Here is a 144179-nt window from a genome sequence, read left to right on the forward strand (position 1 = left end):
TTAATTCCAGCAACGTGGCTTTCATTAGCGGGTTGGCCAGCAGGGCGGAAAGTATCGCGATTCGATCATAAATCTGGCAAAGTTTCCACGGCGAAGTGGCCTGGGTATAGGTGGCCATTCCCGCGGCAAGGAACGAGATATCACAGCGTCTGAGGAGCAGGGGCCGCGAGGGCCAACGGGAGTAACAGGCGAAGAGAAACGGTTCGCGCAACGAGGACCGATCCTACGGCGAGCAAGAATTTCCCTAATTATTATAACCCATTAATGCGATGAGCGTTATTATTTTAATGCCCGTGTCTGCCGGCTGCCCCGGGGCTAATTTGCCTCCCGTGAAATCGATTGTGCCGCGTGCGTTTGCACGTTCATAAATAATCAGGCCGTGTTTATGGGATGAAAAATCGGTGCCGGTTCGGTAGCGGCGCGCCGTCCGACGTTATAATAAATCCGTCGTTTCGCGGCTCTCTAACGAGTGCTCGCCGCACGGCTGTCGATTATATCAATCGCCTCGCGCCGAAAGCGCGCGGTTTTTCTTCCGCGAAACCCGACGTCGCGCGCCATTGCGTCCGCGAAGCCACAGGCGAAACGTCCGAGTCTCGGAATTTTTCATTCGATCAGTGTACAGAGTTTGAGATTTAGGACGATTTTGAAACGACTCGCTGGACGGTTCGGTCACACGAGTCGACGAAACAATTTCCAAGCGCGAGAGGTTAAGAACCACTGCCCTATCGGATCGATTAACCTCGATACAGTGGATGCCTTTCGCCTATAATTTCTTACAATGCAAATATTTTCTCCTTACTTCTATCGATGTACGCGTCTTCGAGCGTAGAACGCGCCAGTACGGTGGGAATTAATCAATTTTTTATCGAAAGGGTTGACGATCCATCATGGCGGACGCTTGTTCGGAGAAAAAAACGTCACCTCGAGAAAAGATCAACCGCCGAGCGGTCGTTTAAATCGCGAACCGGTCGTCGAAGAGGCGCATCGTTTGCCGCGGGTGTGCACAATTCGCTGATAGTTATCATAATAATCCGTGCATTCCTTGTACGGTTATCGTTAACCACCCACCGATACATGGAACCGCGACCGTCCACGTGTCCTTTACCGGCCACGGGACACGGTGAACTCCGTTGACAGGAGTTTCACCTCCCGGCCGACAGATGGCCGTCGTTTAAGCGTCGTTTTCAACCCCCTAAGCCCGGACCGTAAGCCGTAAGTCTGTTGTTGGTCTATTCTGCGGGTGCGACCGGTTATATACGGTGGATGAATTACCGACCCGACGTCAAAACGAGAGGATCAGCTTTATGGCCGCTCGTCTAAATAAGTGGCTACGACTCCGTGCTCCCTCGTGGCTGCTCGGCGACGTGTTTATATTTGTCCTGTCCGCTTCGATCTCCTTCTTTAAATAACACGTTTCACGCCACGCGGATCGATCGCGCGTGACGAAAAGATTGCTGGGATCGCTACGAACCGCGACTCCTCGAAAATGATAGCGATTCGACATCCAGCAACGCCTATATCCTCCGGAAATCAAACAACCATCCGTTCGTCGGCTAAAGTAGTACGGGGAGACTTCGATCGTGGCAAGGGGCTGTTCGAGAAGTGTGTACGTTCAGATTTTAAAAGAAATTGCAAAACCCCGGGAACAAATTCGGAGATTCTGAAGTACGGTCGTGGGCGTTGAATAAATTACATATGCGAGTTAAGCTATCTAGATGATCTAGTTTGGATCCATAAAAACTCTGCCTGAATAATGGCGTACTTCTCAAGGTTCTTCCAGGTGCATAAAAATTGATTTTCTCCGACAACCGTGGGCAGTTAATGATTTAGTAATTCCCACGTGTTTTAAGAACGGGGTGAATACGTTCCCTGGATAAATAAAATTATCCAACTCCCCTTCTTTCTCTTATCTCGGTTGGCCGTAGGAATCGTTTCGAAGAAGATGCAACGAAACGATATCCTTGGCAGATCCTCGACCGGTGTCGAGAAGAAAAAAGAAAATGACAAACTCGTGGAGCGGCGTTTCGCGGAACGGGGAAACTGTGGATCACGTCGATACGCGTACCGTTATCTATCAAAAATGGCTGGTTTGCATACCGCGGATACCGACGACTAGGCGAACGATGGTGGACGGGAGGGGTTGGGGTAAGAGAAAATAGCGGCAAGTTTCTTTGAAGATTCCCCGAAAGCGGGCGACCGCTTCGCCCCACCAGCGTAGACGGCAGACCGCGTGATTGCCGCAATTTCGCCTCATTACAATTACGCTAATATCCAGCCATCAATTAGTCGAGGCTAAAGAGGCTCGCATTAAATAGCTAATGCATCGGCGTCGTCGCGGGCCGCTCGTTCGCTCGCCACGGATGGGATCAGACGCGCGGATGATAGAAACGATGATGACTGCCGTGAACTTGGTTTCCACGGGCCGCCTTAATGACTGAATTACACGTTACGATTGTATCGCAACGCCGCGACTCGACGCGCCGCGCCATTTCGTCTACTTATTAACCGCGGGGAGCGTTTCGTGCTTTGATAATTGCCATCCATGAATCACCGCGATTACGAAGACGGTAGCTGGCGATAGGAAATCGTTTGCCGGTAATAGAGCCGGGTAATGAAAGCCAACCTTTACGCCGTCTCGAACTGTTCCTACCTGAAACGGAGAGTCCTATTACGAGGAAAACGCGCGAAAAGATTCCCAATCTTTTTGACGCTGAGCTACCTTGCATCTTCGCGACTTTAGACTCCTTTAAACTAGTGCTTTTCAAACTGCACGAATCGAATCGAACAACCTGGACGATTTTAAAAGGTGGCGGTCTTTTGAAATATCCCCCGACATAGCCGAAATAACTAACATACTCGAGCAGAAGTTGTTGCTCGAATAGTTTCTTAGATCGATACGGCTGATAGAGCCAGCGAGATATTATAGGAATGTTCTGCGTTTACCGTCCCTGGTGGTCGAGTGGAACATTCTTAAACGCGTAGATTGCGTTGGAAAATGGCTAATCTTTCGCGGGGTCGGTGGATCGGTGGTGCTGACGCAAACTCTCATTGAATGTCCGTTCTATTCTACATCTCGTCGGTGCTAATAGACAGCGGCGAGATGTAAATAACGGGAATTCCAGGCTGCACGAGCCATTAATTCTCGGTACGTATGAATGACGGGTGCTGGTATCACGTGAACGATATTCCTCCTTACCGCGGCGGGAAGATAAACCGAAAGAGGGTTCAACGTTTCACGGCACGTGCTATGATTCTGGTCGCGACGAGGTCTCTCCGCGAGTAGCGCCGATAAACTTGATCTTCCACTGATTTATGTTTTCTCTTTCTGGATCGTAGATCGCGACGCTCCTTCAATTTTATCGTGTCGAGTCCATGAAGACGTATAAACGGCGAATAAATTCTCACCGATACGCGACGCTTTCCGTCCTCTTCGTTTGTTTCGCTTCGCAGGATGCGATTAAATTAACAATTTAAAGTAAACTGGCGTTCAAAGTCAAATTCTGCAAGTTTAATCTTTTTGCATTCAATTTCCGAGAATTTATAGGAGACGTGGAGTATTTTATATCGAGTGTTCCTGATAGGAGACCTTTTTTGAAAATTTTTCTCGCGACTCGAAGCGTTATTCTCCGCCACCGTTTTGCTCATTTTTGTAAACTACCCGCGTATAATATCTGTCCGTAGCTTTCCTCGATCTATTTCTTTCTTCTGTTTTTATTCGACGGCGATCTTTTCCGAATAATTTGCTATCGAACGAAAGCTCTCGGCGACGCGAAACTCCGCGCAGCAGGTACTAAATGTTATTTCTTTGCGTCCCGTCATCGGCTCGTATTTTGATGATTTATCGTCGCTTGTGTGCGATGCAATACCCCTCTACCGAGGCCGTAAGTGCGCGTTTAAACGATAAATCTCGGCAGTCACGGTAGGAGAACCTTTTCAGGTCGCGACACATACACAGAGGGTAGACCAGCTTCTTCTGCTTATCGATATCTCCACGGTTAGGCAACGCTGAAAGTATTTAAATATCCACGATAGAGGAACCTCCGGGGATATTTTATTCCTTCCGGCGGCTCTACCCTTCCGCGGACATTCGTCAAACTGGCGACGGAGACTACGAACGAACACGATCGCCGCCATTACGCGACCAACTTTGTAATTGGGATAGGGACCGTCCAATTATTTCCCAACAAATAGGTTCGAATCAAATTTTAATAGGGTCTACGAATTCGATCGAACAACAGTTACTGTTTACATTAGTGCACGATCGATTGCAATTATTTTCTGGCGGATGTCGGCCTCCATACCTCCCAGCCATGTCTTTCAATTACAGTATCCTGCCACTTCCGTGGACGAGAACGGATCGATAATAACGCGATAAATCTGGCCGGGTTTTCACGGTCGGTTATAGCAGTCAACTTATTCTTTCGGGTGTTCGTAAACAACGTGACAAATGCATCGCGCGTCCATTAATCAACTCGTCGTAAAGCCCGGCACTTGGAGCGCTTTAATTGGAATTAAAACACGACTACTCCGTGCACGACTACATCGTTTTCAAATCCGTTCGAAAGTACTCGCGTTCGATAAAAATCTCTTTCCAAGATCCTTTATCGCGTTTTAATGTAAGAGTTATTGTGTTTTTGTTGCAGATCGCCGGAAGTACCACCGGAGAGCTCGTTTCCTCGCAGCGGAGACCGCATTTTTTTACCTCCCGTCCCCCTCCTGTCCAGCGTCGACGGCGAACGCAGCCGCAATAATGTTGCAACCGTAGATTCGAACTTATAAGGGAGTAGCTGAAGAAAGTCAAAGCCTTACACGGGACTTCGCGCGAAATCAAGATCTCGGTTTTAAGGCGGGGGACACGGGGGTAATGGCGTGTGCATTATTCTGATAAATCGCCCCCGGCTGGCGTCAAACCTGACTGCGGGCTGACAGGAACCTTGGTCAATCGTATCTACCTCTACGCAAGACGTTCGCATTCGCGACCGCGGAGTTATTCAACGGAAAACTCCCCAAAGGAATTTTCATTTTCTTCGAGGGCGAACCGCGCTCCTAGACTGGAAAACCGAATCTCGAAAATTCATCAGATTGTCGATTCGTCAGGAAGAAATGTCAAATAGTTCTGAAATTCTCTCGAGAACCGTTCGACGAATCGTTTTCAAAGCCAAGTCCGAGATCGGCTGGGAGGCGTAAGACGTCGAGGACGGTTCGTCGGCGATTTATTTTCGCGACCGAGCGTGCATCCAGCAATTAAGAAAGCAAAGGTTCGTTAATCCGGTCTAACTACGTCTACCGGGGACCGCAAGCTTAGATCGCAAGGTCCGGCGATCAGCGGACGGTCCGACAGAAAATCTCCGCGAACCCGCCATTAATCCACGGTCCAGCGATCCGGCCAATCGCGCCGCCTCGAATTTCCGTGGACACTGATTAAGCAACCCGAGTGTCAGCTTAATATCCAGATGCCCGATAAAGACCTTACGGGCAAGTTCCGGCGATCGCGGGGCGAGATAGATCGCGGATCGTCCTGGCGGACGCGCATCGAGATCCGAGGGCAGCGAAATATTCTGAAACGAATGGATCGCGTCGCCGTGGACACGGCTACCGTGCATTTGTCCGGTCGTTCCTTCGACCGGATCATATTAATCCGTCGCTAATGAGCACTCCCGATCGCCGGTGGGAAAGGAGCGGGGTATCATCTTCGAGATACGAAGGACAGCCTCATTACTGGCCGAGCCGCGTGTGCTTCGTGACCGGCTCAATATTTAACGCGTCTCGAACCGTTCCATCACCTTTCGATATCTCGACACCTGGCCGCAGGATTAGGGGACGCCTCTCGAGCCACGATCCTCCGCGTCCACGATCCCGATCGATTATCGCTGCACCCCGATTCCTTCCTACCTTCCTCCCACTCCAGTCTTTCGGGAAAATCTAATTCGAAAAATATTTCCTGTCTATATACCTTCTATAGCATCTACCATTATTCAGATACTCGTAAGATCACCAAGGGTGCAAGAAAATTTAAATTACCCCAAGGTAATTACATTTTGATACTTCATGTATTTATGGCATAACGTGACAACTTTGTAACATTTTAACGGAAATTTTTTTGGCTTGATAAAGAGGTTACGCGTACACGTAGCAAAAACCCCATGACGACCGAGTGGCTTAAATTGAACGGCACTCGGTTGCTCAAATTGGACCGGTTTAATGGGCATTATTTTTCTTTTCGACTTGTTTCCAACATTTTTCAATCAATTGCGACGCGTTCGCGTGTTGTGCGTTAAAAGCGGGGGCAAAAAGTTCGCCAGAAGGAAAAAGCGGGGCAAAAAGCGCAAGAAGCATATTACTTGTTTTGCGCCTTATGCGCAGAAAATATAAAAACGAAAAAAACGACTCGCGTGCAGGTGTAAATCGTGGAGTGAAAGTTTCTTTTTTGCGAGAATGCGTGAATGTCAAAAATCGGCAATGATTGGCGCTCTGAAGACTGTTGTTACCTGAGAGACAAAGCATACACGAAACGCTATCGTTAATTGAAAATGGCGAATTCCTAGAACCAACGATTGTTAATATTCCCTCGACTGAGTGACGTTTTATGATTGTATTGTTCCTCGTGTCAAAAGGTACAACTGTAGGGTAAAACCTGAATCGTATCCCCAAATAACTTCTGCTTTTGTGGGTCGAGGACAGGTGCTATAAAAAGTATAAATCAAAGCTTTGTTTATTACTCTAACATGTTGCCGAACGAAAAGAAACAAAACAAAGAACCCGTTGGATTGGTCATAAATTTTACCGAGCAGTGGAAAGGTTCGGGTTTGAAACAATGGTTATAAATCGAACTGTTTAAAATTACCAACGAAATCTTCTCTGCTCTAGACTCCCCGGTGTCGTCTCGTTCGAAATCTCTGCGCGTTCTCGAGCGTTAATTAACCGAAAAGTCACAATTACGTTTCGTGCGTGCGCCCGATAAAAATCCGAATAACCCGCGTCGACATAATCTCGAGGATCAGAAAAAGGAGGCGACCTATGCACGCGGTTAGCAGCCGTATTGATCTGGACGTTCGGGTCCGGCGAGCAGCCGATAATTAGTCGATCAGTCAACGGGCGAGCGTCGTTTTACTAAAACGCAGGGCCCGATTCGAGGACCAAAACTCTTAACAACCGGCCGCATCGCGTCATTTCATTCATGCAAGCTAATTCCCAGCCCCGTTCCCAGATACTTTTACGCTCGCCGTGCCATTAATTGTTCGATTAAGTCGCCCGATAACGCCCTCTGCGGGCCGAACGTTCGCAGGCGCGCCACCATTCGGCCGCTGTAATTCCCTAGCCACGGACCGACCGGACGCGCAACGATCGCGACGAAACCGCGACCGCCTACCTGGAACATCGGGCCCCGATTTTTCACCGGGTAACCTTTTATTTCGCCACGCATGCGCGGTGAAACATAGGGACATTTGGATGGACACGAGAATACACTCTTATCGATTCCGCGAACCCGAACGATTCTTGGTTGCTCGGAGTCGCGCGGATAATTAATTACGCGTCCTGATTGAGACTGCGCGTGCAACTTGCAGATTTTTTAACGAGCTCTGCGCCCGAGAGGGAATCGTTGTTCCTAGCCCCGTTGAATCTGTATCGAGAAAGATCGTTCATCGATACATTCGATACTAGGAACTTTCGGTTAATGGTAGATTCGCGGGAAGTTTGAAAGTACATACGATCTAAAGCATTTTTTGATAACCACTACCAGTTATCCGAGTCATTTGGTCTCTCTGGCCCCGCGGAACGCCTCGATCTCTGTTAATCGCTCAATTCAGAATTTGAATTCATCACACGCAGGCCGACGGTTGAAAATAGTTCCCCAGGAACGGAAGCAACAAATAATCGCCTGAGGTGCGGACGCAAACCGCGCGTAACGCGGTTCCCGGTCGCACGAAAGCGGGAAAGAAGGAACAGAACGACAGAAGTAGATCGAAGGAAGCGCGTAAGGCAGACGATCCGAGGGAGACAGACAGAGGGGAAAATAGAGAAACGCGTTAAAATGGACGCGCCCCATATAATCTCCGCGATGCTTCTCGGGCTTTCTTCTCTCCGCCTTGGTGATCATCCCTGAACCGCGTCCAACAGTCATCGGCTGCGAACCGCGTGCCTCCGCGTGTCATTGTGCTCGAAACTACCAGATTTCCTCCATTGTCGCGAACCTCGAGTCCCTCGATTAAAAATAATATCTCAATCGTCTAGTATTTAACTTTGAATTACCAAAACTCGTCATAAAGGACTTCTAGTGCCCTTTTCGAGCGAGCAAATATGAAATTGGAAACGTTTACCGGATCCTTGTCTGTTACGAATTAAAAATAAAGGTGAATAGGTTCTCGAAGCGACGCCAATGCACGGTGCATACTATACACGCGAACGCGTTATATATACGTAGTACTGAATTTGCCGTCCAAAGCAAACCGTATGTCGGACATCGGCACGATTTATCGCGTTGACACGTGTCTCTTACCGAGACGCGTTTCGCCCCCGTGGTCGGCCTCTCTTTTAACCGCGATTAAAATACATTTTCGAGGATAGACCGGCCGAATTTCCGCGGCCCCGTGTTCCCTTCTTACGGCCCGGTTAACTCTTTCGTCGTAATTTATAACTTCGCGCGTTGCTCTCGCACGGAGGGCTTCATTAACGACGAAACACAAGCTGCCAAGCTACCCGCAAGGATTACGCTAACAACACCGTTGTTTTTTCCATCTAAACAAAATCTAAGTTTGTCTTTAAAGCTTTCTTATTTCTACGAATCGAAGTACATGACTTTGTATACACGAAATAAAAAAAAATAATTTTTCAAAGCTCCGAGAAGCTACCCCCTTGGTTCAAATCGACTCTGTTATTTTACAGTCATACTTATAGCGTTGCAAGGAACAAGAATATGGCACTTTCATAAATTGATCGTCGATGGTTACCCCCTGTTAATTTTAGCCACCGTCGCCCCTAATGGAACACGTTGGTTCCTTCCGTGGGTTACAATACTCAATTTCATAGAGGGTCACGCACCCCTTCGTTTACTCCGAGACCATTAAAACGCGAACGGAGCAGATCGATCGCGTCTTACCTGGCCCAATTTTTTCCACCGCGTCGGAATAGCAATGGTGATGGGAGGGAGAGAGACACGGGGAACGGTGTCTGGGAAGAGGATCGCGCGAAGGCTCGTCGGAGAGAAGAGATACGAAAATGGTTGCACGCACGTCGGCCGCGCGGCAGATATGATTTATATTTCTTTCCGATCGTTCGCATTAAAAATGGTAAATGCTCTTAATGACGGCATTAATAATTGTATTCAACGAACCGCCGGTATTGACCCGAAGACACCCGTGCGCGAGGCACGCCCGCAGAATACCCTTGTAACGATCTGGTCTGGCATTCATCTGGGCGGAGAGAGATCGTTTTGTGAATGAGCGAACATTCAATGGGCACACTTTTGATCCCGGCGTTATTAATTATCCGCAAGTAGCTGCTAACACCCCTGGACTTCTTTTTCTAGTTCGGGTTTGACTTTCGACCGCGGAGAACCCCGCCGGTGTCTTTGACCCGTGACTCAACCACGGGTAATCGTTTCGAGTTTCTCGCGCTCTGATCGACGACCGGATCGCCCGATTCGAATTTAATCCGACGTTACCTCGACCCGTTAACCGTGTAACTCACCAAGGAATAGCTATTCTTTCTGTCACGATCAATTCCATATACTCCGCGAAGGTAACAGTTCACCATTTGTACGTTAAAACTGCTGACAAAATACAAAATAAAAACTTGAAAAATAAATTTGTCGATCCTGCGAAGAGAGAAAGCGTCGCTCCAAAGGATAAACAGCGACTCGAAGAAAACGTGGACGCAAATTAACCGGATGTGGGCGTCCCTGATGGTTGGGTGCGCGGCCATCGGGATCCAGGAGGGAAAGATCGAGCCCGGGGCCATCGGAAATCGCTCGAATCGCGACCCTTATCGCCTTATTAGACGAAGGCACCCTCGTCGGTTTCTAGCGGCCCGTTCCCCGTCGTGACGGACGCGGCTCCGTCTTTATCGGCGTCCTGTATCGGCGTACTCACGCTCCCTTTCATGGTCTTTAAACCGGCGCACTTAGCATGGCCCGTCATTATTTAACGGTGAGTAATAAAGTTGTACCACCAATTAGTCGACGCCGTGGAAGCACGCGCATCAACGACGCGTAGCCGGTAGCCGGCCTTCCGTATCGCGGTTACGCTATCGCGGCGATATCTCGCCTCGTCCGGGATAAAATGGATAAAATCGGTAATCCGAGAATAATCGTTATTATCGTGACCGGCGCGGGAAACCGTGCTCGAGGATCGAGAGCCGTTCGCGCGCGTTCGATCGATACGTAATGGCTAGTTTACAACGTACAGTTCCCCTCAAAACTATTCCCACCAATGGATCGCAAACTCCTAACAAATTATAATTACTGTAAATTTTAAATATCCGTGACGTTTCCTGCGATGTTAAGCAGCTGCACGCTACGAAAATGGTCATAACTCGGAAACAAGGTCGAATAAGACGTTTGTATCAAAGTTTTTTTCCTCCTCCGTGTCCTTAATCGACCGTCGAAGCGGGCCCCACAAGACGGTGTACACCCTGTATTTAGGGATGGAACGAAACGTTTCCAACAGAGGTGGAAAGTCCACCTGATAGATCCACGATCAATTTTCTCGCGAGCACCACGTTCGAATCTCGAATTCCGAAAGCGTGTAGATCTGGCCGAGGGGACTCGGTGAGATTTTTATTCAGAACAGTCGAACGATCGTCCGAATGACAAACGGAGCGGAGAGACAAACAACCGGTCGCGTGTGAGCGGTATCCAGGAACGTAATTAATGAGCAGTTTGGCGGTCGGCTGGACAGCTGTCCCGTCTTTTTTTCCCAAACGGCGACGGACGGAATCGTGACCGTCGCGGCACCGCCGAATGCCCGGGGAACGAGAAACGCGGAAACCTCCTCTGGATCCGAGTTAGAGACGCGCCTTCAGACGCGGCGGAAGGAACAAGATGGATTGCCTGACACTACCGGACAAGATCAATTGAATTTCTATTTGGACGTAACCGAGACCCGTTCTCCGCTCCCACCCACGTCCACGACGTCCCCTTTCCGCGCCAGCCAAACTCTAATTCTTCTTCCAGCAGTCGTCGACGTCACGATAATTGTACCCCGGTGATCTACCGCCGATCCATGACCACTCTGATTCATCGGTTATTCGATAATGGACGCTGTCCTGATTGCCGCTGGTTTTGTTAATTAACCGAGACCGATGGACCCCTTTCACGTCCCCCAAAACGGCGCCCAACGCTTTTTACCATGCACAGTCTATGCCTGGAACTTCCACATCCTTCAGGACTCGACTTTAGACTATTCTTTCCCCCTGGACACTCTGTAGTGTTCGTGATTTATTTAATTGGTTACCACAGTGTGTATTTACATGTATGATGAACGATGGATACGCAAATGTCAACGATGAATATTAGCTAATAATGCAAGGGGGTTGTGCAATTTTATGTAACGGTAACTACTCTCACTTTCAGCGATGCAACCCGTTTTATAACGGTGCAAACGTAGACACATCGATTCAGGACATATCGCTCGACGACAGCAGTTTGATTTACACATCGCTACTGGTCTCTCCTATTTTTAACAAGATCGGGTTAAACGTTCTTTGAGGCGAGCTCTGATCGATGCCACGGGAATCTTTGAGCGTCAAAATATTGACATCCATCACGGATCGTTATCGATGAACGTCGAGAAGAGTTCAAACGCATAAACGGTACGGAGCGTTAGGATTGGCCGTGGCTAGGCGTAGAACGTTAATTGAGATTCGCAAAGGTGGTCGCTGGAGCATTAATAACGCGCTCGACATTTTCGACGTTGACCATCTTAGATCTTTTTGCAAGTACGATGCAAATGAAAGGGTACGCTCATTTCATGACCGCGCGAGATAGCCAAGTGATAATAAATGGCTTTGGAAGTAGCTGCCTAATTACCTTCACGGACATTGCACGAAGCCCGGCGATGGTGGTGCTGATATCGCGGTAAATTCTTTTTTTTCTTCTGCGAGTGGCCAGCTACCGGTTTTACAGCGTCGGTTGAATTTAACTGCCTATTAATTAATACGCGTCAATTAATTTAGTCGCCGCATAAAAACGCCATTGCGCGTAATTATAGACGCGGCGAGCCTTGTCCCGATCGAGCCACGTCGTCTACGTGTCCCGTGATTCCCCTGCGATATTCAATCGGACATTTTTCTCTGGATCCGCATCGAGCGTTAAATCATTCTTTCGTTAATTTATGATGATTGTTCCTGGCCTCTGCTTCTCGTCTTGCGCCATGCAATCCAAACCGAAACGAAGAAAATGTCAGCTTTCTTGGTGGCTAATTGAATCTTCGAGACCATAGAATATTTCTATTATTAGCCTCGGAAGCTATCCACGCTGTGATCAAATTTTACAAAGGTCAAGCTTGATAACACTGCCCCACATTCGGGCAAGGCTATGTTAGAATTGAATTATGTCGCTTCGAATGTGGACTACGGTTTGAGTTATGTTTGGATCAGGTTTGAGCTAGGTTGCGTTACGAGCAGCGTGGACTTGGATTATATCTGAATTAGAAACGGAGTAGGTTAGAATTATGTTTGGGTTACGTCGAGTTTTGTCTGGATCAGGTTTAAGCTGGCCAGTTTAAAGTTGGACCAGATCTTGTCTGGGTCTCGGACACGTTTTACTTGGTATTTAAGTTGGCCGTGGCTGCGACTGGGTTATGCTAAGTTTCCCTCGACTGATCTAAACCCATTCTAGACCCGAAGGCCCACTTTCTCGATGATGCATAGTCGTAACTTACGAGTTAGCGTACCTTAGTTTTCAGTGTCGAGGGAAAACAATCTTTGAAGTACTATTGACGTACGAATATCACTGATCGTACGAAAGTAAATAGGTTTGGCGCAAAAATAACTCGTCTGCTCGCGGCGATCGAATCTAACAACTGCAAAACAGCGTGCCCGATAACGCGTAGCATGGTTACCCACTTTTACGTCACTTGGCCGTTTTCCACGGTGCGTTGTTTCTTTCCACGGACTCATGTCACTGTCAAGAAGGTATCGCGCGGAACAAGCGTCAATAACCGATTGGGATTATCAGCCTACAAAGAGATACGTCCGACAGGCGTATTCCTTGAAACGAATACTGCGAAAGTTGCAGCGCGCGATAACACGAGGGTCGTTTCAGAGGAATATTATAATAGTTCCCACTTCTGTCGGCGCGTATAAAAAGTAAATAACAGTAAGTATGTTCGTTACATTATACGGTTCTATAATAGTAGACTCCGCCATGATAAGCTTCGCTGAACCGACGCCAGTCAAACGACCACTGTCTGACGCAAATCATACAGAACAGAAATAACCATGCATCCCCAAGTTCAATGTAGTCGTCGATGTTGGCAAAACTAGCGAAAGATATTCGAATTTTTCAACTATTTATATTATAGTTTTTATTTCTGTCAATGGATAAATAATTGCTTCAAAGGCCTAACGTGTATTTTTTCGAACTACGGTTTCGTAATATCTTACATTGTTTCTGTTTGTTGCGGTCTAAAAAGAGCTAATTCGAACGAAAGCCAGGGGAAGTTCCTGGTGTGCAGGACCAGCTCGTCGTTCAATGTATCATTAGGTAGTCATTGCGATCACCGTGGGTCCCGTAGGTACACGCACGAGCCGACGGACACGTGGGTAAGCCATCCTGGCTTCATTCACGTCAGATGCGAGGCGACCACGTCATTTATCTGCCAACCATTCCGGCTAACGATGCATTGCCGGTTTGTTGCCCGAACGTCGTGGCATCCTCGTGTTCTCTGGACGTCCCCGGCTGGAATTTGGAGCGCTTTTACGGTGGTACTTCTTTTGTTCGGGCGCGTTTCGAACTTTTAATTATTCGCTTCGACAATAAATAAAAAACTATTCGAATATAATAAAAATATTCTTTCGAAGTAATAGTACCGTCAAAAACAATGGAAGCTCAAATTTTAATTCGGGTCACACGAGCTCGAGTAACGCAGTCATGCGATAAAGACATTAAACAAAGTAAAAGGTAAATAAATAATCGAAGCCCTGCACGGACGATTTTCCAGCCGTCAGACAGATTCTCTCGCAAATAGAGCAGTCACGAAAAGAATGTTGAAATTGTCGTAATGTAATATCACGGTACTAAAGGGCTTAATGATCGTAATGCTGTAATATCACGATACCGGGCGTCGGTGAAAATTGTGTTGTCATCTGTCGCCGGCGAAAGGAGGCAGACTTTTTTACTGGAACCCGTGGCACAGTTTGCTAATTACGCGAGGCATTTATGGTGCGTGCAAAATTTGGGAGTGGCCCGGACATTTGCGCGCGACGCGCGTTTACGGAGAAGGGTGGAAGCGTGGCTGTCTCTCTCCCGCGACGGCGGAGGAGTCCACTCGTTTCCGGAACACGCGAAACTCTCATTAACTTCGACCGCGCGATATTGTATTGCAGTTTAAAGTCGTTCCTTCGCTCCTTCGAGCAGGGCGACGCCGGCTGCGACCGGGGGTTTTAAAAATCGTTGGAAGACCGAACTTCCACGGGGCTCACCGCGAACGATAACGTTGACGCATTTAAACAGGCAAATAATAAGCCGATTTTAAACGTGGACGGAGCGAGACCTCCATCGCGAAACGCAAAAGTTTCCAACAATTTTTCTCTTTTATTTTTTATTAACCCACGTACGCGTTTCCATTAAGGCGTAAGAATTCGTAGAATCGCGATCTATTCCCACGATCGAGCGACTCGGTTCCCTCTCGTGGGCAGACGTCGGAATAACGCCGATATAAAGTATCGAAATTATTACACGGTCTTCTTTATTACGAACAGCAATTTTACCTGCATCAATTACATTCATACATATTATACGCATTAATTATATTCGCGCCCGGGCGATTCCACCGGTGGTAATTCCGCGCAAAAGAGATTAATGTACATTAATTAAAGATGTGGGTACCCGTTAAAAGAGCTCGCGGGACAAGAACCGAATTGAAAAACGAACCTTTGTGATTCGACGCGAGTGCTAACAATATTCGTGCACCCACACGAATCTGGTCCAAGCGTTTTACGCAGAATTAACCGTGATATATACATTATTTGTTATTAAACTCGACTACTAATATCATTGAAGTTTAATATTCTTAGTTGCACCATCTTGGTATTTAACCCGCTATAAATTCATGTATAGGGCAAATTTATCTTCTCCTCGTTTTGATACATGGAACTTCGAACAGGGGTTGAGAATTCCCTGTGATAATCATAATAATACGAAGTGGATGATATTTTGAAAAAATCGTAACTCGTTTGGAGTTCGTTGCTACCGGATCAGAATGTTAATTTCCCTGGTTGGATCGTCGGGTGAACGATCGGTACGGTGGATGAGCAGACCGACGGAGCGTCGTGGCGTCGCTGGACCATCATCGTATCAATGCGCCGCGGATTGACAGTCCCGGCCATGATAAATGGTGGTTCGAGCGCCCGTGGCCCCGACACACCCCTCAGCCGTCGTAGTTCCGCGTTCGCCGAGGATCCACCCCTGCTGAGCACAGAATCGGGAAGAGGGTGCCTCGCTCTCGGACCGCTCGCAGTCTGAACAGACACCGGAGAGACTATGAGCGGAGAACCGAAGATATCTGCGGCGAGAAGTAAACACGTTATACAAACGAATGCGGGATCGATAGCGTTGCTCGGGATCCCGTGAACACTCCTCTCTCTATCTTCCTCTTTCCACGCGCTTTTTCCGGGGGGGGGATCGTGTTTTCTTTCGATCGCTTCACAGGGGCTAGAAGTCTGGAGGGTCGTTGATACTTCGTGATCAATAACCCCGAGAAGGTAATTCTCAGATTTACGCTCAGATGGACCCTGTATGCAGGGCCAATCAGAGGCTCGGCCCTATTTATAGAATTTCTACGAAACAAGTCTCGATGTCATCGAGACGCGACTTTCGACACGAACAACTATGAAAACGAGTTTATTCGTGGAGAAACTGCTCCCCGTCGCGGTTCTTTCCAGGAAATCGGCTCGCGGGCCCGTTGATTAATATTTAACGCGCGGATTATTGCCCCATCTCTGAGTAGAAAATTTCTTCTCCAAGTTGGAGGGGAACCGGCTCGTTTTCTATTCCGCTTTCGGATCTCGTTTGATGGACGCGGCTCGCGTAATTCGGTAACGCATACCCGGGGTTCGCGTCGTGGAATTTGATCAAAGATTAGCACGTTCGTGGCGAAATATCGCGACGCAAACGACATAATTTCGCGTTTACTTAAAAATTCTCGTGCGAAAAATTCAACGTCCGATCGGTCCCGACAAACTCGTTAAGACATCCTTCGAGCGTGTCTCAGTTTCGACCAAACAGAGTCCCTCCTCGATGTTACGCGTGTTCGTCCGTGAACCATTGAGCCACCATGGCCGGACTAGCCGTATTTGAATTTCGAAATCCCCCGGGGAAGAGTTGTTGGCTCGTCACATTCTGATTACTCGCCACTCGACGCTTCAAGAAACCCGTCGAGGCCAGACTTTCGCACAATGCAAATCCCTCGGGAGTCTAAACAACGGGTATGACCGACACTCCGAGAAATTAGTCGTCGGCTAATAGGTGTCAATATTTACCCTTTAGAGCTTCATCCCTCGAGTAGTCGCCTGGGATTTCGACTCCCGAAGAAAGGAAGTCGCTGTTGCACGTACCTGTGCCCCTTGTTTGGGATTAGTATCCGGAAGAGCTTGGGATTTAGAAAGTCTAGGAGTTATTAAAGCGGTATCCACGTGGCAGAGTTTCAAGATATTTCGAACAGTGTTAGCATACGTTGCCCGAGCGTTTATCGAAAACCGTCGAAAGGGAGAATATATCGTCAATGTGAGAAAAGGTATCGTGGTTTTTGCTCCAGTTTCCCCGATGCCTTTGGCCGAAAGTGCGGCCGCCCTTTGAGCGATTGCTCAGCGGTTTTTCCGCTCCGCCCCGAAACGCCTGGCTGTCCCGTTCTCTCTATCGCTGCCATTACAGCCTCTGGTTTCTACTCATGAGCATCCATTTTGAATTTTCTATCGCTCACTCTGCTCCGTTCTACGCGCACGCTAAAGGAAACTTGCATCGGGAGTTGCAACTTTCAGAGCTCGTTAAATGAAATAAAAGTTTCGAGTATACGAATATTTCACGATGGACGAATAAAGATACAACTGTTAGAGGCGTCGAATAAATTTTACCCATCTCTGTGCGAGCAAACACGGATAGTTCGAAGCGGACGGATGTATAAAGTCAGCCACGTCGGAGCGCAAACAAAATATAAATCAATCGAACAATAATAGAGACCGTCTGGCTTGATCCCGATATTCCCAATTTTCCCAAATGGTCGCAAACGACGCCCTCCCGGCCGACGAAAATTTCTGTCCCTTCCGTGGAAGGTACACGGGGCGGACGGGGGCACATATGTTACGTGGCCCCCCCCAAACCCCGAGATGCCGCACCATTTCACGCAACGCGTAGCCCCAATTTAATTTGTCCCGCGAGCAAGAATCCGCATTCGAAGTAACTGGTTCGCCCCTCCTCCGTTGCTCGCAGATGGACGAACGCGAAGGAGAACTCCTTTGCTCGACGAAGAGAAGCAGATTTTAATTGAAACTTGATTTCTTTATTTTTCGGTCATATTTTGAGAAAAATATCTCGTTTCCTTTCGTCGATCGAAGGTTTTACGATAATTGGCTGTCGACTGGTCGAGTCCTCGAATCGAAGGTTGTCCGTATAATTACTATTACACTCGAGTTGCCCGGTAATTCGTCGCAATTATCGTCGCGAGACCTTCAGGAACGCATGATCGGAAGTCTTAATTACACGGTGAAATCCACGGAGTCGTCGTCGCGACTTCCATAGACCGCGGGTATTCTTCTCGAGCAACGAGGAGAGGACACGGGGGTAAAGCAAAAAAGGAAGAAAAAGGGCAGGTCCTTATTTACAAGCGGGTCCAGACATAGTATTAAGCAAACTACCTGAACGACACCTGGGATGACGTATTGCAGCCAAAGTGCGCCGTCTTTATATTTTATGAGTCTGCCTCATAAATAGCAGCGTCCCTTAACAACCGAGCAGTCTCGAAGACACGCGCCTCCCCACGCGTTATCCCCACCCCGGTGTGGCGAACGGACGTACTCGGCGACGTCGTCTTCATTTTTACGTTTCCCCGTGTCGCCTGGCCGCTCGCCCCGAACCCGGCCAACCACCATAAACAGAATTATTGCCAGCTGTTCACCGTTTTTGTTCGCCGTCCAGGTAAACGTGGCTCACGAGCTGCTCGAGGTGTTGCGAGAAGTTCCCGGACGACCGACAATGAGCTGTAAAACTTTCACTCGCGGCCCACCCTTGCTCGATTCTTTCCGGAAATCTGTTACGCGATGTTGTTTCCGCCACTCGGGTGGCTATTGTTCGCCCGTCACGCGGAACGCGTTCGCGTCGACTCTTGGACAGTTTGATCTCTGTTTGGCCATTTTAAGGTTTTAAGGTCGCCGAGTACCGGGCTCCTGAGGCCGCAAAAGTCGCAACCGTTGGCTCATAAATAAATTTTGTTTTCGTTTCGACCTACGATGATGCATTTGCTAAGACCAACGTTCCTAAAATTCCACCTCCCCTATTATCGCACCAACGACGCGTTCTCCATTTTCTAACGTCGTCCCCCGTATTTCCTCGAGGCGTGCGTAAGCTGGCCAGAGTTTCCCGCGGCCGAGGAAAATTAAGTCAGTAGGTAAAATCATTTACGGTTCGCGAAACGCTCCCCGAGCCCGGGACCCTCGTTCCTTCCCACAAGTATCGCCCTTTGCGGATTATTATTTATTATCGCCGCACACACGCGAGCCCGGCCACGGCGGTTGTTCTCCCAGCATCGTTCGCGTCTCGGTGTGCGTTGGAAGGAATCCATCTGTGCGTGTGGACGCGTGTCCATCCTGATCAGCCGGCCCGGAGTCCCCGTTGGTTTGGTCACCGCGTCGAACGCATCATCAATCACGTTTTTTCGGGGTTGCTTTACTATTTATAGTTTGTCCGCAAGGCCGTCTATTATCTTCTGCTAACGATAATTGTTTCGAAACCGGGCCCTTTAACCGTAAGCCGATCATTAGCGTCTACCAACCGCGGAACGCCGATTGTGTCTTACTTAATCCCGATGATCAGCCTGACGAGGTGCTCGACCTATTTTTTATGCTACTCTCGCGCGACAGCAACGATAATCTTCTCACCTCTGTAAATGAAAATTAATAAACGCGTTAAGGGAAGAAGGATTCGATGAAGAACGATGAAATTTATTTCTTGTACATCTTTCGGAGTATGTAAAAGTCACCATAAAGGGAGAATACCACCCCTAACAGTATGAATAAGAGGCAGGGGTTGCTAATATGCCGAACAGCCACTCACAGGTTAAGAACAGGGAATAGTTGGTACAGATAGTAATATAGATAATTATAATCGATGTAAGTTAATGCGAATGAGAGAGTACTAAATGGAACCTGCGAGAAGAAACAGACAAATAGGTTTTGGCGAGCAAACAGTTTACAAGATAAATGCACCCACTCTTGGTTACTCGAAGATTTATCAAATTTAATCTTGGATAAAATGATACCGGCGCTAGGTGTAATTTAATCTATCGATTCGGCTACTATTTTCGAGGGTGAAGAAGAAAAAGATTTGCAATTGTCTCGGTTGTATTGAATGGTCGCGACCCTTTCGAAGGAGCCGAGCCTACTTTCATAATTCTTCAGCTTTCTTCGGTCTTTCCTCCCGACGTTCCCCCTCCTCGCAAATGCGCCGAGACGAAAGTGGGATTAATGAAAATACAGAAGGTGAACGGGGGCAGAAGAGACGTGCTAAATGCACGTGTATATAACAGGAAAGAGGAGAGAGAGAGGGTTCAGCAGGGTTGATTAATCGTCACCGGTCAGGCTTCTAGAAAGAGACGTCACTCGCAAGACTGCCCGCGTCTAGCTTTGGCCCCGCGTTCTTTGTTTACTTCCTCGAAATATCTCTTTCAATCTTTTCCTCCTTTGAACAAGAACACTGCGAAACATTCGAACCACCAAAAATTTTTGAGGGGACCTTTCTTTTATCGAAGTGTTTCATACAAGCAAAATACTAGGAGGCCATTAATAGTTCGAGTTTTTCGCATTTTTGTAATTAAAGTACCGAGGGTATCCTATTTTTTAACGTACTTTTAGGAATCGAGGTGACTAACGGGGATTGTAAAATGTAATTTCTTTCAAAATTAAGGTTTTAAACTACATTTTACAGCGCGAAGCATAAAACCGTGATGAGCCCATAAACAGTGCGTACCCTCAGAAGCGATGAAAGGGACACAGGAAAGAGACAGCAATAACTGAAAACCCTAACCTAGAGTCTTTGTGTCTCTCTTGCTATTTAGAAGCACGAAATAAAAATTTTGTTCCGTTCTTCATTATTTTAGTTAAGGGTCGGGCATCATGGAAGACCCTCCCCTGTGTAGAATCTTAGATTTCGGTTGTAACACTGAAACTCGCCCTTTCACCCTAGCCGATACAGCTTTCATTTTGTATTTCGTGAAATTTTGTGAAACACGACACCTAAAGTCGACTATAAATAACCTGGCGAGCTAGTGTTCGGGATTCCGGCTAGAAAAATCCATTTCTTCGATGTGTCATTAAATGGTGCTTATCAATCGACTCGATTTTATCAGTTCATCTCGCGAAGCAGCTTCCAGTCAGGGGGTTGGTCGTCGACGATAGGCCGCTTAGATCCGGCCAAGAGTCGAGGGGGTCGCACACATGGTGGGCATTGTGCGAGGTCGGGTGCGAGGGGAGCCAATATGGGTTCTGTGTCAATAGCGTTAATAGTGGGAGGGGATTGCGGCACGGATCGGAAAGCGGGTGCGTGTAACGGGGGTGGCCTTAACTCTGAATCAAAGGGCAGCTGATAGAACCGAGAGCTCCCCTGCGGTAGCCACGGGAGGCGCTACAGAGAACCCGAGGGTAGTTCGGCCCCCTCCACCTCCGCTCGGCAGCCTCTGTCCGCGTGGTACGGCAATAAACCGGTGAAAGTTTGCCGGGGTGCCCCTTTTTGGCACGCGTGGAACCCCCTGTGCACCGTGGACGGTCGAAATCGTCACGGGGACAGAAATCGTTTCATTTCATTGTAAGTCGGCATCGGTGCCTGGCAAGAGGGCCTCGCTCCGCTGTCGTCCTCTGGAAGCGTGCTCGGACCTCGGTGGAAGTGCTCGATGATAGTTCGCTACCGATAGTGTGTTGAATATTTTAGTGAAAAACCTCGTGATCATCCATACAGTGTGCAACTACCCACGTGTTACCCTAACGCGTTGCATCGCCCATGCGTGACTCCCCAAAGTGTTGACCCTCGAAACTCGTCGTAAGAACAATCCTCGCGCGTCCTTCGATTCGGCGGTCCCATCGCGATGACCAGCTCCGCGTATTTCGCCAACAGCGAGGCGGACTACTGGCCTTATCAGTCGTCCATCGGTGACCGATCCACCGGACAGGTTATGTACCCCGAAACCGTGTATCAGACCGTGCATCAGCAGCTGCACTCGAGCTCGGATTACAGCCAGAGGCCCGTCGAGGGCCTCTCGCCCCCCTCGAGTCTCCTGGAGACTCTTCTTCGTCACGGGAAGGACGCCATAGGCGAGGATTACGCGAATCCCGCCGTAAAACCGGATACGCCGTCGATCGGACAGAATATCCCGCACGTCCCGTGTCAAACTCCGCCGTACACGCCGACGTCCTCGACGGACAGGACGTCGCCCGTCGCTGGATTCCTGGCGGACCCACAGGAACGCGTCCAGCAATCCGAGCCGCGGAACGGATACATGCAAAGCTATCAGAGGTTCCCCGCGCAGCCGCGTTCCAACAGTTGCGTGACCCCCTCGATGATGACGCCGAGCTCGCCGCCTGATTACGCGGTGCAACAAGGATACGCCGGTTACGCGAACAACAATAACAACGGGAAACAGGGCTCTAACGAGGCTAACGAGTACGTGGACGATCAAGCGCAACGGCAGCTCGACTATCCCTGGATGAAGTCTTCTTTCTCTAACGGTTCGTGGAAGCGTAAATTTTCTCTTTGATTTCCTACGAAGTTGTTGTAGAGTGAAATAACCGAGCACAATGGCGAATTGTTGAATTCTTAACGCGCGTCTACCCTTATCCGAAAATTCCTTCCTCTGACCAGAAAGAAATTATCGTGTTTCAGGCGACTCGAACGGCACCGGGCACAAGCGAACGCGGCAGACGTACACCAGATTCCAGACGCTGGAACTCGAGAAAGAGTTCCATTTTAATCGATACCTCACCAGAAGACGGCGCGTCGAGATAGCACAAGCTCTGTGCCTGACCGAACGTCAGATCAAAATCTGGTTCCAGAATCGGCGCATGAAGGCGAAGAAGGACGGCAGACTCGGCTACAGCGGTCAGGAGACGAGCGCCGAGGACGTCGTCTCGACGAGCCAGAGCGGATCGCCGATCGACGGCCTCCTCGCTACGACGACGACCGCCCCGACGACGACCCCGATGCACACCGTGGCGGCCCCGACTCCTGTCCAACCGATCTCTGACGTGCAAGAGTACCACCGTCTCCACGAGGCCTATCTCCATTATCGTCATCAGCAGGGCATGTACGATAGCCATAATTACTACCAGAAGCAGAGTTATGGCGGCCAGATGACGAAGCTCGATCACCACGGCGAGTCGTGAACGGTTTCAGGAAAGTAACTGTATTCGCGTTTGTCCACGGATCTTACATTGTTGTACATAACGTTCCCTCGCGTTGACTGATAGACTGTGGAAGACTGGTTAGTGTAATTAACGTGGTGGCAATTCATAATATTACTAAGTACCGACGACCGGGGGAAAGGGACGATTCTTGATCGAGACGACCTATATTCAACCGATTACTCGATAGAAAGGGCGCATCAACCTAGTCAACGCTACCTCAAACGGGAAACAGCTTGCAGCCAAACGGCGAACTCGATCGATACGTAATCCCGAAGAAAGGAAATTACGAAGAGCTCACGACAAAGTTCGACCTTTACTGTGAATCGTGAGGAGGGAATGGCGTTCGGGGCCAGCTGACCCTGCAACCACCATGATTTATGGCCGAACTAGCTAAACAGCCGAGCATCCTGTAGCTCAGGTATCCCGAAAGCGCGGCCGTTCACGCCGTATTTCGCTCGGGCACGGTACAGGCCGATCAGTTTCGCGTTACAGTACACCAACACACCTTCAGAGTATTGCAAACGTCATTCCGAAAATATTTTGACTCGCCCGCTAATATTCATACTCGGCTGATTAATGTCGCTGACTCAGCGTAGCGCGCTTCCGCTTTCGCCACGCTTTTCGGGAAAACGAAGGTTCGAACCGCGGCGGAAACGTTTGTGGAAGTCGAGAATCGAAGAAATTAGTTTTGTAAGTTGGAAAGAGGAAGAAATGCAGAAATATTTGTCGTTGGAAATGTACCGAAAGTTTGACGGGGTGTGATCTTTAAGAATAATTTTGTCGACGACGTGGTGGAGAGTAAGATCGAACGATTAGTGAAAAAAGAATGTTTGCAATCGAGAACGGACGAGAACAGAAAGAACCGACCAGAAAGACAACGTGGGGAGTCGAAAAGTTAAGGGATGAAGAGTGGGGGGATCGGTTGGCAGCTGCGCCGTTCGCGTCAAACAAGATGGCCGAAAACGTTCCTCGTGCGTGTGCGAGCGTCCTTCTTACGGTTACTTTTTTAAGAAATAATCCTTCCAGTATGATTTGGTATCGAGAATTTTTGTTCACTGTTCGTTCGGACGATCAAAGTCGTGTTGCCGCGAATTTGAGACCTGTGCTCGTTTATTTTATTCGCAAAATCATGAAGTGTGCGTCCCGACGAAGTTATCGAATATTATCGATCGTTCGAAAGTTTATTTTTGTGTAAATTTTGGTTCCAAGGTTCGCGGATTGATTTCGTATTTATTTTCATCGGAATCGCGATGGTAATTATGTAATTTATAAGGAATTCTTCTTTCTCTTATCGTAGAGTACGTATTCGCTATTTTCGGCTGACACGATTTTGTGAATTATGTAGGCAAGCAACGCAAAATGTTCCTATTAGTTAGTAAAATACTGTAAATAGAACGATCTATCTAGCGACATTAAGGTGATGAAACAATTGTTGGATATTGTTCGAGCTCCTGCAAGCGCAAGGACCCCTATTCTTAAATATAATAATCGTAGAATTATAAAATTCTCCATTATTAACATAGATTTATTTATCAACGGGATAGACTACCGTGACAAATACAAAACTTTGTGAATATTTTTTTAACTGTATTGTAAGCGAGATACTAGTCGAACGATAAGTTCCATAAACTAATTTTATAGCAATATATTTTACGGTAAAAATAAATTATTCGAAAAGCGTTACTATTCGTCCTTTAACAATGTTACATCTTGTAAATGTAAAATCTATTCTTCTAGCTATATCTTCTATACGGGGTGTTCGGTCGTTAAAATTCATTTAGAACGTAACGTAGAAAACTCTTTAATAAACCACTCGATGTAGCAACGGGAAAGAGTGTGCATTCGTTGGAAAGAAATCGCAGTTGTCCGATAAAAATAAATTAATTTAGACCACCCGCGAAGGGTTGATCGCATCGAAGCGTCGCGGCGAAGCCCATGAAAACGATTCGGCGAACGAGGCCGCTAAATCGCGAATCGTGTCTTCGTTATCAGTCGATCGCGAGTCATCAATGGCGATCGATAAAGCATTTTAATGGCGACCACGGGTCTCCGTTATCGCGTGGATTCCTCGTGCTTAAAAGCTCGCCGCTTTTAAATATAGATTCCTGGTTCTTTCTTATGCAAACAGTGGGATCTATGGCGGAGGAGATGTGCCATTTGCGAAATGGTCACGGACTCTCCGGCCAGAAGTGGGGCGGAGAGGGAAACGGGGGGAGGGCCGGGAAAAGGTTTGTATGGCAGTGTATAGGTAAACCTACATTGCAGAGCGCAACCCTGGGACGAACGCCAGCAGCGAGAGTGAACCTTCGGTTTCTAGGGGTTGGACGAAGAGGGCGAGGGTCGATATTGTGCTTGACAGATAGTTTCCCATAGCTCCGGCAATCCATCATGGCCGGCACGCGGATACGTATTGGTTTTTCTGCAACGCGTCTTAGCTGTGAACCTCGAATTGAATATATTTCTTTTTTTCTCTGCAGCCTGTCCGGGTAACCCGCGCGGAATTTATCAGTTCTCCCGCACACTGCCTCCCCCTACCGACAGTTTATATTTTTTTCTTAACAGAAACTTCCCCGAGTTTGGGTACCTTGAGCGTTCGATAGTAAAAACTGTCTATACCGGGAAAGAATAATATGTATTTCTTAATTTTATATTACTATGATATCGGGAAGCCCGGAAACATATTAGTTCCATTTGACAAACGAAGTCGAGTCGATTAGCCTACGAGAAGCGGCAACCTACGAGCCGATAAACAGCGAAAAGAATACAAAACGAACCCAGTCACCTTTATTTATGCAGACGAATGAAACCGTCCACGCGCAGGTTAACATATGAGCATCGTGACAGCCACAGCCGCGACAAGATCTACATTAAAGCTCTGCCTCTAAACATACTCGCGCGACTCATTGCGTCATCGGTCTCCAACGTGTCCCACGACCAGAGGTGGAATCGAGTTCAATAGGTGCTTATAAATCTGAATCAATCGCTTGGGACCGAATAGCACCCAAACAAATTTACACTACGTTTCGCGTGTACTAAGTATTAAATAAAATCAATTTATTTATGTTCGTATAAGCGTCTAAATACATGGTAAATAAACTACAATCGCTTTTAGAAGATCTCGCTTCTTACAAATCAACGTCATAACCTGTGAATTAATTTTTTTTAGCTCTTCGGTGAAGAGTCCTCTCACCCTACTCGTATATTCGAACCTTTGCTCCGCTTCCCTCCGCGATTAGGCACTACTTAGTCGACTCTCGATGGCATCCCTAACCGCAAATGCACGTCTCGCAATTCGTAGCCGGTTAAAGCCCGGGTATCAACGACAATAATCACTTCCTCGGACTCGTCCCTGACCAACGAGCTAGATTATGGGGGTGCAGCAAATTGGAGGGACGAAGCAGGACGGTTTGCGCGTCGTTCTCCGGGTCGCGGAGAGGAGGGCGGAACAGATACACGTGCCCCAGCGGCTCTGCTTTGCGACACGTGATTCATGGGGGTCCCGATACGTTTTTTACACCTGCGACGGCTTTATTAGAAATTCTAATGGGACGAACGAGAGAAAAGAGACGGAGAGAAGGAGGCAGCGAAGAGTGACACGCGGCCGCGAGGCAATGCACCATGGATCGGACCGAAATACACCGGCCGTGCCCGACTTCTTCCACCGGGATCCCTTCGATGCCTTTGGCTTTCATTACGTCAGTCTGAAATACATCGACGTCCTGACGTGATGACTTCGTTATCTCGGCCAGGGGGCCCGCTGGAACCCGTCGTCCGCGTACGTGAGTCTGCGGACCACGGGCCCCTCGACGGCCCCCGTCGATCGTAGGACGATATTTATACTCTTGATAAAAACTAACGATACGATAATGGGCAATTTTTTACAAAATCGTTGCTAGGAATCAATGGAAATTAATTGCCTTAAGAGAGGTAGAGATTGTTCACAATATCGAATAATAAAATTTGAAAGAAAGATAGTCTACTGCTCAACACCGCCAGAACGAGCAACTCCCCAATTTGACTGACGATCCTCGACAATCAATACTCATCCAAAGCGTAAAATGAAACCCCCGAACCGCTTCCGTCCGGTCCACCTTTAGACGACCCTATCGCACGAAGTTGCTCTCCAAACGTCGGAAGCGAACCCCTGGAAAGGTCTGGTGCAACGAAAGGAGGGTTCGTCGCCGCGATGACGAATTCGCAAACGTCTGGGCGATCGTCATCGCGTTTCGAGCAACTCGTCGGTGTTTTGCGGCAAGGATGAACCGTGTCTGAACCGCGATCACTTGTCAACCTCTTTCTCTCTCTCTCACTCTCCCTCCCCGCAAAGAGATCGGTCGCGCGCGCGCGTTCTCAGGGCACGCCGCCGCCGACGCCGCCGCCGACGCCACGACGAGACCGAGAGGCCTAGGAAGGATGGTAGGTGTAGGACAAATACCGGGCTCCGAAGTGGCGAATACCGAGAAGGTGGTGGGGATCACCGCGTACACGAGCAGAACCGCGAGAGAACTTAAAGTGGAAGAGATAGCCGGTTTCGTCGGCGCGATGGTGGGGGCGCGGCGGCTCGATGGTGGGGGTTCGCGGTAGAAAGGGGAGGGGCGGTCGAGGGCGGGCGCGCGCGACAATTCAACAGGAACGGCCGCGCTTGCCACATCTGGCGAGCGACCGACACACTACCGCACAATTTTCTCGTGATTTTCCTTTTCCATGGCGCACGAAACAATCGAGCCTCGATGTTTTCTACGCGGCCGTTATTTTCCTTGAGTTTTTTACGGGACGAACGAGAGGAACAATGGTGCCGTCCAGGACGACGATCGCTAGAGCGAGGATGTAGCCGCGAGTAGGTAGAAAGAAGTAGAGACAATAGGGCAGAGGGGCGCGATCGCGCGGAACGCGGAAAATACGCATGGAAAACGCGGGCGAAACGGGCCGAAGCGTTATCCGCGAGAAACGAGGAGAGCTCCGCCTCCTCGGCCGTCCCCTTCGCTCCGGAACCCCACCGGCGCGTCGCCTCCCCGCGGTGCCCCCCGTTTGACCAACTGGCTACTACGTCACACATGCTTCTGCTCGCCTTGGAGCCGCCAACTCCGAAGGCTCTCCTCTCGACCGGCTCAGTCGGTTCAGTGAGTTACGAGTTGCGTCCGGGTTCGCCGTACGTGCGATAACGGGGGCGTCAATCGGACCGCGCGATTGGGAGAGGATTCCTAGTCTCGTGCACGCTTTCCATTCTCTCTCCGTCTCTCCCTTTCACCCGTCTCCGTCGTTCCGTCCCTCGGCCCGTCCCTCTCATTCGGCTACGGGCAACAGGTTTGAATTTATGGGACAATAAAGAGTGCGGTGCGTAGTGCGCGCGTGTTTCCCTCTCGCTCGCTCCGATACCGGATCGTCTTTCCCGCCAGACGGCCGGCTCCGTCTCTCCCACGGACACGTTCCGTGTTCTCTCGCGGCGTCGACGAAGAACAGCGCGCTGGAGACTATCAAACTCTCATAAAACTGTCAGCCGCGAGCAGCTGACTTATGCGCGCCCTTCCACGGATTGCGGCAGGTTCGTTTCCCGGTCCCGGGCCCCATCCGTTTCGCGGGTTCCGCGATGTTTCCGGAAGTGAAACGAGTGCACCGGTCCGCGGTGTCTAAGAACTGAGCCCGGTACCCCTTCACGCAAGCAACAACAGCAGCTGCATCACCACTCGCAAACGAGACACGCGGACGCGTAACCGCGAACGATCGGTCCGGCACCGTTGACGCGCTCGGCGACAAGTTTCCTCCGGAGTACGAACGATCGTCCCGAAGCGATCGAACGAGATCGTAGATCGAGCAGAACCGGCAGTCCCGCGGGGCACCACCTCTTCCTCCTTCTTTCCGCGCCACGAGGGTGTACGCGGAAGGGGGCGCGTGCGCGCGTTGCCCCCTCGCGGAGACGGCAAGCGGAAGACTACTTCACGGTGACGTTGCGGCCAGAAGGTTGAAGAGAAGAGAACGAGAGAGAAGCAGCGAGATCCTCGCCCCACCATCGGTCCTCGGGGCTCCCGAATATCTCTCCATTAGCCCCCCTGACGGTGCTATCCCCTCCTCTGTGACCCCTCGTATTTCCTGTCCTGCTCGCACACCCCTCTCGTCGGCTCTTGTCACGTCGGGTAGCAGCCAGGCAACACCACCACACGAGCAACCAGCGGCGGCAGCGCCAGCAGCAGCAGCACCAGCAGCACCAGCAGCAGCACCGCAGACCCGACGGAGACGCAAGGAACGGGGTTGAAGAATCCTACGCCGGCGGAGAGACCAATCAAGGTTTGACGAACGACGGGGATTGGTCGAGGCGCTCCTCTGACACGCAGAGAGCGCGGGCACGTGACAAGCTACCGCACACACCGGGCCTCCGTTGGATCGCGGCGAGGCCTTCAGTACGATACCAACCACCCTCCGCGCACGCAACAGGAACGGTGAACGCGAGCCGCGGCATACGCTTCACCCCCTAATGCGGTGATATCGGGCACAGACCGGCTTACCGAGTGGAGCCACGGACGGTTTTCAAAGGTTTCGCGGTTCCATTTTTCGGACGTTTGTTCGGCCGCGTGTTCCGACCCGCTCGCGGTCCACGGATATTTGAATCGTTTTCGGTATTCGACGCGACTCGGATTCGTGCGGATAAATCATCGGAGGAATAGCGGGGAAGTGCACGGGGGTCTCGTCTTCAATGGGGCGACCCGATAAGCCGGCTGTTACGCGCTACTGCACGCTGCCACCGCGAGTTCTCTGTAGGTAATTGCGACTCGTGAGGTCGTAAAGAAGCAGAAGACAGTTTTATAGCCCAGGCCCACGTGGCCCTCGTAAACTCGACGCGGCTCGGGTCGGCTTCAGACTCTGCCCGCCTGCCGGCACACGGCCGCCTCTCCTTCTATTCGTCGCGATCCCCCTCGTTCATTATCGAGTCGTTTAGGGAGCCGGGGTTCGTCCGCGCGATAGGTGCGAACGCGAGTAAACGGCCCCAGTGTTATATCGGTAACCTGTCGCCAGTGCGAGATGACACCGCTGCCGTGAGACCACCGACGCGATGACACGGTCCTGTACTTAACGACAGTGCGCGTACCCCGTCATCCGCCCGACGACCGATCGTGCCGTTTGTTCTCGTGAATGTCGAGCCGTAAGCGCGCCGAACGATCGGTACAGTGACGTCGACGACTGGTGCAACCGCGTGAACGATGAGTTCCTATCAGTTCGTGAACTCGCTAGCGTCGTGCTACGCGGGCCAGCAGCCCCAGCAGCAGCCACGAGCCACCGCGAACTCGCCCGGAGAACCGTTGCAGGCGGCGTCGCCCGCGGGCGGGGACTATTACAATCCGAACGCAGCGGCCACCAGTTACCCGGCGCCTTGTTACTCGCCCCAGCAACATTATCCTCAGCATCCTTACGCGACGCCCGCGGCCGGGATGCCGCACGCGGCCCCCGCAGGCATGATAGACTACACACAGCTACAGCCCCAGCCGAGGCTCAGCGCGACCACCACCTCGCAACAACACACCCTGCACGCGCAACAGTCCCAGCATCACCCTCAGCAGCATCATCCCCAGCAGCTTCACCAGGACCCGACGACGCCGCTCCTGCAGGCTGCCTCCGCGCCCTCGGCGCCCTCCACCTCCAGCTGCAAGTACGCCGACTCGACGTCATCCGCCAGCGTTGCATCGCCCCAGGATCTGACCACGTCCACCTCCAGGAACAGTCCCACGCCTCTGGTCGCCTCGGGCACCAGCAAATCCGCCACCGGTCTCACCTCGCCGCCCGGAAGCTCCCTCAGGTCCTCCGTCGCCGCGTCGGCCGCCTCGCCGCCCACCGGAAACTCCAGACCCGGGGCCGAGGAAACCTCCACGCTGACCACCGCGACCTCCGCCTCGTCGCCGGCCTCCTCGACCTCCAGCACCTCCAGCACCGGCAACAACTCCTCGAACAAGCAGAACGCATCCGGTGGCACTCCGCCGCAGATTTACCCCTGGATGAAGAGGGTGCACATCGGGCAGAGTAAGTTAGTTCCACCTATCTTTCGCGGTTTAATTCGGGGGTACCGCGAGACTCGCTCCCTCCGAGTCACGTGACTGGATCACCAGGCGAGTCGAGTCTAAAAGGGTTCTAAGAGCCCAAGTATCACTGGGTACCGATCGTTCCTGTAAACTCGATGTAATTGTTCAGACACGATTCTTACAGTCGAGAGATCAAAGTTCTCCAAGTTTATCAAACAAGTACAATAAGCTACGATGTAAGGGTTGCAAACGCGTCGTATGATCTTGTTGAAAAATCAATGCATCGCGTTGGGTCAGAATTCTAACAGTCGGTAGTATCGCAGAGTCGCAAAAGACGCAACGTTTTCTTGCGACGTTTCCTGGGCGCTTACCACCCACGACGCGTACACGTGTTTCGTGATTTTTCACAGGCCGAATTTGCCGAAAAGGAGTTCGGATTTCCGTGGGAGACGTCGGGTTCTCGTGTTTCCCGAAAGCGCAAAGGAAACGGCGACCGGGCCGCGAGATTCCGTTCGAACGAATTGCGCCGGAAAAAGAAGCGTAAAATCGTAGCTCGCGCGTCCGGGCGTTCTGTTAGGCCGTAAATCGTGCGTCGGCGAGGCCCGATCGGTGGATAAGTCGTCGTGGAAATCTACGAAAGAAATATCGCCGGCTCGCGAAAGTTAGCGGTGATTTGTGGATTAGCGCCACGAAAATTTGTGCCAGTGTGTCATAACAGGAATGTGGAATCGCGGCTCCTTGAGAATCGCGATTATTTCGCGGCGGCCGGTTCCCACCCGAGACCGCTAAATCACGACTAAAATATTTAACGGCGCTATTATAAATTTCGATACTCGCCGCGATAGCGATCCTCGCTCGTATATCACGTACCGTGCCGTTGAACGGGAAGTCACGGCCAAATTAGCGAGTTCTTCGTTTCGCGAGGCCGAGGAGTCATCGAATTTTGTACGTTTCCCGATCGATAGATCGCGAGAAATCTTTCGACGACGAATTGCGCGGCGAACGATTTGATCGTCGATTTAGAGCCATTTGCGGCTCCGTCAGTCCGTGGTTCGTAAATGTTTCACGTTATCGCGGAATGGCTGACGCGCAGGGACGAGCGCCGCGCAAGAATAGCAGAAAAATAATCGATAGGACTGCTCGGGTTGTTCGAAAATAGGTAGAAATTACGCGGATATTGTGTCGGTAGCGTCGGAAGGAATAAAATCTTGGGGAGTTTAGACCCACCGGGAACCAGGGATCGAAAGAAATTTATAGCGTTAAAGGCCCGTTGCTCGACCATTTCTCTTCATTACTATAATCAGTCAAATCGAGCCGGTTACAAACGGAAGCGGGGTTTTAGAATCCTCGTCGTGAAGTTTCCGATAGATCAACGCGCGTAACGATCTAGCGTGATTCGAACCAGTTTATGATTGGTTAGGAGATTCGAAGCAACGAAAATATCGGGTTTACCACGATGATCGTGGACGCAGGTTTGAAAAACGAGAGAAAGAGAGAGGCGCCGAATCCTGTCAGAAACGTCCAGTTTCAGAGGACCGCTATTTATCAATTTCTTTTTGCCACGAAGACCTCGAAACCGAGCCAGAACATTCGAATATTTTTCGCGTAAACTTTTCTGAAATTACTATCTCGACATCCCCCGTTTCAAAGTCTCGAAGAAACCATAGAAATCGACACCCAATTACCGCCATTCGATAATGTCCTCCGCCACGAAATCTAGTCGGTGAAACTTTTCTCACCCAAACCCCCGACGCCCACAAGGAGTCTAAACAACAACGGGGTAGCCCTAAGCGCGAGTCCCGCGATTCATTAGCTATCGTCGGAGGAGCGACATAAAAATTGCCACGTCGAACAGCCGCTGCCGCGAACGCCCACGCGAGCACTCCCGGAAGGTAGCCGTCACCGTGGGCCGATCCTCTGGCGAACCGCGATTACGTAAACGTTGGTCCCGACAAGTGGCTGGTGCCGGGCGAGCGGCGGCGGTCCCTCGTGAAATCGGGCTGGCGATTCTCGGATAACGACGGTCGTCGGGGCTATAAAAATACGGAAACGGGAGGAGACAAATAGAGTGCGTCGCCTTCGGTCGGCGGGGACCGTTCGAGGGGGGGGCAGGGACACGGGGTTGCAGCAGCGAGTCCTGGACCAAGAGTAATTCAGCGGAGTCCAAGGGACTGGATCCACCTGCCCCCGTGGTTCAAAGGAGATAAGACAGCGAGCGCTGGTCGCGTTCACATTAGTCGCCCCGCGTGATTTACTGCGCGGCCAGTATGATTCAGTCAGCGGGGAATTTGACGAAGAATTAATGGTATTATGATATCGTGTGTAACTCTATGTATGTGCGCCCGGGCCATAAATCAGGCTGCATTGTAAGGCGCGGGGGGCCCTTTCCTTCGTTCTCTCTCTCGATCCGACTACGGACCGTTCCCTCTTCGTCTCTCCGGCCTCTCTCGAACGAAGGCCGAAGCCCATTCGACGGGCCTCCAAACGGGATACGAAAACCAAAGCTCCTTTCCTGCGTCTTTCGACTTCCTCTCTCGGTCCGCCGCTCACGCCTCCGCTGCGTGATTCGATTCTTTTCCCGCGTTTTACTGCCTTTCCGATTAGCCCTCGACGGCCAAAATGCTCACGGTTGCTCGATAACTTGGGTACCCCAATCAGCAAATTAGTCGGAAATTAAATGATTTCTCTAAACTCTGTCCTGACCCCTGCACCACATTAGGCATTATAGGATTAGGGACTCTTAATAAGTTTTCAGTATTTCTTTTCAATATCTTAATGTGCAATATATCTGAAAATGAAGCTTGTAACAGCTTTTCCCATCTCTAATATCTCGGGTATCATTTATCAATTCGCGCTGCAATTTGCTCAAAAACAACACGTTTCGACGACGCGGCATAATTTTTCTATCAAATTCAAACGCTTCCTCGCTTCGTCGGAGGAAGAACGTGCTCGAAACTTTGGCTAGTATGAAAATTTCGTTGAATCGGACTACCTCGACCAGGCTACACGCGATCACCGTCGGGACAACGGTCCCTCAGAGTTTCTACCGGAACACTGCGGATAGAATGCTCGAGATCCGAATTTTTCGGACAAGAGCCTCTTACAAGACGTCTTGAACGACCTACGGCGTTAATTGTACGTTTCCCCGGGAGAAGACAGCGCCGTGATAATTGCCTTCTTCTCAGAATTGTGCATCAATGAGACGAGGCTGCACAAGAGCGGCCGTAAATCACGAAGAGTTGCACGACAATCGCCCCGTCAAAGGGGTAATTGTACCAAAGATAATTATGCTAGGTGATTTCTGACCTGGCCATGTCTTCGCCAAACGATCCTGAAAGCAAAGGACCCCGTTGTCCTGATTTTTGGATACCCCGTCTTACCTTGGACCTAACCAGAACTTTGCCTGGCTTCGATTTACGATTGTGTTTTTAATCATTTTTGGGGAGGTTTGGGAATCATTCGAAGCACCTTGATATTGTACTGACTCCTGTGATCAGAGTTGAAATATAATATTATGAGTTATTTTGATCCTAACAGCATAAATGTTGACGCATCGCTTGATCTTCCAATATAGAATACGAAGTTGGAGAAAAACAACATCGCGACTATCTTCTAACGCAGTTAATTAAATTCAACGACTTAAACTCTTTACTGATACGAGTGGCAGTATATTATGCAATTTATAGAGCAAGACACGACCATAAACAAGATACTATTCGTTAACGAACGTATAGCGTGACGGGGGAAGTCGATTTTAGTTTGTCGAAAAACTCATTCCAGTTATCTGCTAATTTTCAATCATAGATCGATTATATAAATTAAAAGTTTAATAGTAATATTATTGCGTTAGGAGAATTCCTTTCTTCGCTTGTGTTCGATTCGATCTGCTATCGTTCGTAAATGTTCTATATTAATCACGATTTATTAATTGTTACGAGCTGCTTCCCTGACATTAACGCTGCTTAAAAATATAGATAAACGTAGAAACAATATCGAGGAAAAGGTTCGTACAACATTAGTCAATAGGATGGGGAAACATTCTATTCCCTTTCACTTCGTAAAACCCTCGTCGCTTTAAATATAAAATGATACCATAATATTCATTTGTTAGATTGTCTTGGAAAATATGGAGCACTTAAAATGCTTGTTTCCTGGTAATTTTTAACTATCGAAGCGAAATAAGTTCTCGACTCGCGCGGTTAATTCGTTCCGGGGTTCTCCGCGTAAATTGAATTCTATAAATAGAATGTATAGCTAGGAGAAAGAAAGATTAGCCTCGCGTTAAGAATAGTATGGTATCATGAGTAATTATTATTTAAAGAAATTGTTAATTGCAGGCCTTACGAAGGCTGAATAAAACATTCGACTTATCGCGGCTCGAAATTCCCTCGAAGGCTGATCTTTCTCTTTTTCTCATCGACGTTAATCCATAGACATATCTTTAACCTTTTCGGTTTTCAGTCTGTTAATAAATAAAGAAAATTACAAGTAGAACAGAGCTATAATTAGTCGTGTACTTTAATATTGCCCTTAATTTTTTCTCTGCACGAATCCAGTATAATACCGAGGAACGGTGGACGAGATCAGGTCTGGTATTAATATTTATACCGTTAGCCCCCCCTCCTCCCCCGACTACGCGTCCCCCAAAATTAGCTACGAGATCGTCCCGGTCGCGATTCCGCAGGATTTCGTAAGAAAATAATTGCTCGGTTGCTTGTAATTGCTGATATAATTGCTGATAGCAAGTAATAATTAAGGAGCGGGATCAAGTTCGAAGGAACACGGCCGGCAGACTGGTCTTTCGACGTGAAATCGCGGAACGAGTCGAAGGTCCGTTACTCGGTCGCGATCGCGACGGTTTTGTCCGTCATGGCGCGACACGGCTCCAAGAAAAAAGAAACGCTCGGACACAAATATAAAACTCAAGGATTTCGTGACTCGTGAGCAAGAAGAAACACATCGCAATGCTCGAATACATATAGAAACAAATAAGTAAATGAGTCGTGTCACAGTTTGCTCGAAGGCGACACAGTGCTAATTGTTACTTTAATCGTCTCGTGCTATTTAGAGATACAGAATCATAATTACGAAGTGTAATTCCATTTTTTTTTTTTTCTCAAAATACCTGTAACGTGACATTTAGAGAGATTAAATCGAAGATTGCAAGTGTCTGACGAGCGTAGGAAAGAATGCCACGTCGCGAGCCAAACGTAAGAAAATAGACAACGCATCGGGGTTGAAATAATTGATTCGTCAAGGACCCTGTTCAGAGAACGCGAGTCGTACGGTTTGCCGTCGCGACGCTTTGAAGCCGACGCGAACGTCTTGGCGTCCGATTTGAAGAAACAAACGGACGTTAAGGGAATCTGGTGTTACCACGTCGAAGAGCGAAATCGTTTGTGTTGGCCGGAAATATACGCTCTTCCGGAAACGAGACATTCGAACGGACCGAATGAAAAACAAATTTTAGAATAGTAGTTGTTAATAACTAACCGAGTTTGTGAAAAATGGCTCTCGAGATTGATTTCGACGTCGACGGATCAAGTTCCTTTCTAAATTATACAGTTGGATTAGACGTTCACTGCTATTCGCACTCTACAAACTGTTTCAATTTTTCAATCTTCGCGCGTTTAATCATCAAATGAGTTTGCAACCGGTTGTTTCGTTGCAGAATCTGTTATTATTTAAGAAATAGTTGAAACAGCATTAAATCGTCAAGAAACGTGGATAGTTTAGAGTGTCTGTGTGTTAGCCTTGTACATCGAATGCAAGGGATTATATTTATTTAAATATTGCGAGAGATTAATTACTGGCGCTTGCAGAAACGTGTATGTCGAAAGGTTGGATCTATTAAACAACGGTCCTGACCATACTGCACGTGTTGTAAAGACATTTTTAAAAGAACGTGAAATTAATGAATCGCAGTGGGTGGCACAATCTTCTGACCTTAACCTTATCGAAATGTTGGAAATCGACGTGGAAAAGTACGTAAACCGGCGAAAACCGGAAAATGATGAACAATCATACAGCGTGGAAGAAGAAGCACGGAAGGAAAATATGTGGACAGGCGTATTAAATTAATTGATTCCACGTCACGAACACGAGTTGCTATTTGACGCGGTATTATTTTTTTAAACTGCTGGCCTCTGCTGAAACTTTTAGTCGTGTACTCAAAATACAGTTTTTAGGATCGAATAAATTACGAAATTAGAACGTTGCTCGAGGAAAGTTTTATGAAATCTTGGGGGTTTTATCAGTAACGTGATAAAAGGAGTACATCTTGAATTAAGCATTTTAAATTAGAATAGTTCGTCGAATTTATTTTGGTTCACTTCAGATACAGTTACGAGCAAATTGCCATTGGTCCAATTGGTTGTCTATCGAACGAAAGTTTGCCCATTTTTGGTGGGTCAGATCTGGCCCACTCGCGGTTTTTCGACTCCTGCACAACGCTGATCATCGATGATCTGGTCGGAACAACGGATGCAAATGCGAGAACTGGCCTCCAATCCGCTGCCAAATGTTTATTCTGGGCGTGTCGGGTGCCGGAAAATCGGCGAGAGGAGCGAATCGTCGGTCTTAAGAGCGCGCGTTAATGTCCGTAGATCACGCAGCTTTGTGTCCGATACAATGATCGACGAAAGGTGATCCATTCCAGTACGACTCCTTGCATCGACCAAAGCTGGAGTAACTATGTTTCATTGCATGGTGGAGTATGACCAATGATCGTAACTGTCGGATGCTGTCAAACGAAAAAACTTTAACTTAAATTGAACCAAAAAACAAGAAGAAAGACGGCGCATTCTGATTATGGAGCGATCGTATCCATGATTACCCCTTATCTCCGTCGAAGTTGATCTTTCTGACCCACACGACTGGACATTTTAATCTACTTTTACGAGTGTTACGTGCCCATAAAATTCTTTTAGGAGAATTTAAATTCCCTCGTCCCAGACTACCCCGGGAGAAAAAAGTGTGAGACGCCATGATTGGAAGCGGAAGAAAATTCCAAGGGAAACTCTGAGATTTAATTTCCATACGAGGCTCCAAATTTTAATAACAAGCTGCCCGAACGATGACACGGTCAGATAATAGCATTCAATATTTTACTCCTAGGATTTTTCCGAGATCTCAGATTATACGTCAAGATCCTTCGCGACGCCTTAATACCAGATAACTTGCAAATGAGCGAAACACTGTAATTAAAGTTGTTCTATCAGATGCATAGATTTTACGCAGACTGCTTGTAGAAAGCTGCTCGAGGACGCCACGGAGTTTTCCAGATAAGACGGTATCGATAGAAAATTGCGTGGATGGGCCCCCAACCACTTTCATGAAAGTCATCTGCGGAACGACGGACAGCTTTTTCAATTCCCTCCGTGACTTTCTACCTCTTCTTTTATATAATTAATCAGTGAAAACTTGCTGTGAGGTCGTAACGTAAGCGATTCTAAGTCGACGTAATTCTGTTTACGCGTAACGCAACATTTCTACGTGAAATCTAATTCTTCCTCAAGGAGGTTATAGGGTCGAAAGATCAGAAAACTTGGAAATTTCGGTTCGAGGAGTCGGTGTCCTTTCAAGGATGGCTGTTCACTATTCAGTAGGTGGAAGGTCGTTTCACTCCCGCGGCCCGTAATCACGGGTCAATCATTCCGCCATAAATAAGGACAGGGAAAGGGCCTACGAGCGGTGGCAAGGGTAGAAACATCGAGCAACTCCCAAGGCGGAGATCCGCTGATTGGACCACGCGCTAAAACAGTTCGAACTTGATCGCGCTTAACTCGTTGGTACTGATGGTCATTGATCGCATATCAAGCGGTTAGAACCTGTTACGACGACCCGTGGAAAGCAATTTGATCGAAGAGTAACGAGTCCGGAGTATGAAAACGTGTTACAAACGCTGGGTGGGTTTTAGGGGCATATTCTACCGGATTATAGCAACGCGAGGAAAAAGCAGTTTAGATCGATCACGAAGTTTTCGAGTCAAATAAGAAATCGAATAGTATATTTTCTGGCGAACAGAAGTTGAAAGTCTTCTATGGCCAGAGGTTTAATCACCGCTTAACGTTAAATCGAAGGAACTGGATGGAATTGGCAACGCGCGTGTAACGATCGGCTTTTTCTTCGATCGTCGGTATGAAATTAACAAGCTTAAGGATCGTTTCGCGTTGGAAGGATCCTCGAGGCCGGCTGTACCGCTCGCACGATGATGAGAGAGCACGCCAGACGTGTATGCATCTACGATTACCATGGCTAACAGGCGAAACTAACACGGGAACGCCGGGGCTGGAACTGGTTTTCCCGGTCGCATCGTATATTTCATTTTAGTTAACAACAAAAATTCTTTTCATTAGTATGCATTAATCAATCAGCATGCATGAGCAATTCCCTGTCAAATATATTCCTAGTTCCGCGTTACGGGTACACGGTCTCATCCGCGATGATACGTCCCGCTCGCCTACATCGTTTTCCCTCCCGCGATCTAAGTTAACAATACTTAATTTAACCGCGGGGATTGCTATTTCATGGAACTTTTACGCGGAGAGTCAAGGGAGGCCGACGGTTCGCGATGGGAGATTTTAACGATAGAATCCGCGTCCGAACGGTCTTATCTACTTTCGATCATTATTGTGTACCTTCCATTATATAATTTTACGCGTCACAAAGAGAAGCGTACAATCTACGCGATAGAGGGGATCGCGTTGACGTAAGGTCAACGATGTCGCGCAGATACCAAGGTATCGTCGTGGGTAGAATTTTCTGCTTTAACGAAGACGTAGATCCCGCCCCAGCTTCTTGTTTACCCATTCGGGCTGCTCCAGCGGGGGCGTGACACGAAAAAGTGGGGTTAGCGAGGAGAAAGACGAACGATAGCAGCTTCCTCGTCGGCGGGCACCGATAAGAATCGAATATGGATGAACATTAAAAAGTGATCCGTTCGAAATTTTGCTCGAAAATAGAGAACAGAGACTCGAACCCGAATCAGAAAAATACATCGTGGACGATCGATGGCTGGTTGGTCAGCGCTTATCACCTCCCACTTAACGATATGCCTCGAAGGGGTGCATAGGATCGCAACGAGGATCGTAATTGCTCGTTCTCCGTGAACGGAGGTCGGATTCGAAAGTTGCACGCCGAAAGGGCATCCAATTTGCCGGTGTCTGGAGCGCGAACGGGCCCGTCGCGGCAAGGACGCGGTACAAATCACTTATTAGGACATAAATTTTCATTGCAAGCAGCTAGTGCAAACGGGATGAGCCGATGGGGTAATGGATGTGTGCTGGGAGCGAAGTGGGCCGCCTGTTGCTGCGTGGCCCGCTCGCCACGGGGATCCTTGATCCTTATGCTCCTGCAGTCGCTCTTTCGACCCCTACAAACCCCTCCCGAAGGAGGATTCCCGCTCCTGAAAATTTACGAGCTGCCGGTGAATGGAGCCCGAGCAGCCCCGCCGGCACACTACACACGTTCCGTGGTTTTCCCGCGACAAAAGTCCCCGGAAAACCGAGCCACGATCGTCCCAGCGATGTCTTTCTCCGGTTTATCGCGGGATGTCTTCATATGGCCCGAGGTCTTTCTTCTTCCTGAAAGTCGAGAGCCCGTGGCTTCTTTTTTATGGGGAAAGTTTGCCCCGGAGTATGGTCCGGACCAGTCCTCGGCAATTTCCTGCGACATTCCGTTGTACTCGTTTAAGGGAATCGCGTTGAAATCGCCCGTAAACGCACATGACAGACTTTAAATAATCGCGAAGAAAGAGAAAATTTGTTGAAAATTGTAAGTTTTGGGGCAGAGTCGATCGAGGAGACGCAAAGTGGCCAATTACGGTCAATTTTCTGATTCGATCGTCCGCGGTTGAAACGTTATCGACGACACCGTGGGTTGAGTTATTGCAATTTTTATCGCCGGGGTCCATCTCTTCGGGGAATTAAGTTAATTTTCTTTTTCCACGTTGTTTTTTTACAATAACCAATTTAAGTATCGGAAGCTGTTCAAACGGAGATGATAAAAAATCCGGTGGAATTCGAGGCTCGTATGAAACAGAGCGTTCACTGGTTCGGGCTGCACCGGTGATCGTAAAAAAAGCAGTCTTTCGCTCCCCAGGAAATTTATGGCCTGCTCTTGAATGGCGTCTGTTCGTGCGTCTTGGGGCTTGATACGACACGAGCACCGGAACAACCGAACACAATGATTATTGCGGACGCACGCAGCGAATATTGACTCGAATATCTGGAACAATTTAACGTGTCCTCGAGGCGTAACATCGTCGTACAATTCTACCTGGCGGACGCCACGGTCCTGAGTTATTTATGTGAATTAGAGAACGTTTTTCGCCCCTCCGATAGCCTCTGATTTTCATTCTCCGGAGGAACTCCGGAGCGAAACGTCGCTTTCAAACTTAATTCTTATTTGTGGGGAGAACGTAATAAATTAGTTCCTCCTGTTGTTACCAGCAATTTGATTACACACATTATCGAAATTTCAATCCTGTTTCGCGATCGTAAATAAGCCCACAGTTTCCATCGTTATAGAAATAAATTTGAAAATCGCTAAAGAGAACACGAAACGGGGTTGAAAATGTCAGATAATTTATGTATTCGAATTAATCAGAGCTTGTGTATTTTCGTTCCAACCTTTATATTTATGACGAATGTGTGAGATTTTTCCGAGACACGAGAATCGAAACAAATTTTTGCGCCCGAAGAGTCTTAAGCATTAATGACGTTCTTCCGTGTGTGTGTGTTTTTTTTATAGAGACGATCACGTAAGAACCTTCGCGGAGCGTTGATAAACATCGCCAATATCTCTCCATATTTTTAAAAGTTTTACGAATTCGCATTTCGATACGTTTGCGTTTCGAGTGGTATCATTTCTCAGCTTGTAAAAACGCCAGTCTTCGCGCGGGTCTAAAGTAAACAACCATGTTCCACCGACCAGAACGCCATTTAATAGGAAATTTTGACATAAATCAGTGTCACAAATTCGTAGAAAAATGTACTCTATTTTTACTAACAACCTTATCCCACTTTCGATATATCAAACTTTAAACTAAGAGCTTGCTAAAGGCTTTTCACGATGTAAATTATACAGGGTTTTGCGGCCATCTCTGGGGAAAAATTTTAATGGGATATTCCAGAGGTCAAAATAAGACGTTATCAAAAACTTAAATTAGAAAAATTTCAAATCATTCTGAGAAAATTATTTTTGGTTGCAGGGGTAAATTACAATCATTTTTGGCGAATAGACTTACCTCTTACCTTATATAGTTAACTAGATAATACGATACGTGTTCGTTATCTTAGGTACAACTATAATAAATATAATTATGTTTTTTTTTGAATTTGAAAATCTGATGCCTCCTTAAGAAACTTTGGGAGATTTCTATCGAGTCCAATGAGGAAAGAGGTATTACATTGTGTGAATCGATGCTGGAAGAAGGTTTTGTCGAACTTTTACTGTGGTCGATGTAGTAATTTGCAACAGACGATTACTCGAAATTAGAGCAATTTCGAAATGATCGTGGAATCATGGACGGACGTCGCGGCGTCCGATTCGCGGATAACCGAGTCACGTATACCATCTGGATATAATAGTTGCGTACAGAGGCCGACCGTGCTCGTTGCAAATAAATCACGCCAGGATCAACGGTTCCGCGCATCTACATCACCGTTTTTAAACGTATGATCGAACGCGTTCCCCCGATGTAATCGAACTCCCGAGCAATTTGCAAGGGTCCGAAGTTTCCTCCTCGGGACGCGCGAACTTTCCTTCGTCGACCGTCGATTGATCACTAAAACCACTCGTAAAATTGAAATTAAAACCGGCGATCGGTTGCTGTTACGGAACGATCGAGGAATTTTGCGAAACAGAACTTTGGAAATTACTTGCCGACGCTGTTAGCGACCCCCAAGCAAAATGAACAGATGAAATATGTGATATTTTACTGAACCGCGTGAGATCAACCTTGCGTTCCCAGACTTCCGTTCAACCGTAAACCTGATGCAAAACGCGCGGATAATTGAGACGTTTAATCTAATCGCAGAAATTGGTGCCCTCGATCGCCGCGACTACGAGAGATCGATCGTCCATGTCGATGCAGAGCGACATCGATCGCGCGAGTGACGTACGGAAGCGATATTTCTTATTGCTTTTAATTGAGACGCTTGCTTCGCGACTTGCAGCGCGATTCAACCACGCTCGGCGCTGTATACGCTCCGCGGAACTCGTAAAAATCGACGTTCTCCGCTGTTACGGTCCATTGTGCCGTGTAACGGATGGACGTATCGAGTATCCGGTGTAACGCGCTGCACGACTCGATATATCCGCGGGAAACCGATGCTCGACCGCGGGGAAATATGACGTCCGAGTGACGGGTAACCGAACGTGTTCGAATTTGTCGATCGCTACGCGACCCGCCATTCGCGTAAATAGTTTTCATCGTGCTCCGCTCGACGAGAATCCTGATTAATCGTTCCACGCTTTCCATTCGCCCGGGGATCTTCGAAATCGGTGATGGATCCTCGATTTTTGTTTCAACGATGCTTGTACGCCGCGTTGTTTATCGAAGCAACGTACCGTCCAAGTTAACAGCTCGTTAGGAATATGATTACAGGTTCGACCGATTAAAAAACCGCGTTTCGATCGGCAGTCTTCTCCTCGTTAGCGGAGTCGAAGAGAGGCTACATTGTGTTCAGTTTCTTTCACGCTAGAGGTACCAATCTGGCCAGCAACTTGGCGGACGAACGCCACGAAACGTTCGGGGCGATCGTCTCGAAAATGTCTACCGAGTTTCCAGAGCACGGCAACCATAAGCGCTAATCGGCGAACGGGAACCGTTAACGCGCGCAAATCGTCCCATTAACGGAGTCGGTGGTTAAAAGCAAATGAGCTCGTTCGACGCGATTCGTTAACACCTACGTACTATGACACGGCACATTACGTTCCGTGTAACAATTTCACGGGCGCACCCCGGCCACATAAATTTTCCGTTCGAGGATCGCGGCGGCAGATTAACGAGAAAATTTCCGCGGACGAAACCGAAGGAAAGAAAAAAAAAGAAAGGAATAGGTTCGCATAATTCGACGCTTAAGGGCCGCGACGGGCTCGCGTGCGCGCGCAACAGAATTTATTTATTTATTCGGCGTCCAGCTGCACGCCTCGGTTGCTTAATTATCCTTCGGATATTTCAATCCGCGAGGGCACGAACGCGCGCGTTTCGCCACGTCGGCTGGCTGCCGCGCCGCGGAATCACGCTCAGCTTGCAACGTCCCCTTTTACACCCTTACCAAACTATTTTCGGACCGACACTGGTCCCGCGCAGCCTCCATTATCCTTCCTAATCAGGATAAAACTCACGGATCCAAAATAAACGTGCAACTTTTAACTAATTGTTCCCGAACGATCGTCTATGGTCGCTTCATCGCACAGTGATTTATACTTCCTGTTCTCCGGAGATTGATTTCTAAGTCGCAATAATACATGTATCAGCCTCGTATAAAATGTCAGAACATCCGAGGAATCTTACTTTAAAAGTCAACTCGTGCATCGAAAGAGAAGTTATGCCGATTTGCTGTTGGCTCGGTATTGAAAAATGATCGTGTTATGTAACGAAAAGGGAAGAATGCACGGACGACATTCTTGCGATTTCTTTATTGGAAAGGAAGAAGAAGAAGCTGACGATCGTTGATTGCGCAAAAGCAAAATACGCCGAGTGATGTCAGATATTTCTTGTTCGCCAATTAGCAAATGGTATAGCGTCAATTAACTAGTACGAACCGTTTCGAGTGTACGGATCAGAGTGGAAGGCGGAATTAAGTAGGAAACAGCTTTATTCCGTGGGTGATGCTCGGTGTAAAATATGTTCTGTAAAGTGTGTTGTAGAGGCGGCCCCCGCGCACACCCGGTGACCCGAGACCATAAATAAATGCTTGCGTGAGGTTTACACACTACTGTGAATTCTTCCGAGAGATCTTACTATACGGATATGACTTTCAAACGCTGCCGTCGAGAGACCAAGAGCGATTAAACGAAACCCAAGTTTAAAGGTTTCGCTTTTTTTACCCCCCTCGCGATAATTCAGAGATTCCGAATGCAATCTCGCTCGAATTTAATAACAATCGTTGGAAGCTCGCTTGGAAACCGCACAATACAAATCGTGAGACTTTAGAAGTGAATAAAAAATTCATGACCTCCGCCATTATAATTTAACAAGATTTCTGAATACCTAAACGACATTCTAATACCTAAAGTGAGCTTGAAGTATTTAAGAATATAGAAACTGGTTGATATCGAATGGACGGTTCGAGAGAGGAGTGATTCCCATATAAAATGAAGGAAGGGCTCGGAATTAAGCGGGGAAACAGCTTCATTCGACGGGTGACTCTCGGTGCGAAGAGCATTATGGTTGTGTTAGAGGCGGTTCCACGTACACCCCAGCGATCCCGGACCATAAATAAATGCTCGCGCGAGGCTTACGTACCACCACGAACTCTTCTCCGTGACTCCAGCGCCACCCGACCGGGGTAACCAGGAGGAACGCCATGGCCGATCAAAACCGACAGCCTCCTAAGAGGAACAACCTGACCTAAAACATAGGTACTACATGATTCATAGAGGACGGGGCCGCAACGTGTCTGCCGGAGTCTGGAAAGAGAGATGCGTTTCCGATGATATTTATCTGCACCGCGTACGGCTTGGCATGGAAAATAAGAAGCAGATGGCGTACGCGATCGGGCCTCGTAACGGATTCTGGCAACTACCGCGGAAACATTATACTCGAGATTACTCCACGTTGCACGCGATAAAAGTTTCGCGGATTTATTAATACGCGACTCGAATCGGTTTAGGCCTCCAACAATGATGCAAGGACGCGTGTTGTTGACCCGGTGGCACCTGTCCGAAGTAAAAGTAGACGGGAAATTCTAGCGCGGTTACCTGGCGCGCAGGGCTACCGAAGAAGATGGCCGACGAGTATTTTTAATGTCGAAGGAAATGGGAGATCTCGTTCAGAGATGGCCGATACTCTTATCCACGTAACAGTTTAATTTCCTAGCAACGAGTAAATATTTTTGGTATAAAAAAGTAACGTGCCTTCGTCACGGATTTGCTAGTTCGATTCATTAGTAATCCTTATCTAGCGTATTCTGCCTTTGACGCGACATTATTAATCATTGGAACAGTCTTCGATTAATCAGCAGTATATTAGTAGATAATTAATTTTAACAGATTGTTCGAACAATTAATAGTCTCAGGCAGCGTTTATTGGGTAAGAAGATTTACCGACTAGATCGACTGGTAGATCCACCATAAATCACAGTAATATTTGAATAGCGTTTCCCTGATTGCAACTAAAAAATAACGACCCTCGGAGTCTGTGCTCCAGAAGACACTTAACCCCCTCTCGATTTCCGATTCCGATCGCACGTGGGGCGTTCGAGGATCGAAAATATAGTTGCAGGTTATAGTAAATGAGTGGATAGGACCGGGGACGGTAACAGCCAACAATGTAACGCCAGGAAAGTGGCGCATAAAGCACGATAATCCAGCGTAACCGTGGCAAATCGCGCGCCAAGAAACACCCCGTCGAACGGATTAAGCGTTAACGGCGAAGGAAAAAGCGGTCGTATGAAAATTATGTACGTTTCGCGTTCTTGCACTCGCGCTCGCTGGAAATAAATCGATCCACGCACACGCGGCGCGCTCGTTTGTGTGTTTTTGTCCGACCTTAGGCAGTTCGCATCAACGCGGCGCACGGTACTCAGACACGTAAAGAGTCGCAGCTGACTGTATTGTTCCCACTGAAGGTAAGTCATTAATTTTCCCGCGCCCGGGAACGCTGCCCGGGACCGTGTGTGTACGGGCACACGACTCTGTGTTGGCACGTGCTCGCGCGAGCGCCCTTACATTTATAGAATGTCAGTACGTTCTTCGGGGGGAGACGGTCATTCAACAGATCATCGCCGATTAATAGTTGGCCACTTTTGTTCAATTTTTACGGAACACTGTGATTTTTTTCGAGATCTCGATGGAAAGTTGAATTGATTTGAAATATTTTAATGAGAGTACATTAGAGGTTTTCCCATTCGCGTGGGACAGCGTGGAGAGAACCAGGACCCCTGTAGCACCGACGGTCTATCAAAGTGAAAATACTCGAGGTACACGCGGTATTCAAAACATTCGTGGCGCTCATAGTCCCAGCCAGGACGTCCGAGACGTTTAAAACATCCGCGGTACGTATAAGGCAAGCATAGGTAATGGAACGTTGCGAGGCAAGGACAGTGACATCAGTATCGGTCGTCGCAGCGAGCCATCCGTTATTCAACGAACGCATAAAGACCCCTAAACGCTCTGATTATCGAAAAGACATCGACTCCGGAGGATAGCCGCGCATTGGCAACGGACGGAGATAATGCATTCGGAGGTTGTCCGTAGGTTCGAGTCGCGTGTGTCGAGCGATCGGACCGTTGCCTGATGGATGGAGACGCGTAGCCTCTATTCCCCATTCTTCCTCAATCCCGTTCCGTCGTTCGTCTCTCCCCATCGTACGGATGCCCCTCACCGGCCATCTTCCTCCGGTCTACTCGTCCCTCTCTTTCATCCGATCGCACAAAAGTAACCCCTCGTCCGCGACAGTTTCTTGCGTGCACGGGGCAACGGCGTCCACCGCGTGAATTCAATCCAAAGCAGGGCTGAGGAGGGGAAGGGGACCACAGAACGGATAATATGTTATTCTCGAGACCATCGGGAGGCCTCGTCGGATGACCCACTGAAAGGCGTCTAATTTCGGATGTACTATGATTTACCGTGTCGTTCGGAAAGGATTGAGAGATTACCGGAGAACAAAAACGGCCCGCGAACGTGCACGGGCTTCGTGAGAATCTCGGTTGCCCGACGGGGCCCCTGTTCGCTCGCTCGATAACGTTTAATTTTAGATGCACGATTCTTTGAAGAGATCGCGCGTGCCGATGTCTCGATCGTCCAGACTAGCGTCTACGGGGCACCCTATATTTACAGCTCCTCTTCGCGAAGGTTCCTTGCTTCCGCGAATCGAAGGTCGAGTCTCCGTGTAATTGAACCCGAGCCATTTTCTACCGATTGCAAATACTCGTCGGTGCTCGTTCACGACCGATCGCTGTTCCGAGACTTGCGAGGAACGGTTCCACGGGATAGAAAACCACTTGTCAAATCGTTTGCCTAGCGTGGAAACGTTCAAGGCCATCGGGCGTTCGGAGCACGTACGTCAATATTCCGGCGGACGATGGCTGCGCATAAAAGAGACGAAAGAAAGACCCGCGGCGACTTTCGTTGGCTGTCAACGGGTACAAAGTGCAGAAACGGAGGGGAGGCGACGGCGACGACGAGGCGTTAATTGAATTTGGGTTCGTGTGGATTATTGTGAAGCGTTTAAAGCGGCCAGAAACAAACCTATTTGCGTCGGGGAGCTTTCTCGTGGAAGATAACAAATGATCCACGAGGCGGCCGGCTCGCAAACTTCGGCATAAAAGCTTCACCGAGAGAGCCCGTCTGTCCCCTTTCCAACCCGGGCGCCGGGACCGCGTCGTTTCTTTCTTCAACCCCTTGCGTTCTTTCCTCCCCACCCCCCACGCCCGCCGTTCCCCTCCTCGTTCCCCGCCAGCGACACGCTTCTTTCGAGAACCTCTCGCCGAGCAGCGCCGCGGATTGAAAAGCAATAGTTTTTGAATTCTATTTATAACTGTCCGTTCCACGCGGCCGACGCGGAACAGAAATGATCTAATTCGACCGTAGCCGGGACTTCCCAAAGGAGGTTTCGACAGGCGCAATTATGCGCGCGCCGGTCGTTGGTCCGAATCCAACAATTGGTTATTACGTTCATCGGTCGGAAATTGATGTTGCGCTCTAGGATATGTTTAAACGAACGCGGTTGGAAAATAGATGTGGAACACGAGGATGATCCGGACGTGTATAAACAGAGGCGGCGCGTACACAGGGTGCTTCAGAAATACACGCAACTGCTTGAAGAACAGACAGGGATAATTGCTGAAAAATTCCAAATTAATCGACAGTTTCAGGTCTGTTACTAGAGTCACGGCGGAAACCGTCTCGAATCGTTTGCTTTTTGTTTCCATTACCGAGTCTTGGTCAGGTTCGTAGTCATTGGGGGGTCTCGAAGCTTAAGGTTTAAAAGCTTCACGGTAGATCCGCCATCGGTAAGGGTTCTTTTGCGGTAGCCAACCTCGCGAATGACCAGGCATCTTCCTTGCGCTTTTCCGTTTCCTCTCGATACCGATTCCCAGGAACGAGACTCGCGAGTGGAGTAAGAGCAGTAATCCGAGGTGGATCCTTGGATTACGCGCGTACAATTTCTGTGAAGCCGTTTCGTCGAGACGCGTACCAAGTGGCAGCCAGTCGAGCCGAACCGGTCGTCACGGCTCATAAATATAGCAGGTCCCTTTTGAAAATGATTACTCCGGCGGAATATATAACCGACGAGTTGGTCGCGCGGCGGGTCGGCCGTGTCAGCTGTTTATCAGTCGAAATAGATCCCGGTCGGCTTCTCTGCGTCGGGTTTAACGGGCGACGCAGTCGTGAGCGGGTCGGACGCGCGGTAACAGGTGGATCGCGTAGCGACAGAGCGGATCGGCCGATCGTCGTCCCGGGACGGGCGTCATCGTTGTCGTCGTTCTCGTCGTTTTCGGCGTGGAATGTCGACAGGTCGTTGATTTTGCTGGCCGACTGGCCGGCGATCTTTGGCCCGCGATCGGCCGCCAGCTGCGAAAGCACCGAAAGGTCACAAATCAGCCGGGATGGAGGCTGAATGACGCAAAACACGCCTAGATAAATTTAAATTGCGCACGGACCAAGCCCCGCGGCTCCTCGTCGCGGTTTCCGCGAAAGTCCGTGGGCGCCACTGGCCGCGAGCCAGTCGTCGACGCGTCCCGGCCTGATCCCTATCGTCGCCAGGGCTCTTTGCTCGTCACCAGAGACGCGTGACGCGGGAAAAATAGGCGAATTCCGCGATACGGCCACGGCTGATTACGAATCCGCCCGGTTGCGTCACGGCAACATCGAGCAAAGGCTTAGACTCCCGGCGATTCTGATATTTGGCGCGACTGTGGAACACCAGTTGTTGACAGCCGAGGGTCTCGATCCGAACGAACCGTGTCTTCATCGGGTTAGAGACGCCTGAACCGCGTCCAACGGTATTTATATATCGATATCAGCCACGCGGGTAGCTTCATCAGGATCAAGGCGGACGCTGTGGTTCGGTGTCCCTATTCGTCTCTTCAAAAATAGACTGGGTTGCACAGTGCTATGGAAGTTGCAACCTAACGCAACGAGGACAACAGTGTTGCTACCATGACTCGGAATTATCAATCTTCCCACCAAGTACAAATTGTTAGTTTGTCGAAAGCCGGTAAGACTCAACTGCACCCTCAGTGCCCAACGACAGTCGCGTTTTAATACTATTCTGGTAGTCCCAGAAAAACTGAGGAGTACCTAGCGTTTGATCAAAGGAATCGTCGCTCCTTGTGATGCAGATATCGCCGCGAAGCAAGACGGAATTATCTTCCACGACGCGCAATTAATCGTCTTTGTCGCGAGAGAGGAGCGGCGAAGACGCGAACAACTGGTGAACCGCGTGCACACAGTAGAATCGCTCGATTAAGCAGGCTGGACGGAATCAGAACCTGACGCTCGGAAACGGCCGCGTGTCGCATTCCACGGCCCCGTAGCGAATGCTTCGCGCATGATAGCGGCCCTGTGTAGTTCCAGTATGCCGGTTGGGAGCGGATTCTACCAAAGTATATATAGAATCTTACCACCGCTAACCCCTGCCACGCGTATCTGGCCAGTTATCTGATACGAGCGCGAGTTACCGGGGCCCTATCGACCGCTTCGATCTGACCGATCGATCGGGGAATTCCAAAGGAAATAATGGAACGTCCTACGATTCGCGACTTAATGACAAGAAAGAAATCAAACCGGGGGATACCGACTGACTGGACGTTTCGGAGATAGGAACTTTTGCGTAGCTCTACAACCTTGAATCCTCGTGAACTGGTTCATCGCGCGGACAGTTCGTCGAGAGCACTTTTGTTGAAATAGGTTTCTGGTCTTCTTACGCAATGTTTGAGCTTGGTAGCTTCCAAGACTCGAGTAGAATTGTTTTAATCGAAAAGCAGTTGGGCATGGGTGTAAAACACTTGATTGCAAAGATAACACATGCTCTGTACGTTGGTTCGAACATAAATTGTTGCGTTTGTACAACCCGCAGACAACCAGAATTCGATGAGAGAAGTACTGTAAGGAAATAGGGGTTAAACAGAGGATCGCGTTTAAATGGCGGACATTGAGAACCCAGGGACAAATTCAGCGCATTTGTCGAACACTGGATAGCGCATCAATAACGAGTTAGTATATATTTATGATAGCAGCTGCACCTCGCGTTCGCGCCGTACCTGCGAATTGATCTCCACATCTGCTTATCGTGTTTTATCGAATCCATTAATCCAGGCAACTTTAATGTATTAAAGAACCATTACGATTATTATCGTTATTAAAGACCCGGGACGTATCGTGACGATTTGTAACTATGAGAGTACCATTTTCCATCGAGCATCTGGGCCTGCTCTTACAAACGCACGCCGGTGTTAAACATTTACGGCCGACCAAATGCCTTTTCTCGAACACGAATTCGTTGGGCTGCGGCCGAACGCGCGACCATAAATCCATACCTGCGCATTCCTAAAACGTATGGAAAAATCCTGCGCTCGCGTGATCTCGGGGCAACGAGGGATGCCTTGTATTTCATTAAACTAAGACCGGCCGCGTGGAACATACGGAAAGAATGTCGCTGCCACGGAATTTCAGCCTTCGGCTCGAGTAAAAAGCGAAATGGACGCAAAAATGGTGAAATGTCTCTAGCAGCCTAAATTAAAATGCAAATAGGGCAAATAGCGAATCTCTGAGAGCTCCAACAACGAGAGATAAATAATTGCTTTGGAGAGCGATACGCTTTTTCAATTTCCCAACGCCGAACCAATGTCTCAGGGCCAGCTTATCGGGCTTCGAACACGACGGACCCGGAGCAACAAGTATTTATAGCTTCGAACAGGAATCTGTGTCCGTAGAAATTATAAATCATCGATCCTCGTCGCGGAGATTAACCGTGAGGCGAAGGAGCACCGCGTGGCACGACGACAAAGACGATGTTAGAATCTAAAATCTACTCGAGACCGACATCGTGGCCCGATCCACTGAAACACATCCAGCTCCGTTCAAATCCCAGCTCCCCATTGACACGGCCGACAAAAGAAGAGAAGAGATTCATAAATAACCCGGCCAGTTTATCGTGCCTATTATGCAATTACGATTGCATCTTTGAAGCCTAGGTGGTCCACGGCCTCAAGATCGTACGGCCGAGCCAACGAGATAATGCCTCTTAAAAAGTTGTCGTTGTTTCGGGCTGGATGCTTGGCTAACAGTTTCGCGTAGCCCCTGTTTCTCCGTTTCTGTCGCTTCTTTTTTTACCCTCCCGTTTCAAAACAATAGCTACGTGGTTCGCGTACTCCTCGATACCGCCTTGTCATTTTAACTCCGAACGAGTGATTTTATTTTTAGGCCCCCCCTCCTCGTGCTGTCTACCTTGTCGCCAACCCCGAGTTCCGCGTTTCCCTTTCAGCGTTTCCCTAATGGCTCGTTTAGGAGCTCGGAACACGGTCGAGTCGCGATCCGTACACCGAACAAATAGCCATGAATATTTCATTGCGAAAGCGGGCATTACGTTGCCCGTGATAAGGAGATCTTGCGTAATTGATAATTGAGGATCGGCGAGTGGCGCGTGCGAGCAAAGTTTCGATAACAAACTGTACCGCTCCGAGACGAAAACAGGTACACGCGTCATAATTTATGGACGAGTGCTTCGGCGTAGGCCTAAGTGCATGAATATTTATGCGCGAAACTCTTCGTCTCTCTACGAAATTCCGTGATCTCCGGAGTCGTACGGATTTGAATACAAAGTTGAACGTTCTCCAGATAGTACATCGTGAGAAGCGCCGATTTAATTGTTGTGCAACGCCGAAAGAAACCATTCTTTGCATCCTAACCATCGAGCCTGGGACATTGACACAGAGTAGGTTTTCGCAGGTCCGACTTTTCGATATCGATGAAATTATTCAACCCAATTATTTCTATACGAGTAACGAGATTGTAGTTTAAGAATGGATGTAACAGTTTAATGGGTTATTCGTGAAGAAAATTGGCCAGAGTGTGATTCGTGATCGGTGTCGCGATATCAGTCCCGCCCCTAATCGTGTCAGAAACAGCATGGAGGCCGATCGAGCGGGGTCGCTGGAGGTTATCCCGGTCACGCGTTAGTCAGCCTTAGCCAGCCGGTCTGTCAGTCAGCTCGGTCAAAAACGGTCTGGCGACTGGCAGCCAGTGACACGTTCGGTACAGGCCTCTCTGTACGAATACATGGGCGAGTGGCCCGTTCTATTAAGAGCGAGCCACGAAAACGCTAGACGACACGAGGTGACACCGAGATGCCTGACACGACACGGCCCTGCGCTTAGCGCAGTCTTTCATTCCGCACCGGTCGCCTCGGTGTCTTCGCGCCACCGACAGCTATGCGACACGATGACCCTGTCCCCCTCCCCTCCCCTTTCCTGCCGTTCCGTGGATGTCAAACATTTTTGCTCTCCTCTGCCATACCCGTTAACCCGCCAAATAAACCTTCGATCGCCCGGACGGAACATCGAAATCGCGACCTAACGTGGATCATCCGTTGGCTCGAGTCACGAGTAACTGCAGTTTCCAATACCCGAACTAATTACGAAACAACTTATTCTTCGTTATTAAATACAACTTTCTCCCATCCGTACGGTAACTCGTCGATCCCCGATACGAAAGCTTCGTTCGGAGCGCCGGAATCCGCTTTTGTTATTGCACGATTGCGTGTATATTGATACGAACGGCGTAGTTTTATTACGATTCTATTCCTTCTTCTTTTCCACTTGGTAATCTTCTTGGACGCGCACCGTGGCACAAAGGGGAACGCAGCGAATGCTCGCAGCTGCTCTTATTTGTAAGACGTGCTCACTGTTGACAGTCGGTATATTTTGTTATAAAATGGTCGACGTGCACGGATTGGAGTGGCTCAAAGCGCAATTAAAGCGGCTGAACGAGGCTCCCTGTCGTTGCTGTCTTCTATTTCCAGTTACCCGAAACCGTACGGAAAACGCGAAACGTTATAAAACGGAAATTATATAAAGATTTTCTACTCGGTCGGTTTATCGAAGAAGCACGATAGAAACGACGAGCGGAGTTCGCGAAACGAACGTAACGCGGTTTCATAATTCATGTATAATTCAGTAGTCATCGATGGATGGTAATCTGGGAAGTGTTTCCCAGTAGAAGAGATATTTTGCAAAATGTCCACACAAATCGTGTATCACGGCGACGCTCATTGACTGTGCTCGCCTGTGACTTCTTCGGTGTCTGACGAGTGACTGTCAGGTTTTCCTTATTAAATGACGCAATACCCATGTCGCCGTCCGTCGTTCGTTTCTAATGCAAAGATGTAGTACCGCGTCAACGACTGTCAACTTTTTTCCAAGCAGAAACCACGTGTCGCGTCAACGGCCGGCAAGCTATTCCCAACGCGAGCCAAACATAGTCAAACCTCGATTGAAAAATCGAATAGAATTTTTCCGGGTAAGGTAATATTATTGATTAGCGGGTAGTTAAATTCAAAGGAGCATTAAACGTCTGTACAGAGTGCGAAACTATAATAATTGCTCGTTATTAACGTCGATTAGTTCTCGCGAATTAATCGAGGCCAGCGAGATTTCATCCGACTCGAAAGGGTAACGCGCGTGACTCGAAACAAATTGCTAATAAAACGTTGTTCCGCGGCGATTCGCGCTAGCCAGCTTTCCTCTAATTACCGGTAATATCTTCTTCCTGGCCGAGTGAAAAGATATCGTTGATTGCGGGCCAGCCACGCGTACGTTGAACCGATCTCTCGCGCGATCGCTATTCATCATTCGCGGAACAAATTTCGCGATAGTAGTTGACCCCGTTCGCGATAGTTTAATTATCGTCGCGATTCCGTCGGACTATTTCTCCCGGTTATTTTCGGTACTCGAGTTCTCCACGCTCGGCGGAAAAAATCTAAAGCGAGGGAAACCTATTCGCCACACCGCCCGTCTCCGGGAACAAAATGATTTACGCATTTATCTCGACAGGACGGAAGCTTGATTGCGCGAAGCGACGGGGGTGGCCTCTATTTTAAGAGGGAATTTCGAGTGGTCTGCGAGGATTCGAAATTCACGTATCTCGCATCGAGCTACGTTAATATGATTTATAAACTTTCGGATTTGTTAGCGCCAATCGCGTGACACTTCGCCACTGCGTGTTTTCTACGCTCGACGAAGTGGATTCGGTTCTTATCGATTTCGATCTTAATATCAACATTGCATTCCATCGACATCCGTGCAATTACGTTGGACTGTTATCTGCTAGTCTATCGTGTGCAAATAATCAAAGTTGATAACTCTTGCTCGAGATCGGTTACAGTCACTTTTTGTGTTCCCCTAGGTTCGATATTGTTAATGAGATCCGATGGTGTTTAAAATAATAACTTCCGAGCGTGATGCCTCGTGTATGCTTGATATTGATAGGCTTGAAAACTGGTGTCGAGTGAATAAGCTCTCCATCAACATTGTAAATGCCATATAATTAGATTCCCCTCTCAGTTATTCAATAAATACAGTTCCTTTCACATCGCGTTGATCTCGTCTGCTCGATCGTGAAAATCTTTCAAGGGAACACCTGGTGTTAGACACTTTCAACAAACGTTCGTTAGACCTACCTACAAATTTAGATTGGCTCGTGTCTGTTTTTTATTTTGAAGAAATCGTACGAAACTATAAGTCTGGAGTGATTTACACGTGGTGGGGGAGGACCTTGAACGACCCTGTCTCGGTGGCGGTAGCAAAGTGGTATTAATCATCCGAGTTGCAAAAGGAAGTCAGGAAGGAATCATATATTAAAATGAAAAGTAAAAAAGGAATCGAACGTCGATAGCGAGAAACAACGATACACACCTCGGACTTTCACTGGGTCCACATTCTTCTGTGCAGCCCGGTGCATCGACGTTGACAAGACAGGGACAGCGATTAATCATCGGGTCAGGCCTCGAAAGAAAGAAATTTCAACCCGGCCACGCATTCGAGTCACGGAATATCAGGCCGGTACGCGGCTATCTTTATCACCGGCTGATAATGGATCATTATCCGCGTACGCTTTGTTCGCGGCTCGCGTCGAATACGGATCCGCGAGCGCATTCAGATTATTCAAAAGGCGGCACTCGGTTGCGCCGGAGCACCGTCCGTGGCTTTGTTGATGCGAATCCTTGGTCGTGGCATTCTTTCAGCCGTGGCCCGATGCGACGTCGACGAAACGCGCGCGCGTATAGCCATTAATCATCGGCGAGGATTTAGAAAAAGCATCGCGCGCGTTGTCCTTCTCGATGACATACCCTAGCGGCGCTGGGGTTTATACTAATAGTTTGATCCGTGTTCACGATGCTCGCGATGAAGTGCGACTCCCTTTCGGATTGACACACCGCCATTTTTCCCCGATCCACCCTTGGCTTTTACCGTGTACTCGTCTATTTAAAGGAGGCCTCGCTGGGCCCTCTTTCATCCTCGAATACCTGGACTGTACCAGCTTATAAACTACCGTGTTATTAATGAATTTACGAAGCGTGTTTGCAAATGGCTAAAAACTGTTGATTCGTCGTTGAATGCTATTTATCCAGTTTGGGGATTGAAGAAGGAACCGAGTGACCGTAGCTAGGAACGAGAGTCCAGATTGTCTCCGCGGCGCGCCATAGGTTGTATCGACGTCAGCGGGACACGGATAGCAATTAATCACCAGAAAGGATCCATAGAGAGGATGCGGGAGGACGATCGAGCACGCTCGGTCCCCCCAGGCCTCGTTCACGGACCTCGGGGTTGCGCGTGCCGTCTAAGTTCGCGCGTTCGACTGTCGTATAATAATGAGCCCGGCCAGAAAAAGGAATTCCGTTCGTCCGTTACAAAACGGCTAGGTGTGCCGAATAAACGAGATGCGCAGCCAGACAGCCGGACCACTATTTATTAAAAAGTCAGGACGGGGACGTGCTACATCGGGAGGAAAGCGATAACGCGATGCTCGAAGGGTTCGGTCATTAAGCTTCGCTGGACACCTCGACGCCCGCCGCCGCGTCGAAACCTCGCCAAGGGTTACACCGGAAGCCCGAAAACCCCTCCCTAGTCGCGAATGAATTTTCACAAGCTTTGCGAGAAAATCGCTCGATTGTTTTATATATTTTTTTTAATAGAGGAAAGGTGGATAAATGGATCGATTCGTAATAAAAACACGTTCAATTATAAACTGCAATGAAAAATGAACGGGGGACACCTGTTAAGCACCGACACACGTGCCGAAGTCTCCGCCCAAGACAGATTATGGCAACCGTTTAACGGTCTGTACTTGGCATTGTCCATTATGCCTTCCCAAAGCCAGGTGAAACCATAAATGCGAACAAGTACTGTCATTGAATTCAAATTGTGGCTTAAGTGGGTCGTGGTTAGTCGATCGATGTAGCTTAACCGTAGAAAGATCAATAGCGCAACGATTGGACGAAACGAGGATTCTTTAAACGAATCTCTCAAAATTTTTTAACCAAACTCGATCCTACCAATTAATTCTCGTCCTCCAGCATCTGTTCCTACCAACGACGAACCTTTCCAAAGTACTTTGCGTTCGCGATGTTTCGAGCCGGCAGTGTTTTCTTACGTCGTGTTTATGTTTTTCATGTTTTCGCGCCCATCTGGATAGTTTGTTTTTCGCACACGCGACTGTTGCAGTTCTTGCGGCAGCATCGCAGTCCCTCAGCGAATCGCACTCAGCTCTCCCTCTTGCGTTGCTATTAATAGCGTGTTCATTATTGCTGTAAATGAGCCGACTCTTTAATATCCGCATTGACATGGATCTACGATGTTAGAAGCGCGAACCCGTCTCGCTTAGCACCTGCTTCGATCAATGATCCAAAACGTTCGACTTTCTCCGTTCCCAAAACACCATACAATTTAATTCTTTCGATACTAGAAAAGACACTTCCATTCCACCAACCAGATATATAAAAATGAATTACTTTCATATTCAATTTAGAAAGGAATCTTTCCCCCCTTATCTTCGAGCAAGATGAATCACGGGAAAACTCGTTCAACGGAAAATTTATTATTGTACAATAACGACGTTACAGTTCTTTTTTGAGATTGAAATTGAAGGCATTATCGTTCGAGCAAACAACTTGTCGCTTCTAGGATGAGTAACTTGTTCCTATTAATAGTCCCCTAGACGATTTATGCGCATTCCTTGATAAGCGCATGCTTTTCGAATTAATTTGCCCGGGATAGCAAATTTCTAGACGTGAAACCGTCATAAATTGATAAATGTCGAGCTGCGAGTAAAATACCGAAGCACTATTTTTTTCCTGTACTTTGAGTTGATCGAGTACTAGTAACATATTGAATAATCATGAACATTCATCTTGCAGGAAACTGTAATTTACCCATTACGTGTATAAACTCTCAGAGATAACGTTCTAGCCATTCCCCGAGCACTCTTGCTATCGCTTTCACTATTCCTAACGGAATCTTTAGTAAATAAAGTTCTTTTTCTCATTGTCGACGCTTCACCCTCGGAGTATGCGTCGTTCTTATTGTGTGTACGTTCGCGGTTATTGTTTGCTTCCATCCAGAGAGCGACTGGACAGGATATAAATTATATTGGAGTGACTTTGAAGTACATACACGGTCCGATAAAGAAAATGTACGCGATCGCGTTACATTTAACCAGCGACCCTATGCAGAAATCCACGATCAAAGGATCGGTTCACGGATAATTGACTTCTTCATTATGTAATTCTCCGTTTCCACCGGCAAAACTGAAGCGTTAAATCTCGGCTATCACGCAATTGGAATATTAAGGTCCCGCGACTGAATCAGAGTATTTATTCACGACCAGTCGTTCCGCGGTGCTGGATAAGCAGAAGTAACAGGTTATTGGTATTTAAAGCCGGCCTCGAGGTTTCTCCGATGCTCGTTGCCCGAGCCATTCATTACCAGATAGTCGTAGCTTTTGCAACACGAGGGAGATAGGTGTAATAGGCGGAGTATCGTAATAACAGCGTTGCAAAATTATTTATGGCACGGGCGTGCTGAGCAAATAGGTAAAACAGCTGCCAAGTGACTAGTTCGCGATCCAGTAGCAACGGTCGATGCATTAAACTCGTTGAAATAATTAACGAACTCGCGAAGCGTTACACGCCGAGCCCCCGCTATTATGCGCCGCGCGCCTTTGATCGTCCCCTTTTGTTCCCCCTTCGTTCGATACGAGCTTACCCGGTGTATCGCGATCCCTTCAACCGTATTCGACCGTACACGGTATCCTTCTTTTTTGTATTCCTCTCGATTAGCGTTGCAACACGCGTCCAATCAATTCAACAACACCGCTCGGACACGTTGAACCGCGAGGGTTGGAATCGTTGCGCGAATCGCGAGCCCACTCGATTATCAACACTTTTTCGGAGAGAAAGGATATCGAGTCCAGTCATAAGCAGTCGCCATTTTCTTACGCAAACCTTGGAGGACTAGAAAAATTTTTGGCTGCACTTTGGAGTTAACTTTTTCAGCGGATCTTCGCTGCGTGTGGCATCGTCGCGCAGAAGCGACAAGCCCTTAGGATCCACGAGTGCTGGTACTTTTTCTCGCAATTTTTCTTCGACTCCGACTGCCGAACATAAAGTGCTGTCGTGTTTCGTAACGTCGCAGTAACTCGTAATGAATTAATCTTTTGTGGTCCCAACACTCGCACAGAGGAGTCTTCGACTGAGATTTGCTTTGAGTTCCGCCGAGCTCGCTCGTTTCCTTCGTCAACCTGACAGACTGTCATGGGTGACCCAATTTTTCGGCTACCGTGGCGAGGCTGTCTACTAATGGGCAATTTCAATTCGTAGGCAATAATGCAGAAGCCACTGTTTCAATCACTCGTGAAGCAGTGTTTGCGATCTATACCGGGGGACGACTGTTTTTAAACTAGCACACCCTTGAACGCCATGTAAACGCAAAGGCCATGCCGGACTATGGATCGTTTGAAATTTATGAGGACAGTCATAAATCACTAGTTGCACTGGAAACTACTCGCGACTCAACCTAACAATTTAGGTAAACCTGATCGAACAGGTGCACCTACGTTGACTCTGATCGTACCAGGATGTGACTTTGGATCACATGCCAGCAGGGTCGGTGCCAGACGATTATGCGCCCTAAGCAAGGCTAATTACGCGCGCCAATAAACACGAACACGGACAAATACGTCCTAAACTTTATATATCAGAATAATAATCGACAATAATCGAAATACGTGAAAATTTGTGACAAACAGTCGTCGGAGGCCTCGTGCTCAAGGTTGCTCCTTGAACTCATTCAACTACCTCGACCTCGATCTTCGTGTATGGGAACATAAACTAGCCAGCAAATAGAGAGACAAGTTACAGGGTTCTCCAGACACACCGATTTATCGTGCGGCAAGTTATATAATTTCGGTTGATACGATTATTTCGACGATAATTGTAAAGCGTTGTACAACCTGTCGCAGACATAGTGTTGAATGGCAGTATGGCGCCGCAATATGACTATCATTACCGCTCGACGCACGACACATCGTTCGATAAATCGTTGAGTCTACGACCCCTATTAGCCTGGTGTAAAAGTGGTAGTCGTGCTCGATGTGATTCCTCGCTAGAGCAAACGGCCTTGACTAATCAATTGCGTCCGATCCGACTATCAATGTTTCCTGAGCACTCCGTATCACGAGTCACCGGTACCCCTGAAGATTAAGTCGATTCGAAGTCAATGCTCGGATAACTGCAACTGAGTTTCGATCGGATAAGTGAAGACTCCTTGTAACCTCATCGTGTTTGGACTTATTTTACACGGAAAAACCTCGCGAATATATCGCTAAAGTCCCACTAACATAAAGATAAACATTATCCAAGCATTGCTGTAGATCGTCCTGTCTATAAAATCCTCTAATCGAGCAATTTGGTTTTCAGGCACGGTGAACGCGAACGGCGAGACGAAACGACAGAGGACGTCGTACACCAGGTATCAGACGCTGGAGCTGGAGAAGGAGTTTCACTTCAACCGCTACCTGACGAGGCGGCGTCGCATCGAAATCGCACATGCCCTCTGCCTGACGGAACGTCAGATAAAGATCTGGTTCCAGAATCGGCGGATGAAGTGGAAAAAGGAGCACAAGATGGCGAGCATGAACATTGTACCGTACCACATGTCGCCGTACGGCCACCCTTACCAGTTCGCGCCCCACCCAGGCCAGTTCGCTCATTTGGCCACATAGGACGAGTTCTCGCCCGCCGAGCTCGGAGCACACGCTGTCCGGTTCCCTGGGATGTACGGCGAGCAGAACTTCTAAAAGGCTTTTTTCCGCTTTCGGCCCGGTCGGGTCACCGACGTCACGCGTGACCCACCGGGCCGAGACACTTCACTTCCAGTAGGACACGTGGTGAGACCCGACGGGGTCTGACACAGGCCACCGATGCCTCGACGGATTGTCACTCGTCAAGCGGAATTTCTACTTGTCCTTCTGCTTGCTTTTCTTTTTTTTCCCTCCCCCCCATCTCCCCTCTGCCCGGCGGAGGCATCCTCCGATACGCCGGGACCAAAGGGTTCGGGATTTTTTGCCACGGGAGACCCGTGGAACGACACGTCCGTGTTTCGAGACTCTTATCGTGTAGTCTTGTTGCTTCCACCTAACTCGGATTTGACCCTTTTCTGTTTTTTGTTTTTGTAGTACCTGTTTTTCCTACCTTCGACGTTATCGATTTCGAAATTTTAATATCACGATGTTCCGTGACCCGTCAGCATCGGTCTGTGTACGCGAAACACTCCGAACACGGTAGTACTATTCGAAGTTGAAGGGAAGCCAAAAAAATTGTCTGCAAGCACGCCGTGCGCCCGATTAAATGGACTGGACGCGCTCCGAGGGGCTCTCGTCGCGACTAGATTACGAAGTACCGGTGTTGAACGCGTACGAGAGGCCACCTCAGCGGGTGAGATAAAACCGAATCAGTAGTTTAAGGCGTAGAAATTAGCGGTCTAAGTGATTAATTAATTCAACGACTAATTAATTAATTATCTTGCCTGGCTGCACACTGTTTCGCATCTCTGAATCACTCCCACCCATCCTATCCCCGTAAACACACCATCCCCGTCTCCTGAAAACCAACGAAAATCGAACAGACGATGCGCTGATGTACTTATTCCTTGTTTCTTCTTCCACTTCCTCTTCTTTCGCTCGTTCGATCTGTCTCTCAGAGCGTGTTCATCGGGGGTGGCTCAACGCGAATTTCGCCATTGCAATACCGCATCCCGAATGATCCACGGTGAATTGTAAAACCAAATCGCAGAACGTTTATCACAATTATCACGGAGCAAACCAGATCGATTAAGCACATCGAAAACGTGCACGAATAATCCGGGACGCGTGAATGCAAAGTCTAAATTCGCGGTCAACTACGCGATCGACGCAGCCTCCCCCGGTGAAGCGTAGTTTCTATGTGCACGTTAAAGTCTCTACTTCGTAGTACGTAAGGTGCCTATTAATACTCGACGTATTCTCTGCCGTTTTTCGATAGAGGCTGCTGAATGTTTGAACGTCCGTTAGATCGACGCCCCGCGAATCTCGTAGGAAACCCCGAACCACTCACGGCCGACGAATCGCGTAGTATTTTACTAGGGAGTAAGGAACGGTCGCTTAAGATGGCGGGAACGCAAAGTCCTCGACGCGGTCGACGCGCGACCGTGACTCTCGTTCGCTGCATCGTAACGCATTAAGCCAAATTAATCGGGAATGTATACGCGTCACTTTGCCCCGAAACCTATAAAAGTTACGCTCGTTCCTCTTCTTCGTTTTTTTCTTCTCGATATATAGCGTTTTTTCATTCTGTACTCCCTCGCGTGACAGTGTCGAGTTCTAGATACGTATAATGGACTGAATTTGTAGTACGACGTTAAGAAGGAAACGGTGGGCAGCTGAGGAATCAGCCGTCTCTCTGTAAATATAATAATGTAGTCCACGTTCCCCCCGAGGCAGCCGACCGGCATTGTTCCTGAACAGTCCGTACATGTAGGTTGACTTCGTGCGAAACAGGTCGTTCGTTTGGTTCCGTCGAGCCAGTTTCCAGAGAATCGTACAAGAAAGCAATTAGTCTACGTCTGTGAGGTCCGCGCCAGGTAACGTCCGTTTACGAATTATTATTTCCTCGATTTTCTGCTGCGCTGCGATCGAACGAAACGAGCGACGACATTCTTCAGCGTATCGCGCGCGATCACTTCGCCAGAGCAACGCGTTTCGACGTACAACGATGGAAATTCGAGACACGTAGCGTACGGCAAATATCTCTTCGCTTTGCGATGCAATTGTATTAAAAAATTGAGCAGAAAGATACATAGTTTTCTAATCGAAAATCATAGAAACTCGTCGAATGTCGATGCTCTGCGAACGAAAGTTCGCGGCCGCGCATGCGCCTACCGTTTGGTTGCGCACACGCGAACGCGCAACGCGCGATACGAGCGAACAAATAACCGACGAAAAAGGAGCAGCTGTCACGAGGAGGAGGAAGAGGAGGAGGAGGAATTGGAGGATCCCTCGGCGACCTAATCGAACAAAACGGCAGGTGTGTAAATGAATTTAGATAGCGTGTTCGCGAGCGAAGCGCGGGTTAATTGGTTATCGTGCGATACGAAAAATCTAATAATGAAAAGCAATTAACAGTCGCTCCGCGCTTAGTAAGATGTCGTGAGCTGCGCGATACGCGAAGCAAATTCGGAAGAATACAGGGATCTAAAGTATATTATCGAGATTTAGAGTGAGATAGAGAGAGAGGTCAGAAATTGTAAGGTGAAATCGAACAAGGCGGGAAGAGAGATGTAAGAGTAGGCTAATGTTGAATTGTACATAGCTATTGAATATATGATAACACGATATCGAATGACGTTATTATCGTACGAGGCGTTAACGAACGAACCGATTCCGCGAATTATTTTTCATTTTTACAGCCGATAAGGGAAAAGTATACGAGCCACGCGAGACACGATTATTTCTTTATGTGATATTTGACGTAATTAGAAGGTAAAGTTAGTCGACGAATTGAAGTAAATTCGACGTTAGAAATTCTTTCGTTATCGCCTGGTACCCTATAGGGATATTTAAAAAAAAGAATAGTGAGGATTATAATTATTATTATTAATATTATTACGATGATTATTGAAATTATTGATATTATCGCTATTATTCTATTGAGAGTGAGCCTGTTGCTAATGACTTGGTCCAGTGTTAATATTGTATTTTATTTGTTTCGTTATTATTATTATTATTATTATTATTTTTTTTTCGTTGTTCACGCCGCGTGTCGTACAACACGTTCCGTACCTATGAATGCAAGAGTTCGGTTTTTCGTGCTCTATAAGGGAAAGAATCCGTCGTAAAAGATACACGATCTTCGAGTTCTCGCGGAAGACTTTCTTCTCCTTCGTATCCAAACTCGACTGCATCGTTCGCGTCCGTTCACGCGTCGCCGGATCGAAGGATCGAGGAGGAAAGAAACGGGGTTAAACGTAAACGAAAGCTATATTACTCGTCAGGTGCGAAGGATGCGTTCTCCACTTTAAATTAAGCTCAAGTATTACGTTCGTGTAGCGTCAGACTCAAATGTTACTTCATTCCATGTAATATACGTAATAGTCTAACTAAAATACCTACTTATTACATCTACGTAACCTAGAGCACCGTACGCGTAAGGTCGTATAATTATATAATTTAAATTGTAATTATTAAATGGTATGACGTACAGAAACACACTGACTGCTACATCATTTCTTTGCGACACCCGCAGGATAATCATTTGCCATCGAAGATTGGACAACGTTCACGACTACGATCTCATCAAAATTAATTGGCCGCCCAAGGCCATCCATATTGTACCATATCTGTCTACTTCACCGATCTTTTTCTCGTCTATTCGAGTACACTTGCAGATAATCTGTTTCTCAAGATGGGTGACAATTTAGGATACAGTCATATGGTGGAGGAATCGACTGTAAGCTAGAAAGAGGTCTGTGCGATAATGAAACTACGGTCAAAGAAGACCTGAACATTTTACTAAACCGTAACTATCTCGAAGGCTTATCGCTATTATAAAACAAGCTTTTGCCTGCTCAAAGAAGACCGAACAAGACAGAACATGGCGATGCAAAAGCTAGATCCTCGGATATCATTTACAAAGGTAGACGGCGAGCTCGAGCTGTCAGTCGAGTATGATTCTCGTACAATATTTCGAAATGTAAATTCCAATTAACACGTCTCTCGAGGAGGAAGTGCATTTATGTATTCCCTTGCATCCGGTCAGGGGAAACAGATATCTTCTTCGTTTATTGCGTGTTTATTTCTACTACTTTATTGCCTTTGAAGCCAGTCACGAATTCAGCGCTGGTCAAATTAAAATTTCAAAAGTATTTTAAAGTCCCTCGGACTGTGAAACCGACGATTCGAGTACGCGGGCTCGAGGCAGCACAATTTGTTCGTGGAATATCGCATGTAAGAGGAAAGGTTTCGGTTCAATTACAACGAATATTGCGCATTACGAGATACCGTCGACGATAGCGCGACCGTCTCTCCTTCTGCGATAGGGTTTTATGAATTGCTCGTTAATCGCTGGAATAACACAACGGGACGACGAGCGGCGACGTATAAAAATCTTGTTAATTACCGGCGACTCGTAAATCGATAATTGTTATATTTACGGCTCGCGCATCGGGCGCGGACTCCCGTTGCTTAAATTCCAGGCCGCGGCGATAACATTCGGAGTCGAAAGATCGAGCGATGCCCATCCGGAGGTTATCAGTCGCGCGCGGTTTCTTCTCCGCTCGGCTCGATCGTTCTTTAATTGGCCACGTTCCACGCTGTCGAGTCTTAATTTCAATCGGCCGAGTATTATCCGTAATTATCGATAATAAGGCCGGCTGATTATATATTTCGCGGTGAATAATAGTTTCTCCGCGGACATCGGGAAGATAACAAGCGGCAACCAGCGCGGAATAATTGCCCCCTCTTAATAAGAGATCGGGCGGCGATTCCCGCGATCGCTTATCCGATCGTTGCCTAGAGCAAATTCATTTTCGCCTTGTCTCGGGGAATCCGAGTCATCCTGCACGCTTCTTGATTTCTTTATCGAGCCGATCGACGGCGATCCTCGAAAGTAGGATCGCGAGGAAATCGACGCTGCTCGAAGGGAAACGAATCGATATTCCAGATCGGTGCATCGTGAGATTCGTGCGCGGCCGGAATCGACGTGGATACGCTCGAGACGGGGTTGATAAGATCGCGTGACAACAACGGGGGGTCGCGCGTGATAAAGCAACCTCACACCCACGAAAACTACCGAAACGGACAGGAGTCGTGTAACAAGGAGACAAGAGAAGACAAGGCCCGAACGCAAGTCACGATCCCCGCGAGCAACACTCTATTTCTCTCTCTCTGTCTCTTTACCTCGGTTCCTCCAAGAGGTTCACCATGCTACCGACGATGACGGCGCAGATTCGATCGGTCTGCCCGGCTCGATTCCGACTCTCTCTCTAGCCTGGCGTTGCGCCTCGACGACCGTGACTTTCGTTCTCCAGATCGTAACGATAGACCGCACGGAACGAACGGTGAACCGACTCCGGCGCCGTCGAATTATCGATTCTTTCCGTTTCGCTGGATCCACGGGCAATCGTGGATCGGTGATTGCCGGGGCTGCAACGGGGGCGCGAGTGTCCGCGGTGATTAAGCTCGATAAAAATGGAGTTGGGTATTGAACCGATCTAGCTCGAGTCGTTAACGATCTAGCTACGACAGTGGATCACGCAGGTAGGTGAAATTTAATCGCCGTTGTGTACATCGTGAACGAGGCTGATGGATAGCGCGAAATAACGCTGTGTGCAAATATAAAATAAATATCAGCTCATATTTTTTAAACATAAATTAAAACATAGCAGTCTTATCTATTAAACGGTGATATTAATTAATGTAAGACATAGTAATCTGTTTCTTGGGTATTATGTAACCTTTAACTGATAGGTGCTGTATGAAAAAAGGTAACACCGCTAGATAGCTGCACGCTTGAACGGTTTCTCGCGGTTAAGATAAGCTAACACGTTTCTTTTCATAGGAAGCATACGTCCAACATCTAGTCGCATCTAGTTACTTATTTAGTTTTTCGAGAGAAACCCCCCTTTTTCAAGCATCACCTTGCATAACAACGAAAATGATCGTGTCTCGATCAAGAGAATCATTTCACTTTGATCTTTGACACGAAGTTAGAGAATTTCCGACGTCAGTTTCAGGAACTCGCGCGACCGTCGACTTCCGACTTTCCACGTCCCGTACGGAAAATCCGCGTCGGAAATCGAGCGAGCGTTTCGCGCGAACGCCTTAGGTATATAATACCTCTCGGCTGGCGTCAGTCACTCAGTCAGTCATTGATACCGCGGGGTGATTAATGAAGAGTCAAGGTTCGGGATCACGGTGCCGAGTTCAGAGGAGGGGACACGGCGGGAGAGCTCTCGACATCGAGGGACGAGTATCGATACCGCGCGCGTTCCTCGGGAATAAAGCGGAGACGTAGTCGTCGCACGTGGAGAGCCTAACCCGGGGAATGCCTGGTGTTTATTTCAAACGGATAGGATATCGTTCCTAGAGTTTTAAAAATATTATTATCGAAAGCTAACCGCGACTCCTCCAGCGAGTCGCTTATTGGGACGTTCGAGCAAAATTCGGTACCGGGCAGCGCCTCGTAAAAGATCGTATTGCAGAAGACATCAAACGGGGCAAAAGGTCTAAAGCTGACGTTCGTGTCAGAGCCACGGGTTTCCCGTTCCCGGCGGAAAAACTGACCCCTTCTTCAAAGCGGATCGGTGTCTCTGGAAAGCCATTAACGGGCTCCCGATAGGACGCCGGCGTGGATCGGCGGTCGGCCGCGTTTGGCAAACTTCTAACGCGGCCGGCGGTGCGTCAGTTTTTCCGCGGCGGTCGCAGAAAGTCGCGAAGGAGGCCGGTCCCGTCCCCGCTGGCTGTTTCTCGTTCCTTCAGCGGCCGATCGGTTGAGTGACAGGCGACGCCAGGAACCAGAAGAGACTTGGAAGCAGCCCGTCCATCCGTCCGTCTGTCCGTCCGCGTCGCGTTTGTTCGTTCCGTTTGCCCGTCCGTGGGCGAGCCGTCGCGGACGTTCGTCGTGGTCGTGGCTCGTCGAGCGGAGTCGCCCCTGTCCACAAACGGAGCGGAGCAAGACTTCACCACTTTTATGTACGGAGTCTGAATAACAAATCTGTCCAATTCACATGTCGACATCAAAGAAGATAATATAAACACTACATCGATACATCGTCTACAAAACCTTAATGTTTTATTAATGCGGCCTCCGTCCTCGTCCCATTCCGCCGAGTCCATTCCATTCCATCCCCGGCCAGGCGACCAGCCACCGACGAACGGACCGGACACCCGGCATCCGTGGCCACGAAACAGCTTCGCCCGTGGAGTATCGCGCGCTACGGGGAACACCCGATCCCCCCTCTGGCCAATTCTTGTTTTGCGCGTTTTGCGCGCCGCGGTCCGGCCAAACGTTTTGATCGGCTGTCCGGCCATAACGTCGAGATTCTTGTCTTGACGCCCGGGTATCGTTGCCCCTCCGATCGTACGCGCGATCGAGAAAAAATCTGACGGCGAAAATGCGCTTTCTATCGTCTTTCGCGCCGATAGCCTTCCCCTTCGACGTCCGCGATCGCGACCCACTCGAGCCCCGACCATCCATCCTCGCCTTTAACCGTGATCCGTGGCTTCGCGTGGCCAAAATCCAATTTTAACACTCGTAGGGCGGGTTTTAAACTCCGGAAAGATGCATAATCGGTAATATCGATCGCGCGTGGGTGCCTCTGGGATGCATGCTCGAAGGAGCGTGGCGGTTCTGTCGCCGCCGAGTGTAATTCAATTTGCCAGGCACGTTTCCCGAAGTCATCGATGGCAGCAGCGGCATAGCGCGAGATTACCATATTTCGCAGCCGCGATCGATGCTCTTCGCGCGACTTCAATTTGTATGTAAATCTTCGCGGTGCTGAGACCGTTTGACCGAGTTACCCAATTTGGCAGCGAGCCGCGATAATCATCGACATACGCGACGACGTCGTTGCCCACCGGTTGCATTTATTTGAAAATCTGAATATTATTCCCGAGAAACTCGCTGCGCCGTGTCGCGTAATCGATCGGTTTCTTTCGAAGTATCCACTTCGTGCCGTATATGGGCGATCGGTGTTTTGTTTTTAAAAAGAGGATAAACGGTCAACTTTTTTAATGTTAACCGTTTACATGGAAAGTATGGCAGAATGGGGATGAATTTGAAGTCATCCGATATCGTTGTATCGAATAATTGCAATGATAGAATATAGAACGGATGAAGCGAAATAAAAAGTGCACGAGAAAAAGGGTTCCGGGACAGCGTGTACAAAGGAAGCGTAGATTTACGAGTGAGGAATATCGGAGGGAAGTAGTAGAATGCTGATGTATAGGAGAAGGAGGCTCGAAGCATGTACGAACGGTAGATTGGGACGGATAGATGCAGTTAGGGACGGTTGAGATGGGTGTCAATTGCGTGCTAAGAGATGTTGGTTGGATCAAATTATACACGTATGTCGGCGGACGAGTGGTCAGTGTTTGATACTGGGTACGGCTGAGGTGGAAAATACTATTCTATTTCTATTTTCTATTTGTTTTGGGTGCGATACTGGCACTATCGGCTTCGTAATAACACCATTTATCTTCTATTTTTTAATTTTTAAATTCTCTATTTCCTACTTCCACCTGTCTCCTGTTCCTTACTCCAGTTATTCCTCCCCCTCATCGATACATTTCAGTCTCTGAACAGAGGAGAACAGTGGAAGAACCGTAGTCAGGATCCACGCATAATAACAACCAATTTGAAAGAATTAAAGGGGGCACATTTTACAGGTCTGGGTTAAAAACTGTGCAACGTGGAGCAGTATTTCGGGTCTGAGAGTTTCCTGGGCCGATCGAGGTTTCCAAAAACGATGCAGAAGTACGGCGCAGAAGTCGACGGGTTCTGCGTCGAAAGTCAGGCAGCGAGCAAGGCGAGCGTTACGTACGAAATGCATAAGCGCAGCCCCGTGTAATTGTATGCAGGAATGCAGGCAAGGTAGCGAAGACAGGGTGTACGGGTCTGTTCCGTAGGGAGGTTTGAAATCGAAGGGACGAGGAGGGCCGTCAGGCGGAACAGGGAGGAGAGCGGAGGGGGATACAGCAGGAGGGTACGGAGAGGAAGAAAAGAAACGGCGAGGTAAGATAGAGAGGAGCCCCTGATCCGCGGCTGATGTGAGTGAAGGCCGTGGAGAGAGGCCCCGAGAGCTGAGTGACAGCCTCGCCACGTACGTGGGAGGCGAGCTCGCAACAAAGGAAAGACGATAGCCTTATGCAAATAGCAGCGATATCGCGAGCACTCCCCGCGAGACGCGCGGACCCGCTTCTGAGGCCGACGGGCTCGCAAGCCACCGGCATGAAAACCTGCCCCGTCGCGCTCCGTTCCTGGATTCGTGAGTTCTCGCCGAACCGACGCATAGTGGTACCCCGAGAAAAATTCTACGCTTGGGAAAACCGGAACGCCTGACCATAGGAGTCGCCAGAAGATCCGTCCTGCCGCGAGACGGATGGCAGGACTCCGAGGATCTGCCTCTCGAACCCTCTTCGAGGGATTTTAGCGTCGATTTCGGACAATGACCGTTTCTCCGCGTTCCAAAGATTATCCGGTATATTAAACCCATGATAATTCGATTCGAACGTCACAGATATATTATCTACCCCTAAAAAAGGCCAAGCATTCCCAATGTATTTGCAACCAAGGTGGACACCGAGAGTCCAAAGAATTTTCTCGCGCGGTGCCAGCCATCCTTTACGCCATTGCCTGGATTACAAATTGTACGTAGCCGGCAATCCGTAGTCATCGATAAATAACTCGCGCTAGTAACAAAATTGCACCCGAAAAGAAATCGCACCGCGACTCGAAGCCACAAATCTTCGGCGACTCTATGACAACGGGCGAACGTCGTTTTATATTCATGTATGTGGAAATTTAACGCTCAGCTTCTCCCACTCGACCGCGAAACAGAAAGTCGTTGCAAAATATCTGCAAGAAACGGCGGAACGAGCGACAATAACGGCCGCGGAGGGAAAAAGCGGTAGCAGACAAAGAGACCGCGGCGGTAAGAAGTCGGGTTACCGGTTAAAGCAACGGCGGCCTTTAGACGTCACTCGGAATTCCAAATATCCGCGAGTTTCTACGATGTAATAACGAATGACACGGCCGGAGAACAAACGAAACGAGAAAGTCTGCCGGTGGTAAGAGCGGCCCAGAGGGTTGAGTGGAACGGGGGCGGCAGCACGAGGAGCGAGAGGGGTTGGTCGGTCGACGGGGCGGTGGAGGGGAGGACGGGTGGAAGGGGCGCTACAACCGAGTTCCAAAGGGTCTGGCGCTTTCCGGGCGAGAATTAATCATCCCTGGCAGCTCTCAATGTCCCTACCTACTACTTTCTTCGCATTCCCAATTATACGCTTATCTACCAAATCCGCGTCAAAGCTTAAACATAAACGATCCCCACTCTCTCGAAAAACTGCAAATTCCACCCTCGTCGAGATACAACTACTTTCCAAAATTCATAACTTTGTCTCGATATTTAGTTCATCGACATTGCGATGTTGATTGTAAATGTACTAAAAAAGAAAAAATGTCACGGAGCGATTGAAAATTGCTGGGAGGAATCAGGGTTTATCCGTTTAGAATTCGATGTATCCGAATGGGAATTAAGGGTTGAACGCAACAGCCTAATTAACATCCCACTTGTAACGCGAGGGGCAACAATAGGGGCTCGTAAATAACTTTCTAGGAGATCACGATGAAAGAAGAGAGGAAGTAAGGAGTAAACACTTCTACACATGGATACAGCGAGGTAGGAGCAGAGAATTTACGAGATAGCTACCCTCGCCCCGCACCTTCCCCATTCGTCCTACCTTCCTTGTCCTGTCCTCAACAGGTGGTCGTTTTGCTCAACTTCTGTATAGTAATTTATAATTTAATTGATTTATGCCCCCGAAGCGCGGTTATACAGCCCCGGCACTCTGTTTTGGAGAAAAGTACCGTTCCGTAGCATCGGTTCGGATAACGGTCCCGCTGAGAATCCGATTTACAGCCGCGTTTCGCCACATTCCCCTTTCGATCTATCGATCCCGCGAACTGCAACTACTCTCGAGAACAATCTTCGTCAGAATTTCTCGCTATACTTTGCAACGCGACTCTAACTACCATTTTAAAAACTGACAATTTTTATACAAAGTTTTCGAACCTCGTATAAAAATTGTAGAAAAATGTTCGACGCTTAAAATTCTTCCTGAAATCCTGGAAGTTTCGAGAAAGCTTTCAACGAGTCGAACCGATTCCATCGGACCGTGGACCTTGAGCCTTTGAAAGGGGCACGCGAGGCAAATGCAAAGGACATCCTCCTCCTTTGTACGGTTATTGCTTCGAATGCATTTGCATGGCCTTGGCGCAAATTTCGAGCAAAAGGGTTCCCAACCATAAATCAGAAGCACCGATCTAGAAGCTTCTTGGAAACTCGCATATTTACTGGCCCGTGTCGAAACAACGCAACCCCTTCCCGCTTTACTGTTTATAAGGGACAAAAGCATATTCGGAATAATAGACGTTTTCTACGCTATTCCTTAAAAAATCCTAGTATCCACAGAGAATCCGAGATACGAATCAACGAATGCGACGAATTGGCTGGAACGGGATGGCGGCATAGTTTCGCAGAACCGTAACCTTTTAACCGCTACCCCGACTCCGTTCGTCCGTGGAAGACCACGGCGTGGGGAATTAGACTCAGCGGGAATTTAAATTTCCATCGGCAAATGGCAGCTTTATCGACGTAACATCGGTAAATTAAAGGTGCCCGCAATTCACGGCGCGGGTCATTAGGAGATAGACGCGGCACGATAGTCGAATCACGGCCGCCTTATCGGGATCTTGAATCGCGGGCAAAGGAAACAAGTTCTTCTTCAATTCAACTTACTTGATGAACTCGCGACCCGACCGTTAGCTGACGTGCAACGACGATTCGGTCGACACCTGGAAACTTCTACGCTCCTCGCCGCCCTTCCCTTCGAAGGATGTCTACTTTCAGTCTCATCGATTTGTAATTCGCTCGCGTTTCACCCGCGATGGCGAAACATTACAAACGGAGTAGTTAACCTTCCTGGCAACAGTAACGGCCAGCGAGGCTGCGATTTGCTTCTGCATCGTACGCTCGAATTGGGACAATGGACGCAACGGCGAGTGGTCGGTTACGGTACCTACGCCCAAGACAGCGCGAGTCGTCCGCAAGACCGTCTAAACATTTTCGCTGGAGGGAATGAGAGGGGTCAACGGGGGTTAACCAGTCGCAGCACACGAAGCATAGATAGAGTTTAATTTGAATTAAAAAGGAACCGCTCGAGACGTAGCCTAACGTGTGCAAATTGAATTCACTGTTGCTTGTCCAGGATGGAGCAGAGAGAGGCGAACCAGTTCCCCGCTGCATTTGCAAAAAGTAGTTAGAAGTTCCTAAAGAAAGTACTTAAAATACATCTTTCTCGCCGGGGAACGCTTGTACGCGACTCTGCCATTAGCTCGTCTTCGAGCCAAGGTACGAGGTAAATCGCGAGGTAAATTGCGAATAGGCAGGAGGACGATCCAGATCGAGGGTCGTGGCGGATAAAATCGTGGCCGCGCGGGGGCCTCGACAAAGGCTGGCGAGTCGTGCGGCAGAAAGGGGGGTTGTAAAAGCGGCATCAGCCTCGGAGTTCTTCTACTCCCGCGGGGTGTCTCTCCCTTAGACTGCGTTAACCCTGCGAGCAAAACTATTACAATTCCTGGTGTGGCTGAAGCGCGTTCCCTTCCTTCTCGCCTCCCCATCCTCCAGCATCCTGGGCTGCCACCCCGCCCGTTCCTCGCAGCTCGTAGCCCTCCGCAACCCACGTCTCCTCCTCCTCCCCGCCGACGTCCTGGCATCGCGCCCGTCAAGGGAGATTTATAGCAACTCGAATTCCTCGACTACTAGTCGGCCGTGGCTGAAGGAACGAAGAGGAGACGCGGAGAAGAGAGGAGAAGCAAAGAGCGAAAGGGGGGGGGCGCGCGCCGCGGTTCCAGAGAACCTGGAGGGCCCTCTGGTGGGTGGTTGTAGGTGGCGTCGGGTGACGTTGGGTTGTTGGCCCGCCGGATGGGCTGCGTGGGTGTCGGGGGACGCGAGGGGGGCACTCGTCACTCCGACGTGACGGCCGCAGAACTCGGTTCGTACTCCATCGCCTAACCCGTCGACGTCGTTGCTGTTGCTGGAGGGTTGGCTCGGTGGTGGTGCGCCCGTGTTACGCGCTGTGTGGTCGATGCTTTTTCTCGTGTAACGACTAGCTGAAAGTCCCGTTGTTGCGCGAAATTGCACGATGAGTGTCGCGGCCGTCAATAGTCACGGTAGTCGGCTACAAATGTCCCGGGGAGCATTCCGAGCATAGGCTTTTCCAATAAGAACGACGCAACTTTCAATCGTCATAGCCGACGTGTTTGTCGTTCGCTCGGGTTAATGGAAAAATTCGAGCCACCGATCGACGCATTCCGACGCATCGACCTAGGCCAAGACGCGATGAGAATATCGCTACTATGAGGGAAATTGTTCCCGAGATTACGAGTTTATCGATTCCACGACGGTCTTAAGAATTATCCTCGCGAAGGAACAGGTTTCAACGAAGGGCGCGAGACGGGCTCTTTCGTTCAGAAACAAAAGCGCGAACGGTATAGTTTTCTCTTCGCGGTGGGATTGGTGCGGATAAAAGGAAGGCGGAAGCGAAATAGATATCAATCACGCGAGCCGGTGACGGGCTGAGATTTGGCAGCAGCTTCGGAACGCGAAGGGCGGAGAGACGCGGGGGGGGCGGCCTAGCCGCAAACAACTGCGTCCATTCTATCGTCATTTTTCTAAGAAAGCCCCCCGCTATATTGATTCACGAGCTATCGAAGTGTCAACGCCTGCTCCCATTGTCGTGGCCGCCGGGTTGCGTTGGCTGTCGCGTCCCGACGAAACCTGTCACGTTGTCCGTGCCGCTTCTTGTTACCGCGTTCCAGAGACGTCGGAATCTTGGCAACGAATCGTAACGGCCTGCTTCGTTAAGAAACTGTGGGAGAACACGTCAACGATTTTCATTTTTTCAACCCTTCGCGGTTCTCTGTCGACCTCGACTCGACGTGTATTTCGTTCCAACTTTGAATTTCTTGACTATGGTTGCAACTCGTATGTGTAAGTTAAAATAAGATTGGCCAAGATCACCCTCGTTTGGTCAGCGGTTAAACGATCGGTCCTATTTATTGTCAGTTCGGTTCCATTTTGGGGATGAGATGTTTCTGCATTTATGCTCGAGGAACGCGAGCGTTTCGTGTGTTGTGCGGATTCAGTCAGCGTCAGTTTCAATGAGGAAGAAACCGTGCTTCTCCTCTGACCAGTGTCAGTTACATGTTCTAGAATACTGGCCCCATGGGAGCACGAAGGTAAGACTTCAGCCGACGCAACCCGTGGGTGTCAGGATGACTGAAAACGTGATGTGACACGTGCGCGTGTTTAGGTCGTCGAGCGTCGTTATGAGATTGCGTAACCGTAAGACGTACAATACGAACACCGCTCCATACAGCTTTAAAAATATGCTTGACAAAATGATTGCGGCAAAGTGTTCTGACCTGTTGCGCCGAGGTTACGAATTATTGGCTGCCCAATAGCATTAAAATTTTTTATTTACAACTTTATTGCGATCAATGATAAATATAGAAATATGTTTCGATCAAAAGTTATTCAACGGTTGTACTTGAAATATTAAAGCTATATTCGAGTTAAATACTGTGAAAATTGGTCAAGTTTAAATAAAATGGAGACACGGTATATGTTTTTAAGAATTTCGTAGGACAATTTTTCAAAGCGTAAAATCGGCCTCCGAAGGACGAGAAATTCTGCCATCTACGAACCAAGAGGAATAGGTTCTGCAAGGACTGCACACTAAGCCGATAATAAATCTAATTTTGTTTCTGTTCTACAATATCAAGCGAAAGAGGCATGCAACGAATTCTGTTGCAGCCTATAAGATGGCGTCTTGGTCGGTGTACAGCCATCATGAATCAAATTATGTCAAGAAGAAGTGGGGGTTGACGGTAACGAGAGGTGGGCCTTTCTGGTTAAGCCTACCACTCGAAGGGTGGAGTCGACCACGCGTGACCTACGACCACCTGGATGTGCCACATTGGCGTAGGATTCTTACACGAATATTTGAAATTGTTGCGTAAAAGAATCTTGAACGATAAAACAATGATCCTCTAGTTATAATCGCAGTATATTATTGTATATTATCATAAGGAACTACAATTTTACAGAAAGGTTAATAGAAACTGATATATAGTATATACACATTTAAGCAACGACGATAATTCCCTGCGAAATATGTTATGCCAGTCGAAAGTACTGCTTTTTCGTTCAATTAAAATGCGAATATAAATAAACTATTTACAATGAATAATTGGAGACATTGGAAAGTGACCATCTGGTGCGAACTACACGAACATCTTTGAAATACACGCGTCGATGATTCTTTTAATACAGATCACCAACTATATCTATTCTAGAAATTGGGATCCAGTTACTACTTTTACCTATCATAGAAAATATTATTAATTAATTAAGAATTTCCTTGAACAAGTGGTTTAATTCACCACAGTGTTAATACAGATTTTTCTTGTACCAGCAGATGATCAAAGCAGTTGCCACAGACGAAGTATACGAGTAGACGTGACATCTAACGTATTTCTCAGGTCCATGGGGTTCTAGAGCCCCATTACCATGTCGGTATCACTCGCAACCTTACCAACGGGCTATAGAAAACGACCGTAGGGCTCGGAAAGGTAGGAAATGAAATTAGAGGAATTCTTTTCACCCTATGGACTTTCGTGGCCGAATCTGACTACCGTACCGACCTGAAAATTCGGAGGTGATTTTGGCGGCCTCTACTCATGAATGGCGGTCAGTTGAAAAACTCACTGAATTAGTGTGATAGGCAGCAGCCTAGTTGCGTGTAAATGCATACAAGTTGAAAAGTACGAATTATTCGCGTTTCCTTGGCTAGTTAAAGTTGTAAATAATTTGCTAAAATCAATCTAACCGCGGTTTCTATCCGAGGCAGCCCTCGGGTTCGTAATACCACAGACGAGATATATGAATAGACCTTTCACCTAATGTAATTTTACGGCCCGAGTTTCTGGAGTCCCGGGACCCCATTACCATTTTTGTGTCACTCGCAACGTTACCAACAGATTCAGAAATGAATTTTAATCCCTTTCATAGTCAACTCACATGGATTTACGCAAAACTACAGCTGTTTGCCTATCAATACTAATTCAGTGAATAATTTCACTAAATTAATAAGAAGAGGACGCTGAAATCACCTCCGAATTTTTCGCTCAGTATGGCAATTGTTCGAACTGACGTACAAAAAGACAAAAATTAACGAGATACACTCTTCCAAAGTGGAACAAAATGTTAGAAAGATCATGCATCAAATTGTAAGGGAATCCTCGTAAGAAGGCTTTAATCTTCGTAATGGTTTTAATGGGTCGATGATCAACAATGAGTAGCTTATGGTCACTGGTGGTCAACAGTGAGGTGGACATCAAGGCCAGCGGTCCAGTGAAGATCCAGAAATGGTAAAGAGGTGGGACCAATCGAAATTGTTTGTAGACGAGACAGTATTACCTGTTATCTTCAACTTTGGCTCTGACTGGTCTCCCCACCCTTTCATCACCTTAGACATATAAGCAGGATCACTGCGAAGATTTCTTCAGTCGCGTCGCGAATTCGGGAGTGTACAAACGGCCAAAGGAGAACCGGGGACCGCTACTGACCTCTGCTGGCCGCTGCTGACCCACTACTGGCGAGCGCTGACCACGACTGACCATGGCTGACCAATACTGACCAATACTGACCACTACTGACCAGTTGTGACTAGCGCTCCTGCCACTACTGACCACTGCTGACCACTACTGACCAGTGCCGGACGGTGATGACTACGGTAAGAACTGTTTAAAAATTCTCTCCCCTCTTCTATTCTACCGTTTGATGCCAATTTTGCTTCAATGAACTGATTTTGCCTTTCTTACCTAACTGACGTTGCTATAATATGAATATTTTCTTACTTTACAGCTGATCCAGTGGTAACTATCCTATTTCCTGACAGCAAGTAGTAAGTCCACTCCACTTATTTATATTTTATTATTTTTATTTGTTTGTCTGATTTTATTTGGTTATTATGAATGTATCATTTCTCTATTTCTACTTTTACATTGTTTTTCGAATTTATGTGATTGCTTTGATATGTATAATATTACAGGATATAATATTGTTTTCAATCATATACTATAGTTGTTTCTATACAATTTCACGAATTTTTATTACACCGATTGGAATACGATTTTTATTTTTCCGTTCTTGCTCGAATTCTCGTAATATTCTGCGGAGGTACTTTCTTTGATTCTTCCATTTCGTTTGATTGTTTGGTGTCTCGATCCATGTTTCTTTTGAAAATTCTTTCGACTCTCTTCGTTGGTTGTGCATCTTTCATTGGTTTCACTTTCATTTGTTTCTTCTTCGACCAACGATCATCATCACAGAAGATCTTTAGCTGATACATCATTTTTAAGTGTTCATTAAATTTCCTACCATATCTCACTAATATGAATATTAGTTTTGATTTCAGTTAGGACATCGAGGGACGACGCCACAGCCGCCGAGGGACTTTTAATTCCAAGTTGATTAGTCTTAAGCTTCGTCGCGAGTATTAAAATTAACGTCGAAGATTTCTTTATTGCACGTATTTCTTTATTGCGCGTATTCTTTATTGCCGCGTCCTACCAAGCAATTATTTAATAAATAGCTTCCCTCTCGATCGTACCCTCGTTCCTAGCTTCGGTCACCGCTGTTTCATCAATTGAAACACGTGATCGGCCGTGTAGCTGGCCCGACAGATCTAACCGCCTTCCCTTGGTAGCTCGATCCAGGGAAAATGGTACTCTGCTGGAAGGTGTGGAGTTTCCGTATCCTGCGGAAACGCATACCTTCCAGCGGAAGTCGACACTGAAACAGAGGTACTCTCTCTTTGTCAGACAACTTGAGTCGGGTCCTTCGGGCTCCCGGCGGGTTGCGTTGGAGCAATGGAGACCTTAGATTCGGAGTCGCAGCCGTCCGTTATCCTGTAGAGATCTAGTTAGCAAGGGCAGTAGGTTCGATCCTCGGATCCGCTGCACGGTTCAGCGTCGCGTCGCGTCGCGTCTCTCACTATATAGCTTCACCCCTTTTTTAAAGAAATAATTGCTTGGTACAAATCAGAACATCCAAGGAACTTTGTTCCCTTCTATCGTCCGAATTTTAGTTTTAACTTGACCAGACTTGAGCTTCGACGTTAATTTTAAGTCCCTATTGTATGTGTCTCCCGATATTGCCAAGTAATTATGCAACAAGTAGCTTCTCTCGACTCGTTCTCTCGTTCCTAGCTTCGATCACCGCTGTTTCATCGATCGAAACATGTGGTTGGCCGTCCAGTTTGTCCGAAAGATCTAGTAGCCTACCAATGATAGATCGATTGCTAGAAATAGGAATCAATCTACCAAGGGCAGTGTTGATTCGATCCGAAGATCTGCTATACGGTTCAGCTTCGCGTCGCTTCGCGTATCCCATAATTTAGCTTCACCCCTTTTTAAACGAAATAATTACTTGGTACAACTAAACTAGAAGCTCGAAGGAACATTGCTTCCTTCTATCTCTCTAGTTTAGTAATCCAGCTAAGCTTAGCTAAAAGGGAGATCGATGGAACTTTGATTCCATCTATCTCCCTTCGGGTCTCCACTCGCAGCAACCTCCACGTGGTGAGACCTGGGGATTATTATTTAGTATGTAATTAATACAATTATTAATTACATAATAAATAATATGATCTAATGGCTGCGTTCTTCAGAAACCATTCCATTTCTCGTAACAATCGCGAAAGTATTTCATTGTGTATTAATTTCGCACAAAAATTCAGATACACTCGTCAACTACAGATCGATTTAGGATTAGATCACGGACGAGGTATAGGATCATTTCAAATGATTGATTTTAATGAGTCAGCGTTTTTTTAAATTGCTAAACAAAAAGGACAAATAGGACAGTATTCTCAAATATTTTCAGATTTAAAAATTTAAAATTCTATTGAATTCATTTGGTTGTTCAGACTCAATCGTATTAATAGTATAAATATATGAACGCACGTCCATTAGCATAGTAAGAAAATGTCTTTTTTTTAATAGTTAAAATATGATCAGGGGGGCCTAAAACGTGTATTTCCGTAAAAAAATTTTTGAAATTTTTGTTTCATTATGGTTTTTGCTTATATGTATACGCCTACATAGGTCGGAAAGTAAAAATGCCTGGGCAGTCGAAAGTCTCGGCTCGAGATTATGCGAGATGAATTTCGGCTGTGTTGAGAGCAAGAATGATAGACTCACAGTCGCCGCATTTCTCGAATCCTCGAAGCTATACTTTTTCAATCCCTCCCATAGTCAACTCACATGTATTTACGCACACATTCAGCTGGCTGCCCATTAATACTAATTCAGTGCCTAGTTTCTCAACTGACCGCCATCCATGAGAAGAGGCCGCTAAAATCACCTCCGTATTTTCAGGTCGGTATGGCAGTTAGAACACCACTCGTATACCTCGTCTGTGGTTTACGGAGTTGCGACTACCAACAATCGATAACTGTTACCTTCAGTCGAATCGATAGCTTCAACTGATTATTCGTTGAAATTTCCTACACAACACTTTACTTTCAGTTGCAATAATTTGCATTTACGACTCATATGTATATAAATAAATATAAGTTGGTCTAGCTCATCTATTTAATTTCATTATTCAATTAAGTGATGATATTATAAAAGAAGGGAGAGGAATAGGGATTAACGGAGTTTTCGGTGAAATACCGTATAGAATAATGCAAATAACGGTTAGCAATATTAATAATACTCGAGCGCAGTGTCCTAGAAATTTCACACACTTGTACGCTCGAAATAAGATCAGGCACCTTGGTTATCGCAACGGTGTATCTCGCGACCATGATCAATGACTACTTCTCGTGACTATGCAGTCTTCGGAGGCTGTCTATCCGAATACGGCGGTAGACTCAAGGTCATGGTCAATATCACGGACAAGATACTGCCCAGAGGAATGCGGAATATAAATAGGACTGGGGTGCCCCAATCTTTGCGTTGCTATTTATCAGGTTACGGATGATCTTACGATAAATTTTCATCTGGAGGAACTTTTTGCTCCAGGGACGATTTCCTACATTCGACATTCGTGTTGGAATCAGTTATATTTGCCTTAGAATGTAATTGGTCTTAAAAGAAAAAATCAAACTTTCATCGTTTGACATTGTTCGAATTTGAAACATTTTTTAATCTAAAATCAGCTTTAACTCTTTGACTGCCACGTCATCCATATGTGAATGACAGGATTTACCACTATGATACTAGAAAAATGAATTCTCAAGTTAAGACGTCGAGGGAAATAAATTTGGATAGAATTTATAAATTTTAGCAAGGTTACAAAAATAAGTACCGAAACAAATTTTAGGTTATGCAGCTTACGATGGTCTGAAATCAAAATTTTACTTTAGCAGAATATTATACGGTTTTGATCTGGCAGTGAACGTGTTAAAGCATGATGTGCTCTGGGAACAAGAAATTATAAAGTAATGAAAAATTGAATTCCTCCGCGTGTCCGCCGTGCAAAACAGAACTTTCACGGCGGACTGATATTATTTTAGTAGAGTCGGTGGTAGAGTGGTGGAAATAACTGTCACCGAAGACAATTTATGTTAATGACTGTTCCTGACCCGTGGAGGGACGCGACCGGACCTCGAAACAGTCTGCGGGCCTCCGTGGAGCCGATCGGACACGCCACCGTTTGCTCCGCTTTCCGCGCCGACGTTCCCCCCTCTCCAGCCCCCGGAGTATCACCACCCCTCTCGGTTCTGACCGTTTCAACCCCGCGATGGCGACGCCCAGCGTCGATCTCGACCGTGCTCTCTTCCATCGCGCAGCCTCGGTGATCCCTCGTTCCATGGCGCTTGTGCGCGACACTCCGAGCGCAAGAAAACACCGCGTCGCGTTCATCTCTCCTCAAGAAATCGTTAAAAACACCTTACGAACGTTGATAATCGGTGACCCGGTGACTCGTTTCCGTACCGGACAATTCGGTTCCGAGAAGTGATCGATTTTTCGAATTTCGATAGTGTTGGGAACTTCGACGACTTGTGACAATGGGGTGACTTGCGTCCTCGTGCAGTTATCCGGGCCGCAAAATGGATGTCAAGGTGAACGATGAAATAATTTCACACGCTAGATAGAAGGTCTCGTTTCGAACAAAGTGTACAGTGACGATTAGGGGAAAGAGAAATCCTTCGTTCCAGGATTTTCATCCTGAGACCTTCTCGTTCGAGGTTTATCCACTACGCTTTTGATCAGGTTTCTTTGGACGCGTCACGTACGTTGCATTCCACGAGTCGTCGAAGAATTCGAAGATCGTCGGGGTCACGGTATGTGCGTCGATGTTAATGCATGTGTTTTCAACCCCCAGAGCGCAGACTCGTCGGGAATCCATTGCTGCCGACTAGTATGCGAGGGGCCAAGCGGCGGTGGAAACTTTATTGCCATGTCTAGCAACGTTTCGTCGACGCGTTCCAAAATCTTCCAGCCCAGGCGACGCTTTTTGCCTCGGTGAGTATCCCCTCGCAATGGCGTAGCCCCATTTCGGCTACTGCTGTGTTAGATTCGGGCTTGAATCTTGTCTCGATTGCTCGAGGAACGTTTGTTTACCACTCGATATCCCCTGTTCTTTTACTTTTCCACTACGTATGCAAATTAGGATATTGCGTTCAATAGTTTTGAGTTATCTTCGAACGATTTCAAGTATCTACGTGAAGTATGAATGTTGGGGCCAAACTTTGGGGGCATTTAGTGCTCATCAACAAGCGAAAAGGTTTTAACTGCTTTGCAACTTATCAAGTTGTCGTGTCAAACACAGTGAATAGAAAACGCGTGTACTTTATCACTTCGATATTACAGGGTTCGTGACCGTGTACAATTATTCCTCAATTTAGCTTTACATTGTTTAACGATGGTTCGTTGTTACCTAAATTTTGATATGATGAAATTATTTCCTTTTACTGTGGACTAGTGTAAACAAAGGTAGACAATACTAGACAGATGAAGCAACAGAGTTTGTTATCTAACTTCATTTTACTCTGCTTGGAAATGAACATGTAACCATAAACTCATCCAACGCTATAGGACTATAATATTAACTTAGTTATCATGGTATTCAAACCGAATTCGATCACACGTAGGCGTACATTTATTATAATTAAAGAAAACACCGAAGATTGATTTTCGATCCACACTTGGAAAACAGCTAAAATTGATTTTGAATTTTAGGGAGATTTGCAGCATTCTGCATCAAGGATCCGAATAATCCTGTAAAGTTTTCACAAACAACGAAGTAATCAGGCATAAACGTAAAGACACGGGGGGCCATAAATAGGTCAGAGTTCTTATGTAGACAAAATTTTCGAATAATTAATGTAAAATTTCTCGTGTTTCCTTCGACCTCCTTTTTTATGAAATTTTTGGGGGTATCCGCAGGTCATCGATCGTTTGGGTATTATAAAGGGTGGTTGGAACTCGAAGAAGGTTGGGAAACACTGTATTATTCGACTAAAATGTTGGCCACCTTTGATCGGTGCCTATGGTCGTCGCGTTTCTGTTTCGAACGGGCAAAGAAGTGGCTCAGTGGCGCCAACGTTGGCGAATTCGGCCAGTATCTCGGAATCTGGCGGGACGCCGATCGATTTGCTCGGCGTTCTTCACCCGCGGCACAGTTCGGTTTCGGTTAGTTTCGCATGTGGTGGAAAAAGGTGACCGTGGAATTACTATTTCGATCGATCGACCGTTTCTCGTCGCGATACCGCGACCAAATCGAACCACGGTTTGGTCAGAGGTCACTTATCACGTCTCTCGACTCCATTCTTCGTAGTAACGATTCGCAGAGTGTGCAGAAGTTGTAAATACGGTATGTTCCTATTGTATGTTTGTTGGAAACGAATCGATCTCTAGAGTGGCCATAAAACTAGTCCAGAAAAGCTTTCTGTTTTCTTTGAAGTTGTTAACTGAAGTGTCCCAACAATCGTAGTAGTCTGTATTGAAATAAGTTATGTCTACATTTACAAAATAACGAATATTTAAATAGAATTTCAATGCTGGCTACGTTTCAGTAGAATATTTGCATTTAATAAGATGAAAATTAGGAAGAGCTTGTAATTTACAAGTCCGATTATTCGTTTAATTTCCGCCGTTTCTCGTTGCACGTTTCATTCGATCGTCTTGTAGTATCGTCGGAAAGGCGACAATATCCAGTGGACGTGTGCTCGCAAGGGCAAACCGGCTATGAATCCAATCAAGGACTCACTCGGTCCACATTCCACGTCTAGCCTTCCAGTCCCTAAACTCGCCGGCACGTCCACCGCGATAGTCCATTTTCGACTTGTCCCGATTAATCCTCCATTTTCTCCGCCCATCTGCTCGAACATTTTCTCAGCGTTATTGGTAGCCCCGGTTCGTTAGTGCAATTCTTTCGAGGGAAAATCGTGAATAGAAATCAGACAAAATACAACCGACTGAACACTCGTAACGGATCCATAAATTTTTCGATCTCGATTAAGAACGGTTTAGCGACTCTGGTAACTGATACACACCGTGCAAAACCGTTTCCCAAGTGTGTTATTAGTTAAAATATATCGACAGCCCCGGTGAATCGACACCTGAATGAACAAGGAGCGGCATGACGCGACAAAGCGTCAGGTGATCGATGTTGTTGTCCTCCGCCACGTCAGAGAATACACGGACTGTGATTTTTCGACATTAAAAGCATCACTCACAATCTTTCAACACGTTTATCCGTCGCCTGTGCCATTTCGACGCCCAACATTTCCATTCGTATTCGAGCCTTTGTTGTTACTCCCGTGTCAAAGGGTTCCACTATGTTGCAAAATCGGTTCCCATAATACGTATCTCGATATTAAAATCGTGTTACTCTTCATGATCGCGTGAATAGTTTTGCTGTGAAAACAAGTAGATATTAGATACTGTAAGTGACAATAATTAGTTCGTTTAACTTGTATATATTATTTTCTATCGCGTCGAAGGATTCAGGGATCGTATTAATAATGATTTTAATAGCAGAACGAGCGTTGGAACGTTACCATTTTCGTTATTTCCGCGTCGTTGATCGTCCTCGTGCCGTGGACGCGAGTCGGAAACTGATCCAGTACTTAAACGTAACGCACATTGTAAAGTTCCGCGGACGAGGCTGTAAAGTTCAGCCTCCCGGTGTAACGCCTCATCACAGTCCCGTTTTTGTTCCGATGAAATGGAAATGAGCGTGGGCGCGATGCAGATTCAACGAAAGTTAACCGTCCATGGTACACTCGTCGAAAAGCTACGGTCGCTCGTCCCCCGTGAAAAAGCTTAACGATCCGTTTGTGCAAAACCTCGCGTGACGGCTCGCTGATTTTGTATCGTAATCGAAATCCACGGGAGGAAACAACCGAACGAGCTCCTTTTTCAAGAACCACCGATCCCTCGTAGCACAAACGCAACGGTAACCAGATACTATAATCGAAATGTTCTCTCGCGAAATATGCATAGACCTTTGACGACATCGAAAAACTTTTAACGAAGAACGGGTTCACGACTTGGAAAAAAGCACTCGAATATAAAAATAGAAACGCGGAGTTTTACAAAAGTCACGCGAAACTGAAATCCCAGCGGAGGAATTTTAATGCAAGATTCACGAGACTGCGTTATTGTTCGATAGATTTAACGAACGTAGGACTTTCCTAGGGCATCGACCCAGTGTTTCCATGCAATTTCACGGCGCCTGATGTGTAAAAATTAAAGCGTCGCGGTCGTAAATTAACGCGTTTCCGCGAGAAGTGACGTCACGCGTCGCAATTCGACCATGGGAGACGCAACGAGGTCTCGTTAGTCTTTTATAGTCCACCATATGGGGGTAAGTGGATTCCTACCACTGACACCGATACGTAGCGCCGCGAAACCACGGTGCTGAATACAGCCTGGAATCATTTTCGAAATAATATCGCCTCGGGTATTTCTTTAACTCGTTTATCGGCGATGACAACTATAAAATTCGTTTCTTAAGAAATCAGACGAACGATCAAACGTTAAAGCACCCACACTTTGAAGAATTATCGCTACTAACGATTGATATCGTTGCTATTATTTTTAAGGAGGGCTGTTGCAGGGATTGGAAACGCGTTTAATTATCGACTTAATCGTTTAGATAGGATCGATACGTTGATTAAACAAAGCTGGGAAGCGTCGTTTTCTGTAAACGGCGAACAACGACGAGGCGAAGCGATTAGAGCAGTTGGAAGAGCGGTCCGTCCGTTAAAATGCAAAGTTAACGGACCGTCGAGAATCTTCTCGGAATTCCGCGTCCGGTTTTACGGACGCAGCGCCAACTTAGTTTTATTACGGCAATATACCGGGGATGCACGCTGTACTATTGTTCAACATTTTCGTTGCCCGGCTTCGGAGCAGGTATCGCGGACCTTCGTAGGTAATAGGGACGGAATAATGGTGGCCGATCGGCCTTCGATTCGTCCGCCCAGCCTGCCACGTATTTCCAAATTCTCGAAAACCGTCCTCCATTGCTTTCACCTCCATTCTTCTATCTTCTTTTAAATTGGCTTTAAAAAAAGAAACATAGATTTTTCGAAGTGTTCAAATTCTATTTTGCACCGGGACCATTTTCTTCTAAACTATTTCTCAAGCAGTATACTCGTTTTGTTATTTGCAATTTTATATTTGTTCGCGACGCTGCAAAATCTAGGTTAATCCCTCGCTTTACGATTTAATCTGCGACTCGGTGTACCATACTCGGGTATTAAATTTCTCACGTGCCGGAGTAAACGTCCAATCTCCTTTTCCTAAACGACTAGAAGATAACGGAACCGCGAGAAGAAAGTCGCCAAGCTAAATTTGAAAAAATACCAAACATAGTAGAGAATGCAATTAGATTCACTACTTGGAATAGTAACGAGTCGATCTTTCTGAAAGCTTCAAAAATCCCAATTTATAATTAACAAGTTTGAGTTAGACTGCACGAGCTCCTACTGTCCAGGATACGAACCCTTCGACGCGATCCATTCGCAAGAAAAACATAGCGACGACCGTTACGACCGCGTTACTCGTGCACTCTTACACCCCTCCCCCCTCTCCCTCTCCCTGTACGTCTCCGTCCCTCGAAGCAAAAAAAAAGGCGACGACGAACCCTCGACGGAGGGCGTCCCGGAGGCGAACGGGGGCCGTTATCTGTAAAAATTCCGGCGTCGTGCGAGAATCGCGGTTCCGTTGAGAGGATCCTGGGTGGCTCCCCGGCTCATTGTCGTGGAATAAAAGCCGCGGCAGTTCCCCACGGATGCTGAGCCCTAGCGTGGATTTCATTTCAGGATCGCATAAAATGGTGGTGGTGTCGAGGGGAGCCGTGGGGCGGTCACGGGGAACGGGAACAGTGCGAGAGACAGAGACGGGGGGACTAGGGATAGAAGAATGGAGAGGACACAGAGGGCCGCGGCCAAGGGGAGAAAGAGACGCGAGGAGAAAGATGTACGCCGGCTGGCGAGCAGATGGTTGCGCCGTTTATTGGTTTATTCGTCGGTTCAGCCATGACGTCCCGTCCAGCCATCGGAGCAGCCGGTGTTCCTCTTTGTGTTGTTACGGAGGATCGGAGAAACACCGATCTACTCCTCTTCGTAGTGATACGACCGAGCGTGGATCGCCGGGATCGGGACTCGCGCTGGACGGTTTCATTCAAATCTATGGCGATTCTATCGCAGTCGTGCCATCTTATTCGTTAATTTTCGTTCCCACGTGCTCTTCGCGGCTATTTTGTGATCGAGGTTTTATCGACTTTGTGCTATTTGAAATGTCTCTGCCCCGGGGAGGTTGGATTTTTAGTGGGACGAACGCGCGGGGCATTTTGAAATGTGTAGCGACGATGCTGTTGGCCTCTGGAAAATTTGTTAATTTATCCTTTAATTACGCATTGCTTTATTCGAGTGCGTTAACATTCAAGTGTTGCCGAATGACGTAAAGTGTACGACTGTGTGTGTGTATCATCCCGTGCAGAAATTTGGTAATTAAACTTTGAATCGTTCAAGGAAAATTCCTCATCTACGTAGAAACTTTTCAAATTATGCAGCGGGGAACAGGGAAGTAGAGATTTTCACAAAGTTAAAAATTTGTTCCGGAATCGACGGACTTTGCAAACGGTTCTTAACGATCGTTCTTTTATGAAAATCGCGAACCGTCCGTTTCCTTCTCTTCCTCGCCACAAAGTTTCATACCGATGAGTCACGATTCGTCGGTAGGGGAGTCGCATTAAGAGGAGGAAATTGGAGCTTCGTCGGATGAAAGTAAAAACTTTTATCGCGGAGCGTGCTGAACAAGTAAAAGTTGTTCACGATTGGTTTATTTTTCAGGGCGGGCAAGGGTGCGGACGCCGATTGTTCAAAGAGGGGCTCTCGATGGTGAAAGAGTTGATTGATGCTGATTCCGCTGCTTTTATCGCCACTTACACGGTACTCTATATTTCATTTGCGTGTTCCATTCGCTGTTTTCGCGCGAACTAATTCCACATTCCGACTTCGATTCATTCGTTCACAAATATCCGGTCGATTCCCGCTTTTATTGTTCGTGCATCACCTCCTAAGAGCAATCTTTTTATTCCAGGAATTCTAATTAGCATCGAGCACCGAAATGATTTATACGGACGATCAGTTTTCGTTTATTCGATCACGAGGTACGTAATCGTGTCCGTGCACGCAAACAATCACGAACCCGTTCTAATTTAATTTTATTTCAGGTACTCGACCACCGAGACAATTAGTAAAGTCTAATTACACTGAAATAAAATTAACGAAGCAGCAGCCTTGTTTCAGGTATACGATTTAAAAGAATTGCGAAGTTTTAAATTCCCAAGCTCGTAAAGTTTCTTACAACTCTGCTCCATTAAGGATATTAAAAATTTCAACATCAGCGGCCCCAATGGTTCTCACGATCGCCCCCCCACTTAGAAGAAGCACATTTTCTTATCTGTCGCTTGCCATTTGCACGCAGTATTTTTCGAAGCATTACAGCCGGCGCAATTGTGCGCGTATATCGTTGTTCGCGCGAGTTCCATTAGTCGATGGTAACTCGTGCCAAGCGGTCCAACCAAAGGGGGGGGGGGGACCAGAAAAGTTTCGATGGCCCCGGAGCAACAGTTCTAATACCGAAAATTATGTGAACAGGGGGATCACGATAATAGCGTCGCCGGAATCGGGGTGCAGACGCGCGTAGCCAGTAATGGCGAGTTAGGGGGTGAACCGGGTCGATAGAAGGAAACGCTGCGAACCTTCCAGCGACCATCGACCAAGCTCCACCTATCGGATCGCCCGCTCTTCTGGAATGAATACGCCCTCTGCGTGGCACGTTTCGAGGTGGGAAATTTTTTAGAAAAATCCTGGAAAGTATCTTTCTTTCGATAACGTCGCATTCCACAATGAACAACCAAAGATTTCACCCCGAAGCGGTTCTAAAAAATTAATTCGTAATCTCGGAATATCCAAGATCTTCTCCAGCCGTTCTGGCAAACGTTTTAAAATCAGATTTTCGATCCGTGTCGGCTTACGGATCCCCATGGGGAGATTATTGGCTTCTCCAGGGAGCAAATCAACGTCTACCTGACCGTGAATAAGTGCGAGTCTTCGTTTCGAATGTCATCGTTAAAGACGGCTTCCCGAGGATTAAGGTTTCCGACAAATTTTGAACAGCTTGTTAGAAATCAATCTCTCCTTCGTCTTGCTCGATTTATTAAGAAATTCTAACGAGAATAACTATTTAATATCCTTCTAAATCGATCGGTTTCAAATTTACGAGAAAGATTTCGGTAAATTAGAAATGCAAACAAGACTTCGAGTTTGAAGTGTTTTGACGCCAGGTTCGAAACACGACCCGCCTCGATTCGAGTTAATCCCGATTAGCTAATGGTAGAAGAGGATTTGAAAAGGATTAACACCTTCGGGTACAGAGTTCGAAGAATCTTAGAAGCTTTTCGAAGGCCTATCTATTTCAATTCCTTAAACAAAGTGATCCCGTAAAATATTTTGACAGGCTACCAAGGTTCTATTCTCTGAAACCTAAGAAACGGCTGGACACCTGTAATCTGACAAATTGTCCCTGCGTTTGATCCCTTCTGTACTATGTACTTAACGTCTAAAGACGGTCACCTTAATTCGATAAACACCCCGCGGGTCAAACTGCAAATATTTGTGCAAACACAGGCTTAGGAGTTTCGAGTATTCTCTTTCAAATTAAGATTGCCAAATGACCGCTGTGGGAGTTGAATTTTTGGTTGATTGCAACGATAGGAAGACCTTGCCAAGAAACCATCTAATTCTCGACGTTTCCGTGCTCCTAATCGCAATCTTGAAATAATTTCAGGTAAACATCGACGGTGCAGGATGACCAAGTAACCTGGAAACGCAAGGTACATCGACATCGCGTGCTCAAATAAAAGGAGCTGTACCGCTAAGGAATAAGAAGAGAACGAGGACGAAGGAGAACACGACCTTGCTAGCATTCAGCTGTGTCATCCGTGAGCCGTTAACGCTCAGGTGGCTACGGTCCCAGGGACGAGCATCAATCACTATCGATGGTGCAGGTGTAATATGATTATTGTCGCTAAGATAGCCCTGCTATGATATACGCCCGTGAAGTGTGCCAAGTGACATAACAGGACTTATCTATAACAACTTATCGCAGCCACCGAACCGGAGGAATGAATTCTAATGTCGCGTCTGACAACTCGTTTCTTGGTTACGATGATCCTGGGAATCGAATCTTGGCGATTGAACTCGATAGTACCTGGGGGATGTTTAGGAGAATTCGAGGGATGATTCGTTTTGAGTTACTTAAGGATTTGTTTGGGAAAGGATTTTGGTCTGGGGCGTTTACTCTTTAAGAAATACAATCCCTTTGAATACGAAATAGTTTCTCACTGTCGTATATAAAATATTTAGAATCGTAGATACGAATTTGGCCAAGATAAAAAGATTTTAAGGACGATTACCGAAGTTAAGACAGATCTATGGTTTCTAGAACGTCGAATGGAGACGCAAACAGATTTTTCGATAAAACTACCCGCGCAAGGATTATTTACAGGGTGCATTTTCTCGCGCATTAGTGCAGAGAGGTTCGTTCCACGATTCTCTCGGCAGAAATAGATGCTTCCCTGCTCGCTGGAAGAGTGACTCTGCACAACCAGTCTATTTTCGAATGACTCCGCACTTCTGGCACTCTTGATCTGGGCTAGCGAGAGCGCCAATTTTAACCGTTTATCGAATCCTTCGAGGATACACCCGAGAAAGAAGAAAGCCTTGAATTGAATTTGTAGAAGCCTCTCCAAGACCACGCGTAGACTGAATTCGTTTTTAAAACAATTGCAGAGAAGTTGTTTGTGATGTTGATCCGTAAGTCGGTCGAATTTTGTACGACGTGCAAACGAGGATCGGAATTCTAATCGAAGAATCTTTGCAGGTGTGCCAGTCGAGGACGGTAGAGAAACCTGGGGACATCGTTTGTCGCGTACTGGGCCAACGAAGAGGTATAGAACCGGCACGTGCGGTAGTAAATTAACAGTAGACTAGGAACGAATGATCAATGTCGTAAGATCTACGTGCCGATAGGAGAAGGCCCAGTTAATGCTCTACATCTACCCTGTAGATCCGAATTTGTTTGATAAGAGGCGACAAATTCGGTTCTAGAGAGGTTTGTGTGGTGCATACAGAGCTACAGTGGTCTCGAGGCGACGTACCGCCATTTTGTGCGCTAGACACATTGGCGAGTTCGCGATCGTCCTTTAAAATCGAACTTAACGAGCAGGTTAAGGTAGATTTTTATTGGAAAACTATTAATTCGTTTCTTCGTCGATGGGTAATGGTGTCAAGGACGTTCGAAGGTCACCTAGAGATGCATGAAATTTACAAACAACCGATGGTTAATAGATTTTACGAATTTTGTTCAGATCGTAAAAAGACGATGATGGCATTTGAGAAGTTAGGTACCTTGAAGCATTCTTCGCACCTCCATGTAACAGTTTTCCTCCGTGAAACTCTAATGATCCTCTCGACCTCCTTCGGGCGCTCCGTCGATCGCAAGAGATTTCATACTGCGAACTCAGATCGTTAAGAAGATATATAAACGATTTAAATGAGACGCGAGTGACCTTGACATATCCTTAAACGTTCGAAGGTATTATTCACGAGATGCATCTGCGCGTAGATTAAAACAGGACGCGCATAGATCCGTAGACAATCGATTTTATTCGCGCAGGGAATGCATGAAATTCATTTAACAATTTAGGGAAGGTTCGATAATGACAATTTCACGGTAGATCTCGTACCGTTAGCGACGAGCATAACTTCTACGTTCGTAATAGATTCAACCGGCGACTTTATCAGCCAACGTCTCGAATTCCTTGCCATCTCCCCGATCGTTTGCATATTTGTAAGATTATACGCGTGAAATTGCGATCGACGTTCTCGACAGTCATTTCCAAGAGACTCGGGCTCCCGTAAGGACGTCGCTGCTAATTGTGGCGAGCAATTAGTCTTGGAGGATGACTCGTGTCCTCGCGTTCGGAGCGCTTGTCGTGTTCGCTCTCCTCGATCGTTTTTCAAAATAAACTTCGCGACCGCATAAAAAAATATGTTAGAGGCGATAAAGGTTTAATGATCGTCATTAATACCGCGAGATCGTTTACGACTGTACGCGTAGGGGAGGGGCTCGTCCGGCGATGAACTATGTTACAACCGACGACCCGTTGCAGCGCTGCACACCTTGCATTAGCTTGCACATTCCTCGCTTGGCGTGTACAGCTGGCCTCAAACCTCAATTGTGCATTGTAAGCCGATTGTTTTTGCACTCGTTGCGCTCGTTTGATCGCTTCCGACCAACGAAACGGCTATTTTCTGAATAGAGACGCTGATTGCTACGACCCCTTCAACGAAACGATAGGTTTCGATTATCGGTACGATTATCGGTTCAACTTTATCGATGTTCGGGAAGAAACTTGTCGTGTCTCTGTTAATGCAAGCCAAGGAATGCAATTAGTTACGATTTCGATTATTCTCAATGGCTGGACTCGAAAAATACTAGAATAGTAATAGGCACAATATTGTAATGGAACAGAGAGCACCAATAATCTCGAGAAGTGGGGGTGATGCAATATTCCAAGAAATAAGATGCTAATATTCTTTAGCTCTAGAAAAGCTTCAACCCTAATCCTTCCTAAATGGATCACACACCAAGTTTCCATACTATTTTATCGAACCAAACAATGACAAAAGTATACAGAAGTCGGTGACATTAAACAATACTCACCCCAATTCTAATATATGAAATAAAACCTGTCAAAACGGACCCACCTCCGTGAGTTGGCAGTTAAATAAGAACCCTGATTCAATACCACCATGCAACTCACGGCTTTTCATTATCCTGTGCACGAAATTCCCTTAATTAGCTGATATCCTTGGATTTCAGAACGTCTTAAAATTAGGGGGAGCTTGTAGAAATTCTCAGCCCCTCGAAAAGCGGTTTATTGTCGCGGGGCACCGCGTCGAAAAATCCGCGAGACGTTCGACGATCGTGAAGGCAGAAAAAAATACGGGTTTAAGCCGATTGTGTTTTCCAGGAGGACGAGAAAGGACGTAGCGCGAACGGTCGGTCCGGCGTTTCATCTTTTTTAATTTGATCCAATCCTTTTATTCACGGTCGATCACGATGCCTGGCGTCTTTCACGCGTTTTCTCGAGTCCTTCTGTAACGGCCGCGACGCCGTCATTAATCTTTGATCGTGCTCACATTAAAATGACACGCCGACCGTTACGCAACGACTGGTAAGTGCTAATGAAGTGCATACACGTTCGTAATTACCATTCGTGTCGGACTGCCCACTTTTCACGCGCGCTCCGATCGAACGGTGGAAAAAGGGAAAAAGATTTCGTAACGATTTGATTGGGAAAAGAACGTTTAGCTCGACGAACGAACGTCGTCCTGGAGACTGTTTATTTTTTATTGGAATTCCTCGCGCTTTGAAAATCGCGGACGCGGGGTACGTCGAAGTTGCAACGGGAAATATGAGAATAGCTGGTCTCGATATTAATTATTAGAGTTATTTCTGTGATCGCCATGTTAATTGTACGAACATTTTTCTTAAATGTTATACTTGTTTAACATTGTTCGCAAGTTCATGACCCGAATGCAGGTCATAGTGCCGTGCTATTGAATACGCTGTTAGGAGAATGAACAGTGAACGTGTTAAATATGCATGACATTGATTATTCATATTTTTGTTAAAGTACATTCTATATTAATTTGGATATCATTCTGGAATAAGAAATAGTATTTTCGGTGATTATATAATAGGAATTGATTAAAGTTTACCTGAAAAATTGAATCGAAGGGGTTAATGAAAATTGTATTCGTCGCACATAGAGAAAGGAATTTATTATTTGCTGATGTCGAGAGCGTGCTCGCTGATAGGCTACTGAATTATAATTATCGCTTAATTGAATCGCGTTTAATTTGTTCCTTTATCGCGACACAGCTCTATCGTGGTCGGCGATCTGTAAAGCTCATTAACTCATTGGTGACAAGTAACTATCTAATCGCTGTTTGTAATCGCGACACATTATACATTGACGGGGCGTCGTGAAAAAAACTCGCGCGGCTATTAAGAACAGAGAAAATCTGCATTTCAGAACAAATTGCTCGGCGAAGATCTGTCGAGTAAAAACATCCAGGACGGTTAGTAAAAACAATTCCTATAAGGTCGTTCGAGTATACACCGTGCGGGTAGTTTACGTAACTAAAGAGGACGTTATTCTGTAACATTGATACTATTTGTAGATCTTTGCAATACGATCGAGACTCGGGTAGATTAATCTTTAATAGTAGGGGAAGCTATGGATTTCGGTTGTTCCATCATCGGTTTATAATCTTCGACATACGCGAGTAGGTGCGCAAAAGGTCGTAACCAGAGAGTCTTTGGGTTTTGGGGGGAAATTTTGCCAAGCATTAGTCCGGTGTTTGGGGGAATAACTACTGTAGCATCGCGATACGGTCGCAACAAGTGTTGCTCGCTGGCAAAGTGGCCTTAAACCAATGGGACATTCTATATTCCAAAGACATCAATATTCCGGACACCTGCGGCACAGCGGTCAACTACAAAAATGGTAAGACGGTAACAGAAAATTACGCAAGAAGCCGGGCATACGTCGTTAACAACGGCACACGACAGCGAGCGCATCAATTTCAGGCACAATTCTCCTCCATTAAGGGAGTCACAGGTGGAAAGGATCATTAGTTAATACGCAAACATCATCAAAGTGTCCTTAGCCAGGGAGCCGGAGTAAAAAGCGTTCGTAATACTCTCGTCTCTCAGCGCCGGACATGAATTTCTTCATTAGAATCAGCCAGCGAGGGGTCGTTAACTCGCCTGCAAACATCGTTCCCATCAAAACGTCATCAGTTACTCGAAATTGCGAAAAAATCGGTCGCCGAGGCAGCGGTGCTCGGTAAACGGTAAAAAGCTGCAACAGCTAACCGGACGCGCATCAACACGGCGCGAGCGTTTCTTCATCAGGCTCGATCGCGTTCCGGTTTCCCTCGGACATCGTTCGATGCGATTTAAATTGGTTAACGCAATCCGCGTCCACGCTAGAGCCGCGTTTCACAAATATTGAATAACGTTCGAGTGGGCTGCACGATCTAATCCACATCCGTTTAACCGTCGATACCACTTAAGTTTAATTCGCATCGATGCGCTCACTGTTGAGCTTTCCAGTTTTATTAAGGCACGTTTTAACACTTCTCCCCCCAGAAAAATTCCCGTTTAGTTTAACTCTAAGAGTTTTAATTTCTATCGGTACGTCACAAGAGTTGGTCACGATTGTTATAATCTTTGTTATAACAAAGTATTTTAACATCAGTCTGGTCTGTTTACCACCAGCAAGAGCATTCGGTCGTTCGGTCTAAACACACCCTTAGGCGGTCGCGAGAAGATTTGAGTTTTTAATACAAACTTCTAATAAACCGAAATATACAGCGTTGACAGACGAAAGTGTGACAGCTTCTTTTAGAGGTACTTTAGTTCAAGTGTCTGTATACGGGGGCACTTAAGATTGGTCATGTAGATAACTAATTTTTAGGGATAAGAAGGACTGTTTCAGGCAAAAGTTGTTTTCACGCGAGACGCCGAGGTATTAAGTTTTTTGGTGCAGGTGGTCGGGGACATTTTATGAATCTTTCTATTCACCTTATGACAGAGACTTGTAAGGCACCTATCGCAATATCGATCGTTCTTGCTAATTAAAATTTAGACCGAAAATTGCACCGTTCGGTTGATTTTATCGATTCGAAAAGCTTTTGTCCGACTCTGGGAGCGTTATTTCCGGTGGATCGTCGTGGAGAGGATTGGCTCGCGACATCCGGCGGATGTTGGCGTCGGAGCCCAGCCAGCCAGGTTCGATCGGCATCGTCGCCCGGAGACAAACGGCTTCAGGGTAGCGGGTACGTCCGTGGACGCGTTTACCTACGTTTCCAGAGATCTTCCGCGGAGAGTCTCGAGTCTAAATCCACATCCGAGTGGCGCGAGAAAACACAGCAAGATTAATGATATGGCCGACATGTGGGAGAGGGTGCTGGCTGGCGGGCCTGGCGTCGAGAGCCGCGGGGAAACACCAACCGCAGGAATAGCTTTGCTACTTTTCGCTGCGTCGCGTCCTGCGCCTCGCCCGAGTCGCATACTTGTCAATCATTTTCCAACGCGCGCGAGGATCCAGCGACACCTTGCGCGGGCTGTTGTTCGTTGCCTGTCAGACTCGTGGGCGATGCTTTTTTACGAAACGCTTTTCTGGTAGACGTTTCGCGGTTGCCCCGACAGACGTCTCGAATATTTAACAAGGAAAACGAGAAACAGCCATTACAATCGTCCTTTTACCAGTGATATCATAGCAACTGACTTTAAATATACTTGCTTGACGAACCCCTGGAAATCATAGAATCAGTCAAAGAATTGTGTTCCATGGAGGGGAGGCACCTGTATCCCCGACTCTGAACAGTGAATAATTTTTTAATTATCCGCGGAAACTATAGTGGTACGCGCCGGGTGGAAGAAACGAAAAAGATACTCAACTTTTTGCAACACCGGGAATTATGATTTATATCTATTCGTTTCCTCGTTACGACGCACAGGTATCTGATTAGTTTTCGTAAATTACGTCGTTCCACATTTTCTCGGTGGAGGTGATTGATGAATTCTACCCGATTAACATTCCGACTTGACACCAGCTACTCATTAGCTGGCGAGATTGTACCGCCGCGTATTAAAAATACTGCGGTTCAGCGGTTTCATTAGTAGCAAATCGTTCGCGTTTAGTCCATTCATGCGTTCACCCGCTATTAAGTAATTCTCGCGGCGATGTCTCGTTGTTTATTCCCGTTGCACGTGAGACAACTGTAATCATTCTATCAACGGCGGGTAGAAACATTATTCTTGCTAGTTCGCGCAACAGCAATTCTAGCGAAAGATCAATTTTCAAAAATATGATTTATTCTGAAATCTAAATACAAAATAGCAGTCGCGACAATGTAACTTTGCCACCGAGAATTTTCCACAGTTTCGATTAATACCGGTTGCTGCTACTTCGCGAAACACGTGGGTTCGCTCGGACTGTTTCTTACACTTGTTTGCATTCGAAATTTATTCATAGAATATGCAACTTTGCTGACAAATTGCTTCTACCTGGCATTCCTAGTTTCTCTTAAACGACCGCGCGTTAAATTGAAAACACGAGTTTTCTGCTGATTTTCCATTAAGTTGCAAGTTTAATTTTTTTTAATACTATAAACGTACAAACGAGAAAATTTCAGAGTCATTTGACCAAGCCCGGATAATCTAAAACACGTTCCATCGGGTGTCCCCGTTAATAAAATCGTCGCGTGAAAGAGGAACCGATTCGAGGTGCAGCAGTTAGCGTTAGGCGCTTAGGCGTCGTCACGTCGAGCGGTTAACAGAGCAAACGAACGGGGTTAACTAAACGGAGCGTTCGCGCAAACAGCGCAACCCCCGTCGGATTCGCGTTCGGTGACTGATGGCACCTCCTCGATCACCGCGGATCTCCCCTGACGTTGCTCGAAACGTCGCTGCACGTCGAGACTCGGTGAAAGAGAGACGAACAGGGTGGGAGTAAGCGGGATATGCAAAGCCACGTCCGATACAAATCATGCTAATTCCGTATCAGCTGTCACTCCGGCCTCCCTTCTGCACACTTTTTCGCCGGACGTCTCTTCTTATCCCCTTTCGAATTCAGAGCGATCCACCTCCTTCGATTTCGAGTATCCTTGAGATCTGTACCTCGAATCGTTAGAAAATTCCATTTTCGCGAGCGTAGACTACGGGGAATGGCGAAAAGGCACGAAATATCGGGGCTCCCGATCTCCATTATCCACGACACTCCTTAAGAAATAAACTATCGACTGTCGAGCACGGTGCTCCGGAGGAGGTCCGGCTCGCTCGGACGCGTCAGTCAACCCGACCCTCTTCGGGCTGCTTCTTAATTATATCCCGTAATTCATAATTATTATGCACAAACTGATATGTACACACGGACGCACACGCGCGCGAGAGAAACCGTATCCGCGCGGTGACTGGTCCTGGTCGTTCGGGCCGGATGCAGGGATATCTCGTATTTTCAGGTGGACAGATAGTCATCAATTTAAGGTTCGGATCAAGAAGATATAATGAGTCTACAGGCTGGTGGGACGTCCGGCGCTGGTGGCGTGCGTTCAGCAGATTGGTGTAGAGAAACGAGGAGGAAGGTGGCTTTTGATGCGTCTGGCCTTCGGACTCCGCATGGATCTCGTGGATCGGACGTGGACAGAAAGAGGTCGGCATAGATCTGACGCGATGAGCGCCGCTGCGCTATAATATTAATGATGACTGGCTTGGCCCCTTAGAGGAGCCTATCTATTTCGTTCTGTCCCGGACTGTCTTGTTCCTTCGGGATGCAATTTCTCGATAATTCCGTCGTCTTCCTGCGGCTCGCCGATTCGCCGGCCTGCGGTCGTTAATATTAATAAGCTGGTTAATATTAATATTGATAAGTCTGTTAATAGCGATAGGTATCGGTGCCGCGGATACCGTCGCATTAATAGAGGTGCCGTTCTTTTTGCGCGGTCGATGGAATGCCAGTACGTCGAGTCTTTCGTACCGATTTCAATAACAATTCTTTACGCGACACAACAAAATTTTGAACGTAAACATACTCGATAAAAACGATCAGCCGTTAATTATCCCACGCATTCGTGACTATTGCGATAGGTATTTGCCTCTACTCTGCTCTTGACTCTTACTTTTATCCCAGTTTTTATGCCCCTCGTGTTTCCGGTCGTACGCACAGCGGCGATCGTTAAATTCGATACAGTTTTCATAGAGCCAACGCAAGCATATCTTATCCAATCCCCCCAGTCTCTTTCGCCTCGTAATAGTAATAGTTTTCCTAGCAAAACAATCATTTCAACCGCTAGAAACGGAGATCATTCTAGTCGGTTTATTGATTTTCTTTATACTATATCGAAGCATTAGGCGAAAATTATGTATTCTGTTATCGACGTTTCTATAAATACGAGCAGGTAGGTCCTATCCTGAATTCCAATCGCGAATGGTAAGTTTCCCAATAAATCTTTCTGCATACCTCGTTCGCACATTTGTCACTACTCGTTCGACTTGTTTTTGCACGCAGGTACATTTACTAAAACTCTAGCGGAATAGTGTCATCGACTGTTTCATGTTCGCGAGCCACGATTAATGAGACCTGGAGAGCCACTCAGGAAGTCCACTAGTCTCCTAACGATTGCATAAATATTTAACGCGTTGGGAACATGGTAGAACGCGTCCAATGAAATTCTTCTGATTTATGAACAATTTACCTCAGATCGTCGAGCACCATCTTAATTACAATCTTCTTGCACTTGTTACTCGTATTTATTTTTAGAAATAGAACAACGTTGCAGCAGCTCTTGTATCGTCGGCCTTAGAATCGTATCGATTTCGAACGCGAGGCGCGACCCGTTCGTTTTTCAATAGCACGTTCTTTTTAGAAGGTGGCTGGCTCGTTGTTCGTGGAACATCAGTTCGGGGAATCGCGGATGAAATGAACGTTAACATATGAACGTAGGATACATTCCTGCGGAGTGTTTGCTACGTTCCCATGTGAAATCCATCAAGTCAAACCCAGAAAAATGCTCAGAAATGTAATTGATTACCGGTTCTAGTCAAGCTAAAAAAGAGAAGAAAAAATGGAATAGCCAAGATGGTTCCGGCGTCTTACGTGACCATTTCTAGGCAGCTGAACCAGGAGGATGCCCGGCCCACTGGCTTAGAAGTATACCGCTCGTAAGTCACGTGGGAAGATAATTAGTGATCTTCGAGAGGGACCAGGATATTCAGTAAAATGGCGTCAAACCCGCGAGAATGTCGGCCATCCGAGGCTTTCCCTCAAAGAATCGAGTAACAAATTAAACTGCAAACAAGTCGTTCTCTGGTCGAATTATCATCCTCCTTGTTCTTCCAAGATACTCAAATTTAAATTAAATACGGAAGATAATTCTTCGTTTCGAATTTCCTAAGATTCCTCGAAATATATCCTCCAGGAAACTGGAGAATTTCTAGCATCGTCCATTTAGTTTACGCGGTTCCCAATTGCTTTGTCCGTGGTAACCGCGTAAATGGAGGACTGGTGGTATTGTTTGGCTCGCGTAGATAGGTGAACGATTTAGCAAGCCGCGTAGAAGAAAGACAGTGGGTCCGCAAGATGCGAGCCAGCCAGCAAACCGTATCCTGCGGGGAAAAATGGCCGTGGCCCTGACCACCTGCTGCCACTTTGATACCGCCGCTAGAATCTCATTTAGCCGTGTAATTCCGACGTTCATTGACGATGGATCGTCCCGTCTCCGAGGCATTGTAGGTGTACTGAAACACTTCGTACCTTCTAATATATGATCGATCAAGAAGAACGAGCGGAACATCGTGCGCGTACAGCGTTACCGGAATCCCTCACGCGGGAACCAGTCATGTTCCTCGGGGAAGAAAAAAATTGTTCGAGTCGATTTCCAGGTGCGTCGCGACTACGAGCACGACGTAACGGATATCTTACGGTCGGCGAACGCTTCGATGTCGTTCGTTTGTTCTTGTTCTTAACCGGTATCGAGCATTACTGATTGTTAGCCGTGGATCTAGAAGCTCGATCGCACGATTCAAATTGTTCGAATAAATTTTCAAACATTTTCTTTACGTATTTTTCATTCGAGGATAGAGAGCTGTCGGTTCGTCAGAAATATTAATATAGTTCTTCTTGCTATCTTTTCAAGCGGATGAAACTAAGGATGAAAGTTGCGGCAGTAGTTTTAAATGAAATAAAATAGTAAGGCGATGTGGGGAAAGAGAAATCTAAAATCCAAGCGCACCGTGAACAGGAATTGATAGGTACAATTGAGAACACGTTGGGTGAGCAATACGGTATGAAAGATTGATACTAATCAGATTGCGGCTCAGGTAGCCAAGGTGAAAAATGAAAACTGCTAATATTCTTTGTTCACATAGGAGAGAGTTTCCTAACGCGTTCTTGTAATCCAAACCGTGTGTTCAACTCCTTTGTTATCGAATACAGACATCATTCAGCGGTGATATATGAATTAATCAAAAACCTGACGGATGGTATTTTTTTATTTCAAATACCATCTTCATTATTTCAAAAATATCTAGTCAGTCTATGCGTGGAATCTCGATAGAAAGTACTCTATCGTTTTCCGTTTAAAAAATAGCCCTATCGTGGATCGGTTTCAAGCTGCCCGCGCGCGATCGTCTTTAAACGTTTGGCGTCGACTGTGCAAACAACCGAACAATAGGTAAAACGGGTCCCTCGGAAGTCGAAACTCCGATTCACGGCCGTGAGTGGGAGCCGATTTTCGCGAAAGACAATGATCCGGCCCTCCCGCTCGCCCGACAAGGAATAGCCGCTGATTGTTTGCGCCGCGTCATGGTTTTACACTCGCGTTTAATTCAATTTGTGAGTGACTTACGATGTCTGTCATTAGTCATCGCGAGGCGCGCGCCTCGTAGTCGGCTTCTTCGTGTACACCGGACCAAGGGATCCGCCGGGGGAAGAAGACGGAGCCCGAGATTTACACGGATCTCGACCGTACGCGGCGATTATAGGCCAAGAATGAACCTCATCAGGTGAATCGGCTGGAAATGGTACCGACGCAACGCCATTAATACCCCGGCATTTTGCCGGACCGAGGACGAAGGAAGATCGCCCGGGCGTATCGGGGCTCGTAAGATCGAAGAAACTTGAAAAAAACTCGAAGGGCGTATCAGATCTCGCTCTTTAACCGATACGTTAACAAATCGCTCGGACAAAGACGGGGATGCGTCTCTAACATCGATTCGAGAAACATTTTCTACGGTTTGAAGTGACGTAATTTACATTTGTCCGTCGTGTCTTCTGTCGTCGGACTCGTCGAAGATCCCGAAGGCGGCGAGCCCGAAGGCGAAAGGGCTGCTCGGGGGCCCCGGTGCCGCCAATTGATTCGCGGCACAATGTCGGATATCGTTTAAGAATGCTGCTCATCAGGTGAATCGGCCGCAAATGGTAGCCAGCTAATAAGTGTTTATTATTCGGCCGCGATCTGCGCACGTGGTCGTCGGTACGTAAATACGGAAGAACGGGGAACGACGGAGACCGCGAAAAGGGGGAGAGAGAAAGTTACTGTTAGACGATGAACGTTCCAGCCGACCCGGGATGACCAAGCAGATTCGATCCTGAAGTCTACATAGACTCCAGCGAACCCCTGATCGTGCATGCGGGCCACGCAACAGCCGGAGCAACGCTCCGTTGCTTGGCTTCGCAGCCCGGCGACTTGCACGATCCAATTTTACCGCCAGGTGCTGCAACACGTGTCCTGGAACAAGCCTTCGCCGACTCGGAACTTGGAATTGACGCGAATTGATAAATTCACGACACGAAAACGAACTATCCTCTAAACTCGGTATTAAGAAATTGGGAAAATCCGGGAATCGTGTAACAATGATCTACAACTTCAGGAGACGAACTAAGTAACGTCGATTCGTTTGCAAGAGGGTTGAAAGTAGGACAACGTGGCGGAATAGTCTTTTAATATTAAGAGTTAAGAGCTCGAGATTGGATGCTGGAGCCGACGCGGATGACGAAGAACTATTCGACAAAGTTTCCAAGTTTCCTGGTACGGATGGAGCGTGGGGTTTAGCTCCAAGTTTGCGCTTTAAAATTGGAGGAGTTCTTTGGTAGAACTTTTCGGTAGAGCAGTGTTATGGAACAGCTTGGTGAAATAATCGTGCGCCATCGGGCGTTGGAAGATTGGAAGATCGTTTTGCGAAGTCTTTTTACATCTTGTGTACACAAAAGCAAACGCGACCCTTGATCATTTGTTCTGTCGATGACTCTATGTTGTGCCCGTTGGGTAAGGCGATGCATTTTGTGCATGTTGCACGATATGGAATTTACTAAAGTAATTGTACACCGTGGAAGCGCTAAAGATTCTTTCCGTTTCGTTTTAAAAAGTTGGACAGCCGTGTCTCCGAGTTCCTCATCCCCTTCGAGGTAGGTGGAATCAAAGAACGCGGAGCCCGAGGAATTTCCTCCGGTGGCAGAGCCATCGGGCGTTATCTCGAGCACCGTTGAGCCCCGTAGACTCTGGCGCGGGTGGCGGGGGGTGGGCGTGGGGGCAGCGTTGCTCGCGAGTCGCAGCGGAGAACAAGAGTAGAATGAGAAAAAGAGGAGACGAGGAGGACTCGTGAAGTAGACCGGGAGAAAGAAATAAGGAACGGAGGAAAGAAATGAAAGGCTGTCAGGCTGGCGGAGAGAGGAGCGAAGCGAGAAGAAATAGAGGGAGGGAAAGAGCTCTAGGAGGGTATTAGTTGGTCTGAAGGGTGGATGCGAAGAAAGAGAGTTCCCTCTTTCTTATATATTTTTTCTTATATTCTTCGGCGTTCCTTGGGAAAAGTTTGTTGTTTGAAGCAGCGCTCTGCCTCTCGCGATCATTAATCATGCCGAGTTTTGGTTTGACTAGCAGTACCGCCGGCATGGCTCTACCTCCCTCTTCCCTTTTCTCTCCTTCTCTCTCTCTTTTTCTCTCTTTCTCTCGCTCTCTCTACCTCGCGGTGGTTCGTTCCTGTTACCTTGTGTTCCATCGGCAACGCCAACCTCGAAGCTTTCCAGGCGAAAGAAAGAGGGTAGCAGAGGTGGGGTGGCTTCGTTTTCTACCCCTCTCGTTGATCCCCCAATCTCCTGCCACCCTGCGCGGGTCCCACCGTGTCCCCCCACGTACGAAGACGCCGGCTATTCGGAAATATCATAGAGGGGTGCCACCGTAGAAAAGGAAAACCTTCCACCTCCAACTCCTCAGCCTTTCTCGCCCCTTTGGCTCTCCCTCGGCGACGCGTACCCGCCAACCGGGGTCGCCGATTTCTTTCTCCGCGCGCGGTGACGCTGCCTAAGGCTCTCCTAGATGCTAATAATAGATTCGGGGACTTTCTCCTCGGAGAAGATGTCGTATCGACCCCTCGTAACGTTTTGTGGGTTCGAGACAGTTTTCTGGGAGGGGATGCTTTCTCGATGCCTTTCAAGGGTTCGTAGATGTTGTTGGCCGTTTGGACGTAGAATACATAATATCTCACGGAGGGTTAGAAGCATCAGAAGATGGACATTTTTTGGTGGTTGGGACTCGTGATTGCGAACGTAAAACGAAAGGGATGGTCGACATGTAAATTCTCTGTCGCGTTTAGCTCCGATGACGGAATTCAATTGTAGGCCTGCGCGAGGCGTGTTAGTTTATAACCTGCAATATTTTATGAGCCGTTAATGTCGCAGAATACGATATCAGATGAAGCACGCTTGCTATCACGGCGTATGAATAATGCATTTTTTTGTATCTCGTACATGATCGTGACCTTTAAAGTAATATGGGAGTTATCCCCCACTCTCTTCCACGGAATTCTTTAAAAAGGTACCAGACGAATTGATCGATACGCGCAAATTAGGCTCAAATTATAACGTATCAAACGCTCGAACGATCGGTCATTCATTTTCCACGAATCTAACGGATCTGGTGCGACTCGCTCCCCATAACAAATATAGCGCAGAATTCTATTTCTTGAATTCTCCGTGCGACGATCATCAATCTTTTAACTTGCCCGATGCTTTCTCGAGGACCAACAAGTTCAAGCAGACAACAGTCGCGGGACAAAGTGTCCGCGAGCTCGAAATGGGACATCGATAGATCCCCGTCCACAAAGGCGGCGAGCGCGAAATTCGCCAGAAAGATCTTAGCTCGACAAAGGGGAACGAGGTCTCAAAACAACGGTCACGTTACCGGCGTATCTCATTGGTCTATTTAAAGGCACGTTCACGCAACGCCGTCGGTCCCGACGTAGAAGCCATACCTGTGGATCGGTGCCTCGAAAGTTAGGGGTCCCGGTGCAGTTGATTAACGATGCGAGCGTCCAGGTCGAGGTGGGTGGCGCATGCCTTTGTGACAGCACGGCCGCTCCTCCGCTCCACGACATCGCCACCGTTGCTATCACGGATTATTATAACTCGTACGTTTCATCTGGTACCCCCATCGGCCGTTCGGTAGACATCGACGCGGTCGCCGGCTATCGTCACGTCCGTTTGTCCACGCGTTCGGATAAAATCAACCGATTCTCCGACCATACCATGGAGGGGCACCCAGGGACCACTTCGAGAAATCCGTCTTCCGAGCGATCGTCACCTCTTTCAGGCCTCGCGAATCCTTTTTTCATTTCCTGTGTCATTCTTGTTTCGAACGTCAACTCGACTATCGGCTATTTGGTTCCAATCTTAAAGCGTACCGTAGGTTCTAGAGATATTATATATAGAGAATCGATCCCACTTTGGTTGTACGGTGAATCGCGGGCGGACTATAAACAGTTAAATTGACCTTCGGTATAGGATTTCGATATTCGAAAAAAAATGAAAGCCGACTGAAAATTGTAACGGAGAACCGATACGGTGGAACACCGCGACTTCGATATTAATCATAACGGTATGTTCCGGGAGCATGTTCGAATATTCAGTAACCCATAACAGGAGTTGCATCCGTGATGAATTGTACCGTTTTTCTCGCGTCGGGCGCATCTGCTAAGTTGTTATGAAATAGTGGTACGTCGATTATCTGACAGTACGAGGAAATCAAATTTGATCTTACGATCGATTTTTCGAAACAATTCTAAAATTAAAAGCTACTAATATGTTCGATCGATTTAGAAAATCTTGACGTAAGGCTAGGCTCGTTCGAAGCTAGAATAGAGGGACCGTTTGATCGAAGGAGATCGAGAGGTACTCGCGAAATCAGCGATGCGACAAACCCCGGGCGCGGCTAGAAACAACCTAGGGAGAATCCATTTTGCGAAATGAGTCGGGTCCAGCAAGAACGGGAGGAGAGAGAAGAACGAAGGCGGGTAAAAAGGATAAGGGTCGATCTGACGAGGGTACCTACCCTATATTGGCAGGCGTGGCTGCGGGTTGCAGGGTGCAAGAGGGCTTCGAGGGATCGCTGATTGGTTCTCTTCGAACGGAATCGACTGGCGGAGAAAGACAGAAACAGTTCAAGGCGGTATGGGACTAAGAGGGAGAGACAAAGCCCGTGGACGTGGGGTCTATGAAAGCCGAGTCGTCGAAGGGGTCGAAAGGGAATATACGTTCTATCCCCGGGGGCGAGGGGGGAGGGGGGGGGGCAGCGAAACCCTTATTCACGCAGCGTGGACCCTTAATAAAATGCGCATTTATACGAGCCTCTTGCGCCGACGATATTGGCCCGAACAGAATTTGCAACGAGCCTCGCCAGGCTTAACCGAAACACCCGGCCGCTGATTAAATACGAGTTGGATTTTGTTTCAATGTCGGGATGAATTTAAATTGATATCCTTCTTCCCCTCTTGGTCGTGCAAGAATCGCTGGACACGTTTGTACTTTGCTATTTTGGAGAATATTATTCGAGGATCGGTACCCTTTGGTAGGAGACAGCGTGAAGATGTGGAAATTAATTTCACAAAACTGGGTTAAGGCCATTTTTATTTGCAAATTCAATCGTAATCTCATTATTGGTCGTAGAAGTAGAGACTCGTTCGTTCCTGGTCCTTTTCGTTTTTCTCTACTTTCTCATAACTGTCAAGAAAGATCGGAGGAGACCGCGGGAAACGGTCTCTTTTGATAACGTCGTTTGGAGCCGCGAGAGGACACGGGACGAGGGACGGCCAAGTTCCGCGGGCGACGGAGGGTGACTGGAGCGATCTCGAGCCTCCGGATAGGTGATTGATTCGCTTTGAATGATTAAAGAACGCGGAAGAAGGACGACAGGAAGGGGGTACGGAATAATAGCGTTCGATAGACTCATCAAACTTTCTCGAGGAAAGTTTAAAGAGTCCCGTCCGGCTCTCCGAAGAAGTGGATGGATCATCGTGACTGTTCTCGATCGCTGTCGAGCGCTCCTCTGAGCTTCGCGGAAATTTGCCTCTGTTTCTGCCACCGTTCGGGATCTGGGTCGTTCATAATTCCTGTAAAAAATACGAAGCGTAAAACCGAAATCGTTATCGACCTGGAATTAACGAATACTGAAAATTCACGAGTGCCGTTAGTTCGAACACGGATTCGCAATCGGCAGTTTCCACGGAAGATGGAAAGCTCGGATAAACGAGACTGAAAGGTAAACGGAGAGGCAGTAGCGAAGAAATGGGAGAAAGGGTTGAAGAGGAGATAGGCAAATGGACTTTCTTCCAGCACGAGGCTCGAAATTTGAATAATTTACAGCTCGTAAATAACGACGATTGTAATCAACCGGAACGAGACCTCATTGTGGCATCATCGGTAGCCTACAGTACTCGCAGGAGAATGGCGGTGGCTGGCGGATCGGAGGACATGGACGGAACCTCGGTTGCCTGCAGCCAGCCCGTGCCAACCAAAGGGTTGCACCGTTGATTTATTGCCCTGCGAATCGAATTTTTTCCTACAGAAGAAAGTATTCGCACGACGAGTTTTGCGGCGGGTGGTACGCTCCGTAGACAGCGAGGAACGAATGGGCAAAATAGGTCAAAGGAATTTCGCTCGTTGCATAGTTACATTGAAACATACATTAAAGATGACTTAGAAGAATATCAAATTTAAGATCCTGGGTGGAGTGATTTTGCTACAAAACTTTTACTTTTTGCGACCAGGGATCGTTTTCCTCAGGACTCTTCGGTCGCCTTCGCCAAAGTCCGAGGTCCAAGGAGAGATAAAGATCGTGCACCAACCGCGAGTACGATAGACGGAATGAAAGATAGCGGTACTGCTTACGGAAGGTTATTGTGCGTCCATCGGTTACGGCTCATCAGCTGCTGTAACTTCTATCTTCGCCCGAAGGAGGATCGAAGGTCCCAAGGCGCCAACTACGTCCTGTTCCGCCTTCGTCGTGTTTCCCACCTTCGTCCTCGTTGTCCGTACCTTCCATTCTATTCTGCCGCGTCCTCTGATTGCTGTAAACCTTCAAATTACCAATAAATACCGCAAATTGGCCGGCTCGTGCTCCTCCACGAGCAAAAAGGACTCCCGTGGTCCCTGGTGACTCGTAAATGTTACGAGATTTTTTCTACGAGCCTCCGGTTGCGTGTTTCGCTTTTGTTGCGTGCCGCGTCTTCGAATACTCGACAAAGGTTGCAGGTATTTTTGGATGATTCTTGTATTGGAAGGTTGAAAACGGTCGTTCTGGGGACCACGATGGTATTGTTAAATTAATAGGGCATGAGAGTGCACAAATTTAAGGAAATATCATAATACTTACAAAAGATAATAGTTCTCTGCTCTAGTAAAAATAAATACTTGGAATGCAAGTTGAAGATTTGGCAAAGCAAAATTTAACTCCACGTTCGATACAGTAGAAATATAACGATAGCAGACTGCAAGATATGTGAAAGTCGACCGTCCTGAGGTGAAATCGTGTTGTTCGTTGATTATTAAAATGATTGCGACGGCGCGTATGCATAGAAGAACATTACCATACCATTTAACATTTCCCTTCAAAGTTTCTTTCTCTATCTCTGACCAAATTTGAGACGTAAGCCCGTCCCATTCGCTGTGCAGAGGTGACACGATCTTCGTTGAAAACGACAGTGTCCGTTGCGTCACCGACGACGAATCTTCACGTCTTGCGAGGTATTTACGTGGCCGACTACCCATTCTTACGTAACTCTGCCTACGAGGCTGTCAAACGATACGTGTAACTTACCCGCGCGAGAGACGCGCACGCTTTAATTCGGTACCATTAGCGCGAGGCGAATCGATTGCGATTTTCTATCGGCCGGTGCGGGCTTTTTGAAAAATGAAACGCTCTCCGGCTCTCAAAAGTGGTCCTAAAACGCTTGAAAAAATGCCGACAATGCGAATCCATTAATCTTGGCAGCTCGCGTTGCCGTCAGCTCTTGCTTCCTTTCTCTCTATCTTGCTCCCTGGACCCGCGTGCCTCCAGGACATCCCTTTGCACTTACCACCTGGAACAACAACGTATTTCCAAAAGGCTGTGCCTTCGGATTTACTCTCGTGTCGCGTTACGCGCGACACTCTGCTCGCCATCGACGCCTCTCCGCGAATTTAGGGGATCCGCCATGGCCTAGCTCTTTCGTTCGGGAACAGAAACAGAAAAATATACCTCGGTTATTAATTCCTCGATTTGTGTTTACGTTATTCAATGATGTTTCGATGCTTTCACGATGGATTAATGATATTTGGACTCCCTTTGGCACCGAGTTGCTGAAATACCCTGTACAGGATCTGGCAGGGACAATTGAAGCACTCTCGAGCTTCTTGCCGAAGCCAGGAGCACTATTCGAGCACTCGAGACGCTTACGCAGCAGTAACCTCTTTACCTCCTTTCCTCTTTCTGTCGTAGGCTCGTTTCACGAGTAAACTCGTCTGCTATTTTTCAAAAATTACAATTTCACGCTTAGAACGCAACGTTGCGTAAGGCTAACTAGTCCCCTAGCAATTTACCTTAGGCTGAAAGATAATTTCATTACACATTTATAAGGACATCTAGTTTTCACAATATATTTTCATTTATTTAACGTCTTTTTATTACCAAAAAAAACGTACAAAAGTAGCAAGTAAACATTGGAATTTCGAGGATGACAGCAGCCAAAGCGTAGAGACAAATTTCTATCCTTTTGCACCTCTTCTCGTACTTTTTCCCTCGATGTATTCATCCGTCAATGTTTCGCGTCGTCTCTTTCTCGATCGTTGCGTCTGAACAGCGAGACTTTCGTTCCACTCGCGCTTCCGGTCCACGTGCCGAAAAACGCGTCTCGAGGATCCTCAAGGACCTTGGGCAGAACCCGGAGACGACGTAGGAAATCTCAGTAGGTCGTTCGAAAGCAATTAGCCCCGTGAACGTTTCTGGGTCGGCGTCTTCGTTCGAGGGCCCTTTGCGAACAATGCGGCAGCGTTTTCGGTGTATGCAAACTGTCTTCCAGGAGGCGAGAGGGCGAAGGGCGACGAATGGAAATTGTCCGGGTCACGGATGCTGGTCGACCTTAACCCAGTTACCTCCTTCTTTCTTCTGCTTCGGGCAGTAATCAACGTCCAAGGGACGTTTACACGCCTAGCCCTTCGTTAGCGATTTTCCTGCCGACGTTTCGGGAATGATTGACGGTTCTTCGACCTCTCGAAAACCTGGCGTCTGGATTCACGGTCTCATTGTTTTCTCGACTGCCTCGTTTAATTTTTGACGCCTCCGCTACCGCGTTCGCTGAAATCCCTGGTAATGTTTCTGGAGATTCAAACACATTGGGACAAACGCAAGATGGATTTTTGGAAACATGCCAACGATACGTTATTCCGGGGATCGAAAGAAATCGTACAAGAAGATGGTCGCTCTATAAATGATTAATCTTCTTGTTTACTGCTCCATATTTTCCCCGTACGAAATTTACTTAAACAATCGTGTCGTGCCTTGTCCAACGCGACGACGCTGTTAATATCGGGGTTCGTGCGTTCGTTGGTGTTTGCTATCTCGTTGGACGGTGCATGGTCTCCTGCACGCGACGCATCAGCGTCGAACGATTTTCTCGGTGCCGCGGCGAGGAAACTCGGCCAGCGGAGCTTCTGGGCTTGCTCGTGGAAGGATGTCACGACAGCCGAGAAGAGGATCGTCGCTAACGACTCCGCGAGTCGGCCGCGAAAGGTGATGAATCACTTTTACGACTCGCTCGGCCATTCTTCCTCGTCCGAGGAGCCCGACTGTCGACGTAAGCCGCTATAAACGCGGCTTTTTCTCCCTGCTGAGCCAGGGCTCCTTTGAGCGCGTCGCCGGAAGAGTCTGCCCGGTGCACGCAAATTGCTTTCAAGCGGCGATGTCAGGTGGTAATTGCTCGCGGGTCGCGGGTCAGGGGTCGCGTTAACGTCGTTACCGTCTCCACGTAGACCGATAATTAACGCACTCCCGGGCCAGCTTTTCTTTCGTTTTTCTTCGCACCGAGCGTAAGTGGAACTACTGTTGATCGAGCAGCTGGGACTTTCACTCGAGGATGGATCCTCGTGTTCGCGTTCACAGACGTCACCGGTTCGTTCCGGTGCTGTCGTCGGTCCGCTAAGTTTCTTGTTCGTCCTGGTAAAAACACGTGTTACTCTTGTCACCCTCTGTAAGTTCGAGCGAACGCGCTATTCGAGTGCTTGATTGCGTCTTTCAGCGGGCTGAGACGATTCCGTGGTACCAACCGAGCGTTCGTCGACTGTCAGGGAATTGACGTTGCACCAGTCAACGATCCGTGGATCCCGCTAGCTTTCCGCGCGATCCATTCCGTGCGATCGACGGTTTAGGCGCCTTGTTGCTTTATTTGAAAGTTAAAATATACATCAAACGTTAATCGACTCTATTAATTACACGGATATCAATTCCCTGGCATTCGATTAATTAGACGCAGCGTAGTATCTCCTTTTTGCCCAGGGTGCAGCAAGAACGTGCTTAACGCTACCACATTTAATCCTGTCTCGTTATAGTGCTTTTTGCGCCTCGTACGAAATGCGCGCCTCCTGTCATTAAACAGAGTATTCAGGCCAGGTCATCCGGATTGCTCGTTCATTTTCAAAGGTAGAAAAGTTGGTCTCTATTACGAGGTAAATAAAATGACTTTCACGATTCCATCTGGAACCAGAAAACATCGCCACATGCTGTTACCCAGTGAAATCGAACAACTCCTGCCCCAAGCGTACCTTTTGTATCTCTATAAACGAACGGTTCTTCCGGATGACATGTCACAAATGTGCCACTCTGTAGTTCGTGACCGTTAAATTTAGCAATGTCTACTATAGCAATAATTACGTTTCCACTTATTTCTATTTGCGTAAGATTACAATGACCCTGCATAGTGCTCTAAACTTTAGGAGCGTATCCCGAGCGTTAAGCGAGGTCTTACTGCAATGCAATCTGAAATCCATTAACTTTCCTTGGCCTGGATACTTGCAGATACGCTGTTGTTGAGGAATGAGACTCGACGGAAGACTCAACAACTTCCTTCGCCGTTTATAGTTGTTTCGAAACAAGGTCAATTTTACATTATGAAATAGACGTTTACGGTTGGCAGCTGTTCCACTTGTAACTTAATAATCAATTCGCGTTGAAAATTATTAATTCGATACGTTTACGAAGTACGTAATACTTGTTTTGACAATATACTTCATAAGATTTGTTTTACGGAGATATTCAGCTCGCGCGGTGATCGTTTCCCCGTCCCATTCGGTTGTTTTTGGCTTCCAAGACGGAAACAGCGGTGACGGAAGGAGAGAAAGGATCGAAACACGACAGCGAACCTTTCGAAGGTCGACCTCGATACCCGGAGGGGTTCTAAGGTGTACAGGGATGTCCCCTAGAGGACAGCCTCCCTTTTCACGTCGACAAACGCGAAATGGTGACTCAGCAGCGAAATAGAATCTCCGGAGACTCGTGCTTTTCGCCTCGAACGGATCTGCTGCCAACACCTCGACGCAAAATACACGCGAGAATGGCCAGGATCTATCATAAATTTGTAAACTCCGGACGACGAGAATTGCGGGAGCGAATCGAATTCTTCCAGCGAACGGTGTTCCGCGGGTTTGTAAATATTTGGAGTATTCCGTGGAGATGTCGATCGATCGGTCCCCCGAGGATCGGAGTAGCGTGAAAAATATTTGAAAGTGTTTTGACTGCCATTTAATATCGATCGTAGCAACGGAGAAGAAAAATTACAATTTTGGGATAGACGTAAGCTTTCTTTTGCATTTTCGAATGGTTGTAGCGCAAGGAATCATCCCCTTCCGTACCACTTTGTAGAATTATTCGAGCTACACCGAGAAATGATCGATATCGGCATAATTTCTGTTTCGAGTCTCTCCCAGAAACGTTCCCAGTGGTGTCACGGGCGATCAACAAGTAAAGCGTAGCACGGAACGCCGGTAATAAAGCGATGAAAGTGATAAATCGCGATGGTTCCACCCCACTCCACGGTCCGGGCGTCGTATTGCGTTATTAAAACTTTACTAATGGTCGATAATAAGCAGCCGCTCGGCCGAGTTTGATATTAAATCGTGAACTACTGCGTTCCCATTTATCATTATCACGACGGAACTCTGTGTTCCGCGGCGCGACTCTTTCGCGTCTCGATGCCAGCCGGGGAATTCCAGCCAAACGGGTTTCCACGGGAAAGCGTTCTGACAGCCGAGGATGATTCTTTCGCAGTCGCGGGCAAAAACCGCCGCGATTATTCGCTAGTGTGTTTTCGTGTAACTGTCTTTTCGATACGCGTCGTTGAGTTTCATCGGAAAGCGGGGGAGAAAGTTCAAATCTCTCAGCGCGCAACGTTACCTTTCGTAGGGATCTTGTTGATGCGAGACACAGTCTTTCCGTTGGATATTTTATAACCTTTAATCTATAGGCGCGCGTTCGATCGCTCGACTAGATTCGATAAACGTTTACGAGCATTTAAATGCATACTTTTATGCTCACGTTCGCTGGTGAAAGCGTACTCCCGCTGCTGGTGGTTAGCGAATGGTAGCGAATTTTTAAAAAACTACTGGCAAATGGGGCTCCTTCCAATACGAGCATACAGAAAACCGAATACCACTTTTATCGATCCCGGGGAATTTTCAACAGAGGATTTGCGCTCGGTTCCATCGAGTCCGCGATTCCATAGAAACCTCGAGCAACAATCGGGGCGCTTCCACCCCTTGCTCGAGCGATCCTGGCGCGTTCGGTGTCCCCGGGAAGGACAACCGTAGCAGGGAACACGTGGCGGGTCCGGGCCAGGTCTCATGGGCGATCTCGCGATAATCGTCATCTGGGAGATCGCATCGGTTCGGTAGCGAGAGGAGGAAAAAGAAAGAAGGGGGAATCGTCGTTGACGAGGCACGGTCTCCGTGCTGCAGGGGTGGCAGTGGGTGTAAAAGGAGGGTGTCATGCCGGCTCGCCGGGAAAAGTGATTGATCGTGTTTCGCCGGAAGAGAAGAGGAGCGGCGAAGACTCGAGCAGAAACGGGGGTGGGAAGAGACGCGGGCGAAAGACGGAGAAAGAAGCGGTAGCCAGAAGACGCCGGGCACAGAGGGTTGCGAGAGAGGGTTGGTCGCCGATAGAGACGGAGAGGTCGAGCCGCAAAACGAGGAGACAACGTCCGTCCTACCCTCTCGGTTCGCGGCGTGGCCCCTTCAACCCCCCTCGCTGATTCCACTCGACGCCGCGCGTCCCCTTCCGTCGCGGGGGCCGGCACGAAGTGGCCGTAAGAAAAATAGAAATAAGCCGCGGCCTCGTCCTATCCTAGCGAAAAACCGAGTCCAGGAGAGCTCGCGGAAAAACCAGCTGACGCGCTCTCAGCGTCCGCTCAATTGCCACCCCCCTTCCTGCCCCCCTGACGCTCCGCGTTCTTCTGGAACCGTTCACCGCCCCGGGAAATATTGCCACGCTGGCTTTATCGTCGCCCTCGCGACTGGACAATATTGCTCCTCGACCACTCTCTATGCTTCTTTCGTCCTGGGAACGGGGCTCTTCAGGGTCCTAGCGGACGCTCGATTTTCGGTTAGTGGTGCTACCTCGTCTTCCTGCGTAGGGAATGCCATCGTCGGCGCTCCCGATTGCTCCTACACCTCTGAGACGAAGATCGCGTCGCGGCGAAGAGTAAAAGTAAAATCCGGATCGGTTCTACGAGTCGTTTGTCGAGCGAAGCTCGCCGTAGCGCATTGTCGTGCCGCGGCAAAACAGAGTGAGTGTGCTCTTTGTATAATGACTCGGCGCTTTATATGCTTTGCTCCGCGCAGCTGATCGCAAGTAGGCGTACTTGACCGAGTGCAGACCGAGACACTTGTGGAGCACCGATATAAACACGCGGCGAAAGAACGCCGGTGCCATTACTTTCAATTCGAAGCTGCATCGAATCCGCCTTACGTAACGCGCACGCAGATGAGGCGATCTCGCCGTTGTCTATGGTGCCAGCGGTGGAAAATCCTCGTGACTGGAGATTGCGTATGCTTCTGGTATATCGATCGTATCGACTGCGCGGCTCCCAACAATGGCACCTTCTAACGTGCATGACAATCTAATTAAGGGTTGTCACCCATCTCGCGATATGGACAGATTAGAATCTTATCGAAAGCGCGTTGCTTGAAGTCTAAACGTCGCCAACTCGTCGACGTTGACCAAGACCGAGATAAATCGGAAGTCAATATTAACAGTCGACGAACGAAGATAGATCCGTCTGCTGCTTCGTAGACCAGTAATAAACTAAATTAAGACGTCAAGACTGATGACAGACAGTTCAGAACAGTTCGGAAGAGTTCAAAGTTCAGTTCTAGTCAAGATCAGTCAAGAGTAGAACCTCATCTAAACAGAAGGAGTCGATACGTTCGAAGTAGAATCAGCAAAGTCGCGCAGACACCAGAAGAATAGAAAAAGATTGCAAGTAGATTCGTACTCGCGACAATCCGAACTTGGAGAACAAGGTTAATTGTTATTGTAATCCCAGGCTTAGGAATAGAGTATTTCGATGTCTGCGGGTATCTAATTCAAGGATGACGACACTGGTCACAACTTAGATACCCGCAGAATCTCCCGTATGAAACGTGAGGGTGGAACATACGTAATTCCATACTACTTAACTCCATTATATCGATGATACAAATTACAAGCAAATGGTATTTTCTTTCAATTAGTGTAAACCTAGCGTTAAATCCTCGATAGAATCTCTTTGAAAATGTTCTCTATCGCTGTACCCTTCATTCGCCCAGTCAACCCCAACGTTTGATTGTTCTACTTTCGTTAGAGTACGCGATTCCGGTGCGTGGCCCAGTAGCCCCGCAACGTTGGCATTCGTAGAAACGGTCCAAAATGGTAATCGTAACCGTTATGATTGCCCTCGCAAAAAAAGATCCGACGGAGAAGACGAGTGACCGTGAGACAGCGGCGCGATTAGTATCGCGATATCGTTTAACCCCAACCGTACGATCTCAATAACGTCGGTGCCGATTGGCGTCGTTTCGGCGAGCATTGACCACGCTGCTAAGATGGATTTTAGAAGGATGGAGGCGGGTTAAGGAGATCCGTAGGAGTGACTATACGGTTCTAGGTAGTACCCTCGAGTATGGCCCCATAAGGGCACAGGATCCACGGTTTCCGTGGCAGGGGTTGGTCTCGTGGTTCCAGAGAGTGGGGTTAGCCGGCGGGAGAGCAAGCGGAGCGACGAGGAGAGGGGCTGTCCCGACTCTCCGCATCGGCTCGAAGCCAGCCGGCCTCGTCGAACCTGGAGGGAGTTGGGAACAAGCCGGAGTTGCCAGACGAGTTTCTGCCGAGGCAGGACGAGCTCACTTTCATGGCTCTCTGACAGCTTGGTCGGTCGACGGGATTCCGTTCGTCGGGACAAGTCGCTCCGACGAACCAGTGCGCGGTGAACTGATCATCGAAGCGAATCGCGAACGCGTGTGATCGAAACGTCTCCGGGATCGACGTATCCCCACTCCCACGCGGTTGGACATTTTTAAAAAATCATTTGGGAATTGAACGAAACCTGTCGAGGATCGAAAAGTGCGCAGTGGCGAGTCACGAGGAGAGTCCCGGGGGAACTGTAATTCGTGGAAACGGTCGCCCGTAGGAATCGGTGACAGTAGATTTCGGAGCAGACACGAAGAAAGAAGTTGGTGCACCTGCCGCAGTGGTTCTCGTGGCGCCACTCACGTGTTGCATGCGTGCCGCGCTATCCATCATGGTCGCGGACTCGGAGCAGCTCTGATTGGTCGGCGCCGCGGTCACGTGGTATGGTAATTGGGCTTCGGTGGGCGGGAAGGAGCGAACGAGGCCGCGGAGCTTCGTGGAAGATCGCAAAAGTGGCGGAAGGAGAGGAGAGGACAAGCAGCTGTCCACCGGGAGTCTGCTGCTCTCCGTGGTCTCGCTCTTTTCGCTCGTTTTCTCTTCTCCCCCTATCGTTCTCCTTTTTCCGCCTTCGGCGTCTTGGTTCACCCTTTCCCCTCCGGTGGAAAAAGTCACCCTGTTCGGTTCGCGGGCCGGGGGAGAGGGATGTCGGCCACAGGCCAGAGTGCAGTGCGGTGTGTACGCTTCCGACAATGAATATTAACATGGAACCGTGCGATTCTAAGAACTAACTCGCGAACGACGACAGAGAAGGACGCATCGAGAAGGAAACAGTGACCGTCGTTGATTCGGCCGACGGTTCTTTCAAACGATATTGGGATCGGTGTTTCGGCTACGAAGAAACGACCCGTCGCGAACATGAGCTCGTTCCTGATGAATCCGTCCGCCGGCGGTGGATACCATCATCACCAGCATCAGCAAGCGGCAGGCACTCACCACTTGGCTGCCACCTCCGTGATGGTGGACCCGAAGTTTCCACCCAGCGAGGAGTACAGTCAGAGTAATTATATTCCGTCAACCGGAGCGGATTTCTTCCCCGCTAGCGGCGGCGGTCATCACCTGAATCACCCGCAGTCCCATCAGTTGCAGTACGGTTACCATCAGCATCATCATCAGGCGGCGTCCACTCCGTACGGGGCGTCGTCCGCCGTACAGTTGAACGGCGGTTACGCCGGCTACGGTGGCTACTACGGTCCCCATCATCCTCATCACCAAGTGCACGCCGTTCACCATGCCAGCCTGCATTCTCATCATCACGCGGTCGGCGCGCTCGCGATGCCACCGGAGGCCCAACAGCCGCCTCTCACGTGTCCATCCTCGATGCAGAACCAACAGCAACCGCAGCAGCAACCACCTGTGTCCGCGTCCACTGTCCTCGGCTCCACTCCCCTGTCGCCCGGCATTATGCAGAATCACGTGCAGCCGCCGGACAGTCTTCAGCATCATCAGCAACAGAGCCAGCAGCAGCAGCCGACGCCGCACGAAACCAACGCCTGCAGCCCGGCCAGCTCCAGCCAGTTGCATCGCGACAACTCGCCGGACCTTCAACAGCAACCGACGGCCGGCCAGCAGCAGTCCCAGCATATACAAAACGCGCAACAGCAACAGCAACAGAGCCAACAACAGTCGCAGCATCACGTGGACGACGGCTCCGATCAGGATGACATGGAGGACGATCAGATGATGGACGGGTCGCCCGGTATGATGGAGGAGGACGACGACGACGAGGAGAACGGGGACCGTGTAATTTATCCGTGGATGAAGAAGATTCACGTTGCCGGTGTCGGTGAGTTGAGAGATTGAACAGTCGTACCCACGTTTAGCATCGATTTCCACCCTCCTTCGGTCGTTTAGCTGCAGAGATAGTTGTCATTCGTAGATCAGGAGTTATACTTTGACCAGAAAATTCTTGGTTGGAATTAGAATAAAATAGATTCTGTATGATTTATAATCCATGGAGCAAGGCAAAGCGATCGCTATCCGACGGAACACAGCCTACGTTGAATCAGACTGTGTGGTCACGCTTCTGCGTTCATTTCCCATAACAATTTTCCATCCTTGCGTCTTCACGGTCCGTGTCAAACTCTGAGATATCGTTGCTATCCAATCTCGAATTCTCCAAGGCGGATAGATGAGCCAAAAGCGTAAGGTGCATAACAAAAGACGAGAGGCGGGCGTCGTTTCGAAGTTTACCTGCGAAACGAACATATTGTGGTCGCAAGGTGACGCGTTACAGAAGTGCAGGAAGACTGATGAGACGCAATTTATCGTCGTACCTTACGATCACCTGCGAGATTTTAGGTGCACGGCACTTTACGAGCCATTCGGTTACGCCTAACGTTCCGCTATTCTTCATCCCCTAACGATACGTCGGGAAATAACTAGTTTGAAAAGATACTCAAAACGCACGCGAGGAGAACAAATTGCTGGCAGTCTGTTTCACATGCCGGCATTGTTGAACATCCGCGAAATATCTGTCGTCGATTTTGACGAATCTTTGCAGGTCCGCGGAGCAGCCAAAAACGAGGAACACGTATCTTTTCTCAGCAGTTTCGTTATACTAAGATCGAAATTTTTAAGGGTTTAAGGGTTTTAAGGGTTCGTTAATCAACAGAGCTTCTCCAAAATCAACGTCGAATGCTTCATAATTGTTTCTTGTAAAATAGAACCTAAAATCATATTTAACCCCTTCGTTCTCATCGTATTCTTTACGATAGACACCGTTCTCGAATAAAATTTGTTATTATTACACTATTCGTAATTGTATTCAATACGTTTTGCAGTATATTTGACAGACGTACATTATAAACAAAAGAAACAGTATTCGTTGCATGCCGGTGCATGTACGAAATAATTAAGTTTGATGGATCGGTGTAACCCTATCTCGCGATTCAAATTTTGGCATTCGTTTGATGAGAGGGCCAAGGAGAGATCGCGATCAAGAGATTAAAATATTTCCTTCTGGAAGCGCACGTGAAATTTCCAGGAAGATTGAGATACTCGCTCGAATTTCACGGATCGATCGACGACTAACGATATACGGGGTGTACGCGAGCCAGAAATAATGTTCATTGAAAACACGTCGATAAGAATGGCACGTTTAAAACGCGGTCCGAGCGTTCCGGGCCACGGTAGGCGTTTCGCAGAAGGATTATGGATCTTCAAAGGAAATTTTTGCAACGTAATATCCTTCAGAATCGGGCTGCCTTTGCAGCCTCAAATTTCTATTCGGTTTTGACGCGGGGGAAACTGCTGTTCATTCCAGCTTGCAACTATTTCTTTTGAGCCCGTTCTACTGGGATACGATCGCCGGAAAGCCGAATGTCATAATTCATATTTTCAGGTAACAAAAAATAGCGTCCGTGAAAGAAACACGGGGCTCACCGTTCGTGAAACAAACTTTGCAATGCCCGACCACTGTGCTTGTTTTTCTTTTTCATTCAAAGTTTTTCGATGAAGAAAATTCAATACTAACGTTACTTCGCACGCTTCGAGATATAAATATTTTACTGAGAGTATTATCTGAAAAAGATACAGGTTCGTGATACCAGAGTTGGGAAAATTCACAAACAACGAATGCAATTATAACTTATGAATGAAACGCAACGGAAGTCTGTTTATAAACGAATCTAAAATTTCTGTTTATTATTCTTGAATAAAATTATCTCAACTCTGCATACCATAATGTCTACATTCTAAATTATGTGGCAGAATAGCGATGCTAATACACCTTTGCATCAATTAACACGAAGAATATAGCAATCGCACGCTCGTAACATTGAGCTACATTTCCTAGTACTGTAATTGCTCTAACGACCAATTAAATACACATCTACGCTCCAATTAGACACACAACGAAAAAAGAATATCCCTACGGTTCGAAAACAGGTCTCGAATATCGAACAAAGATTAATATATTAACATACAAGTCATCCAAACAAATAGGAGGCGTATAGTACGATAAATACACATTGCAAAATTTGTTGTATCCCTTAAATGCATCTATCATCGTATTAGTCTTCCGCGTGTAAGCTTCCGATTGTCTTATTCAATATGCGTTACGTCCAAGCTCTCAAAAAATTGAATAATAGCTCGCCTTTCTTTCCACGCGTCGTTGCAGTTGTCTTTAGGTAATGGAACAGACATCTTGGCAGTTGAATGGAAGTCCGTACAAACCGAACACAAACGATTCGATCTGAGCGATTGTTGCACGAAACCTAGGTCCATGTTCCATGTAGCACTTTCCTGCGTTTCTGTTTCTCCCTAACGAACAAACCTAACAACGCTAAACATTCCTCTTTTCTTTCCCCATGTAATTGTGTCTGGGACACGTAATCGGGATTGGCTTTAATTGGAAGCATGGTACAACGAATGGCATCGTGGCACGTTTTAATAGGAATGTTGACAAAAAAGCACCGCAATTTTTAGAAAGATTATCGTGTCCGAGTGTAGCTTTCCATTCCATCAAGAAAGTCTGTGTTAAAAAATACTGTGGCGTGGCTTGGTAGTAATGTGTTCCATATCTAGCATCAAATTTAGAAATACAGGCTCGTTTTATTTTTAATCCATCACGCGTGTCGAGAGTGGGCCCCAAAATGGGGAACCCCGGGGCGCGGTGACACGCAGCAATAATTTTCGCGCAACGCGCGATCGTTTTGGGAAATAAGAAACGCTTGCTCGAGATTGGTCTATAACTCTCGGTTCGATGTCCATCGCCTCTAAAGTCTGGTATGCGTGTCCGTCGGGCTGTCGGAGACTGCAATATCTCCCCTCTGGATGTCGAGGCTCGGTGACCGGACGCCGCCGTTAGGAGGGACTTCCCGAGACCGTCGGTCAGCATCGGAATGGAATGTGTCTGCACAGATTCGAAACTGAACTCGCTCCCATGTTTCCTCTATCGAGTCCTGCGGACCACCAAGGAACGCTTCTAGCGTGCCACACCGAGGATTGACGTTGCTCGATACGAGGATCGATGCACGGATCTCTTATCCACGAGACTGGACGCTGGACATTTGTTTCGATCCAAAGATCGGAAGCAATGTCACGAAATCGCGAATTCAAGTACTGGCAAATGGAACTAGAGAATCGACGAACTGATAAAATTGAAGATTGAAATGTTCGAGCATCGAACGGTTAAAGAACGAGAAATAGAATGTTAATTACGGTGTATCGTGGATCGAAGTAGTTCGACAGCAAAATAACTGGTTTAATAACAGTTAGAAAATGGTAAAAAAAGTATCGGTAGCGAGGAAATGGTAACGCAGGACTTGATGGAGCCCCAATTAATTCCCCCGCGACAAATTAGTGGTAGCGGCGAACAGGACATGACTTTGACGTTTGTTGGACAGAAGCGATATTGTAAAATTGGCGGTATCGAATGGTAAAATTGTATTTGCTGCCCGAGGCGGTATAATTTCCATGCAGGGAGCGTCTTCGTTATCATTTTCTGGAACTTTTCGATCGGTGGTGTCCTTTCGCTCGTAATCGCCGTTCAAGTTCGACAACCATCGGCTACTTGGCAGTCGGACAGATCGGCCTTGGAACATTCGGTCCGTCGATTGTGAAATGTAGAGCCGGTTATTATTACGACGCTTAAGAGAACGACGCCTCGGTGTTGGTGTACGCGTCGTGTTTCTCTATCTGTTACAATCGTCGATCGTGTGCACCGCAGTCCCAACTTTCCAGCACGTTTTACGATGGCAAGACGATGGCACCCGGGTCGCAAAGCCTGAAATAATGGCAGTTGTCGCGTAACGAACGGTTACTTTGTCCCTGGAGACAAATTTGACAGAGGGACGATACATCGCGAACACTATTTGCGCGGAAATCGTTTGTTTCTTATAGAATGATTCGTTGTTTTGTTCTGCACCTTCGAAGGATTAGCTTGCTGGAACGAAAATTAAAGAAAGTGTTAAAATTTGACCAAAAGACTGGCACATGGAAAATCTATACAGATATTGAGCACGTTACTTAATTACACGCATGCGTGTATTGTTTGCTATCATCCAGGTTACGATCTTGCATACGATTTAGCTCCATTTTGAAACGATCTTGATGAAAATTTAATTAAAATGGAAGCCGGTCTCCCGTTAAACTTGGAACACATTCTGCACATTTGTTCTGTTTCTTATCTTCTTAATGCAACTGTCACATCGAACCTAATTTATGAGTTCCGTACGGTCAATTGTAATGCATATAATTTTAATAGGTATAAGTATCAGGTCGTTCTGCGAGTCTTTGCATACTTATCTATGGGAACTTTTGACCCAACGCGAACGTACACAAACATCCATCATTTCAAACAATATGACGTCTGTCGCTGCTTTATATTCAGCCTTCTAGACGGCGAAATGAATTTAAACAAGATAATGAACATTTATGTCATAAACGAACGCGAGGAGAATTCATATTAGGCGTACTCTATTTTCGAATTTGACAAACGAGAACACCTGCTTCGGTAAACTATTCTTGCAGGTCCAATATATTCATAGTTCTCGAAAAAATGATGCTTTACAACTTCCAAATAGTTTCAAACAACGTACGGTTGTCCATTTCCGGAAAATAATAGAATTTTATTAGAATCGTCGTATGTAATTTCTAAAAGAAGTCCAAAGACGAGTATCGTCGACGAAAGGGCAGCATTAATTATACTTGAGAGATTATGCACGAGCTGTTTGTATGTCTATATACGTCACAGACAACTACCTAAATGCTACATCAAGACTGGCGCCAGAGTTACTGGCGCCCTGATGCAACTTCCAATTTAGGCTCCAATTTTAACTCAAATTATACAAATCGAATATAAACGAAACTAAAGTCTTTTAATTGAAAATAATATCTGCCGAACAATCATTTATTAAATGGATTATGGCAGATGACGTTGGTATGTTTTCATATTGGTGCAACTTACACGGTTCGCGTCTAAATCCTTTCAAATCCCCCGTAATGGCTGTCTGCTTTCCTTCCCTCCTTCGAAACTTACATACAAACTTACCTTTACCATCTCGCTTGATTAAACTCTCCTTACTATGCAACCTGTCCTCAAAATTCTTGACGCAACATTTCATCCATCTTGATATTCAAACCGTCACGTTGCCGCGCTGCGCCGTTCCGCTTTTTATCGCCTACAGTCTTTTATATTCTTTGTGTAGTGTTTTCTCAACCAATTCTAAATTTATTTTCAATCCGATAGAGTTTGTTCCGTAGATAATCGAAGTAGAAAAACCGTTAAGAACAGTAATTTGCTATGGGAAAGCTACGCTCGGATGCGATAAATAATTCGCGTAATTTTACTCTTCTTTATTGTTTTTATCGAGACCTCCCTAACAAGAGTTAGATGAAAGCCTAGCTCTGGCTATTACGAGAGTAATTGACGCATGAGTGAAAAGGACGAGTCGCGCATACCGGGGAGAAAAGTATGCGCGATATTATTAACGCGTGATTCCATAAGTGAACGTAGGTTCTCGGTTTGCTTCCTTTTGTGCTAGCATATAAGGTCAAAGTAATTACTCCAAGGTATCTACGAAAAGGTACTAGGAAAATTGGGATCTAGGGGAGATAAGGGTTCGAGTTCCTAAAATTCTTTACTCTGCAACTTGCATTTGAAACAGTTAAGAACTGACCCGGCGCTTTGGGCAGAGCCAATCGACTAACACGCACCGATGTCTGTTTCGTTCTTCCAGCAAACGGCTCGTACCAGCCGGGGATGGAGCCGAAGCGACAGCGGACCGCGTACACGAGGCACCAGATCCTCGAGCTGGAGAAGGAATTCCATTACAATAGGTACCTGACGAGACGGCGACGGATCGAGATCGCTCATACCCTGGTCCTGTCCGAGCGGCAGATTAAGATCTGGTTCCAGAACCGTCGCATGAAGTGGAAAAAGGACAACAAGCTGCCGAACACGAAGAACGTACGGAGGAAGAACGCGAACGGTCAGGCGGCGCCGTCCGCGAAACCGTCCAAGACGACCGCCTCGAGGACGAAGCTGACCACCGGGAACAACAACAGCCAGAGGAAGAACAATAACAACTCGCCGTCGAGCGGGATCGATAGCAGCCTGGACTCGAACGTCGGTCTGGACATGGCCGACGTCCACGCGGTGAACGCGGCCCTTCCGCATACGAACGTGGTCCATCCGAGCTTCCAAGGTCACCCGCATCCGCTCGCCCATCTTCAGGCGCAGCTGAGTCATCACCATGTGAGCGGGATGATGGAGGGCCCGACGGGAGGGCCGCTGGGACACATAGGCACCGGAAGTATCAGTCCCCTCGCGCCAGCAACCAGCCCCTCCGGACTGTCGCAGGTCTCAGCGCCCATACCGCCACCGGCGATAAAGTCCGACTACGGTCTCACGGCGCTGTAACATCCGTACGAGGAACCAGACTGTACCGGTCGACTGATGCGTTTTCACGGGAGGCTCGTAGCCGTTGGCTCCTAGAGTCCTTTCGACGTCTTCTCCGCGACGGGATCGCTCGGAAGCTACGGAGGATCGAGACCAAGGCAGGGGGAGAACTTAAGTCATTGCTGGCTGGACGATTCATCGCCGGAAGTGCCGGTCTCCAGGCTCGTACCATGATCTAGCAACTGAATTTGCGGGGATTGATCGTTCGTGGCGGGAGATCGCGTTGAAACGGTGAACCGAACCGCGCAGAGAATGACCTGCAACTCGAGTTCCTCGCGATCCTTCGTGTTGCCCTATCGAACACAGCCGAGTCATTATTATTTGGACGATATCCGAGACGAGATCGAAATAAATGAGATCGGTCAGCCAATAGCGCTTCTTCCGTTGCTGGAAATCTTTGTGTCTTGTGTCCTTCCAATTCCTGAGACTGTGCCGAGGCACTTTGATCGAAGACTGAGCGACGAAACAGTCAGGTAGAGGGCTGCAAAGTGGGAAGAGTTCGGGACTATGGTGACTGGACGATTAGTTCACGAGAGTACGGGGAGTAGTAGAAAATTAGGCTCGATTCTGAATGGAAGTTGCGGACATTGCATGCAACGATTATTCGGTGAGCGAATGGTAGAGATTTTCGAATTTTGGACCTCCCCTGCGACGTTCAAAATTTTTCCGCGAAATGGTCGATAGTTCGGAGTTGCTTGAAACGGTTTAGCGATCGAGGGAAGTTGGACGTCTCGCTCCCAGGCTGTCGAAGGTAAATAGAGATCCCCCGGATCTTCCCGAGAACGTTCGGCCGTGACTTTTCGTTCGTCGAATGCTGTGATCCGATAAGTAATCACCCCCGCGATCTGAACGTTTCCCGGTTCGTAGAGAAAGTCTCGTCGGTAGGGAACGACAAAAGGAAACCGACGTTCCACGGACACGTGAACTGTACATAGAAAATACCTGGGCACGCGCGTGTGTGTATATAGTCGTGTAAAGAAAGTCTTATTGCTATTGTGATTAAAATGCATCGTATTTCGTATGTTATTGCGTAAGTGTGCGGTCTTAACGTTTTAAGTGTTCGATAAAAAAGGAACGGAACCGAACAAGATTGTCGGGCGTAAGAGGTTTACGCGATGATCGGACGGAAGAACGGAGCTTAGAAGCGAAGAATAGAGTACTCGGTAGAACATTTGGCACTAGCTTCGTCGCGTGTTTAGCCGCGATTCGATAAAAATAGAAGTCATAGGCTCTTGTTCAGAATTTTGTTCGTACGATTCGACGTCGAGGATTCGGTTAATTTCATCGCGCGAATCGTTGCTCTTCGCTTGCGCGAGCGTTCTTTGCCGCTAGCTCGTTGGTTCGCGCGGAAAGTAGATGTTTCCTGTAATCGTCGGACACGGAGTGACGAGGATCGTCGGTGACGGGCGCCATTCCCCCGAAGTCTCGCTGTTCGGTTGGAAATAGAATTCGCGAACAGCGTTCGTTCGCGTCGCGCGTCCACGTTGTAAATATTTCACCGAGATACAATGTCTATTTTTATCGAGAAAGTATAAAGAACGACCAAGTTAGTTGTAAAGGCTGGTACTGCGCCGTCGAACGGGGGGGGGGGAAAAAAAAAGAACCGGAAGCTGTACCGCGGAGACGAGTAGCAATCAAACGATTAAATGCACAGAGTCGCTGTGACGATATACCAAAACGATATGTTTATCAGATTTAATATAGGAACGTAGAGGTACTAAGGATTATTAAGCGGCACGTTAATTCTAAAGAACGAGACGGTGGGCGAGAAACGGGGCGATCCTAGCGTAATTTAGCGAGTTTAAGCAAACGAGCGCACGAGTTTACGAGAACGTTCTATTAAGTGTGACATTGTATTCCTTGATATTCTATCGATAATGTATATAGCCTGTACGATAAGAACCGTATTTGGGCACAGTCCGATGCTTATGTTTATATTGATCGTGGAAAACGATCAAATACAATCGTGAAGTAAATAAATCAATAAATAAATGTTTCGTAATTTACGATAATGCCGTGTTTCCTCCACGAATAATCACCTCCTTTGCACGAGTAGACAATCTTACGATAGTATAACGAAGTAGTCGTATCGTTTTCTTTTGCGACGCAATTTACTTACCTTTATTCGCGGCCAATTAACCGGGTCCTCTTCGCGAGAACTCTTAGCGGAAGTAGTTGACAGTTTCGCGGAATTGTATAACTTTTCAAAACCGAAGAAATGGACGGTCGAGATAATACAGGTTCGCTATCTTATATATTTTTATCTGTGTTTCGCGCCGAGCATCGTTGACGCAGGAAACAAACGATAGGCAAAGAGTCGAGGTAAACTTGTTAGTTGACGGCGTTGACAGTATCTCATCCTTATTACGTATGCAAAATTGTGTGCATAAATTTACCGGTTATACAGTACGCGTAATAAATCATCTCCCTTCGAAAATAAATTCCTATTGCTGGAAAATATATGAAAGAAATAACGAGATAATGTTACCTATGAATCATGCCGATAAAACCGACCGACACGTAGCATTAGCCACCACCGTCAACCGCCAACGACTCAATACGACCAAAATATTCGACTTTCCATCGACCCTCTTTTAACGTCTCTAATGATAACACCAACTAACAACCACCTACCGTGTGCACCAATTCCCCAACGAAACTCGACAAATTTCCTTTTCATCTAGACGCGTTCATTGAACGACAATTTACGCCAGAGATGAGACAAATAGTTTAGTAAATAATAGACGAGCATTTCCAAAAAGTTGCAGTCGGAAAATACGAAACTGACTCCCAAGATTAGGAGTAGGTACTCATACTTGTAAAACGTCAGTGAAATCTACGCGAGTCTCCATGCTAGATTATCCCTATCATAATTGATGATGTTATTAAACGTATATTTATCGCTGTGTGCAGGTTAGTTTCGCTTTGTACTTTTTCGATTGTCCCTTCCACGTTTCGACCTCGAATCTTATGTAACGAAAACCTAATCATCGGATAAAATTCTAGAACCATCTTCGCTAACAATTCCTACGACATTCGTACGAACCAGTAAAAATGGAGATAAATTCCGTCAAACGTCTCGAATCGATTAAGAGTCGATTGCTGTAGAAACTCGACGCTCAGCCATGGAAATCTTCGAGGTTCGCGAGTAATGTAGACGATGAACTTGATCTAGGTCCTAGTCCCGTGGCCTATCGATTTATTATCGAGACCCCCCTGCGATACATCGCGTTATTATGGTAGCGTGATGGTCGTACGAGCGTCGCGGAGACATTCAATTCGAGCGTCTCCGATCGAAAGGGGTTTCCCCTCGGTTCTCCGCCGCCCACGCGCGTCCATCGGCCACGTACGCTCGTATGTATTCGCGCCCATGCGTGCGGCGTTGCCGTGTCGGCGCATGCGCGAGCACGTGCGTGTTTGCCGCAGCCTGGCCTGGGGATATGCCGCAGCAGCCTCGAAAAGAAGGGTGGCACCCGGAAAGCGAATGAGGGGCCGTCTGCACGACCCTGCCTCCGCCCATGCAACCAGCAGCCCGGCCAACAGCCGAGATAACCTGCTACCACCCAGGATCGAAAGTCCACCGTGCCTCGTTCCGATCCGCGATCGCCGCGTTCCGTGTTTCCAGGACCGTCCGGAACGACGCTGGTTCCTGCCACACCGAGAACACGCGACTGGGAATTTTGATTTTTCCACCCCCCTCGATGATCGCGTTAGTCATTCGTCGCGAGAACGGGCAAGGATCGATGACGATTTGCTATCCAAACCTTAACCCTCTTAGTGCCAGGGCTGATTTTAATATAGAAAGAGAAAACGTAAAGAAAAGTGAACCGTGTTCACCAGAAACAATACTTAATTAATAACCTGTATTATCGGGGATTCTGACGGTATCGTGACAGAATAAGTAAACCCGGCTTTGAAAAATAGTAGGATGAAAGCGTTCGGTACAAACAAATTTGCATCGAATCAATGATCGCGTTTAATCGCGTGTAAACGTTAAGGATATTCGATCGTACAGCCGACAGAAAAACAAATCAATTTCAATTAGAGGGTGACTCGAGCGTTGTATCGTGATTTCATTGGATCTCGGTGGGCCAACGTAAAAAAGCAGAGCGAGCCGGCAAGCGACACGACTAACAGCGAGGTTCTCGACGGACAAGGAGGAAGGAACCACACAAGAGCGGCTAATTGCAAGATCTATACACTGGCTCCGTTATCCGTACAACCGACCTACGTTTGTCTTCCGGCGCTGAATACCCTTACAAGCCACTCTCGGATATAGATTGTGTTAGGCATGAATTAAGCCAAATAGGCTGGACAGCTGATTGTTCTAAAGCAAAACGACCTCAACGGTAGAAATTGCTCGAGTTTATCTTCAATTGGCTGACTATTCTACGTTCTAACGAGACGCTTTAAGCTGTATTTGTTTATCCCTAAGAAGACATGTTCGGAAAAGGGATATTAGAGATCTAACACAGTCTGTATAAGCAGAGCATAGCAAAACAGTATGACGAAGCATACAAATAATAGAGTAAAAATTACCGAAGACAGGATAATTTGTAACCGCAGATATAAATTTAAAAAAATGATGTTTCGCGTCGCGACACGTTTCAACGGGTACGTTTTCCCCAGAAGGAACGTCTAAATTGGATTACAGATTTATGCGGTGGGCTCGTAAAAGTCTATCCGCTCGCCGATAACGAAAGCGGCGTGGTAACAGCCGTTGATAAACTCGTCAACTTCGGTGTCCACTGGAAGTGAAAACATCGCATTGAAATATTACCTGTCGTTTCTCGAAGACTGACTGATATTTGCATGCGTAAGTCATCGAGAAAAGATAAGACCTTTCTCGCCAATGGCGCACCCAAGTGAAATGAAACAGCAATTGCATCACACCCCCTACCACCACGAATATCTTCTTTATTAATGGCTGGCAAACATTCAAAAATCGTGTTCGTTCCATCGGGAAACCCTAATTATATTATTCCAACAACTCATCCAGGGTCTAAAAGCATCGCAACTCGTCTCTGGCATCCATTCTTGCCAATTTCACCCTAGAAATCCATTGCTCGACGGCGGTTGTCTTCGTCGAAATTGGACATCCTCAGCTTCTTGGTGGCGTCGTTACACTGAAACTTTCTGAGAACGCGAAATATCTTCCGGGGAGGCGTTATCAGATCCACGACACGAATCGTGACCCTATTTCCAGTCGGCGTTGTTCCACCTACACACGCCGCGTTCCGCATTCGTTGCACCAAGACAAATGATCCATACGCGCCGGTCATTTCGTCCGCATCCGCTCGGCAATCGCACGATCTACAAGCTGTACGGTGCAGAGTGTACAGTGGGTGGTCAGTGAATCGCTCGTTTGGCAAACTCCGGGGACAAACAACGTGAAATTCGCGCCTCCTTCCGCCCCCCGGCTTCCCCCCCCCCCATCTGCCCCCCCTCTTCGGCGCCCGTAGTCAAGATTTAACGGGTCTCTGACCACACACTTCGGTTGCGCAACACGCTGCGATCCGTCTGATAAATGATTGCCGGGGAAACTGTCGGCGTTGCACTACTTAAGGTGATTGCCGTTCCAGGTTCGCGCGAGGATGTATCTGGACCGCTGGCGAATCGATCCACTCGCCTTGTCGTCCGTATCTCGTGACTGAAAAATGTTCCGCCAACTCTTTCCCCCCCGGTCGAACGCACCGGCGAAATTTTCACTCGGATAGCTTCGCGGGAATAAGAGACTCCGTTTCGAAAGTTGCCGCTCGCGAAAGAAACCATACTTTGATAAAGTCATTTTGTTCCCCTTTCAACATGGTGCCTCGCAAGGATCGTTCGCCTCGGTTCCCAACAGTATCAAGGCACAGAGCGATGATACGGATCTGACATCCTATACTTTCGAGAAACGCAGACTCTGGAATATCCCTGTCTCTATACTGCCAATTATCGCAACGGACGGTAGGATAGGTACTGCCCTGCCTGCTAATTACAGTCGTTATTGCTACCCATTTGGGTTGACAGGAAGTTCGAGGCGCCTTGGGAACATTTCTTTACGCTGGTTCAGCCTGCCATTAGTAAATCCACTCGTTTCTAACTAGTCGAGATGAGACGTGTATATTCAACCCTCGATCCATAGGAAGACAGAAAAATAGAGAGACGCTAGAATATCACGCTGTGAATACGCATCATCGTTTACAGACACCCCTCGTGCTATTTGTAGGCCGTCCGCAGACAATGTCTGCAAGACGCGATTCATCATTGAATTAGATAGCGCGCGTCGCGAAACGTTCGTCGTCGAAGCATGTACCCGCGCGCGTCGAGATATTTAGCGTCGATCTTCCATTTTCTAATCAACGAAGTGTCTGAACAGATCGCGAAACCTTAGCCCACTTTGATCGGGTTCCCCGGTACGAATCCAGTTCTTCTTCTTTTCGCGAATGGCAGCTGCCTCCGTGACAGTTCCCGAACACCTGTCCAATCCCGGCGATCGGATCGCGGTCGTTCGAATTCGAGAATAGCAAAAATGATAGGAACGCAGACTCGAGCGATCCCCATTATGCGTAATTGGAGGGGATTAACGAGTCACGACTCCATTTATCAGGCCTCGTAATTACAAAGCATCTCGGGTTCCCTCTCGCTCCACCTCGCTCCTCGCCCTTCCGCGTTCGTCGCGTCACTTTACGCTCGCTCCACCGACTGACTGACATCCCCCAGAGGCAGTTTCGCATCTCAAATACACATTAGGCTGTAACTAAAGATAACAGGAGCCCCGTGTCGTCGAGGGGGAACCCGGTGAAATTAGATTCGAGTCCGCAGACACCGCGGACACCTCATCACCGTGTTCGATCCTGACGATGTTAATCGCGACGCCTCTGCCCGCTCCGATGGAGGAGAAGCGAGGAAACTTTGCAACCCGGTCGGTGGTACACGAGACGTCCCTGCCTCGAAGGCTGCTTGCAATTATGGCACGGCACGACAGTTATTTTCACTGAATTTTTGCTTCGGAGTCAGTTCTTCGTTCCACCCTGACGCGTGCTCTTCCTAGAACTCTAATATTTCTTTCAAAGTCAAGGGAGGGGGTGGATTTCGAAGAACAGGGGAAAAATTAGGCTTCTAATAATGGCTCCTCCGCCCCTGCGGACGAGTTCTCCGCGAGAGAAACGAAAAGAACGCCCGGGAGCGTTTTCAGCAGGCGGTTAAACGAGTCCGGTGTTGTTGCACAGTAGCGATCGGGGACACGCGCGGCTGATGCAGCGAGGGATCCGGAAAGTTAACACGGGCGGTCGCGTCGATCCTCAGAATTAATTAAAACCATCGAACCGAGGGGGACGTGTATTTTTATCTCCCCCCTCCGGTCTTGGTGACACATCTATCTCCAAGTAGCCGGACGCAGAAAAAGAGGAGTCCCGCTACTGCTGCTGGCTACCGCTCCTTTATCTGCTCTGCCAATCCCAATACGTCCACTTATAAGTTTTCTCGTATCGAACGGTGGCGTTCCCGCGAGATCGATCGGCTACCTCCGTCGACGGGTGGAACTCTGAAAAAAAATTTGCTGTTGGACGTTATTACGATTCTTGTTACGTTAATGTTATTTGGATGATGAACCCGATATGGAAGACGAATGCGGCGCGACCCATGTTCCGTCGTATTTTCAAGTTTACGCAAAATGCCGCGCCTACCGATAGACGACGCTCTTCCCAAATCTCGAGCTATTATTAGATCGTTCGTTCGTTTCTTCCACGTTTAGAGTAGGGGTCAGAAGTGACCCTTTCGCGTAGGAGCCAGAAGAATAGTGATGGAGGGAGCGCGAGGCGCGTTATTACGAGGACTCGTCGACGGTACCTGTCGCTAGTCGCTGCCCCTGCGTGGATCGTCGGGCCAGCGGGGTAAGAAAAAGAATCGGAACGAAAAGGGTAGCGTTGGAGAGAGAGAAGAAGAGCAGCCTGGGCGGCGCAAAGGCTTCGACTCGCAAGCCGCACGTTCATTAATCTTGATCGGATCAGTCGAGATAGCGGCGAGCTGTTTCGGAAACCCTCCCCCACCAGCCGTTCTCATCAAGTCCCCTAGTACCATCGCCTCAACCTCCAGCTCCTCCACTGGTTCGCCTCCGCCGTCGCGTCTTGGAGCTCCTTTTTCTTCTGGCCAGCTTGGAACTCTTTCCTGGACCCTCCTCTGCACGGCGAAGGTTCGCCCGAACCCGGGGGCGCAAGAAGAAAACCCCCAAGACGGATCGGCACCGCAGCGCCGACGACGGCCAGCCGTTTTAATTCCGGCCGGATCGGCTGCCAATCCCCTTCCTCGGCGTCCTTCGTCCTCCTTCCGCCCCGCCAGCTCCGACTAGAGTCTTTATAATTCATTAAATTCCTTTTTCTCCCGCTGGACCCGGCCTTTCGACGCGCACTGTCCGTCCACGAGCTGCTCTCTCGCTGATCGGGACCCGTGCCCCCGCGAATCCGTGATCATTTTTGTGACTATTTCCTGTGGATCTGTGGAAAGTGCAATTTAGTCGAGTGCCCGTGTCGGTCTACTTTCTCGAGGAACGGTTCGTTGTTAACCCCCTTAACGCACATGGCCGTGACACGTACGGGCACGCCTGACCGTCGGTGTTGTGCATGTCCGTGACAGTCACTGGCGGACTCTCGAAACCCCGCCGCCAGCGGTTTTTTTCACTCCAGACATTGATTTATACGTTTCGGTTCATGATACTTTATATTAGGTCATCCCGCGAGTTCGTAGCGGACCGATCAGGATCGAATTCGTTACTTGGAACGAGGGGAACGATGCTGGAAATTTTGGACGTAACGACGAAAAATATGGGGGTGTTGTACGTAGAAGGAAATTTAAGTTTTGCAACGAAAAATCGAAGAGGGTAGAAATTATAACATCGACGTTAAGAGACGTGTCAACGATTGCATCGTAACGATGTTGATAATGTCTAGTTGAAGCTAGTAGAGTTGGTCACTCGGTATGCCATACCATGAGGTCGCCACGTTTATTCGAGCCGGAGGCAATTTAAAAAGCGAAGAACATTCTTAAAATTAACGAGGAGGCGTCGGATGTTAAGAAGTTTGGGAAACATTCCGAGCAGGCGACATTTCCCAGCATCTGGAGTCGCTCGTAACTCGAAAGAGTCGTATGAAAAAAAGGAAACTGCAGAGATAATCATTAATAAACAGTGAACAAACAGTTGTTTCGCCGTAGTGGACAAAGGAAAAGCAATTTATTCTGAAAAATTAGAAACTATCCCTGTCGCAGCGGTGCCCCCGTGGAGCAAAAAATGCTCGACCAGCGGCACAATGGCGGGCAGCGTCGTCAGTGGGCAGCTCCTTTAATTTCACCAGGTTCGCCTGTCAATCCTCCTTCATACCTGCTCCTTATAATTCATTAAAATTCTTTTTGCTTGCCTGAAAACGTGACGGATCTTGTTTTCAATTTAGTAGAGCCCCGACTGCGACTACCATAATGCCCCGCATGAGTTTACCCGCGGAATAGCAATGAGTCTCTCTCCATGCTTGGCCGTGGAGTCGCGATGCAGGATTCCCCGGTGGAAACTTGTTTTTGGCACGAAGGGCGGTCAGAACAAGGGAGATACAAAATATCTACTGCAAAACCATTCTGCTAGCTTTTATCTTCTCTTGTATCTGCGATACAAATTCTTACTACTTGGAAATATTTCAATGGAACTTCCATTATTCGAATTTTTTAATCGTCGAATATCGTCGTTACCCAATTTTCTGGTTTATAAAATACCTGAAAATGTTACTCGATGCTTTCGAGTTATTAGATTTAGCAAGTGGATCGAGCAAACAATTCTGCACACTGTTTGATGACACGTCTTATCAGCAGTTTAGGAGAAAGCCGAGGTGTGACCAGCGCCGTAACACCCTTAGTCCACGGCGATCATCCCCCTCGGCACTGACCGAATTGGGTATCAACACCCTTCGTGTAATTAATCCTGTAATTCCGTTGACCCAGCTCTCGAACAGCAAGGGATCAATATTAATCCTGACCCTCGACTGTCACGAGAATTTTTTCCACGGTTATCACAACCCCTTATTCGTATAAAATAAAACTTCTCTTCACCGTGCTTCGACGCTAAAATTTCAAGGAGCTTGATTTAAAAAATGAGTCGACATATTTTTGGGGTGTCCACAGTCCAGGTTAATTCAGAGTTCAACGATCGATTTTATTGGAGAAATATAAGTGAAATTCATCGAAACCTACTCTTTTGGATCATTATTTATTCGTGGATATTCTGTTTCGAGACACCTTAAGTACCCGCTCGTCATCATCTTCTCGGGTAAAACACAATTTTCACTTTGTGGATGCAATCGGGCATTGGTTACGGCGGTCGATGCAATTCCTTCGTTGTTCAACGAACCGCGACGCTTTTTAAACGGCGAAATTAGACCCTCTCTTGTAATCGTGGCCAGCAAAAAGGTAATCCGCCGGCAGTAACGTCAGAATCGAACGGCGAGGCGGCGGAGCAGGAAAGATCATAGCCGAGCAACTTGTGACGTGCATAGAATCGCCATTTCAAGGTTCCCTCCGCAGCTGCTCTCTTTTTCCCGTCGAGCCGATCTCGTTCCATTGTGACAGACCCTTTCGTGCACAAAGCTTCAACGACGCGGACACGAGCTACGATTCTTCACAGTTGGGATGTAAGTTCGAGAAAATATGTCTCAATCGAGGGACGAATTTAAGCAAACACTACGTCAATCCTCGTTATAAATACATAGAGCCTTCCAAACTAGAAGGAAAACGTTCGATAAGTCTTTTAGACAACAAAATTATCATTTCTTTATGCAGAGACTAAGAATAATATCGCTTAAGAGGGTAGACTATTCTACTGTTTCTCGGAACTCCTGTGGTTCCCGGTGCAATCTTGGGGAACATATTCTTTTCTCGTTCCTCCGGAAAAGTAAGAAAGTCTGGAGTGTTCTGAAGGGCCACTCGCTGTTTCAGCAATTTGTCCGGTTTTTCCGTGGGCGACACGCTCCAAATTAATGACACCGTTTTCACGGAAAGCCTCGACAGATGAATTGGATCTCGCGTACGCATTTCGTTTCTCACGAGTCTTTGACCGGCTCGAGAATCGACCCTTCGATACAATTAAAAGAAGGGTCCGCCCTGAGCTATTCGGTCCGGCCTACAACAACATCCTGCCTCGCTCACCGGCCGGGATTGGACGAGGAAAGGTCCTTTGACATTGGTCCACGGCCAGGACCAAATTCCGGGACCATTATTAACACCCTGCTGTTTCTCGAACCAGTGTTTCGCCGGCTCTTTCATGGATGCTGCACGAAATGCAGAACAGCGAACTTTTTAGATAAGATTTAAAAAGAACGTATGCAAAATAATCGGAGAAGCAATAGGGGCAGAATTTAGGGGCGTATAGTGGCGCACGAGCGTGGACGTTATGGCCGTTTAATACCGAGGGGGGAAGTTTTCAAAATGGCACTGGTGTGTTTTAGTTCTTCCACGCCATTTTCAAATAACCTTGCACGTCCATCCTCTCGGTTGGCGTTAAAACCACCATGAGATTTTAATTATTCATTGGGAAACGAGGTTCTGTCATTTTTCCGTGGCCAAGAATACGCACGGGGGGGAAAGAATTTTGACGAAATTGATTTTAGATTAATGTTGTAGCTGCGATTTCAATCAGTGGGTAGAATAATACGAGAATTACAGAGGATTGACTTACCTTCGTCGGGAGCATTAATTAACCGAGACGGAATTGTCGATTTCATCTTGTTACGTAAATAATGAGTCGGCCCGTAAACAAGGTTTGATAGATGCTTAAAACAAACCCTTAATTGAATTCACACTTAGTCATTCCGGCTCGTTCAGAAACCGACGAGTCATCCGGCACTGATTTTTTCCGGCTTCCCGTGCCCTCTTGTCTCGGCCAATTTACTCAGCTATCGCTATTCCTGCCAATAAGTCTCGTTTCCATCGCAAAGAAGCTAACGTGAAATTGTATTTGAATAACAGATTACCAACAAGACGCATAGCGATTCGTTCGTGATCGAAAGGAATCGAACAGCTCAATTTTTACGCGTTCGTTGAAAAATACTTTATTCTATGATCTAAACTTTCATCTACACAACACTTTTGTCCATTTCTGACACCGATACATGCATTAAGACTAGGATCTGCTCTAACTGCTTGTCGCGTGTGATAGGGACACAGGTGTTACATAAATTAACAAGGTTACAACAGTTTCGTAGAAACTATTATCGACGTCTCAATACTGTATTCAATCAACAGGAATAATAATAAAGCGAGACGTCGCTATGACTGCATAAACGGTATAAAAGTACGAGTACTCGATGCTACAAAAGGCCATAATTATTGTATAACGTTATGTAAAGCTGGACGCGTGAATACAAAAATGAAATATGTTTTAACAGGACATTATTTTCAACTTTTTTGAAAGATCTTTTCAATTTGTCTTGGAATATTTGCAAACGATTTGTTACATCTATACCGCGTAATGTGTGTATACGCAACGCGACATCTGGTATTTAAGGAGCTAAAGTTACTTTTATTTGCGCGTTCGTGGAACTCGCCACCATTTTGATCTCTTTTCTCTGTTTCCTGCGGTCCGTACACGCTCGACAGATGTTACATCGCGATTTTGCGTATGTTCTATTCCAGAAAGTCTTATCGCAGCCGCTGTTCCTCGCCCCAGAGCCGTTACATTATTCATGTTTAATAACATCAAGTATTTCATCCCCCGCACTGAAAGCAGCTAGCCAGCCATTGCTGCCGGCGGTGCAAGTATTGCCAACATGGACGCGCTTGTCCCCCACGGAAACTACTTTGCACGAGGAATCGAATTAATAGCGTCGTCGCGACAGGATTCTGCGGAGAACATTTTTATCGTCGACCTGTATACTAATACGGCGCTTGTTTCGTTTCTTCTTTTAAAATTCATTACAATATAATTAAGAGGACTATTATCCACTGTAAGAAGAGATCGTTAAAATTAGGACCTTCCATGATTTTGCTTAGCTCCTCCAACGTGGATCATAATACATGTTCATTAATCGAATGGATATACTTATCTCCTCGATGATATTCTTCTTGATAAATTTCAACCGGATTTCATAGTTCGCGTCGAAGCGATATTTTATTTTCTACCAACGCGGTTATAATCAATTCAGGATTCGGCTGGTATGTTAAGAAGTCAAGAGTGAAATAAATCATCTTGGAATACGTCCTTCGCAGTGTGTCGATCTAAGAATCTATTATTCAAGAGTAAATCAACACTTTCAATACCCTAACCACCACGTGCAAATACTTTCTAGCCGTGATGTCTCATTATCACCACCTACTGCATAGACCGTTTCAGCAAATGTAATAATCTTCTCTAGAAGTTCGCTGAACTATAATTATCCGTTTCTTCCAACGATCATTATACTCTCATTACACTCAATTTCCTGATTTTCTTCCTGTTCGGGCTACCACGGCTTATTATTCAATATTATTCCCCGCGCGAGCATACATTCCAGTAGTAACGAATACCTCATCAGTCAATTAACTAAACTGTAATTATTAGCTACTTGTAGCAGTCATCCCGCATGAGGTACGCTCGATTTATTAGTCTTCATCGCCTTCAAACTCTCTCTACTTAACTCACTTGTGCAGCGATAACTGTAATTCCCTCGATCGGTAGCCAAATTGGAAGCATCGAATACAATTCCTTTCCTTCTGCCATTTTCCATAGTTATTTTAGACGTTACACTGTTTTAAGAATAAAAAAAATGTTAGAAACGACCTTCCCGCACGAGGTACGCTCGATTTATTAGTCTTCATCGCCTTCAAACTCTCTCTACTTAACACACTTGTGCAGCGATAACTGTAATTCCCTCGATCGGTAGCCAAATTGGAAGCATCGAATACAATTCCTTTCCATTCTGCCATTTTCCATAGTTATTTTAGAAGTTACACTGTTTTAAGAATAAAAAAAATGTTAGAAACGACCTTCCCGTGCAAGGATACAAGCTCCACGGCTACGCCGCGTGAATAGTTATCGTTATTATTATTCGTATCGTTATCTAATGCAAATATACGGATTGGTCGCTTTGTGCTATCGCGTTCGTGCGAATTTCAATCGTGTCCGCGTGCTTGTCGGCGGGGATCGTAACCGCAATACAAACCCGATTCAACTTTTAATGATACAGAATAATCCAAGTAGATTATTCTTACACGATGACACGCAGTAACTCGTATAACCCGAGTGTGTTGAAACCTGTAATTTACTTGTCATATTGTTGTTACGTGTATCTACCATTAATGCACTTCTCTAGCGTGCGTCTCATTCAAAGAAGGTATTTTCTTTCATCAAATGAGAAGTTATGCCTTCATTAATGAAACAAGGAGCAATCGAATTTAGCTCCGATCGATAAAATCGGTCCAAAAGCTGGGCGAGAACGTCCAGAGACAGCCCGTATCGCTTCCCAGCGTTTTAATATCTTTCAACTAGAAACCCTCCCCATTTAATTCCGCATCAGCACGATTCCTCTTCATTTGGCGGAGCATCGTCCCGGCGATCACGCGACGTCCACGGTCGAGTGGCCAGGATCGCAAGCTCGCAGAAACACCCGAAGCTTTTAATCCTGGGTGTGTCAAAGAAAACGCGGAAATAGAGTTCGTGGTGGAAGGGTGGTCGGGGAGGAAGCTCCGGTAACGCGGGACGCTGTCAGCGTCGCGGCGTCGCCAGGGATGCGTCGCCATCCCCATATCCCGTCAGGCTCGCCCTCGTTCCCGACGTCCTCGCTTCCTCTCGCCGCGCCATTCGTAGCTCTCCTCCATCACAAAGGGGTTGATGGTGGCTCCCCGGATCATCCACGGCCGCCGAACGCCGACAATACGCCGGAAATTTCACCGAAACGCTCGCACCCCCGGTTGATTTCCGCGGGGAGTACTCACTGGCTCTCTCACTCCTTTCTCCGCTTCCTATTTCTATCTACTTTTTCGGCTCGAACGCTAGACATCGAAGGGTGGAACGCCCCTGATGTTGTTTCTGAATTATTTTCGATCGATGGCGGATCGCCAAACCGATTTCAACCGATTCAAGAGGAGGCTTAGGCGGTATACGCTGTACCCCGATGGCCTCACAGGCCATTGTAATCACATTTTCCACGCCACGACGAAAGCCTTTCATGGAATTCAATAGCCTGTCCACGCTTGAATCGTTGTATTCCTCGGGTTTTTCGTATCGTTGAAAATGCATCGCTAATGTCTTCGGTGCCACGTCAAGTGCAAAGCGTTCCTTGAAAGAGTTCGAGATTTCTTAGTATGCATCCTGCAAAACCGGTCACCTCGTGTCCGTTATCGAGGAACCAAAATATTTAGAAAAACCGATGACTGGTGTGAGCGATGACAGAGCAGACCTGTGATAGGTGTCCAGGAAAGAATTTTGTTGAGAAGTTTTTGTAATATCATAAGTTTTGAGTATACCCTAATAGCAGAGTTCTGACTTTCCTTTGGTTAAGAGCTAATATAGAATATCTGACGAGTTCAACAGCAATTTCGAGGAAGAAAATAATCGATTATGTTAATGAGCATTGAAATGGAAGCTTAGAAGGGAGTCGATGAACCGTTTTCGAGCGCCATATTTGGACGCCATGCACCCCTCTGTGTCGGTTTACTACCGAGCGGGGCCAAATGGCTTCCGAATCTTCGTTTCGAATAGAACACACGCTTTCTATCATTTCGTTTAATTCCGTGGAACTCGTTTCGAATCGAATTATTGAGATTGACGGCGTTCGGATATTGAAGGAAACCTGGATCACGAATATATCGATAGGCGATCTTGATAAGTAGGAAGCGAATCGATAGAGTCAGAGTTATCGTGCTTGGAACAGGCACTGACTGATTTCTTTCCCGGCATCTCGCGACTTCTTAATTTCCACGGGACTCCTGGCTCGGACAGGTCCATTTAACGAGACGCGCGAAATTCTATCATTGCCGAGTGTTTTCCGGAAATACGAAGGGTGTAGGACAAAGCTTTGGGAGCAACAAAATTATCTTTTCAACCAAAATCTCACAGTATTTTACTGTCTTATATGACACTGAGGACAACTGTAGCCATTTATCAAACGAAAGTTCTATTTCCAAGAAAAGAATATAATGATTCGATGCATGGGTGCACCTAGATCCACAGAACCGTATCTTCGTCGATCTCCGTGTTTCCGAAATCTAGACTCAAAAAATCCACCGAAGAAACTTTGTTCACCGCAGACAGAAGGAAGGTAGCCAAAACGATAACCGTTGGTTCAGGGTTCGAGAGGGCCCATGAAACCTGGTGAAAACCAGCTTGGGACCAGCATAGAAAATAGGAGCGAGATGATCGTTGGAACCGCGGGCACAAAGGGAGAAAGAGGAAGAAAGCTGGCAGACAGTCAGATTGCAGTCGGAGAGAGCGTCGTGGGGCCGGTTGCAGCAGCGACTACGACGGCAGCGTTAGCGGCAGCAGCAGGGGTTGCTGAAAGAGAGAACGATACGGGGGAAGAGAAAACGCGGTGGCCGTGCCAGGATAGAGCGAGAATCGACCATGGCCAGAGCGGGAACGAGAACCTGGTGCGGAACAGGGAGAGGGCACGGTGGGAGGGAAAAGAGGAGAGCGGTGTACGGTGCTCGCGATCATTAATCACATTCTCGTGTCACGGCTAGCACCGCGCCGCCAGGGGTACCATAGTAAGGGTATACGCCAGTGGTATGAGACTACTAAAGGGAGGACCAGGATGCTGCCGCTCTTCTGATCGTCAAGACGACCGAGGGCAGGCTGCCTCCGTGCCCGACCGGTTACCGTTATCGTCCTAACCGAGAACCTACACCCAGAGGAGTATCGACGATGATACTCTGCTAATCGAAGCGGTATCCGTTTCTTTATCGGAAGCTTTTGCTTCAAGCCTCGGCTTCCACGGGGAGACCTGGACTTGGGAAAGGTCCGGGTTCTGGGTTCTGGGTTCTTTACATATCGAGTGAACAGGATTTCGCTCCCTCGTATCTCAGCAAAAGAGAATTTATATTGATATGTGCGATGGGTGAAAAATGAGGACCGTGATATTATATGGCGACCATGTCCCCTCTTAATTGAACAGCGTTTCTAGGTTTTCGAGAAAAAGCCAACTGTCAGATTAATCATTGAACCGGTCAGAAGTTGCAAAGCCTCGTAGGAAAATCTTCGATCCCGAAATTATTCGCAAAGAGAAAGTGACATGGAACCAACGAGCAGATTTGGCGACTGGAGGTTTCCGTCCGGGGGCAACTGGCACACGTCGAAAGGGTTTCGAGGGTTCCTTTCGTCGATCCTCCTCAGCCCTGACCGCATCAAAACAACGTCGACCGGGGGTATTGTTTCGCTTTTAACCCTTTACCCCGGTCCCGCGGAGAGGATGATCATAAATAAGTCACCGGTACGACGTCGCGCTCCTGCCACGGGAGGATTTATTCGCACGTGCAGGTACTTTGCAAATTGCCGTGACGGGACTAGAAAGTTAATGGAAGAAGTTGTTGTGTCGTACACTATTAACGAGAAAGGTTGTGCGGTAGCATTTTTCCACGACGATTTCATATTTTCCACCGCGGCCTGCGCGCTTACCGGAAGGACCCGCGCGGAACGCTGCAGATGCCAGTCGAGAATAAAAATTCTTCGTTTTGATAGAAGGACTGCTAGTTTCTTCGATTATCCGTGATCCTGACGAAAGGGTTAAACGACGGTGGTGAACGTTCCCCGGCGAAAGCGGATTGAAGTCGTTCGGGAGCCGCACGCCACCGACGACAAAAGAGGGAAGTATATAATTATTATTGGCAGCGTTACGGGGCGAAAGTTATCCTGGAACAACGTCGAAAACGGTATGCGTGATTCCAGCCCAGCTCCTAATTACTTGGAGATAAATATCAGCCGGGCCCCGCAAATGGCGTGCTCCTGCAGCGACGTCTGAGAGCTCGTCAGTCAAACCCGTCAGCTATGCACGGATGTTATCGTGCGCCGTAATAACCTTTGTATTACGCTTACCGCGAACTATGATGCTCTCGAAACATCAGCAGGAAAGAAATATGATCCGGTCTTGTCAGCTCGCTACCTCGACGTAACTCCGAACACCTCGATCGGGACTCCTCGAAGGTCTCCGACGATTTTTACTCGTCCAGCGTGTATCGCCTACGTCTTATTTGTTGCTAGAACTATTGTTGATCTTTTCGTTCGCTGGCGAGCAACGAGGCTCTCCAAATGTCAGGCGAAAGTAACGTAAACGCGAGGGTGAACGAACTGCATCGCGTCAGGTGCGAACGACCAACGATTCGCATTCGAATTGCTCGGGTTTAACCCTAGAAGATTATGCTTTTAAGTACGTCGAGGTAGTCCATTCATTGTTACTGGTAGCCCCATATTGTTTATAATCGCGATTCCTCCTTGAAAAGAGTTTGCGCCG

General features: G+C 47.5%; 3 protein-coding genes across 3 annotated transcripts; all 3 read left to right on the forward strand.

The window, feature by feature from the left end:
- Positions 1–21506: 21506 nt before the first annotated feature.
- On the forward strand, positions 21507–22800 carry LOC122395894 (homeobox protein Hox-C6-like). Its single transcript, XM_043393806.1, has 2 exons — positions 21507–22146; positions 22301–22800. Exons 1-2 carry the CDS (start codon positions 21507–21509, stop codon positions 22798–22800), a joined length of 1140 nt encoding a protein of 379 aa, XP_043249741.1.
- A 6431-nt stretch (positions 22801–29231) lies between these two features.
- On the forward strand, positions 29232–64140 carry LOC122395566 (homeotic protein Sex combs reduced-like). Its single transcript, XM_043393239.1, has 2 exons — positions 29232–30828; positions 60976–64140. Exons 1-2 carry the CDS (start codon positions 30015–30017, stop codon positions 61278–61280), a joined length of 1119 nt encoding a protein of 372 aa, XP_043249174.1. The 5' UTR covers positions 29232–30014; the 3' UTR covers positions 61281–64140.
- Positions 64141–117823: 53683 nt separating this feature from the next.
- Positions 117824–127654, forward strand: LOC122395951 (homeotic protein deformed-like). The gene is made up of 2 exons (XM_043393955.1): positions 117824–119124; positions 125021–127654. The coding sequence occupies exons 1-2, from the start codon at positions 118197–118199 to the stop codon at positions 125701–125703; spliced, it is 1611 nt and encodes a 536-aa protein (XP_043249890.1). The 5' UTR covers positions 117824–118196; the 3' UTR covers positions 125704–127654.
- The last annotated feature ends 16525 nt before the right edge of the window (positions 127655–144179 follow it).

The sequence above is a fragment of the Colletes gigas genome, unplaced genomic scaffold (genome assembly GCF_013123115.1).
Source record: "Colletes gigas isolate AHSC1104 unplaced genomic scaffold, ASM1312311v1 Colletes_gigas_Sc00006, whole genome shotgun sequence".
In the NCBI taxonomy this organism is placed as follows: Eukaryota; Metazoa; Arthropoda; class Insecta; order Hymenoptera; family Colletidae; genus Colletes; species Colletes gigas.

Bases quoted from the DNA above. Each gene is read 5' to 3' on its own strand.
- LOC122395566 (XM_043393239.1), top strand. From the start codon at position 30,015: ATGAGTTCCTATCAGTTCGTGAACTCGCTAGCGTCGTGCTACGCGGGC. The intron at 30,829-60,975 runs GTAAGTTAGTTC...TTTGGTTTTCAG, and splicing joins GAGGGTGCACATCGGGCAGA to GCACGGTGAACGCGAACGGC.
- LOC122395951 (XM_043393955.1), top strand. From the start codon at position 118,197: ATGAGCTCGTTCCTGATGAATCCGTCCGCCGGCGGTGGATACCATCAT. The intron at 119,125-125,020 runs GTGAGTTGAGAG...TCGTTCTTCCAG, and splicing joins GATTCACGTTGCCGGTGTCG to CAAACGGCTCGTACCAGCCG.
- LOC122395894 (XM_043393806.1), top strand. From the start codon at position 21,507: ATGACCAGCTCCGCGTATTTCGCCAACAGCGAGGCGGACTACTGGCCT. The intron at 22,147-22,300 runs GTTCGTGGAAGC...ATCGTGTTTCAG, and splicing joins GAAGTCTTCTTTCTCTAACG to GCGACTCGAACGGCACCGGG.